Here is a 144,179-nt window from a genome sequence, read left to right on the forward strand (position 1 = left end):
TGTCATAAAGTAAAACAAAATAAACTATAAAATGCAAATGAGAGAAAAGGATCAGCCAAAATGATATGTAACATGCAATATACCTCCCACAAACATCTAGCAAGCTTTAACCACAGATTTATTAGAGGACCTCTTGTGGCAGAAGACTCAACTGCCCCCAATACTAGGTTGGGGGGGAGGGTGATGACCCCCAGATCTGAAAAAACTGGATCACCAAGGCTTCTCAGCCTACTCAGGAATTGTCAATTTGAAATATGTGAAATGATAAAACACTAAGAAACATTAAGACAGCAATTATGAACTTTTCTGTGAATAACGAAGTCTGCATGCTGTCTATCATATGCATTTTTACTTGGTAGTAAGCGACAATGAACATAAGGAGGTCGTTTCTAAATATATGTTGGGCTTGAAAGAGTCTTTATATTCAAAGGATGTTTGAATGATGGATGACAAAAGTCATTTGAACACTCCCTGCAAACAGGAAAAATTAATAGCAATCTGACTATAAATGTTGAACCTCCCTCAGACACAATTTTAGGATCACCAGAGAATGACAGTCATGAATACTAAAGCATCTGTCATGTTGGGAAGCCCTTGTAATATATCCATTAATAACAGCATGGTGGTAGTTTGCTTTGGAAAGAACGGGCATAAAAAGTCATAGATTAAGAAAATTTATTTTTATTAGATTTTTTTCCAAAAGTTATTACAAAACCCCCAAATATTGACAATTAAGTTATCCAGTGCAAAATGGGAGCACCCTCTAAGTTTCCTCCTAAATTTGCTAGATCTAACATAAGAAGCTGCAACTTTTCTTGGACCAAGGGAGTCACACCAACTTACATCAAGTTTGAATGCAGACAGCAGAACTGCAGAGAATCAGAAACAGGCCTTCCATACTACAAGGTGCAAAACTAGGAAAAGATACAAAATATATCTTTTTTTTTTTAAAAAAAATCAAAAATATATACATTAAATAGTTCCACAGAAGGTCTATAATTTTCATGTGGTAAGAGGAAAATGAATTCCTGATTTTCCATATTATCTACCATTTCATTAGTTATAAATATGAACCAAAACAAAAGAGTTTATGTCTCCATCTTTAAAACATTTACTCTGCAGTTATGTTTTTTGTTCTTTGCCTTTTGGAGAAAACATCACATTATATGGCTGCCTTCTTTTAGGACGGGGGCAAGGAGCAAGATCTTCTTTTATATAACCTTAAAAGAAAAAGAAAAACGGAGAATTAATAGCTTTATCAAACAATTTTTGTAAGAAAAAGTACTAATGGAAGATTTTTTTTTTCTCCTTCAAAGTATATTGGCCTTTATGTTTGGAGACTGTTATGTTGGGGGGGGGGGGGTACTTCTGCCTGAATTAATATCTTTCCAGATCATCTTAAATGGAAAAAATATATAATATTTTTTACAAAATATCAGCCTGATGAAGAAGCTAATGGAACTTGAAAAACTTGTATGATGTTTTTGTGCATTTCTGGTTGGTCCAAGAAAGGCATAGATATTTTGTACATTTTTAAATGTTGCTTTGTTGTTGTTGTTCATTCGTTCAGTCGTCTCCGACTCTTCGTGACCTCATGGACCAGCCCACGCCAGAGCTCCCTGTCAGCCGTTACCACCCCCAGCTCCCTCAAGGTCAGTCCAGTCACTTCAAGGATGCCATCCATCCATCTTGCCCTTGGTCGGCCCCTCTTCCTTTTGCCTTCCACTTTCCCCAGCATAATTGTCTTCTCTAGGCTTTCCTGTCTCCTCATGATGTGGCCAAAGTACTTCAACTTTGTCTCTAGTATCTTTCCCTCCAGTGAGCAGTCGGGCTTTATTTCCTGGAGGATGGACTGGTTGGATCTTCTCGCAGTCCAAGGCACTCTCAGCACTTTCCTCCAACACCACAGCTCAAAAGCATCGATCTTCCTTCGCTCAGCCTTCCCTAAGGTCCAGCTCTCACATCCGTAGGTGACTACAGGGAATACCATGGCTTTGACTAGGCGGATCTTTGTTGTCAGTCTGATGTCTCTACTCTTCACTATTTTATCGAGACTGGACATTGCTCTTCTCCCAAGAAGTAAGCGTCTTCTGATTTCCTGGCTACAGTCTGCATCTGCAGTAATCTTTGCCCCTAGAAATACAAAGTCTGTCACGGCCTCCACGGTTTCTCCCTCTATTTTCCAGTTGTCAATCATTCTTGTTGCCATAATCTTGGTTTTTTTGACGTTTAGCTGCAACCCGGCTTTTGCGCTTTCTTCTTTCACCTTGATTAGAAGGCTCCTCAGCTCCTCCTCGCTTTCGGCCATCAGGGTGGTGTCATCTGCATATCTGAGGTTGTTAATGTTTCTTCCAGCAATTTTCACCCCAGCCTTGCATTCATCAAGCCCCGCACATCGCATGATGTGTTCTGCATACAAGTTAAAAAGGTTGGGTGAGAGTATGCAGCCTTGCCGGACGCCTTTCCCAATCTTGAACCAGTCTGTTGTTCCGTGGTCAGTTCTGACTGTTGCTACTTGGTCCTTGTACAGATTCCTCAGGAGAGAGACAAGGTGGCTTGGGATGCCCATCCCACTAAGAACTTGCCACAATTTATTATGATCCACACAGTCAAAGGCTTTAGAATAGTCAATGAAGCAGAAGTAGATGTTTTTCTGAAACTCCCTGCCTTTCTCCATTATCCAGCGGATATTGGCAATCTGGTCTCTGGTTCCTCTGCCTTTTCTGAACCCAGCTTGAACATCTGGCAACTCTCGCTCCATGTATTGCTGGAGTCTTCCTTGCAGGATCTTGAGCATTACCTTACTGGCATGAGAAATAAGGGCCACTGTACGGAAGTTTGAGCAGTCTTTCGCATTTCCCTTTTTTGGTATGGGGATATAAGTTGATTTTTTCCAGTCTGATGGCCATTCTTGTGTTTTCCATATTTGCTGGCAAATGGCATGCATCACCTTGACAGCATCATCTTTTAAGATTTTAAACAGTTCAGCTGGGATCCCGTCGTCTCCTGCTGCCTTGTTGTTAGCAATGCTTCTTAAGGCCCATTCAACCTCACTCCTCAGGATGTCTGGTTCTAATTCATTCACCATACCGTCAAAACTATCCTCAATATTATTATCCTTCCTATACAGATCTTCTGTATAGTCTCGCCACCTTCTCTTGATCTCTTCAGCTTCTGTTAGGTCCCTGCCATCTTTGTTTCTTATCATACCAATTTTTGCCTGAAATTTACCTCCAATGTTTCTAATTTTCTGGAAGAGGTCTCTTGTCCTTCCTATTCTGTTGTCTTCTTCCACTTCCATGCATTGCTTATTTAAAAATAGTTCCTTATCTCTTCTGGCTAACCTCTGGAATTGCGCATTTAACTGGGCATATCTCCCCTTTTCACTGTTTCCTTTTGCTTTCCTCCTTTCTTGGGCTACTTCCAGTGTCTCAGCAGACAACCATTTTGCCTTCTTGGTTTTCTTTTTCTTTGGGACGTACTTTGTTGCCGCCTCCTGAACAATGTCGCGGACTTCTGTCCATAGTTCTTCTGGGACTCTGTTTACTAAATCTAGTCCTTCAAATCTGTTCTTCACTTCCACTGTATATTCGCTAGGAATGTTAGTGAGATCATATCTAACTGGTCTGTGTATTTTCCCTGATCTCTTTAGTTTTATTCTAAATTGAGCAATAAGAAGTTCGTGATCTGAGCTACAGTCAGATGTTGCTACATTCTGCTATATGGCCAACACAGCTACTCCTGAATATGTGTATGGTTAATACATTTAAAATACTTATTCACTCTAATGAGAAAACTAAAAATGCATTAACAGTGCACATTACTCAAATCAATGGTTGAACACCCATTAAATTTCATCCGCTCTGGCATGCAAACTACACAGTGAATGAAAATATAGTGTGGCTTTCAATAAATCAAACTATATGTATAAGCATGTATAACTCTTTAGTAAGAGTTTTCCAAATTGTGTAATGGTGAGTTCTAAAAAGGAATATATTTCACAATGATCCTGCTTGTACTGCCACAACTAATAAACCCTTAACACATATCCTTTTCAGTAACAGACTTGCTTCCTCCAGTGGTAAAACATGAGCTGACATAGCTAGGTCCTTCATCTGTGCTAAAAATGGGGAAGGGCCTGGATTTGGTTATCATGTAGCCTGATGGGATATGGCTGCAAACAAAATTAAGCCCAAAGTACAAATGTAGTAATTGTGTCTCAGCATCTCTTTCTCCAAATTGACACTAAAATCCCTCAATTCTTTCTGCATGCAATACAGGTGATGATCTGTGCTCCAGATAGACAAGAGTGGGAGGAACAAGTATTATTTATAAGGAACATTTATTTATAAGGTACATTCAAAAGAGAATAGAATAGAATCACCATGGATTTTGCATGTTATGGAGTAGAGATGGGGTCTGGGGGAAAAAAAGGAAAAATGTGGGGGAAAAACAGGGGATACCTGCCATAGATGCAGGCAAAACATCAGGAGAGAATGCTTCTTGAACATGACCATACAGCCCAGAAAAATCACAACAACCCAGTTTTTTTCCGTTTTCTTCCAAAGCCATTTTCCCCTGGAAAAACTGAAAAGTGTGTAGAATATATTATTTTGAATCATGTATCTACCATATGACATGACATTCCAACTACTGTATGTAACATGAAGACCTTGATGAAAGATTTTTTAGATTTTTTTTATTTCTATACACTTTCTATCCCCAATTTTTCCAGGAAAAATGGTTTTGGAAAAAAATGTGAGGAAAACGATTTTCTCCCCAATTTTTCTGGGTTTTTTCCAGGCCTTCCCATCTCTACTATGGAGTATTAAAGAAGTGCAGAGCTAATCTCCTATGGACTCTTATGTCTGGACTTCAAATAGACCACAGACTTTACCCATACATGTACTGTAGCCGGTAGTAAAAATCAAGCCTTTGAAACACATTTTCTCATCTTAGCTGTTCATGTGATACATTTATCTTCAAACTACCTCAACAGTTCCCTTTTCCCAAAATATAAGTCATTAATTCTATTCTCAGGTACATGGACAGCTAAGTAAAGGAAGCCTTTGTTAAGTATTTGAAACATAGGAAACAATTTCAACTGCTGTTACTTAAAAGTAGAATAACTTTTTTTTCCAGTAGTAGACTGTGAATTGGTACTTCAAATTCATTACTCATTACTCATGGATGGCCATCTTATTGATCTAAAATAAAATTAGCAGAGATAAATTTAACATAAAGGAGACAGAACTCTTTGATTCATATATCCATTATTTTATAAACCTACCTCTTTCAACACACATTTGGGTAGAAGGGAATCCAACCTCCCAGAAATTTTCAGGTGTGTCAGGAGGAATATAGCGAGATCGATGCCTTGAACAGGTTGCTATTTTCTTCTCCCTTTCTGCTTCAGGGTAATCTGCATAAAACTAAGAGACATTTCAGAATCTTGGTAAAAAGAAATAACAACATAAACAAAGAAGTAGTAACGACCCACTCCTGAGCATATGCCAATCTGCAACAAGTCACAAACTACATCTTGAGGTTTTTGAGTTCTTTAACCTATCCTGTCATCTACATCAGTTTGTCTTTATTTTTTCAGATGCAAAATGATGTCCATGCATTACTTCTGTTTCTGCAAACATGTTTTCTGCACAAGTAGTATAGACCACTGCTTCTTAAACTGTGGATCTTGGTCCCAATGGGGTCTGCTTAGCGCAATGTTGGGGTCACAAAAATTTGGCAACAGTAAAAGGTTTTTGAATACCACAATTTACACAAATTTATTAGCAACAGCGTTCAGTGTTTATTGGAATCTACAGAAAATTTTCAGCTGTACTCCACAAAAAAGGAAAATCAGCCTCTTTAGCAAGCCTTGCAATTGCTGATCAGTAAATGTTTGATTTTTATACCTATTTTATATTTATATCCCTGGGATCATGTAAAAAATATTGAGTAGAAAGAGGTTGTGAGTGAAAAAAGTTTTACAAGCCCTAATATGTCTGTCATCCATCTCTATGAACTGTACGGCCACTTCTAGAGTACTGAAATCTTATGTAGAAATACCTTTTACATGTGTACTTATATAGGGAGCCGTGGTGGCACAAAGAGTTAAATCCATGTGCCTTTTGAAGTGCTGACCTGAAGGTTGGCGGTTTGAATCCACGAGATGGGGTGAGCTCCCATCTGTCAGCTCCAGCTTCCCATGCGGGGACATGAGAGAAGCCTCCCACAAGATGATAACATATCCAGGTAGCCCCTGGGCAATATCCTTGCAGACGACCAATTCTCTTACACCAGAAGCTACTTGTTCTCAATTCGCTTCTGACACAATAAAAAATTATACTTATGTATAATTCTAAAAATTTTAATTAAAGCAACTGACCCCCTCTACTCTCTCCACCACTGTGCCACTTCTAGCTTTTTAAAATTTCTGGGTGGGAAAATGGCAGTGGTGGGCAGGCCAAATTGACCTCTTGAAGTAATGCTGGTGTTTTGCCCTCTCTGCACAATCCATGGGTGATATCAAAATCCATAGTTTTGAACTCCCAAACTGCCCTTGACTCATAGATGAGGTCGACTTATACATGAGTATATACAGTATGTTATCATGAGTACTTATTTTGTGCAATAACTTGTGACTGTACAATCTAATAATGTTGTTGTATTTTTCTCTTAATCATGGTTAGAATAAGAAAAATAAAGAAGCACATACGTAAATTCTCCCTCTCCTCATACATTTATTCCTGTGCCGTGCCTCAAGTATGATATAACTGGTGGTAATGCTAACTAAAGTTAATTATAACTGAGTGGCAAATCTACTTAGAACACTTTAACTTAACCATGCACAGGTCTAGTTCTCTGACTAAAAGAAACATGAATTCATATTCATGAAGACAGTGAGGCTGCATTTAACCTCCCAAACAGAGATGAAAGACTGTGAACATTATGCTCATACCACATCAGAGAAATGACTCTCTTATTTAATTTTTTGGTATTGTAGCTTTCTTCATGCAAACCCTTTAATTATTCAGGGTATTCAAGTATTAGGTAAGCAATTTATACAATATCCCAAGAGTCCTTCTCTCAGTTATTTCTCTTGGATGTGGCTGATTCATCTTCTCTGCTCAAGCAAAAAGTAACATTAATGGGAACATTCAGGTACTAAATGTCTGGGCTACTACACTTCATTATAGCTATAATGGAAAGCATTCCTGCAGTTGTTAGCAGTTATTATAGCAGTACATTATAGCAGTACTTTAATTAAAAAATACCCAAAGAGATGTGTATAAGAACATATGGATGAGAAAAAGTGTTTGCAAAATCATACATCAGGTAGGAACAAGATTTAAAATAAGAAAGGTTTCAGGTATGTTACCTGTTTAACCATATGCCGCTTCCCTCCCCAAAAAGTGAACTGAATCATAGAATCATAGAATTGGAAGAGACCTCATGGGCCATCCTGTCCAACCCCCTGCCAAGAAGCAGAAAAATCACATTCAAAGCACCCCTGACAGAAACCTTCTAAAATTCATTAAGACAAACATGAACTGATACTATGGTGTAACTTATCAGCTACCAGATATTATAAATGATCCACAAACTTGGAATTCCACTCCTCAATATGTTCATGATTAATCTGCAAGGGGGCACATATAAGGCCTCATTTCTTGCTAAAGTATTTCCTAACCGAAGACAAGGTGCTTAACAAAAAAGGGCAGAAAATTAATCAAAAAGAATCAGTGGGAAGAACATTTAAACATAAATGCGGTTCAGTGTAAAAACAGGTATAATCATGCACATCAGGGCAAAAAAAGTCCCAATGTCATATATTCACTCATAGGATCTGAACTGGCAGCGATTGGCCTGGAAAAGAATTTTGGGAATGTGGCAGATAGATGAGAAAATGTCTACCCGATGTGCAGCTCTTATGGAAAGAGGCTGATAATTCTTGGGGGAGGGGAGCTGAAAATGTTTCTCATAATTTGACACTGGGGACCATTAGGAAAGAAATAAAAAATTAAATTGCCAATTCAGAGCCAACAGGACTGAACCTTTACCTCTCTGCTTCTCTTTAACAGGTTCTATAATAATTAAAACATAAAAGAACATGACCCATCTAACTTAGGCATTTATCCATCACCTTCATCAGATTATTTCATGTTTTCCACAGCCTCTATTAAAGCATTATGCAGACATTTCATAAAGGATTTTATATTTCTACACCTACAGAATGTTTCCCTTGTATGATACTCATAACCATGTCTTATTTTAAGAATATACTTAGTTGAGGAACTATGCATCTCCGAAAAGGAATTCAACGATTAATCTCCTCAACAAGTTAAACAGCATCTGTTACATTAAAAACATAAAAGCAATAATAATGGGATATATATGTGCAGTTTGTTTCCAAAAGGTACTAAATCAACAAATAAAAAAGAAAAATGAGTTATAGGTGGCAGCACATTGTTGGCTAGGAGCAGAATATTATGTAGAGATCAAAACTACCAGAATGTATCAAATCACTTCAGTACAGCGCTTGGAAAATTGCATTTTATAGCTAAAGAATGCGTATCCTTAACACATTTTTTCAATTCTTATAAACTTTGTCCAGTTGGATTTGGTACCTTTTGGAAACAAACTCCATATATATCTTAGTATAGACTTACCAGTACCAGCCTATAGTGGCAGTTTATCAGCCTGTTTGTTTAACAGCAACAGAAGGGATGTCAGAGACAACAATTTTCTTCAGTAGCGACATGCTAAAAGTAGTCTGTTTTGTTTGTTTATTCCCTCTGCAGCTTTGCCCAGCTTATCAGCTATCCAACCAAAGCAAAGGTATTCACTGCATGCTCTTTACACCAATCAAAATCAATATCTTTAACTATGATTTCAACCCATGTACATTTTAGTCTTTTAGCTGCCTGCCATCTGAATTACATCACCCTAAGTACTGGCTAGGAGGGCTATTCAATCTACTTGACAACTGGTAAGGGTTATTATAGATCAGTTTTGCTCACATCTCACAGGGCAAAGCTAGAAACACTGGCATTCTCGCCTCTTATCTTGTTTATATTTGAGTAAGAATTTCCCTAGCCTTATGCTGAAGTCAGTTTTTTTGCTGATACATATACAGATTCTCACAGATCTCTTACAAATTCTCACAGACCTAGCTTCCTGTTTTGCCAGTATCTCTTTTACCATATATTTTCTATTCTATAGGATTTACTAAGTCACATCTTGCACTTTAAAAGTAAATTTCCAGATTACAATGCTGGCAACTGAATAATGTTGCCAGTAGTACTATATATTGGTATACTCGTGATGAACCCATACTTAGAATATTGTGTACAATTCTGGTCACTGGACCTGAAAAAAAAAGATGCTGTATAGTTGGAAAAGATACAGAGATGGGCAACCAAAGATTGGGAAAATTCTTCTGCAAAAAGAAAGTAATAACCATTATAACTTATTTGCTTAGGAGTTTATCAGAAGGGGCAAACAAATCACAATTACAGAAAGACAACAGCGACTTTGCCTTGGCGTTAGTTATTATTTAACACTTAAATTTATTTAGCATCTAGACATTTTCCAGCCATCTTTTCAATGTGTTTCAATGCAGTCTTTAGGACATTGTATCTAAATGTCCTTTAGGATTATTTTGTTTTGTTTGGCAGCTTGACAGTCCTAGGGTTCTGAAAATAACATGCAGTATCTCCTTACTGACCTAAAAAATAGCTAAAAACCCCACAAAGGCGCACACGCAAAGGCTCACTATAAGGCTTCCAAGTGCATTAAGCAAGGCAAGAATTTTAATCCCCACTGCTGATGTATGTAGGATATGTTGTCCTTCAAGCCACAGTCCTTGTCAAACTGTGCGATACAGACATTGCACAGTAACACTGTGTTTATTCATCGTGAAGTCTCTATCTCAATGTTCCAATTTAACTAGAAATTTGACAGCCTTGTAAATTGCAAACACATCCTGGATCAAAAAAGTGACGAAGAAACCCACCAAATGGTAATTATCAAGAAGGGAGGAAATTCTTCTTCCAGTAAGGAAAATGTATTAACATTATAATTCAAAATAATAGTTAAACAGAGTAAAAAATTTAAAGTCTTGTTTATGCACGTAAACCCTTCATTTGACAACTGCAGGATAAAAATGAACCACAAAACTAAAAACACGGCATAGAATATTTCTTACATTGCCCTCAAGACTATGTTTTCCAATAGAAGCAATTCACATATTCAGCTGAGTATTTTCTTCACAATTTTTGGTCTGTTTGGAACAGATCAGAGGGGGAAGAAAAGCCTAAGAAAACTTCCCAATATCTTGTCGAAGGCTTTCATGGCCGGAATCACTGGGTTGTTGTAGGTTTTTTCGGGCTATATGGCCATGGTCTAGAGGCATTCTCTGACGTTTCGCCTGCATCTATGGCAAGCATCCTCAGAGGTAGTGAGGTCTGTTGGAACAGTTCCAACAGACCTCACTACCTCTGAGGATGCTTGCCATAGATGCAGGTGAAACGTCAGGAGAGAATGCCTCTAGACCATGGCCATATAACCCGAAAAAACCTACAACAACCCACTTCCCAATATCCTTTTTCTACAGCAGAGGAAAGCAAAGTAAAATCTCTAAAACAAATGTACAAGAGTTCCGGAATTCAGAGCTATATGGAATTTTGCTAAATTACTTCCAGTCCAAAACACAGGGCCATGCACCGGCTTTTTCAATCTACAAAGATGCGATCAAGCTTGCAGAATGACAAATGCAAGCCCAAATTACCTGTCAGAACGCATCTCCCCCTATGAACCATCACTGAGATTACAATCCTCCGGGGAGGCCCTGCTTTCCGTCCTACCATTGTCACAGATACGATTGGCGGACGAATGACAGGGCCTTCTCGGAGAATGCTCCCCAGCTATGGAACTCCCTTTCTGGTGAGATCAGGTCAGCCCTCTCCCTCCTGTCCTTTAGAAGGATGGTAAAAAGTTGGCTGTGGGACCAAGCTTTCGGGACAGGGCAATAGGAAAGATGACCAGGCCAATTAGATTTGATACGGATGACTAGGACAGTTTTAAATGGTGTATTTTAATATTTTGATAAATTTTTTTTTAATGTTTATGTACTGTATGTGAATTTGTGTCCCGGCATTGAATGTTTGCTGTGTATATGCTGTGCTCCGCCCTGAGTCCCCTTCGGGGTGAGAAGGGCGGAATATAAATGTTTTAAATAAATAAATAATAAATAGTAGAGACAAACACATTGGTGCTACTCAGTGCAGCAAGTTTAGTAGCATCAAGTGAACAGCAGAGGTGTCTCTGGCTTTTTAAATGGTAGCATATTCCCTAGTAAGATCAAAGACTGATTCTTCCCACCAGGAAGTGATGCTAACCTGGATGCAGAAACTGGCCTATATATTCATAATAATAGGTGACACAGGTAATAAATCAGCTCATAATATGTGACACAGGTAATAAATCAGCTACAAGTTACAGAACACGAACTAAACATATGTGACTAGTCATCATGTCATAATAGGCATTACTAGAAAAGTGCCTGATAAAAATATAGTAGGAACCAAGAAAAAACACATGTTCACACAACCATTTAAAAACAAATGACCTAACAGATAGTTGGTTCAGGACAGAATAAAAGTAACCCTTCATAGCCTAAATGAAATTACTGTCACACAATAGAGCAAAGGAGTTTTTTTTTAAAAAAGGACATATTTATCAATGTTTGCTAATCTGTATAGTGAAATATAAGGCACCAATTCATTTCTCATACAATAGAAGAGCCATACCATCTTTCTACCTTTCTTGTGTATCTCCAAAGAAAACTGTCTGACTTCCTTCAAAAAAAAAAAAAAGAAAAAAAAAGAAAAAAAAAGAAAAAAAAGAGAGAGATACAGCCTAAATAAGAACCGTATTTATAAAAGTATAGTATAATATCAAATTCTGTGTACTCTTTGGACATTTCCTTATGCTGTCAAAAGGGCATTTGAAAATCACAGGTACTAACCTCAGTGCTCATACTGAAAGATATCTAAGTATAATGCTCTAGCTTTAGTCTGATTCATAGGCCTTCTGTCTCTCATTCCATCATTTTGGTTCTGTGATGCTGCTCACATTCCACAGGCTTTTATGAAAACATCCATCTTAGATTGTTTATACTAAAAGTTTCTTCCAATAAATGCCTAATAGTTCTGTCCCTAAATCTTACAGTTTCTTTACTATTCAAAAAGTTCTCCCAAGTGTTTCCAATCTTGAAGTTACTACCGTGAGTAACTTGCCAAAAGGTAAGAAGAACCAAATTCCTGGAGAGAAAAAGCCCAGCACTGTGCAGAGACAGGAAATTAAAATTGTTCACACAAAAATCTTGGCATAAGACATAGAGCTGCTTTCTGTCCTGTTTTTGTTTTGTTTTTTGTTCAAGTCTTCTAGATTTCACATATTTTGGGAAGAGAGAATTGGGTTTGACAGTGGGCTATAAATAAAGTTGTGGGTAATTTGGGAGACTAACAAAACTTTTATCAATCTTCTTGTTAAAAACAAGTTTCTGTTTGAAAAAAAATACAGATATCTCTTTTTAAACGTAACAAACTAGATATGAAAAATGTTTAATAATGAAAGCTAAAACTGTAATAATTGTATCTATCAGGAATTATATAAGATTGATTTATGCCCCCCCCCAAAATGATGTAGGCCAGGCATGAGCAAACTTCAGCCCTCCAGGTGTTTTGAACTTCAACTCCCACAGTTCATAACAGCTTGTTATGAACCTGGAGGGCTGAAGTTTGCCCTTGCCTGATGTAGACTAAACAGATGAATCGCGTTTGCTCTTGGATATCATTTGTATCAAGATGCTTTGTGAGATCCAGTAACTTCAAATGGAAAAGTATGTGCTTAAGTCTGAAAAACAGGTGGTAAAATTATTTGTATCTTACATTTGCATAATCATGTAATATAGTTGGCTCTTTGCATTTGATTGTTCACAATTTGATTGATTTGGTCTCTCTAGAAATCTCTCAGTCCTCCAGATGAATTCTATGATCAAGTTCCACTGCACATTTACCACAGAGTTGCAGCCATAAAGATTCCATAGAAAAGAACACCTCTCTAGGAATCTCTAGGTCAGTGGTTCTCAACCTGTGGGTCCCCAGGTGTTTTTGCTTCCAACTACCAGAAATCCTGGCCAGTTTTTTTTTCTGTATCAGGAGTGATTTTGAGAAATTGTAAGGCTTCTGGTGTGAGAGAATTGGCCATCTGCAAGGACATTGCCCAGGGGACACCCGGATGTTTTGATGTTTATCATCCTTGTGGGAGGCTTCTCTCATATCCCTGCATGGGGAGCTGGAGCTGACAGAGGGAGCTCAACTCACTCTTCCCAGATTCAAACCGCTGACCTGTCAGTCATTAGTCCTTCTGGCACAAGAGTTTAATCCATTGTGCCACCAGGGGCTCCAATTCCAAAAATCCTAACAGCTGGTAAACTATCCCAGCCAGTTTACCAGCTGTTAGGATTTCTGGGAGTTGAAGGCCAAAACATATGGGGACCCACAGGTTGAGAACCACTGCTCTAGGTACTCCGGAACAACGTTTAGTGAAAGCTGATCATAGACCTAGAGCTTCCTATAGAGCTGTTCTGTTAGTAAAAGAAAAACAATGTTTATTTATCTCTTTTTCACTTCTACGGGAATCTTGTGCCCCGAACCCTGAGGTGTATAATGTAGAAAAACAGCCACTGTCATTTGGATCAGGCAACTGTTACGTATTAAAGGATCACATTGGCCTCTCCAATGAAGGGCTGCATATTGCTGTCATGTGCCATTTTTATTTTTATTTTTTTGTCCCTGATGCTTCCCAGTCCTTCTAGGAGACAAAGAAGATGGCCAATTCTGTCATGTTTGGAACCTCTTTGGGCCATTTCAAGTTTCAAGCCTCTTCTGGTTGGAAAAAAGGCATCTCTTGGGTCTAAAATTGCCAAGGAAAGGACTAAAACATGCCTAAAAGTGAGTGGATTACAAAATATTTGGAGGTTTGTGTGTGTGTGCTGCCTCTCCACCCCAATCTAAATACAGCAAGAAAAAATATCCAGCAATATCAAAAACTACACAAGGGAATTCAGGGGCTTTCTTTCTAGTTTAGCCCCACACTATTCAAACAGCAACTCAGGGAATCTCATCCTCCCCATGAGCAGAACAGACACAAAGTGCAAATCAAAAGAGGAAGCTGTGTCCAGGAGAAATGCCTGGGAGAATTCACAAAAATCTGGCAGTATTTATATGATCTATCATTGTACAGGTCAAAACTCATGTGTGACTAAAGAAAGGCCAATGGATTGGATCAAGTAAGCTATTCCCTGCCTCTTCCTTCCTAAGGTACTCTGTCTTATCTAAATGTCTCTATGGGTCCGTGGGGTGTGATTTCGGCGGTAGTCCAGGGAAAAGATGGACTGCAGGGTGGAAGCATCCTCTGTTAGAGAGCTCCAACTTTCAAGGTTGATTGTAACTATAAAGTTTTATTTCCCATTCCAGTTCTCTACACCAGGGCTTCTTAAACATTTCCATCCCTTTTGGCCCAAGGAATGTTTATGTGTCCCTGGGTATGTAGGTATATATTAAAACAGGTATAAAACTAAAACATTTATAAATAACAAATCAGCAATTGCAGGGCTTGCTAAACACACAGATTTCCCTTTTTATAAAGAACAGCTGAAGCCTCTCCTACAGAGTCCAATGTAAACACTACATTTACCACAGACTTGTGATAATGTTTTAAACAGCCAGCAGATGATGTTCAGAAAACCTATAGTGTTGTCAAATTTTTTGAGACCTCAACCATGAGCAAAGGAGACCCACATTTAGGGTTGGGAACCATGTTTAAGAACAAGCCCTGTTCTACACTACACTTCAGGGCCCTCTAATCCACAAAGGAATCTTCTCCAAGTGGGACAGATGAGGATGCAAGTGGGGTTAGTATCCGCCATTTTTCTTGTGTCTGCAATCATCTGGATCAAATTCATAGAATTTCAGAGTCAGATGAGATCCGAGAGGTAATTTTATTGATCTACAGCAGGCATGGGGAAACTTTGGCCCTCCAGTTGTTTTGGATTTCAGCTCCCACAATTCCTAAGAGCCAGTAACACAAAAAGTGGCTCACAACACTGCAAGGCAGTTGGAACCAATACAGCTAAAATCCCTTTCCTTGTGATTCCCACACATTCATGCTGGTCAAGAGAGAACAGCCCTCTAATGGTTAAAAAGGCTACAATGACATCTCCCCCTCCTGAATAAGTGTATCCAGTTCTTTCATCCATCTACATATGGCTTTCTTTCAAGGCCATCCACCAACTTGATCACTTCATCCACTATATATGCTATTATTTCTACATGCTTCTTCAAAAAATATGTTACTCAGAACTGGAGATAGTGATGCAGAAGTGGTTTCATTATATACAAGCGATTGATCAGGTGGACTCATAGGTCTTAACGTATAATATGGTTATTGCACCATTTCCCAAGATCATATTATAGATCGGTTTCTTTACACTTGAAATTCAGAGAACAGGTACATTACAGGCCAAAAAACAAAACACAAGATTTATTGTATCACGGGAAATAGATTACTTACTATTTCACATTCTTTACAAGTATGACCAGCTAATTTTCTCCTTTCTTCTTTCTTCCGCACAACCTCAATGTGAGGGAAATCTAATACAGTATTCCTTCTGAAAAGACAAGCATTGCAAAGATCTAAGCCTTTGAAGACTGTATTTTGTATAAAGAAACTATTGATTTAACATTTCATCAAGTTACATAATTTTGCATATGGTTTGTGATTAGATATAACACATTCCTTTGCCTTTCATCTTCCTTATTCCATAAATATTGGAAACAGATTCTGTACATGTACAAGCACATTACAATTCAGTAAAAACAAGAGCAGAGAAATGCCATAATGCAAGCAATTTTTGATAAAAAGAATAAAAATAGCAGACAGCTAATATTGATTTATCTTAGCTGTCTACTAAAACTAAAATGACAAAGCTTATATTGCTATAAAGAAAATCACTTGAGAATATGGATTTACAGAGGAAAATAGGAAAGAACACATTGATTTTATCATACAAAATTGGCAAGTGCTCCATCCTTATACTTTGTGTTTTCCCACTCAATTTATATTCGTTAGAAAGCTTTATTAATTTTCATTTTTCTTTAAACAACATGCTTCCAATTTTGTCATCTTCACTTGCCCAGGTTTTTTCATACTGTAGAAACCTGATTGCACAAAAGATAAATGGTCGCAAATATTTTACACGTACCTTTCATCACTTTTAAAATATGGCTCCACAAAAGCCTTCTGTTTGATTTTATCTTGTTTGTCTTCTTTCCCTAAAATAGGTAAATAACATGCCATACATTTAAACACTGCTAAAAAGCCCAATGGTATAATAAACTGTAGAAATTGGCTGTCTAAAGATGCCTCCTTTCTTGAAAACAATAGTTTTTTCTCCCTTGAATATCAATTCCAGGTTGTTGAGGGAGGAGACAAAAACATAAAGTACTCCATGTTGTTGAAGGCTTTCATGGCCAGAATCACTGGGTTGCTGTGAGTTTTCCAGGCTGTAGAGCCATGTTCCAGAAGCATTCTCTCCTGATGTTTCACCCACATCTATGGCAGGCATCAACCTCACAACCTCCGAGGATGCCTGCCATAGATGTGGGCAAAACATCAGGAGAGAATGCTTCTGGAGCATGGTCATACAGCCCGGAAAACACACAACAACCCAGTGATTCCGACCAAGAAAACCTTTGACAATACAATAAAGTATTCCTCTCAAACAGGCATTCAAACTTGCCCTCAGCCCAAGTAGGTTACCAATAATATAAACAAAATAAAAGTTAACAAATACTCTGCAAATTTTTCTTGACTGATGGCATCTTCTTATTTTCTTCCTCTTCCTCCTCAAAAGACTCTTCATTGTTACATCCTGGAAGCTTGTCATCTTCTAAGTAGGACTTATATTCTTCATGTGTTGTCCGGTCAAATATTTCAGATAAGGTATCATTCTTTCTTTTCTCTCCTTCTACAAACATAAGTAGTAATGATGACTACAATCATCCTTGAAAATAGAAGCTATAAAAGATAACTATAAAAGATAAGTGACAGTGAACGCCCCGAACGCAGAACTGCCATCATTGCAAGGGAGCTGGGACGCTTCAACATCGACATAGCAGCCCTTCAGGAGACCCGGAGAGCAGGAGAGGGACAGCTGAAGGAAGAAAAAGGAGGCTACACCTTCTTCTGGAAGGGACTGCCCGAAAAAGACCAAAGAATGCACGGAGTTGGCTTTGCCATCAGGAATGATCTGGTGAAACATCTGTCCGAAGCACCCACTGGCATCAACGAACGACTCTCAACCCTCCGAATCGATCTTGCCAAAAACCAACGGGCAACCATCATAAGTGCCTATGCACCAACACTAGATGCTGACGAAGACATCAAGGAGAAATTCTACTGTCAGCTGGACACCGTCCTATCAGGGATACCTAAGGAGGACAAAATCATTCTCCTGGGGGACTTCAATGCAAGAGTCGGGCGAGACTTCGACCTGTGGCCAGGGACCATCGGAAAAGACGGGGTTGGAAACAGCAACTCGAATGGCATCCTGCTTCTCACCAAATGTGCGGAGCACAACCTTGTCATCACCAACACGCTCTTCCGCCAGAAAAACAAGTTCAAGACATCATGGAAGCACCCCCGGTCAAAGCACTGGCACCTCTTAGACTATGTAATCACACGTGCCAGAGACCGGCGTGACGTACTCCTCACAAGAGCCATGACAGGTGCTGACGACTGCTGGACCGACCACAGGCTAATCCGATCCACGATGGCTATCAAGATCGCCCCCAAGCGCAGACTCCAAGGAAGAAAGACAAGGCGCAAAATGAACACCCAAGCCCTTCAGGAGCCCTCCAGGCGAGCCCATCTCCAAACAGCACTCAAGGACCATCTACCCACAGTACCCCCCGAAAATGTTGAGGAACATTGGAACAAACTGAAGACCTCCATCATCCAAGCCTGCGAAGAATCTATTGGATACCAAGCCAAGAAACATCAAGACTGGTTTGACGAAAATGACATCGAGATCCAACAGCTAATCGACAAGAAAAGGAAAGCCTTCCAAACATGGCAGAGAGACATCAACTGTGCTGCTAAGAAAAAGATCTACGCCAGTGCAAAAGCTGAGGTCCAAAGAAGGACAAGAGAACTCAAGAACATCTGGTGGACAAAGAAGGCTGAAGAAATCCAACACCTGGCAGATACCCATAATGCTCAAGGATTTTTCAAAGCCACAAAGGTCATCTATGGGCCAAGAAACCATGGCATACAGCCTCTACGCTCATCAGACGGAACCAAACTCCTGAAGGACCAAAAGTCAATTGCACTACGTTGGAAAGAACACTACCAAAGCCTCCTAAACCGCAGCTCCAGTGTGGCCGAAGAGGTCCTCTCACAAATCCCGCAACAACAAACCAGGGATGAGCTTGCAGCACTGCCTAGTTTGGAAGAAGTCAGCAATGCCATCAGCCAACAAAAGAACAACAAAGCCAGCGGACCGGATGGGATCCCTGCTGAAATCTTTAAAGAGGGAGGACCTGCGCTGACACACCAACTCCACCAGCTCATAGAAAAAGTGTGGGTGACCGAGAAAATCCCAGCAGACTTCAAGGATGCCACCATCATCACCCTCTTCAAAAAAGGGGAAAGAACAGACTGCGGAAACTATCGAGGTATCTCCCTTCTAACCTCTGCTGGGAAAATCCTCGCAAGAATCCTTGCAAACCGCCTTCTGCCCCTCTCAGAAGACACCCTCCCAGAATCCCAGAACGGCTTCCGCCCCTCCAGAGGAACTGTGGACATGATCTTCACTGCACGACAGCTCCAAGAAAAATGCAGGGAACAAAACCAACCTCTGTACATGGCATTCATCGACCTTGCAAAGGCATTCGACACAGTGAATCGCAGCGCTCTCTGGACCATCCTCCAAAAAATCGGGTGCCCAAGCAAATTTGTGAACATCCTGCGGCTCCTCCATGATGACATGATGGCAACAGTCTTGGACAGCAATGGCTCCCAAAGTGACCCATTTAAGGTGGAATCGGGTGTCAAACAGGGATGTGTTATTGCCCCAACTTTATTCTCCATCTTCATCGCCATGATACTTCACCTTGTTGATGGGAAGCTTCCCACCGGAGTGGAAATCATCTATCGGACAGACGGCAAGCTATTTAACCTCAGCAGACTGAAAGCCAAAACCAAGGTCACAACAACATCTGTTATAGAACTCCAGTATGCTGATGACAATGTCGTCTGTGCGCATTCAGAAGAAGATCTACAAGCCACTCTCAACACCTTTGCAGAAGCATACACAAAGCTTGGCCTGTCACTGAACATCGAGAAAACCAAAGTGCTGTTCCAGCAGTCACCAGCCATCCCCTCTCCAATGCCAGAGATACAGCTTAATGGTGTAACATTAGAAAATGTCGACCATTTCCGCTACCTTGGCAGCCACCTCTCCACCAAAGTCAACATCGACGCCGAAATACAACACCGCCTGAGCTCTGCAAGTGCAGCATTTTCCCGAATGAAGCAGAGAGTGTTTGAGGACCGGGACATCCGTAGGGATACTAAGGTGCTTGTCTATAAAGCTATTGTCCTCCCAACCCTGCTATATGCCTGTGAGACATGGACTGTCTACAGACGTCACATGCAGCTCCTGGAACGATTCCATCAGCGCTGCCTCCGGAAAATCCTGCAAATCTCCTGGGAAGACAAGCGGACAAACGTCAGCGTGCTGGAGGAAGCAAAGACCACCAGCATTGAAGCGATGGTCCTCCAACATCAACTCCGCTGGACAGGCCACGTTGTCCGCATGCCTGACCACCGTCTCCCAAAGCAGTTGCTCTACTCCGAACTCAAGAACGGAAAACGGAATGTTGGTGGGCAGGAAAAGAGATTTAAAGATGGGCTCAAAGCCAACCTTAAAAACTCTGGCATAGACACTGAGAACTGGGAGGCCCTGGCCCTTGAGCGCTCCAGCTGGAGGTCAGCTGTGACCAGCAGTACTGCAGAATTCGAGGAGGCACGAGTGGAGGGTGAAAGAGAGAAACGTGCCAGGAGGAAGGCGCATCAAGCCAACCCCGACCGGGACCGCCTTCCACCTGGAAACCAATGCCCTCACTGCGGAAGAAGATGCAGAGCAAGAATAGGGCTCCACAGCCACATGCGGACCCACAAGGAAACCCATGATGGAAGACCATCTTACTCGTCCAACGAGGGATCGCCTAAGTAATGATGACTACAATCATCCTTGAAAATAGAAGCTATAAAAGATAACTATTTGTGTTTTTAGCTGAAAGTGAGAAAAATGGAAGTAGGTTCTGCTTCTAGCTTTGCTATCAACACCACTTTCACTTCCATAGCTCAATGCTATAGACTCCTGAGAGTTAAAAGAGATGGAAGAGTTACTTTATTGGACTATGGGTACATCAACACTGTAGAATGAATGCAGTTTGACACCACTTTAACTGCTATAGCTTCATGCTATGAAATCACAGGAGCCTTCTCTGCCAAAGAGTAATAGGGCCCTTCCAAACTACAAATGCTATGTGTCCAACTGCATTCATTCTACAGTGCTTGGATATGGTCTACGGTTGCAGATGCATCCACCTTTATGAATCTTTAGCCTCCCAGCACAATAATTATTACCTTGTTTTTATCAACGTCTAGCCCAGGGGTCCTCAAATTAAGGCCCAAGGGCCGGATACGGCCCTCCAAGGTCATTTACCCAGCCCTCGTTCAGGGTCAACCTAAGTCTGACATGACTTGAAAGCACACAACAGCAACAATCCTATCTCATCAGCCAAAAGCAGGCCCACACTTCCCATTGAAATACTAATAAGTTTATATTTGTTAAAATTGTTCTTCATTTTAATTATTGTATTGTTTTAAGTGTTTTTTAGATATGTGCAGTGTGCATAGGAATTCATTCATGTTTTTTTTCCAAATTATAATCCGTCCCACCAACAGTTGGACTGTGACCTGGCCCCCTATTTAAAAAGTTTCAGGACCCCCGATCTAGCCTTTTATTGTTCAAACAATCAGACAAAAATATCCTTACCTGGACAGTCTGCTTCTTTCTTGTCTCGATTTTTCATTCTTAATAGAATACTATCACTGACATATGTGTAGTCCATGTCCATGGTCTCTGCTCCATTTCTTGTTTGGATATCTTCCTGTTGGGAAACATAGTTACAAAATAATTATAATAAACATTATATACTACACAGCATAGTATAGTAACAAAGGTTTTTGGAAAGGAAATGTTATATTTCTGATTTACTTTGAGTCAACATTAACAGACAAAGCTATAATATAGTTTAGTTTGTTCTGTCAGATGAACAGGTCACATTTTAAAACAACTTACTTTTGTATCTATCAGCATGACATCCATTTTGTATTGGGAAAGGTCAGCTCCTGGGTCTACACTCCACTGCACACTTTCCAAGGTCGCTTTATCTTTAAGGAAAAAAGAATAAAACAAGTGTGCAAAACTCCAAGAATACAATGCATATGAGATTGGAGGGGGGAGATTACATGCGTACAGGATGAATGTGGCCCTCAAGGCTGTTTCTTACCCCTACAACTGCTGAATTAGAGCAAAATATAGAAATTCAAACTAAGAAAACACCCTTTGAATGATAGAATCATAGAATAAAAGAGCTGGAAGAGACCACATGGACCATCTAATCCAACCCCCTGCCATGCAGGAAAAGCACAATCAAAGTATCCCTGACAGATGGCCATCCAGCCTCTGTTTAAAAGTTTCCAAGGTAGGAGCTCCTACCATACTCCGAGGCAGAGAGTTCCACTATTGAACAGCTTGTAAGGCCAGGAAGTTCTTCCCTTAAAACAAGTACTTCCAGTCCCTTTTGAAGGTATATTTCTGCCACTGAATTGTAACACAGTAAACATAAGGATGTAGCTACTAGCTAGTCGAAAGTTCAAGCAGAGAAACTGACAGAAATGGCCACTCTATGATATACAGTATGGACAAAGAACAACACAAATCATATGCAATGGCCAGTACAAGCCTTGGTGCACTGAATATGGAAAGCTTTTTGAATGTATTTATTGCTTTACTTTATTTTTAGCCCTATAAAAGGACTCAAAGGGGGTAACAATATGACAATGCAAATTAAAATAATGAATACAAAAATGTAAGAAGTGAATGAAAATATGATTCCGAGAGAGAGAGAGATGATATAAAGTTACATCAATAAATAGCATCAATAAAGTTACATACACCCAATATTCTTATTCTTTTAGTAATGTATTAGTAAAAAAGATACCTTGCTCATTGTGGCACTGTGTAGTTTTTGTCAGTCTGCAAGGATTTGGTTGAAGGACAGAAGCTGGCTCGCCTATTCCAAGTCCTGGCCTTAGTCTCTTATTTTTCGGTTCACAGTCACCAGAAACCTGTCCATGCAATTAAAATGCCAACAATTTCAGCACTAATCTTCAAAGGTCTGAATTCTCTAATTTGTTCATAATGCCTGTTAGTTAATTGGTTTAATCTTCTGACTTCTACTCCAGATACACAAATAAGCCACATAAAAATCTTCCTGAAAATACAGTACTATGTGGTATTTCTTTAAGGAAAATTATTTTAGCATGGCAAAGAAAAAAGAGAAAATTCCTTCCCAGCAACTGCAGGTGATTATTTATTTTCAATAAAACTCTTGAGCACAAACTTACCTTATCTCCAGAGATGTCTGATGGTAAGTCATCAATTGGCAATGATGGTTTACGAAAGGCAATGGTTTCCTCCTTAACATGTACTTCATCCTCTCTCTCTGGGGATGCTTTTCTGAGAGATTTCAGGATTGCTTCCTGTATACAGGGATCCTCTTGTGAGTCTTCATTCATTAAGCAGTAACCATTGATTATTTTAGACGAAGAATCTTTTGCTTGTGGTTGGAAAACATCATGGAGCGTTGTCTGCTTCAGCTTGACTTTGGAGGTCTCAGCACTTATGTGGGTTTTTTCTTGACAGCGAAAACCAGAAAAGCGATTAGACAGATCTAACGGCTTATCGCTCGTATTATCTCTATTGACAGCAGGAGGGATGTCTGCATGGGAGGGGAAGGCATTCTCTTTTTCACAGCTAAACACATGCTTGCTTTTCTCACCACCTTTCTTTCTTTTAGGACACCGGCTTCCTAACAGTTTCTGTGATGCGGGAAGGTAGTCGCTCTTAGCTCTCTCATCTTTATCTAAAAGTGTGTTGGTCACACAAGTTATGGGCTCATCCGCATTCTGCTTCAGAACCACTTGCTGACTAGTTGGAGACTGGCTGATAATAACTGAAGCTGTTTCAGTCCCAGGGTTAAGTGGCGCAAGGAAAGCAACATCTTCAGATTTTGATCTCACTTTCTGAGGTCTAAAAAGGGAAGAATTGTTCACTGGGTTGACTTTCAGATTTGACTTACGTCCTGCTGCTAGCACAGAAGGGGAAAGACTTGTGTTCATGCCCAAGGTGTTCTTCACGCTGGCAGATGCTCCAAAAACAGGAGAAGCTGCCTTAGAATCCCAGTCTACAGATTGAGAGGCATCTTCCTGCAGATCTGAAAATCTGAGCACAAGTTACAAGTTTACAGTTTTCATTTTGCTTAACGGAGGAATGGACAAACTTGTCAGAATAGTTGTAGTTATTTCACATGTATGTTTTTCAATGTGTTTGTATTAACATTGCAATGTATTAGTATTGCTTCTCAAAGATGGATTCAGTCATGTTCATTTATTGTTCAGTTTAAATATGCAGTAGAATTGTTATTACAAAGTTACAGGCCAGAGAGTGAAACTGTGATAACACGAAATTCCTTTGCCCTGAGAAAACTAGGGAGTGTACCAGCCAAGAATATAGATAACACGGAAGGGCGGATCTTTCGTTTGCTGTATCTTCTTCTTGCTATGCTTTGTTCGTCGCCATCTTTAGTTCCATCAAGTAGTCCTTTGTGTATAGACGCTTTAAGTAAAAGCTATCTTGAAATTAGAATGCTGCCTGAGTTTGTTTATTTTGAAACCTCACGCTTGCTGTGCCGAGACTGGAGAGTCTAACTCTGACAAAATGGTTATGGGCCCTGAAATTACCAGAAGTTATCTGAATTATCTGAATTTATGGATTTATGGACATGCTGCTGGAGCCGTGAAGTTCAACCCAGTTGACATGAGAGGCTGACGGAGCATGGGAACTGGAACAGCCTGACCGGAGCAAAAGGAGAGTTTTGCTGTGGCTATCCAGTGTGAATTGACGAAAGGATTACAGCCCTGCGGTGAGTGACGCGGCTGAGATTTGAAGGAAGATACGCAGCGGGGCGCGCTGGGCCTATTAAGAAGTCGTTAAGAGGGTGATTGATGTTGGAATCTGCCAAGCCATAAAACTGCCAGAAGCTGTTTTCTTTCAGCTGGGCTTAAATTCGGTGTCCGAAGGTTGCTATGGCTACTTCAAAGTTCCAACCGGCTTGTGAGGATGACAGACAGAATGATGGATATAATGAATCGTCTGTGAGGTGTGCAGATCGTCATCGGTGTTATTTTTGCAACAGACGAGGACATTTTAAAAGAGATTGCAAAGAGAGAAAGTTTCAACTCAGAGGAACGGCCCATGGGAGATATGGAGCCGAGAAAAGTTATTGCAAAGATGAGCAGAGAAGCAGCGGCAGAAAGATAAATTCCTGTGTGGTGACAGCTGCAGCCAAAGAAGCGGAACCTTTTAAAAGATCTGCCAGAGTTGAGCGGAGGTGTTACAACTGCAATAAAATTGGACATTATGCCCGGAATTGTGTGGAGAGAAGATATCAGTCCAGAGGGGGCCGTGTCCTTGGAGTTAGAGTCAAGAAAAGCTACGGAGCCAGAGGGGGCTATTATGGGAGAAATAACTCAAGTCAAGCTGAAGACGCAAGGATCATGGTTGCTGCTGCAGGAGAACTGGATGGCATCAAAAGAGACAGATGGATTTTAGACTTGGGTGCTACACATCATATTACAAACAATTTGAGTCAAATGACCAACGTACAATACACCCAGGGCAACATGGTAACTATGGCTGATGGGTCTTATCTCATGTTTGAAAGATTTGGGACTTGTTATATCCCTTGTATTAATGTTTGTTGGGAGAAAGTTTTGTATGTACCAGAAATGAGAACTAATCTGTTGAGTGTAGCAACTTTGACTGATCATAATTACCAAGTAAAGTTCAAAGGAATTTATTGTTATGTTTTTGACCAACGGGGTGTTTTGATTGCGAAAGGTGTGAAGAAAGATAAAATGTACTTAATGTTTGAAAAATTGAACCAGACAGAGAGCAATGAGAATGTGCAAATACAATGTGTTAAAAATGAAATCCAACATGACAGGTGCATAGATTTACTTCATAGGATTATGGGACATGCTGACATGGAAGTCTTAAAGAAAACTTTAAATTTGTGTCCAGAACATGAGCTTGAAAGATGTTATTTTGATTTAAGATGTGCGATCTTTAGTGAGGTAAAAAGTCAATCGATTAAATGTTATAAGAAATCCAAGATTAGAGCTGAGAGACTTTTTCAAATAGGGCATATTAGTATTGCAGGACCTTACCAACAAAGTGGTGGAAAATCGATATTTACCATGTTAATAGTAGAAAGATTAAGTAAATTTGCTTTTGTTTATTTCCTGAAGGATTTGTCTGAGACAACTGAGAAGCTCAAAAGTTGGTTAAAAATGGTGTTACAATAACTCTATTACATACATGTGGTTTGCTTAATGGTAACTTCTTGACTCTTAATTCTCAACTTCAATATTCACTTATTCACTTATTCTTTTTCTTTAACTTCACTCTTCACTTTTAAATTGTAACACATTGAAAAAGAGGGGGAATTGTCAGAATAGTTGTAGTTATTTCACATGTATGTTTTTCAATGTGTTTGTATTAACATTGCAATGTATTAGTATTGCTTCTCAAAGATGGATTCAGTCATGTTCATTTATTGTTCAGTTTACATATGCAGTAGAATTGTTATTGTTACAAAGTTACAGGCCAGACAGTGAAACTGTGATAACACGAAATTCCTTTGCCCTGAGAAAACTAGGGAGTGTACCAGCCAAGAACATAAATAACACAGAAGGGCGGATCTTTCGTTTGCTGTGTCTTCTTTTTGCTATGCTTTGTTCGTCGCCATCTTTAGTTCCATCATGTAGTCCTTTGTGTATAGACGCTTTAAGTAAAAGCTATCTTGAAATTAGAATGCTGCCTGAGTTTGTTTATTTTGAAACCTCACGCTTGCTGTGCCGAGACTCTGACAAAACTTTGGCCCTCCAGGTGTTTGGGACTTCAACTTCCACAATTCCTAACAGCCGGCAAGCAATTCGGAATTGTGGGAATTGGAAGTCCAAAACTCCTGGAGGACCAAAGTTTGCTCCTGACTGATTTAAAGGAAAATATTACAAAAAAGTCAGTCTACTGAGAAAAAATAACACCCAGCATAAGGTAATGTTATTTAAATGTTGACACTTTTAGAAGTGTTGAACTTACCAATCAGAACTTGGTGTATACAACAGAGAATGGTAGTGGTTCTGATACTCATGAGTCCTGCAGAGACCTGGCACATCCTTTCCAATTATTATAACTTAATTAAAGTTAAAAAATAATTGAAATGCCCAATCAACAATGAAATAAAGCATGAAAACATTGAACTCAAACTATAACACAATAAGAATTGCAAACTGCTCACCAGCAGGTCTCTTTCAAAACATCATTAAAAGACAATTAAAGAAGTGATATAAACTGTGGAATCTTTTTTTTAAAAAAACAGTATTTGCCTTACTCAGAAAAAGACATCACTGTTGTGTCAAGCAGTCACCTCAGTGGAGGGCATTTTATAATCAGGATGATTTTGGCTGAGAAGGTCCTATCGCTAATTCTCAAATTGCATTCCATTTGGCAGGCAAACTTATGAAGGGGCTTTTCAATTTTTCAAACTTTAAAACTTACCCCAAGTTGTCAACATTACTTTTAGGACAGTTGTAAAGCACATTTTTTCTGGAATCTCCCTGTGGTTTCTTCTGATGCCTCTATGGAAAGCAACATAATTTTACAAAGAATTCAAACCTTTTAGGATTCCTCCTAAGCACATATTAAAAAGGCACAATCCATTCAGATCCAATATGTACATAACCCTTTTTTTATATTTCAAATCTCAGCAATCACACATTGGTGTCAGATCTGCATTTAAACACCACAAATGCTGATTGGAATATATAGACAATTTAGTTGTTTGTGTAATTTTACATCCATCTAATAATGTGACTGCAGATTTAAGTTTCTTTGAGCACAAAACCATCAACTCGTTGTATACAGTGTGAATATATGATCATTATTTCAATAGAAATAAGAAAGTAGAATTAGAAATTATTATGTTTTTGACCTATAACCAAAGAATCTAATTTGAATTTCATCAATACAATCTATAGGAAAATTATAGCTCATCCACAAAAAATGTATCATCAATATAAAAAAGCAAACAGACAAGCTGTAAATCTATTGTGGTTGTTTTATGTCAGATTTTATGTCAATATATAATTTCTATTTGGTTATGTTGTTTAAGTTACCGATGTTAGGTCTTAATATTGTTTGCGTATGCATTCGAGATTATTATGTCTGTATTTTTTGTTTTACTGAGGCACTGAATGTTTGCTTTTTTGTATGTTGGAATCCGCCTTGAGTCCCCTCGGGGATAGAGGGCAGAATATAAATAAAGTATGATGATGATGATGATGATTCTGCTTGAGTTCAGATGTCCACATGTTCATCCCTATTCTTAGAAATGTTGTACGTAAACCATGCCCATCCAAACCCTTACAGGCAGTCCCCAAGTTACGAGCAAAATCAATCATTAAGTTGAATTCGGATGGAAGTCGGAACAGGTACATTTCTTAAGTGTAACTCCAGCCATAAACATGTTTTAGCTTTGGATAGCATGGGAAATGTCTGTGCCCCTGTACAGAAGATTTCACCTCACTTTCTGTGATAACTGGAATTTGAAAAAATTGGCTTGTTGTGGAAACAAGTATTGGTGATGAATCTTCAGTGGAGACATCTTTTCCCCATGATAACTCTTCCAGGACTGAATTTCCCTTCTGAGAGGTAGATTTATCTCACTTCCTATTATCTCATTCCTGCTCTTAACTATGGGTCATTTGTAAGTCAAATGTTTGTAACTTGGGGCCTGCCTGTAATTCAATTTACTAAACCATATTACCAGGCAAATATGGCATAAACTTATTAACAAGGATTCAGACATGCTAGCAATTACACCTTGCATTACATATATAGATAGATAGATAGAGAGAGAGAGAGAGAGAGAGTTGATTTAATTGCTGCCAATAACTGTTGTATTTTTGCTGAGTCATTTGGTGAAATGAGCAGAATGAAGGACTCCTTCCCCACCGCTGGAGAATTAATCCATCAACTTGTGATGGATCATAAAAAATAATACTCACGATCTCATCAAGTCCAAGTGTTTCTGCAACAACTGTAGCCAAATTAAAAGGTGATGTTTTGTCAGAACAGTCTCCCTTCACTTCCTCATCTGCACCAATGAAAAAAAAGGAATAATCAAATCGCATCATGTGAGATAAAGTGCATTCCAGTCTTGCTACTGGACTTTACGTAAGTGGAGTTCATAAACCTGACAACCATAAAATCAGGGATAAATTATTTCCCATTTAAGAGTATTTTCGGGAGAGTATTTTTGAATTGTCGGTTACAGAAAAAAAAAAACTACTATAGGCTTACTCTTTCTATTCCCAAGCTCCTCTACAGAAAACATCTGAGTAAAAGGTGGCCTTCAACTTTATTCACAATAAAAACAATAAAGAAGTTCCATAAAAGATAAAACAAATTAAAAGGATTCAGAAAAAGATAATCTAGTGCCAAAATGATAGCAAGCAGGTAATAATAATAATAATAATTTTATTTCTTTCCCGCCTCTCCTTGTGACTTGAGGTGAGTTACAACACAATTAAAAAACATGAACAGGTACCAAGCATGCCTTGCTGGGGAAAACATCCTAGGGTCAGGGCAGCACCATTTCTGCTTCAATTGCCAGGTACACTGGGAAGAGGTCTCCAAAGATCTGGACAGTTACGTGTGGACAAAGAGAGTCCTTCAGATTTACTAATTCCCAAGCCATGAATGGCTTTAAAGAAAAAAACAGAACGAGATTTTGCAGTGCCATATGGTTCACTAAATGTACCTAATACATTAATGCATTTTTAGTTCAATATTGCTCTCATTTAAATCTATCTGAAATTAAACGCAGGAAGGAGCATCCTAAAACACATGGGGCAAGCCCTAACTTCACCTTCCACAATGCTACACTTGTCAGCAGTGCTTTCAAACTAAAGCATAATTGCCTGAGTTTGAAACGGATAGCTTGATTGCATGTGTAATTTCCCAAAATGGAGACACAGATCTTATTTGTTGGTGCGTAAACTATAATCAAGAATTAGAGCTAGCTCTACACATTTCTAGAGACCCATTCAGGTATTTGGAAGTGAATACCCAAAGAAGAGTAATGAATTGCTTGGCATCATCTGCTTGATTCTTATTATCTGATGATATATATTTCTGTAAAAATAAAAACTGAAAGGCTGTGCAGGAAAATAATATAATTTGCATATTACAAAGCAGTGACATTTCAGAAGAGTTCATTTTCAAATGGAAAACCTATATAAAAATTGTTGAGTGTAAAGGCTTCAGTTTCCTTCTGTCACCACAGAAGTAAGGAGTTATTGTTTTTCCAATGAATTCCTACAGGGAAAATCACTCCAAAGCAGTGGTTCTCAACCTGTGAGTCACCAGGTGTTTTGGCCTACAACTCCCAGAAATTCCAGCAAGTTTACCAGCCGTTAGGATTCCTGGGAGTTGAAAGCCAAAGCATCTGGGGACCCACAGGTTGAGAACTACTGCTCCAAAGAGAGGTACTTAAGCCAATTTACCGTAAATGCTATTATTAAATTGAAATACAGGATGCTGAAACATACTGTATTTACTTGAGACTGGGGACAACTGTGGATCACAAGTATCCGCCACCAGTATTTCTTCTCCAGGATGAGCATGTTTTTGAGTAGATGATAGTGGAATCTTTCCAAGCTCTAAAGAAAGAAAAAATAATGTTGAAAAAACAGATACAGCTCTGCCACATAATACTAATTAGATGTATATGATCTTTGATTTGCTGTTGTATGCCTTTAAGTCCTTCTTGAATGTTTTCCCTCAAAGTGACATTTCATACCTTAAAAATTTTAAGAAGCAGTAGCTATGTTGTTACTATACACAATAAAAGAATTACCTAAATATTTTAAAATATTAATTTATGTTGCTCTTTTAAAAATTCATTTAACTTGAAGCTATATGAATATGGCACAATTGTAGTGTTACTATTGTCCATCAGGTGGTGGTATAAGGATATCTACTCTACTAGAAGACAGAATTCTGGAGCATGCTTATGAAATAAGCAGAGTACAACTTCAGATCTGCTCAAAATAAAACTTGGCCATTGCTTTTCATTGGCACTTAACATGATCCATTTTCCAGCACTGCCATTATAGTTTTAACTTCTTTTTAAAATTCTCCCATTAATTTGCCTACTAGTTGATCTTTTTAAAAATCTATGACCAAACACAATAGAGTCTCGCTTATCCAACCTTCACTCATCCAACACTCTATTATCCAACGCAGTCTGCCTCCCGCCCAGATCCACAGCTGTTTCCATACATTGCAATGTTTTGGTGCTAAATTCGTAAATACAGTAATTACTACATAATGTTACCGTGTATTGAACTGCTTTTTCTGTCAATTTGTTGTTTTGGTGCTTAATTTGTAAAATCATAACATAATTTGATGTTTAATAGACTTTTCCTTAATCCCTCCTTATTATCCAACATTTTCGCTTATCCAGCGTTCTGCCAGCCCATTTATGTTGGATAAGCGAGACTCTACTGTACAGCAAAACCAAAAAATAAATCCAAGGAAATAAAAATCAAAAGAAAAGAAAAGAAAGCAATACAGTCTGCTAAAAATACCAACTTTAATTTTAAATTTGCTCTATCCAAAAACAAACATTTTGACTGACATCTTGTCATGTTGTTAAAGGAATACTCTTTACCATTCTTGACAAAATAATTCTGGCAATTTTAAGGGGGAAAGAAAGACTCTAAAAGATCCTACCATGACGTCTTCCAGTCTGTTCCAAGTCTGTACATTTTTGTTCTGAGTATCGGACGTGCCTATTTTCTCGTTTTCGGCGCATTCGGCTAACCATTGAAATTGAAAGGGATTGAACAGGAGAGCTTGGAATACAACCTTCCATATATTGCTCTTGTTCCCTAAGAAAAACAAAAAACAAAAACAAAAAAGAAATGTTAATTCTATTCCAATTTTCTACAATATGTTTTGACCTTTAAGTTCAAGGGAGGCCTAAGTACCCTAGAGTAGTGGTTCCCAACCTTTGGTCCTCCAGTTGTTTTGAACTTTAACTCCCAAGAAATCCCAGCCAGCTCACCAGCTGTTAGGAATCATTGGAACTGAAGTCCAAAACATTTGGAGGACCAAAGTTTGGGAATCATTGGTCTAGAAGCATGAGATCATGTCTAACCATGAGCTAAACGCAGGGTCAATCTTGGTTAGTATTTGGATAGGAGTCTGCCAAGGAATACCAGGGCATGTAGGTTAGAGGACAGAGGAAAGAACTAGCTAAACTGTTGGAGCATGCAAGGAATCAGTGAATGTGTGTGTCAACTGTAAAATAAGTTGCATGAAGCTGATTGGTTGGGCAATGTCTGGGAGCAGGCTGATCCTGGGACTTTTGGTTACTGTTATATTTTTGTTCAGGCTTGAGCTATGCACATGCTCAGAGAGAAGCAGAGAGAGACAGAGTTTGGAGTGTGCTCTTGCTTCATGAGCTGCCGAAGGAGTTGATCCACATGGACAAAGAAAGCCCATTTTAAATCTCTCATAAAAGGACATTATGTGAGGATTCTGAGAATTCCTTTCCTAAGACAACCATATGAAATTAATTATTAAAATCACTGTAAATCAACAGATGCCTTGACGTTAGATACACACTTACATTCAGGTAAAGAGTGTTATCAAAAACAGTAGTGGCCATTGCAAGAATAATGTTGCATATTTGTATATTTAATATTGTATGCTAATTCTTTTATGTTAAGCTGCTTTGACTCCCCTTTGGGAGAGATTAAAGAGATAAAGCAGGTATAAATAATAATACTAATACTAATACTAATAATAATAATAACAGCAACAACAATAACAACAATAAAAGTCTATAGCAGGCATTTGCAACCTTTGGCTCTCCAAGTGTTTTGGACTTCATCTTCCACAATTCCTGGCCTTAAGCGCTTGAGGGAGAAAAGGAAGGGACATGAGGCCAGGAATTGTGGGAGTTGAGTTCAAAACACCTGGAGGGCCAAAGCCTGCCCATGCCTGGTCTATAGACTTCCAAGCTTTTGTCTTTGGAGGTACAATGTTCCAGGAAGGCTAGTGTAATGAAATTTCTAAGACAACTTTATAAGAATGCCTGGCTCTCAGGACCCACCCAGAACTCAGGTACTGAAGAAATAGGCTCCTCTTTTATCAGCAAAAGCATCTTTGCCTGACTTCCTTCAAGGATTTCCCTCCCAACCATTGTTTGGTCCTCTAAAAGATGAAACTACTAGCATAGGTCGCATAATCTGCAGGGATTATAACTCCCAGCAGCACCAGTCTTACCAAGAGCCAAAATACCTGATTCTGGAGTATACTAGAATTCTGGGTAAAGATACTGACTTCTAACATAGATAGCAAAAAGGGGGGAAACCCCTATACTTACTCTAGTCTTTGCTGCATCTTCTGAAGCTGTTCAGAAATCTTTTTATTTTCATCTTGTAAGTTATTTCTTTCATTCACTGGATCATGTGACACACACACATACAAAACAACACCAGGTATTTTATTTCTTCAATCCTTTTAACATGCCCATCAGATAATAAGTATCACAAGCATGCATGAACTTGCACTCAATTCTGTTATGTTTTCGTTCTAAGCAAAGCAGTCTAGTCAGTCACTTATAGGGATACTTCATGAAGCAACCCGTAACTTAGTTGAACTGGTCATCCATAAATTCAGTAACAAATAAAACTAATTCATGTTTGCATCTCGTGACAGATGCAAAAATAACTCAGATGACCTCAAAATTTGTTGGTCGTACTGATTTTTCCATCTGCTCAGAACTAACTTTATAAGTTCATTCTGGTCTTCAGGGCACATGATGCCTCTTGAGGTGGAGCAATGGCTGTAATAATGCTTTCTCTGAATTCAGATATAATGACTGACAACCAATTGTCATTCGCAATAATCTCCAAATGATTGTTTGATACCTTGATTTGATAGATGGGTTTAGATGTTAAAATACGTTGCTGCATGGCTTTGCAAATCATAGTTTCCTACAATATATGAATATGGGACAAACATCACATTTCCATACATGCCAACACAGAAATAAAGCCCATTAAGTTGGGCAACATGTTATGGAGGCAGGTGGAGAATTGTAGCCTAATTTGTTTGCAGAATTAATGGTTCATCAGTAACTTCAAAGGGAGAATAACAACAAAACACAGCCAAAGAGATCATGTAATGTTATGAGCAAAAAAACTCACTCAGTTCAGTGATGAGCTTAAGGTTTTGTTGCCGGATATTTTCAAACTCCTGCTGTTTTTTCTTCATATGCTCTTCGGTTACTGCACAGCGATCACATAATCCTGCTCTTAACCTATGCAAATTAGAAATTGCATTTTCCATCTCTTGTTAGCATCGGGATAAACTTTAAAGATTCCAGCTAACTCAATAAATGGGCTTCTGACAAGCTTCACAGACTGAAATATGTAATAAAACTAAACAAACAGATAATAAAACTGTAAAATCCTAAACACACTTTAAGAAACTAAGTCTTGTGAGACTTATCTGTAAGCCATACATAGGATTGTTCTGTAAATGGTAATTATTATAGATATTAAAATATGATTCTGAGATTATAGCAATTTTTATTTCTAGGTGAGAAAACATGGAAGGGAAATATTCCTTCTCATGTATATTCTTATGCTAGGTATTCTTGTTTTATCCCCTGAAAAAGACATAGCATGGTATGATTTGAAAGAACATTTTTGTACACAGAATCATTTTCTTCTCTGCTGTGCATTTTTTGTTCTTGAGACTTGTATGGGAACTAATGTAAAACATCCACAAGCAGCACTGTTCCCTATACTTTATAATCTGACATGATGCAAGAATGTGAACGTATATTATTGTTGTTTTAACTGCTTATTTTATGATGATTTATATTTATTACCGATGTATATGGATTGTTGTTTACATGATTTTAATATGTTGTAGGTCCTGTGAGGGAGAAAAGCGGGAAGTAAATAAATAAATAAATAAATAATAATTGCAAAAATGCTATTTTACACATAAAGAAATTAGATGAGAGACATCTAATTTGTCTACTTTTCATTTAAGATTTTAATTTTTTTCCAAATCTTTTGTTGCTGTTGTGTGCTTTAAATAGTTTCCAACTTATGCCAACTGTTAGGCAAACATATTATGGGATTTACTTGGCAAAATCTTTACAGAGAGAGGTTGCTTTTTTCTTCCTTGGGCTGAGAATGAGACCTGACCAAGGCAATCCCAAGGTCGTAATCCAATGCACAAACCACTACAACATCCTGACTCCAAACCTTTATTAGATAAAAAGATCAGATACAGAGCTACTCTGGAAGGGCAAATGAGCTAGATTATAGTGCTTCACATGGAGCTGCTGGCAGTGTTTCAGAGGAAACACTGGCACATTTACAGTGATCACAACTCCAACATCCTGCTTGAGGCCAACTGTACTAGCAGTGAGACTTTATATCAGAACCTCCTTTTGTGCAAGCAGCAATTAAATCATAAGTTTAATTAACCACTGTTTCAAAGCATGATTTAATATCCTGGCTTGTGGCAGAACTGCTAATTCAAAGTTCTCATTTGCTTACACTACAAAGAAAAGAGCCAAGGAACAACATGTACAGGCAAAAATATCATTCATATTTCTGTTCGTTTGGCCAAGATAGGATAATCTGAAAATGGCCACTCTGTCAACTCAAAATGCAATGTGCTGTAGCCACCACAGACACATTGGCAACCTTATTTTCAATACAAAAAATGATGTACAAAAGCGCATTTATGAGTCAAATAAAACACAGACACATTAATTTTTCCAGGAAGCCAGTCTCATTATATCTTATGGTTTTTAAACATTACTTTGATGTACATAGATAATTTTAAAATGTTAGTAACAATATTTTTTCGTTACATAAATCGGAGCCACTGGTAGCACAATGGGTTAAAACCTTGTGCTGGCAGGACTGAAGATCGACAGGTCACAGATTTGAATCCAGGGAGAGTGCGGATGAGCTCTCTCTGTCAGCTACAGCTCCGCATGCAGGGGCATGAGAGAAGCCTCCCACAAGGATGGTAAAACATCAAAATATTTAGGTGTCTCCTGGGCAATGTCCTTGCAGACGGCCAATTCTCTCGCACCAGAAGCAACTTGCAGTTTCTCAAGTCACTCCTGACACACACACACACACAATTACATAGACCTCATTCAGTTTCATTATTATTATTATTATTTCATGTCAAAAGCATTGCATAAATGTTGTAAAGCAATGCTTTTGTGTTGAGAAGATTAGCCATTTACAAGAAACGTTACCCAGGGGACGCCTGAGTGTATTTACTCAGACTTCAAGGAGGCTCTCTCCATGTCCCCAATTATTAGTCCCTTCTAGAGTACAGCCACTGAATCAAAGGACCTCATTAGAGAGAGAGTGACTCAAGTATAGTCAAAATACAGGGTTCACTATTATCTGCAGTTTCAAGTATCCACTGGGAGGCGGGGGGGGGGGGGAGGAGGGGGGATAGAATGCATGTCCTGTGAATGTGAAGGTCAAATTGTACATGATGAGTTCTCTGGGAGATATATTTCATATAGATTTTATACACATACTGTAGCCTAAAAGTAATTTTATACATAATATGATGAATAATTTAGTGTGCAGAACAAAGTTTGTGCATAGTTGAACCATCAGAAAGCAAAGGTGTCACTATATCAGTCAGATATGTGGACAATTTTGGATTTTGGACTATTTTAGAATTCAGGATAATGCTCAACCTGACATAAACTTTAAATGCAAAAGCCACCAAGATCATATTCAATGCCATCAGAGGGAAAAGCTGTAGTGGAATAGTTAAATTAGGGTCTAGCTACAGGTATGGCACAAACAATGATAGCTATAGCAAAAATGAGACTTCTGTTTACATAGTGAAGTCCTAGAGAACCTAGATGTCAAGTTGCTTGTACTATACTCTGTTGTACGACTAGTTTAACACACTAGGATCCTGTCAATAGCATATAGTTTATGGCATCCACTGAAATATCATAGGTTGAGAACAAAGAAAAATGGTGGCTAAATACTGCAAAAAGAAAGGATAATTTCCACTTACCGATCTTCTAGAACTGTAATGGTGTCATGCAAGGTTTTTTGATGCTCTCTAAGCTGCTGGTTTTTGGTGTAATATTCATCAAGCCTCTCTGCATCCCTAAGTACAAGTAGAAGGTTGTTATTAAATAGTTTGACATATGACACATTTTTATTAACTAGAAACCATATTAGCTTAATATGAATAAATTGTACTGTGTTCTTATTTTGAATGCTATGTCAAACTACCATTTCCCTGGGAACAGATTACTACAGCTACTAATATATGGGATATGCCATCTCTAATACAATACATATTGGTTACATGTTCACCACTATCACTTTAAAGAACACAATTTCATAAATGGAAAAAATTCTTTATCAGGACAGGAAAAAAGTGAAATGGTAGCATAGAACACAAAAATACATATGTTCTGCGAAAGGAAGACTGCACTGAAAAGGTTTTGATGTGATTTAAATGTGCATAGTCTCTAATGCACTCCTATGTATGTTTACACAGAAGTGAGTTCCAGTGTGTTCAACCGGTAGTTGTGCTTGGCCTTTTGACTTAATAAAGCAGAACTGATGCTCCTCTGGAGAAGGTGGTGCTTCAGAGGAAGTAAGGAAAGCAAAGTAAGATGGGCATTACAGAGCAATCTGTTGAGTGTGCTTTGATTGTGTTTAGACTGAATGGCTCCTGAGGTCTTCCACTGAAATACTGTTAAGTTTATGTTGGTTAAAATTGGGTTGTTGTGAGCTTTCCGGGCTGTGTGGCCATGTTCCAGAAGCATTATCTCCTGATGTTTCGCCCACAATTATGGCAGGCATCCTCAGAGGTTGTGAGGTCAGTTGGAAACTAGGCAAGTGAGGTTTACATATCTGTGGAATGTCCAGGGTGGGAGAAAGAACTCTTGCCTGCTTGAGGCAAGAGTGAGTGTTGCAATTGACCACCTTGAATAGCATTTAATGGCCGTGTAGCTTCAAAGCCTTGATGGTTGCTGCTTGGGGAAATCCTTTGTTGGGAGGTGTTAGATGGCCCTGATTAATTGTCTGGAATTCTCCAATTTTTTGAGTTTTGCTCTTTATTTACTGTCCTGATTTTAGAAGTTTTTTAAAATATTGGTAGCCAGATTTTGTTCATTTTCACGGTTCTCTCCATTTCTGTGTTCTCAGATAATATGATGTGTCCTGGTTGGTTCATCAAATGCTATGTGCAGCAAAGGACAAGAGAGGTCCTCTCATCTCTGCAGGAGTCTACTTTATATCATACAGCTGTGGGCAAGTCTACACAGCGACCACCAAACGCAGCATTACCCAAACACGAAACAAGAAACATGAAAGGCACTGCGGACTACTTGTATGGCAGTGTGGACTCAGATAAAACAATTCAAAGCAGATATTCTGGTATTTTCTGCCTTGATATTCTGGGTTATATGGCTGAGTGGAAGGGTCTTTAGGCTTATTCACTGGGAAGTGCCTCTCAATGAAAATAAGAGGATTTATTACTGAAGAAACATGATTAGAATCAGTTAGTTAAAAGGACATTCACATGCAAAGAACAGCTAAAGAAAAGAAGAAAATAAATTACGAGGTCTTGATACTGCTTTACAAAACTGATTTGCTCTTTGGCTATGAAAACTGTCTTCTAATAAATGGTCTCTGACCCTGTGTTTACAGGACCATTACCTTCACTGCTGAATCAGAATGCAGCATAAGGGGCCCATTGTCTGGCTGGTTATCAGCTTTGAAATATTAAACCTCAGGTATTCAGGAAGAGTTGGGGGGAAACACAAACGCCTATAGAAGGCTATTGTGTCTTCCATGCCATGCCTCCAGGATGATTCCAGCAAATAATAATTAAACCTTTTAGCTTGGTATGTATTAACTCAGAAGAGAAAGTCATCAATAGCAGTACTTTCCCACAAACTCTATTCTAAGGATATACGCTTTTTAAATATGGACATAGTAAAAAAGCAAAACCATGTTGAAATGTTATCACAAAGATTGCCATAAATATTAAATTCTAAGTGGATATTACAGTAATAGATATACAGAAAGAAATGGAAACAACAGAGGTGACATTTTAAAGATACAGACTCAATTTATGGCTATGCAATACTTTCAACTGATACATGCATGCACACCAGGCCCGTAGCCAGGATTTCGTTTTTTGGGGGGGGGGGGCTACAAAAATTTCAGGGGGATTTCGGGGGGGGGGCGAGTTTCGGGGGGGGGCTGAGTCTGAGTGAAAGAGGGTCTAGCCTAGCAAACCTTTTGTATCATTACCCCAATACCCCCATGCATATGGGATATATTGAGTACGGTGATCAGATCATGATATGAATAAGCATAACAGTTTAAATAATGCACCACTAAGGCCTTTTCGCGAACCACCATGAGAATTTCGGGGGAGGGGCTGAAGCCCCTCAAGCCCCCCCCCCCGGCTACATGCCTGATGCACACACACACACACAAACAGAACACATAACATTACAGCTATAGTATGTGACTGCTGTATGCGACATAAACTATTGCCTGAGAATTCATTTTGAACAAACATTGCACTTTCAAAGAATGCTATAGATTTCTTAGGGTTTTTTTGGGGTGGGTGGATACTAGGGCTTGTCTGGAAAACTATACCCTCATCTTGAAGCCCTCGGTGGTGCAGTGGGTTAAGGCAGCAGGACTGAAGACTGACAGGTCGCAGGTTCGAATCTGAGGAGAGTGCGGATGAGCTCTCTCTATCAGCTCCAGTTCCCCATGCGAGGACATGAGAGAAGCCTCCCACAAGGATGTTAAAACATCAAAACATCCGGGCATCCCCTGGGCAACGTCCTTGCAGACGGCCAATTCTCTCACACCAGAAGCGACTTGCAGTTTCTCAAGTTGCTCCTGACACGACAAATAAATAAATCTTGAAGCCTTCATCCCATTATTTATTTATTTATTTTATTTACTTTGTTTAATATCCCGCCCTCTCTCCCTCATGGTAAAACATTATTAAAAACTAACGATAATTAAAATTCAAAATTCACTTCCATCTCATTGCCTTTTTTCACATCCACTGCACTTAATCTCATTAATCCATTTACCTTTCCTGCTTGCGAGAGCTCCTTGGAATTATACAATGATGAGGAAAACACATTCTGCTCAGTGGCACTAGCTTTAGGATATTTTGAAAGTTAAGCCTTGTAATTGAAAAATGATATTAGGACTGAGTCTGGGTAGGCTCTGATACAACCTAAACTATATCATAATATAGCTTTAGAATTCTGAAATGCAGCTGTCAATTGAGATTTATTTAGATTTTTAAGTGAAATATTCACCAGCCATTTAATAGTTGCTAATCTTTAGAAGTCAAATGGGCATGTATACAAAGCATATGCAAAGAAACAATCCTCCTATAAATTATGTTAGAATGAACATGATACAGGTCATGTTTCCCACCAGTGGCTGCTGGACTTCAATATTCTTCAATCCTGTTCAGTCTGGCCATTGCTACATGATTATGATAGTCATAGTTCACTGTTATATTACTAGTATGTTGTGTGAATGCATATATGTGTATACAAACATATACATGTGAATGTATGTATATACATCAATTTAAAATGTTTACATATTTTCAAATTAGCAATATTTTAGAAATTAGCAAATGTAATCATTTCCATCTAACCTATAGAACACACACCTGCACCTTTCAGTTTTAAGTTTGGAGATCTTCAACAGTAAACCTAAAAAGCAAAGACAAAAAAATAATTAAAAGTCTATTTAACCCATTTATGAACATTAAGAATTCATTTGTTGGCAGTCCTATAGAAATTAGGACTGCCAACAAATTCCATCCAAGCTTTTGTTACTGCAATGCATTTCTGAAAAGACAAAAATTAAAAGTATATACCATCAATTTGTACACATTTGCACTATTGTTTAACCTAGGCATCAAAACCATTTTGGAAAAATTCAAGGTTATGCTTCATGACCCATTATTTTAAAGCTGTTTTAACATCATTAATGTCAGACCACACAGAGAAGCCAGACAACCTACATGCTTTCAGATTCAATGACTTGAATGACATTAAAGGAAGAGATCTTCAACCCTCTCTGTCATGTATATTTTCTGATGGTCTTTGGTGACCCCTTTGAAGACCCCTTCGTGATCCCCCCAGGGGTCCGAACCCCCATGTTGAGAAATGCTGTTTTAAGCAAAGGAAGACTAGTTTTATCTTTATCGAGCTTCCCAGGGGGAAGTAAAAACTCTATTATTTTGTCTGACTTTTGCATTTTAAACTTGGGTTTCTATCTTGTCATTAAAAAAAAGATACGTATTTTATTGTACATCAGTTTGAAGATGGAGGTGGAAAGCAAGAGTTTAATAAATTCTTCTAATATACATATTTGTCTTTGGAAACATATACACAGAACCACAGGCCCATAGCCAGGATTTTGATTCCGGGGGGGGGGGGGGGGGCTGAGTCTGAGTGAAAGAGGGTCTACCCTAGCAAACTTTTTGTATTGTTACCCCAATACCCCCATGCGTATGGGATATATTGATCATGGTGATCAGATCATGATATGAATAAACGTAACAGTTTAAATAATGTACCAGTAAGGCCTTCTCACGGACCACACTGAGAATTTGGGGGGGGGGGGGGCTGAAGCCCCTCAAGCCCGCCCCCCCCCCCGGCTACATGTCTGCAGAACCTAGAAACATAGAGTTGGAAGAGGCCATGAGCGATCATCCAGTCCAACCACTTGCCATGTCAGCAAATGTATCAGGATTCAAACTACCTTTTGAAACCAACACTCATGTCAAAGATAGATGTCATGTATAAATCAGAAAAGGTATGAAAACTATTTAGAAATGGGGAAGAGAGAGGCACAAATACTTTTATCTCACAGGAACAAAAATACATTATGCTTGATCATGCTGATCAGTAGAGTTTTTTTCCTATAATGGGACTGCTATTCAACAAGACACATAGATATCTGGAAATAGGACACCCATGAAGTACTGCGATTTAATCCACAACCATCAGAAAAAAATGAAAATGAACAATAAGGCCCCTGTAAGAAAAAGCAATCTGTTTGGCACTGTATTTGGTATTGCAACACTATCACAAGGGGCTACTGTAGATGGAATGTTTAAAAATGCAACACTATAATTAAGTCTTGCTACTTTTTCCTCAATTCAGAAAGCATTAAATTTATCAGAATGTTTTTTAAAAACCTTCTGAAGAAATTCACAATTAGATAAGAAAATCAAAGAGACAATAATAAATTAGTCCTTCAGTAAAACTAGTCTTCACAGTAAAACCAGTCACACAGTAAAGATATCTGCCCTTGCGGTTTGCTACTCCGCTGCTGAATACACATGTCTAGTGTGGAAAACATCTTACCACGTTAAAACAGTGGGTGTGGCTCTTAATGAGACATGCCGCATTATCACAGGATGTCTATGGCCAACACCACTGAAGAAATTACACTGTTTAGCTGGTATCGCACCACGTGACATCTGTCTGGAAGTAGCAGCCAGTAATGAAAGGACATCTTCAGCTCATCCTCTGATCGGATATCAGCCAGCATGCCTACACCTTAAATCAAGAAACAGCTTCCTAAGATCTACAGAAGTTCTCGCAGGAACACCTCAGCAAGTGAGAATCCAAAAGTGGCAGGCTAAAACCTGGAACCTCAATGAGTGGCTGAGACCAGATGAGAAACTCCCCTCTGGGCACACAGAAGACTGGATAACTTGGAAGGCATTGAACAGACTGCGCTCTGGCACCACAAGATGCAGAGCTAACTTAAAAATGGGGCTACAAAGTGGAGTTCACGACATGTGAGTGAGTAGAACAGCAAACCACAGACCACCTACAACAGTGGTTCTCAACCGGTGGATCCCCAGATGTTTTGGCCTTCAATTCCCAGAAATCCTAACAACTGGTAAAATGGCTGGTCAAAGGACTTTTAGGGTTTTTTTTAACTTTGTGTTTTTAAATGAATTTTAACTGTACCCTCAACTTGCTTCTGACACGAAAAATAAAATAAATTGTAAAGTCAGTTGATTCACAACTAATTAAATCTGTGTTTTTGTGCTTAAATCAGATTTAAGTCCAGACTAAGATGAACTGAGATCTCACATAGGGCGTTTGCTGGTCAGAGGCAACATGAGAACCTTTGTTGAAGAAAAGGAAGTTTGAAAAGGAGGCCTTTCCAATTATTATAATTGATTCTACTTCTATCTTCTTTCTCAAGACTTTTTTTCTCATTCAGTTTGGTCTCAAATTGAGGTGGGGTACATTAAAAAAATAGGAACAAACCAGCCAAGTGGAGGAGTTAAAGAGGAAATATAATGTGAGGTTTCATCTCAAGCATAACTTTTCAGAATGGCTCCATAGTTGTTTCAATAGCTTGAACCCTGCTCCCCTATCAATGAGCTTATTTCATTCACACAGAGCAATGATTAAAAAAGAAAGAAAGAAAATGGCATATGTCTTCATGCACACATTTAAGCTTTTATTTTACAAGACAGCCAGAATCAAATATAGCATGCTAACTCTTTTCCTGAGCCATCGTCTATTAAAAATATTAAAACTTTGAAAGACCTAAGTTGACCCTTTTTCTGTACTGTAAAAGCAAAGGTTATAAAGAAAACACATGCCAAAATACACACCACAACACTTAGAGATAGGTTTTGGGCATTATGCTCCTGATTGTAGTCTCATACAAGATGTATTTTGCTGACATTTAGAATTAAAATTCATGAGTCAGTTTTAATTCATATTTATAGATTTCAAAATCAAGCAAAGTCCAGGCAAGTCTGTGTTTGATGTGTCTTAAAAATCACCATACCTGGTTCTACTGGAGATCCCCACCTTCTGCAGAAATTAACTATCCCTCAGGCATGTCTTTGATGTAATTACACAGGATCTAACTTCACCAAGTATTGTGTGGGACAGACAGTAGCAAAGGTTGAGGCATGAAAAAGTCTGCCTTATGGCAAGACTACATTGACACACCCACACCCAATCTTTACTAGGATTATTCAGAAGCAAGCCATTTATTTCAATGGGATTTATTTCCAAGTATCATATATTTAGACTTATCACTCTAATATATATTGAAAGAACACCTATAATGTTCAAAGTTCAGAATTTTGGGCATTACAAAGAAATCATCCGACACCTTATTATCTCAAAACTCAATTTGGCCACGTGACAAACAGTCATTTATTAAGTCTGCCAAATTCTGTGCAGACAATGTCTTGGCATGTGTCCTGATTGATGACAATCTAGCCACTGTAAAAATGAAATAAAAAATCACTGAGCCAAGAGGCATAACAGTTGTGTTCATTTCCTTTTAAACTACAATAATAAATTGGATAAATCTAACAAATGGAACAAAGTTAATTTATAGCCTATGGAAAGTAAAATATTTTCTGGGTATAAATCCTGATGCTGTTCTGAAGCAAACCAGAGTAAATACGCTTACTTTGTCCTTACCATCTTATACCAGGATTCCTTTTTAGTTTCTAGTGATGGGTCACACCTATTAAAAATGCCCACCCATGCTGTGTCGCAGCATATGTTAACCAGGGGGTGCTTTAATTATTGCTTGAGGTAGGATTACATGTTCCTGCACATAAATTTGCCTCCTATAACTAAACTTCAGCTGCTGTTTTATATTCCTACCAGATAGTGAGTGGAAGAAGCATTAATTTCACCAAATTTCTAATATTCAGCAGTTTGTTGTCGAAGGCTTTCACGGCTGGAATGACTGGGTTGCTGTGAGTTTTCCGGGCTGTATGGCCATGTTCTAGAACAGTGGTTCTCAACCATTCTAAAGCCGGGACCCCTAAATACAGTTCCTCATGTTGTAGTGGCCCCCAACCATAAAATTATTTTCATTGCTACTTTAGAACTGTAATTTTGCTACTGTTATGAATCATAATATAAATATCTGATATGCAGAATGTATTTTTATTGTTACAAATTGAACCTAATTAAAGCATAGTGATTAATCACAAAAATAATATGTTTGGGGAGTATGGATAACAGATGATGGAATTTGTAGTACCTTCAATCGAAAGGTGGAGGGAAAAGCACAACATGGGGCAGCAGCAGCATGGCTTGCCCTCCTTCTTCCTGCTTGGAGGCGTTGGTGGAAGAGACCGGTGAGGAGGAGGAAGAAGAGCACAGAGGAAAAGGACAAGGGCACGCCCTGTGCCCCTCTTGTCACTTTTTGAGGCTTTAGAGGCCTCAAAGAGCGGTAAGAAAAGCATGATGTGGGGCACAGCAGCGAGGTCTGCCCTCCTTCTTCTCCTCAAGGGTCTTCTTCCTCCTCCTCTCCATTCGGAGGTCCCCAAACAGAGAGGAGGAAGAAGAGCCCAGAGGAGAAGGGTGAAGGCAAGCCTCACTGCTGCCGCTGCCCCACACTCCTCTTACCTCTTTTCAAGGCTTCCACCTGCAGCAGAGGCCTCGAAGGGGGTGAGAAGAGGGTGGTACAGGGCGGCAGCAGCAGCGAGGCCTGCCCTCCTTCTCCTCCAGGGCTTGGGAGGTCCCCAAATAGTGAGGAGGAAGAAGAGCCCAGAGGAGAAGGGTGAAGGCAAGCCTCGCTGCCGCCGCTGCCCCACACTCCTCTCTCCTCTTTCCACCAGCGGCAGAGGCCTCGAAGGCGGCGAGAAGAGGGTGGCACAGGGCAGCAGCAGCAGGGTGAGTCCCGAGCAGGGGCATTTCTGGAGGCAGCAATGGCGGCAAAGAAAGACTCCCTGCCCAGTCCAAGCCCTCCTGCATTGCCCCTCAGGCCCGGCAGCTATTCCAGGTAGTCGGAGGGGGCGAGGCCAAAGGAGGCAACATCGTGACCCCTCTGAAATGGGCAGGTGACCCCTCTGGGGGTCGCGACCCCAGGTTGATAGCCGCATTTCTAGAAACATTCTCTTCTGATGTTTTGTCCACATCTATGGCAGGCATCTTCAGAGATTGAAGAGTTTGTAGGAAACTAGGCAAGTGGGGTTTATATATCTGTGGAATGTCCAGGGTGGGAGAAAGAACTGTTATCTGCTTGAGGCAGGTGTGAATGTTGCAGTTGGCTAACACCTCCCAACATAGGATTCCCTCAGGCAGCAACCACCAGGCTTTGAAGCTGCAAGGTATTAAATGCTAATCAAGGTGGCCAACTGCAACATTTACACTTGCACCAAGCAGACAAGAGTTCGTTCTTCCACCCTGAACAATCCACAGATATATAAACCCCACTTGCCTAGTTTCCAACAGACTCCTCAACCTCTGACGATGCCTGCCATAGATGTGGGTGAAACATCAGGTGAAAATGCTTCTGGAACATGGCCATACAACCCGGAAAACTCATAGCAACCCATTCAGCAGTCTGTTTTTTGTAATAAATTAGGACATCTATGTGTTGTAATTCCTGTCCACTGTATCACAATATTTCAGTTAGGATTATTATCATCTTTGAACATGCATAGGGTAATTCTCTTTGTACACAGAATGTATGGCAAAATCTGCTCCTGTTGTGTGCTAGTCATACAAATCCATTTCTAAGATGAACTTTTTAATATGAAGAAGTAACTAAATCAGTAATCTTTAACACGTTTACTAAAGAGCAAACTCAACTGAATACAATGGCATTTGTTTCTGAATTAAACTGCATAATTGTGTTCTGTGGGATTGGTTCCATTAGGATCTCCAGCACAGGTATCTTCTGCGACTCTGTTGCTGTCTTTACAATCCAAGTATTACTACCTACTGTAGAGTTTACGTAGGATCCATTTTTTAAGCCCCTTGTCTAAATTTGTTTCTATTTCATTTGTTATATTGTATTTTAATGGTTATGTGCTATGCAGAGACATACTACACAGTATCAGGTAATATCCTGATTGGAGACTAGGCTCTATTTACTCCTGTATGTTATCTATTTAACAGTTGTGGGTTCATGGACCATAATAAAGTTTGATTGATTGTATTTTAATGGTATCCTAATAAGCAAAATCCCTCCCTTCTGCCAAATTTTGTTGTTCTACCAGCAAGTATCTGGCAATGGAGTGCAGGGATGTTTTCAAACAATACTCATTTTTTGGTCTTTTTTCATTTATTACACATAATTGTCAATGCATTCAAGAGCTTGTGGTAAACAAGTCAGCGACACTGCCAGTTACTTAAATCAACGAGAAGAGAGCGCTTCTAACTGCAATAATGTTGAGTTCTCCAAAAGCTTTTAAAACTTTGATTTTGACTTATGTGACTAAGCTTTCAAAAAACATCAAAGCACGTTCATTTGGAATTACAAAATACAGCCAGGAACCACATGATGTCAACTTAAAATGTTTTCATCACATGTTTGTTGAATACACAATGGTCAAAAGTCAGCTGATGAGGAGCTAATATGCTGCATTTGTTTAATAAACACACAATATTAATACCTTCAGCCTCAGCTACATAAATACCTCAAGAATGTTAAAGACACATAAACAAATCAGTACAACTTCATCAGTAGCACTGTAGTACTCTATTTCTTTTTAAAATATATATATGTGCATCTCTCTAGGCAACTAATTCAGTAATAACTAAGCAATTACTATTATTAACTCTGTTTCATAATACATGGATCAATATTCAAAATGTTACCTGTTACTTCTTTATCATGACATTCTTTTAACTTGGACCACAATTCCTTGAAGCAGTCAGAAGTCGGTTCCGCTGAGTTAGGACTTTCACAGCTTCCTCCAGAAGCACTCATTTTGTCTGTTTCAAACTTTTCACTTGATTTTCTGTAGTTATGTTTGCCACACTTTTAGATTTACATTACAGTTGTGAATGTTTTTCTTCTAGACAACTGAATTCCTAGAAAGCAAATTGCAATATGACTTGAAATGGTGGATGAAACATCATAGGCCCTTTTTGGTTATTTTTTTTTGGTCAAGAAAAATGTCACAGCTCACTGTAACTACCTTCCTGAAAGATATGAAACCGTTTTAAACAATTACTACTACTACTACTACTACTACTATTATTATTAATATGCCGCTTATGAATTAGGAGTCCCCAGTGGCGCAATGGGTTAAACATTTGTGCCAGCAGGACTGAAGACTGACAGGTCAGAGGTTCGAATTTGGGGAGAGCACAGATGAGCTCCCTCTGTCAGCTCCAACTCCTCATGTGGGGACATGAGATAAGCCTCCACAAGGATCAGGCCTGTAGCCAGGTTTTTATTTGGGGCGGGTGAGTTTGATTCCGGGGGTGGGGTGAGAATCTACCCTAGCAAACCTTTTGTATCGTTATCCCAATACCCCCATGCATATGGGATATATTGGGCATGGTGATCAGATCATGATATGAATAAAAATAACAGTTTAAATAATGTACCAGTAAGGCCTTCTCGCGGACCACCCTGAGATTTTCGAGGGGGGGGCAGGCGGGGGGGGGCTGAAGCTCCTCAACACCCCCCCCTACATGCCTGACAAGGATGGTAAAATAGCAAAACATCTGGGCACCCCCTGGACAATGTCCTTGCAGACGGCTAATACTCTCACACCAGAAGCGACTTGCAGTTTCTCAAGTCGCTCCTGGCACACACCCACAGAAATCTTTATGAATTCATACTCAGCCTTTGTCCCAGCATTGGGATTCAAGGAGGCAGACAATCCATTAAAACCAAAATGAATTAAAGCTGTTAGTTATATATATGAGAGCTGACATGGTGTAGTGGTTTCAACATTGGATTATGACTCTGTTTGGACTTGGAAGCCCAGTGGGTGACCTTGGCTGAATAACCTTCTCTCAGGTACTAAGGAAGGCAAAAAACGGGTTCCCTCTGAACAAATCATGCCAAGAAAACCCTTTGCTTATAGCAGGGGTCCTCAAACTTTTTAAATGGGGGGCCGGATTACTGGCCCCCAGACCGTTGGAGGGCCGGACTATAGTTTTTTTTAAAAAAAATGATGACCAAATTCCTATGCACACTGCATATGTCCTATTTTGCTACTGTTATGAATTGTAATGTAAATATCTGATATGCATGATGTATTTTTTATGTTACAATCTGAACATAAAGCATGGTTTTAGCATTTCTGGAGATAAAATAGTTCCAATTAAAATGAGGAAAGCATTCTATTTTCTGTCTTTTTGAAAGTGGTTTTTGAAATATGTAAGCATGAGTCCCCTTTCAGGGGGAGAAGGGCAGGGTATAAATATAGGAAATAAATCTATATAAATAAAAATGTAATGTTCGTTTGTGGGATTAACAGAACTCAAAAACCACTGGATACCTAACAACCCAATGTATGTCCTCCACTCAAAAAAATTGATTTTGTCATTTGGGAGTTGTAGTTGCTGGGATTTATAGTTTACCTATAATCAAAGAACATTCTGAACCCCATCAACGATGGAATTGAATCAAACTTAGTACACAGTTCTCCCATGACCAACAGAAAATACTGGAAGGGTTTGGTGGGCAGTGTCCTTTGGTTTTAGAGTTGTAGTTCACCTACATCCAGAGATCACTGTGGACTCAAACAAGGATGGATCTGGACCAAACTTGGCACTGATACTCAATATGCCCAAATGTGAACACTGGTGGCATTTGGGGGTTGTATTTGCTGGGATTTATAGTTCACCTGCAATCAAAGAGCATTCTAAACTCCACCAATGATGGAATTGAACCAGTCTTGGTACACAGAACTCCCATGAACAACAGAAAATACTGGAAGGGTTTGGTGGGCATTGACCTTGAGTTTTGGAGTTGTAGTTCACCTGCCTCCATAAATCACTGTGGATTCAATGAAAGGTCTGGCCCAAACTTGGCACGAATATTCCATATGCCCAAATGTGGGCATGGTGGGCATGGCCAAGCGATGCTGGCTTCCCTGGCCCGGAAGCCTGGCCACGCCCACCCGGCGCCGCCTCCACCATTCGCGCCACCAGGGATTTTCTGTTACAGAGGAATGGCGCCCGCTCTGCTGCGTTTCTCCCTCCACAGGCTTCTCCATCCCGTGTGGAAGGAGAAGCCTGTGGAGGGAGAAGCGCAGCAGAGCGGACGCCATTGGCGGCGGCGGCGGCGAGGGGCTTTGGACAGGCCAGGATAGGCCGTGCGGGCCAGATAAAGGTCCTTGGCGGGCCGCATACGGCCCACGGGCCGTAGTTTGGGGACCCCTGGCTTATAGGGTTGCCTTATGGCTGCATTATGGTCATCATAGGTCAGAAATAATTTGAAGGCACACAACAACAAAAATAACAGATTTCTGTATCTATGCCGATTCAGCTATCCACCGTTTGAAAATACTTACAACATCCCCCAAGAGCAAACTTCAATTCTGGCATATTTACTTTACTAAGTCATTGTATTTAATGGGACTTGTATATGCACTTTACTAAGCCATTGGATTTAATGGGACTTGAGCAGCCAGTAATGATGGTATCTGGGGGGGGGGGGGGGAGTGCTGAATTAAACCCCAAAGGATATCAAGGATCTACAGTATTTGTATATGTGTGCATTGTTTTAGAAGACAAATAAACAATCTATAGAATTAAAATCAGTAAAAACAAAACACAACATTACAATCTCATTGTAGCTGGTGGCCAAAAGCCTGTTGGCATACTTTTCGCTAGGAATTAATAATAATAATAATAATAATAATAATAATAAACTTTATTTCTAGAATTAACTAAAGGTATGATATCACTACCATCACATAGAATTCTTGTGTCTTTAAGAAATTCCAGAGACTGCCAGCCTATAATGGTTACACTGACGCAAGTTCCACTGAATTTGATAGGGCTTTATTCTGTGTGTGTATGGTGCTACAACACTTATATTTGGTTTTGCATATTGATATCACTGCAACATAAAAAGTTTCAAGAAATGACCTTAAATGAACTCCTCCAGCCAAAGGAATTAATTCAAAATCACTATTGGTGAATGAGCAGCTCTCCAGATATTGACAACATCTCCCATTGTCCCATCACTGCCTTAGGGATGGTATTAGTTGTCATCCAATACATTCCTCGTGCCTTCTTAACTGTATGTTCCATCATACAGCTGTTTAAATCCCACTTTGTTAGAAAAAGCAGACTTAATTTCACAACTTTTTTTTGTTCTACATAAAATAAAACACCTGGAATTGGAAATATTTAGACAATTTTAATATTCACGCCTTGTTCCAAAAGATTTTGGACTTTGCAGTGTATTAAAAACCTTCTGTCATCATAAAGTATATCAAACAAGAAACCAGTGAGAAAAAAGTTGAAAATGGTTTTCAATTCATTGCCTATTTAAACTAGGACAGACTTTGGACAATCCCATTATATCACCAGAAATTTTGGGAAAGCTCACTGGCAATGTAAATTACACTAAACCTTATGGCAGAACCTTTAAAAACACCCCTGATCAGTCAGATTTTTGCAGACTCTTAAAAATATATTTATGAGTCAACCATTTCCTTGATATAACAAAAATTGTCATTTTTGTTGTTCTGCTTTAAGAAGTTTTCAATAAAAACAAAACAATTTCCAAAAAAAAAGAGAGAGAGAAGACTGAAAGCCTCAGTGTGACAGGAAGTTGTCATATCTTCAGACAACATAGAACCACCCTTCAGAGTAAACAAAGAGGGGAAAAGAGCGGCATGCGTTTTCAAAAGGCTGAGCGGCTGAGCGGCATTTTCAAAAGCCTGAAATGCCTTTGTTTGTTTTCCATGTGAGGGTGAAGGAGAGGGTTGTGCAGTAGGGATTTTTGCTAATACTTAGCTTGTGATTTTGTTCAGTAGCATTAACTGTTAGTAAAGTTTGTTTGGTTTGGTATTTGTATTCTAAGGAAGGAAGAGCGTCAGGTTCCTGCACAAAAGAGTGCTCTCTCTGCTCCTTGTCCTTATTTAGAATTGAGAGATTATGGGTCCAGTGACCAAAAAAGGGAAAAGCACCCCCCCCCCCCCCCAAATCGGACATGACTAGACTTAATGTCATGGGGAAACCTGTACCATTACTAGGAAGCTATATCTTTTTTGGAATGCATATGCTTTTAAGTTATCCCATATAGACAGAAGGTTGTAGGAAGAACACTGCTTTTTAGGTAGGGTATATTATACTATTATTATTATTATCACAGGCCCCTTCCACACAGCTGAATAAAATCCCAGATTTTATGCTTTGAACTGGGATATATGGCAGTGTGGGCTTAGGACCCTTCCAAACAGCCATATAACTTAGAATATCAAGGCAGACAATCCACAATATCTGCTTTGACCTGGGTTATCTGAGTCCACACTACCATATATTCCAGTTCAAAGCAGATAATGTGGGATGTTATTCAGTTGTGTGCAAGGGGCCCAAGGGCCCTTCTACAAAGCCATATAACCCAGAATATCAAGGCAGACAATCCACAATATTGGGTTATCTGTCCACAGTGCCATATAATCCAGTTCAAAGCAGATAATGTGGGATTTTATTCAGCTGTGTGCAAGGGACCTTCTACAAAGCCATATAACCCAGAATATCTAGGCAGACAATCCACAATATCTGCTTTGAACTGGATTATCCGAGTCCACACTGCCATATAATCCAGTTCAGTGTGGGATTTTATGCAGCTGTGTGGAAGGGGCCTTAGAAAAGCTTAGGCTCCTAACTTCTTCCCACTCAGGTCTCCAAACTCCCTTTGAATCCTGAGCAGAACTAGGATGTGTTTCTGTGGAAGCGCCTGAGGGGAAAAGCCCGCCAAAGAAAAGAAAAACAGAGGAAGAAAGCAAGGAAGAGGGAAGGCGCGTCATCATTACCTGAGTCATTTGGAGGAGCTTTTGTGCTGGCGTTGCCAAAAGAAAACAAAATGAAAGAGAAAGAGTGCATAGTAACATCTGCAGGGGAGAGGGAAGGACCTTTTCTCACCCTCTCGACCGAGAAACACAGAAGGTTCCCCTTCCCTCTCCCCTGCCGCCTCTCAAAGGAGACAGAGCAGCCTTTTTTGGCGGGAGGGATGCGAGGTGCCCCTTGTGGCCGGAGGCTTTATAGGCCATGACAGCCGGGAGTCCAGAAGGAGGCCTCCCTTCGCCTTCCTCGCTTCCTGCTTTAGGAAGTCAAAGTGACCGCCGCGCATGCGCAAAGTGCTGCCCCGCCCTCAACAACAGGCATGGACCAACCTGGGCCCTCCAGGTGTTTTGGACTTCAACTCCCACCATTCCTAACAGCCTCAGGCCCTTTCCTAAAGGGAAAGGGCCTGAGGCTGTTAGGAATGGTGGGAGTTGAAGTCCAAAACACCTGGAGGGCCCAATCTTGGGGCCTTTCCACACTGCCCTATATCCCAGAATATCAAAGCAGAAAATCCCACAATATCTGGGTTATTTATCTGAGTCCATTTATCTGAGTCATTTATTTATCTGAGTCCACACTCAGATATTGTGGGATTTCCTGCCTTGATCTTCTGGCTGTGTGGAAAAGCCCTTAGACACCTTGCATGCACATCAATGGCACTATCCAGCAGTTCCCCAAATACCATTTTCTTGATTTCAATTCACTCCCACTTTTCTCTGTATGAGGTGGAACACAAAGGCTTAACAACAATATGCAATTAAAAATAACACCTTAATGTAAAGGTTAATATACAATGAAGCTAAATTTAACTTAAAAACCCAAGTTAAAACAATCAGGGCCAGCTAACACCACCTAACAAAGAAATCCCCCAGGCAGGAAGCAGCCAGGCTTTAAAGCTACAAGGCTATTCAATGCTAATCATGCTAGCCCACTGCAACATTCACACTTGCCTCCAACAGACAAGAGTTCTTTCTTCCACCCTGAACATTCCACAGATACAGTATTCCCTCACTTATCGGGGATGTCACATTCCAGGACCACCTGCAAAAAGTGAAAATCCGCGAAGTAAGGATGCTATATATGTATATCGAGTTCCGAGGGTGAAGGCAGAAGTGAGGAGAGATTTAAAGGCACTGCACACCTTTTTTTTTTTTTGCTAGTTATCTCTGCTTTGCTTTGCAATCTCTCTTGATTGGCTGCCTCTCTCCTGACGGGGAAGGGTGAGACCCCCTTCCACACTCCATCGTTGCCAGGAGGTGGGATTAGAACACTGCTCTGGGCAACGGCAACCATTCATAAACTGGGAGACAAAAACCTGCAAAATTGCGAGTCCATGAAAAGCGAACCACAAAGTAGCGAGGGAACACTGTATATAAATCCCATTTGCCTAGATTTCAACAGACCTCTCAAGCTCTGAGGATGCCTGCCATAGATGTGGGTGAAACATCAGGAGAGAATGCTTCTGAACATAGCCATACAGCCTGGAAAGCTCACAGGAACCTAGCATTAAAAGATTTTAAAAATGTAATAAATTAAAAACACTGTACCTCCTCCCCATTAAAAAGTCTGCCGGCTGTCATCAAATGGCTCCTGAATTTTTTTAAAAAAATAGTAGCCTGCTTATGTGCTCACGCATATGCAAAAGGAGGGAAGAAAATAATAACAAGAAAGAAAGGAAGAATTTTTTTCGTGTCAGGAGTGACATGAGAAACTGCAAGTTGCTTCTGGTGTGAGAGAATTGGTTGTCTGCAAGGAGATTGCCCAGAGGATGCCCAAATGTTTTTGATGTTTTACCATCCTTGTGGGAGGTTTCTCTCATGTCCCCTCATGGGGAGCTGGAGCTGAAAGAGGGAGCTCATCCACACTCTCCCTGGATTTGAACCTGCGAACCTTCAGTCCTACCGGCACAAGGGTTTACTTTAACCCATTGTGCCACCGGGGGTTCCAGGAAGGAAGATAATGGTCCAAAATGGGCATAGAATGTATCTATTGGCTTAGTATTTTGCTTAGAGACCATATTTGTGTATGTTTAAGTGCCTCTGAAGAATTATAGTACAGGCAGTCTCCAACTTACAAATGATTCATAGTTAAGAACAGCAGTGAGACAACAGCAAGTGAGAGAAATCTACCCCTTGGAAGGGAAATTCATTCCTGGGAGAGTTGCCATGGGGTAAAAGGTGTCTCCACTCAAGCTTTATTACCAATCCTTGTTTCCACAACAAGCCATTTTTTCCCAAAATCTAATTAGCACAGTGAGACAAAGTGAGTTGAAATCTTCTGGACATAGTTACAAACAGCAAATCAAACACCACAGGGGTGTTAACCCTTCCCTATGCTATCCAAAGCCTATATATATCTGGAGTTAGACTGTAAAATGTACCTAAAACATACAAATTCAACTTAAGATCAAACCTACAGAACCTTGTTCGTGGCTAGGGGACTGCCTGTATTTCAAAACATTGAGCCAAGAAAGTCTTCATTTTTTTTTTGTTAATCTGACAGATTATATTTTTCTCAGACATATGAATATATTTTCTATGGCATAGTAATTCCAAAATAAGTATACCACTTAGAAAACATCCCAAGGCTTGTAATAAAACCAAATCCTCCTGACACTTTTGTCACATGTCTAAAAGGAATAAAGGTCCACACCTAGACCATAAAAGTGTGGGAAAAGGACTAGTGTCACACTTGAAACATGTCCATGATCTCATGTCCAAATTTTGATACCGCCCTTAAAATATTCTACTGATTGCAATACACCACCAAAACGATATCTTAGTTATCTATACTTCTATAAGTTTACATACCGGTTATAGTTCTCATCGTCATTGTTACTGTGAAGATAGATTTTAAAGTGACCTGCCCAAGACCCATTATATACAATGGCATGTAAAATGATATACTGTATATAAAATGGTTTGCTTTTAGGATTAAAAACAACAACATTGTTTCAATCCATGGATGATTCCGTGGATATAGAATATATGCCTGTGGGTATAGAGGGCTAATAATTGTATTTGCTAAGTGAGTTACCAAACTCTTGAAATGCAAGGATAATGAGTCTCAGGGCCCTTCCACACAGCTATATCAAAGCAGAAAATTCCACAATATCTGGTTTGAACTGGGTTACCTGAGTCCACACTGCAATATATTCCAGTTCAAAGCAGATAATCTGGGTTTTCGTTCAGCTATGTAGAAGGGGCCCCAGAAGCATGCTGCTGTATCTATAATTTGTTTTAGGGATTGAATAAACTTACTTATATTTTGGTGAAGAAAATCTGGTAAAATGTATTGGTAAGGCTCATATCTAGGTATCAGTTCTAACCAGAGTAGACTTGTTGATTCCAGTAAACACTTATGTAGGTTCAAGGGATTAAATGGATCTCTTGCGTCAGCCAGATTTGAATCCAGATCTATCATAAAATCCATTATAGACAGATCTGATGCATGCCATCTTAACTTGGAAAAAATTGGACATTTATAAAACAGGAACTATGATTATTGTATGTTTAGTATGACAATCAGATAATGGGAAAGACTTGGCTTCCTAGCAAGGGCTGAAATTGTGAATGATTAGTACAAATAGCTAATGCTTTCAGAACAGAGAGCTTTTCTCAGGAATGCACACATACATGCACAAATAATTTGTTGTGTGAATTGCATACAAACATATCTGTTACATGCACGAGACATTTCTTGTGCCACAATGTTTACATACATACAGTGTGTCCCCAAAATGTATGCCTCCTTAACACTTTATACCTGTGGTTCTCAACTTGTGGGTTCCCGGGTGTTTTAGCCTACAACTCCCAGAAATCCCAACCAGTTTACCAACTGTTAGGATTTCTGGGAGTTGAAGACCAAAACATCTAGGGACCCACAGGTTTAGAACCACTGCTTTATACTGTGATTCTGGATGTATTTTTTAAAAAATATATACATGCCTAACAGGATGAAGGATTAATTGCTCTTGGCCAGAGTGTATGTAATAATAGGTTTGGAAATACAGCTTCCATTTCTCAGTATTTGTCCTGTGTGTCATTGTTCAATTGTTCAGTGATGTGTCCTTTTTATGAATTATGTATCATTCTGAAATCTCTTGTCAATCTGTTTCCATGAAACATAAACCCTAAACATTTGTGTTAGAAGTCTTGGACTAAACCAGACAATCTTGTGGCCCTTTAGGTGTTCTTGGACTACAGCACCCAGCATTCCTCATCATTGGCTATGCTGACTGAAATTGATAGGAACCGCAATCCAGTAGTATCTGGAAGGATGCATAAACCTCACCCTCCAAATTCAGGCCCTGAAATTTCAAAGGATGGCCAAAAACATACCCTGCTATACAGAAATCAAAAGCATTTAATATTTCTAGCTCTGCACATAGGCTGCAGTTATACATTAAGGTTAAATCCCATTGAGAGATCAGTTCTATATGCAGGATTTGGGTATTAGACAGTGGTTAACACAAATCTGCTCCTGGAGTATAGTTAGGCAAACCCCTAGATCACGAGCTAAACAGGACTAATATCCCAGTCCCTGTAAGGCAGTGGTTCCCAATCTTTTTTGACCCCTTGACCAGGGACTACTCTCCAATATTAGTACCAAAATGGTTATGAATCAGTTTTTTGTCAACTTTAGATTTGGTTTGGTTATTTAGAGCACTGATTCAGAAAACTGCATTGGATAGACCACATCAGCTCTAGTTTCTGATATAGAACATATGCCATCCAGTAGTCACCATCTGCTCACCCACAGAAAACTATATTTAATAAGACTTGGCACTATAAGAGGGCTTTGTGAGACCAGTCACTTTAGTTGCAACGGTGAGGTCATGGACCATATTTTAATTCTTGCAGACCACTGGTGGTCCATGAACCACAGGTTAGGAACCACTGCTGTAAGGAGAAAATGGTAGTGCTGGAGAAAGAGTGACATAGTGACAGCCTGTCAGTCTTGGGAGGGTCAGGGACAAATGTGTGTGCTGCTGCTACTGTCTCAATTTCCTCCCACAGCAGAGGTGTGTGTGTATATGTCTATAGAATGGGTACTGCCACCAGAGACTTTAATATAATCTGCTTTTTAAAACAAAGTAGCATGACAGAGATGTTTCTATTTCTTATCCCTGGGCTGATGATCCCAAGCAATGAGCAAAAAATGCTCTTTGGAACTGCAACAAGAATTCTGCAATTGCACTTTAACTTGACTGTCTTCCAAATATTGTACTTCAGTTACCATCAGCCTTAGCTAGTGTTCCCTATGGTGAGGGATTATGGAAGTTGCAGTTCAAGGTCATCTGTCAGATATACATTTTCCAATACTGCCTCTAAGAGAATGAGTTTTTTTCTTTACTATTCTTGTTTGTATGCAACCTGAATAAAATTATACTTTTAAGCTCTAAATTTTGTAAAACAACATGTAATGGCACATACATATGATTGTTTTAAAAAGATAGCTGTAAAAGGTAATAAATTAGACAACTTATAATTTGCTGACTTTTAATAGCACTCAGAATTGGCTGCCTCGGGCCACCATTTCATTTTGCTTTATCAGGGAGTTGGTTTCACTGAATTAACATTCCCTTTGAATTAGCATTAAATTAGCTATATGCAAAGTGCAATTGCTTCATCAGTATTACAGGGACAGAGACTACAGAACAATTGACGATGCTCCCTGAGGGACTATAGCATCTGACATAAGTGCCACTCCTGTGGCACAGAAGGTTTGCCAGCTTTTTGACTCTTTTCTCTGAACCACAGCCCTTCAATCTGCTGAGCAAATGGATAGAAGAATGTGTTAGTAGCAAAGAAAAGCACTGAACCTTCAGAGAAGGCCATAAATCTACAGGAACCAAAGCTACAAACACATTCAGAAAATTAGTCAGTAATGAACAAATTATTTCCGAAGTTAGTTTAGTTAATTTCTTCCCATTGCAGTCAACTTGTGGAGGGCAAAAGAGGAAAACACCTCTTTCCTTTTTTTTTTTAAAATAATCTTTATTCACTTTTCCAAATACATATAGTAAAAGAGGGGCAATAGTTAAAAAAAAGAAGGGAAAAAAGGAAAGAGGCAGGGAAGAGGTAAAGAAAGAAAAGCACGGGTAGGTAGAGGGGGGGGGGGTAATTCCTGAATACATCATGCTTGCTGGGTTTTAAATGTGACAGATGCTCCACCATAGAATCTCCTCCTCCTCCTCTATAGGATCTCACTGCCTGGTTGGAATTCTATTCTAACTTACCTTAAAGTAAGCCATGGTTGAACACATTGGGCCTTACTCCTGAGTTGACATACATAGGTCATGCTGTGGACTCTAGATAATAGACTGCAGTATAATGAAAATTTAAAGCATGTCACCATAAAAAGTTAGTTGAACATGGCATATGACATACTTTCCATTGAAGTGGGCAAGTGTGCAAGCAGCCCCCACATTTTGTATTTGTGGGTCCTGGGTATAAAAAAAATTGACTTATCCCCCACCACTAAATTGCTCTTTAGGGGGATATAGAGGGTTTTTTTCACAAACCTTTGGAAATTTGTGGATCTCTCACAAATTTGCAAATAATTTCAATTTTTAAAAAATCTCAACATGACTAAAATGCTTTCTAGGGTTCGGAAAGACTCCAAAACATACCCCTGTGTCCTCTACAGGACTTTACAGGCAAAATTGGTGTTTCCATGAGATCAGGTATAACAGGGGCCTGTCTCTCCAAGGTCTCTTGGCGGGCTAATGTGGCCTCTATGACTTCAACAGTTGCCTACTCCTGCTTTACATATGAAATGATTTGCCAGCACTATGGAACAGTGCAAAAGCAGAATAATCTTGGCATAGGATTATTCCTTTTGTTTGTGAGCAGTCCTGTACTTGGGTTTTCATTCACCTTTTTCCCCAGCCAGAAATATAAGAAATACTTAAGTTCTAATGAACCATGTAAAGTAAAGGAAGAAGGGGGTGTCAAACTGATTAGAGTGTAGAGCCAGCCTAACCTTGTTGGCTAACTTTGTAGGTAGTCCAAACCTCCCCCTCTCTCTCTCTATATATATATCTAAATATAAAACAATATAATAAGCTATATAGTAGTTTTGATAAGAGATGCAGTACTGTTATAAATCTTTCCTCATAAGCAGGTACTGTACCACTAAATTCAATGTGTCTTACTTCCAACTAAGCATATCTAGATTAGGCATGGGCAAACGTTGGCTCTCCAGGTGTTTTGGATTTCAATTCCCACAATTCCTAACAATCAGTAGGCTGTTAGGAATTGTGGGAGTTGAAGCCCAAAACACATGGAGGGCCAAAGTTTGCCCATGCCTGATATAGATGCTATTTAGCTGAAGATGGCTATAAGATGTGATCTAATTTATCCTTAACTTGGAATCTTACTGCAATATTATTCATCTTTCTTGCAATATTATTCAGTTAAGATTCACAACAGCTCTGGTGAATATAGTAGGACTTCTATATCAACAGACATAGAAGAGCTGTTAAAATTTAAAATTAAGGAATACATTAACAACATCAGAAAATTTAGTTTTTGGAATGGTGAAGATATATTATCCCATTTATTAAAAAATATGTGGCTTTCCCTTGTACACTGCAATATGCTGCTTAGTGCTATATCAGATGACAGACATTTGCATCCTCCCAAGGAATAATAAAAACAACTCTTCATCAGCATGGATAGCCACATATCAAGCTGACATTTCCTCTCTGGGATTATCCTGAGGTCTAACAGGCTATTTAGATCTATTAAACAGCTTTGAACCATATATTATTAACAGCCAGTATTTTACTTACCTCATAATTTTTTTATTTATTTTGTTTGAAATCCACTAGTTTTCATGAGAAGAGACCACACAGTACAGGATTTATCCCCCTTTTCCTGCTTTAAAGAGGAGATAGGAAGAGTCACTTTTAGTTCAAACAAAAGTTATTTTGTACAAACAGGCATGACAAAACCTGTCTTCATTCCTTTCTGTTCAACTCAGCCCAGTATAATTCTTAGCTTCAGAGCACAATCCTATACATGTCTACTCAGAAGTAAATCCCAATGAGTTAAGTGGAACTTGCTCCCAGGAAACTGGTTAATCAGTTACCAGATTTTATAGACTTTGTTTTCAAAGTTGTCATAATTCTGATTTGAACTTGGAAAATCACAAATGCATAGACCTCAATTTTAACTCATTCTTCTGGGGCTACAGATGAGGAACCTATTTTATTTTGGATATGATAGCAGTATAATCTCTATATAATAAAGGGACTCGTTTTTCTCCATGCAACTTATAACATGTGCCAGGCATCAATGTGTGGCAGGATATGTGAATTGAATCCATTGTATTTGTTAATGTGTTATGAGTTCATCTTATAAGAAAAGCATCATTTTGACAATCATATATTAAGCATTTTTCTTTATTATGTTGCCATAGTGAAACCAATATATTTACCACACATTTCACATATAGAAGCTAATATTACTATCTTGTATTCATTTACCTTGGCATTAAGTAATTTGAACTTACATGTAGGGATTGCACTATATACCAAGGAAAATTAAAGGTCTTACCAAATGTTTAGGATAACATTCTGGCTACCTATCCTTGCATGTCTCATGACTTGCTTCATGCTTTGACCTGCATTCCCACTAACGTGATGAACAGCCCCATAAGAGAACCACTAAATGATATTAGCAGGAGTCATATACATGATACAACATAATATTAATACCCAACTAAAGCATGCAGCAGTATATCTAAAATTCTTGGCACAACGTCTGAAGTTAAGGTCTTAAAATTGACTATTCAGCATTAAGGGAGACGTTATATACTTACCTTTTTGTTTTGATTGTAAATGTTCAGTCTGACTCTGCTCTTGAGCAGCAGTGGTGGGTTATTTAATGTTTTCTTCCCCTGATCATACCAGCTGGGAAAGGTAAGGCTATAAAATCACCCGTGGACCACACTAGAGAATGCTGAGAGGAGTTTTGCTGCAGCTCGGATATACACAATGTGCAATGGATAACCTAATATGTCTTTCATTTAACTGGCTGGGCAGGTTTCTGAATTCTCTGGAACATGGAATCATACCAGAATTTGTTGGCATAACAGGCCCGTCAAACTGGTTCTTGGGTAGAGCAAGAACCCGTCCAACCAGTCTGCATCAAAGGGCAGCTCAACATGCTGCGGCTCAACTCAGCTCTGAAGCTTCATAAGTGGCGAATTATTCACGCCTCCACCAACTCCCAACAGAGAATGTTGTAGCCTCCAGCAAAACAATTTACCAAAGGGTTGGGGAGTGCTGTATCCCTAACCATATCAAACACAGCAACATCCTATTGTTGCAAAGCTTTTTTATTACATTTCTAGATGGAGCGGTTGATAGATAAGCATTGCATTGGTCATCCAAAGAAAAGAAACAAATGCAAAGAAACCAATAAGAAAAGGATACTTCAATTAAACAGCATTTCCATTTCTTACAAACAGTACTCAAACTGGGATCCAAGCCTGAAGTATTTTTAGATGTTGGTAGCAAAAGCTCCAGTAACCAATAGAAATAGAAATATTATGTTACACATACGATTAAAGTGCGGGCAACACAAAAACGTTGCTCTTTTTGGAGCAATGTTTGATAGTATTTAGTTTGCTATACAGAGTTAATGCAGGAGTGGCAGGTCAGAAGAGATGTGTGTTGATACATGTAAAACTAAGTTGCAAAACACGTTGAAGCATTGCAATGTGCTAACAGAAAGATAGCCCTAATTTCCAACAGACTGTATCCTATTAAGGTTTTACAAGCATCCATTGTTTGTAGCATTCCAGAAGGCCCTTGTAACTTTAATTTTAAGTAGAGATCCAATTCCTAATGAAATTCAGTTTTCTCATTTACCGTTAAGATCAGGATTTGGTTGCTGTGAGTTTTTCGGGCTGTAGGGCCATGTTCTAGAAGCATTCTTTCCTGGTGTTTTGCCCACATCTATGCCAGGCATCTTCAGAGGTGATGAGGTCTGAGGATGCCTTCCATACATATGGATGAAACGTCACGAAAAAATGCTTCTGGAACATGGCCATTGGCCATACAGTCCAGAAAACTCACAGCAACCCAGTGATTCTGGCCATGAAAGCCTTTGACAACACAAAGATCAGAATTGTTTGGTGGGGACACAATATCCAATGACCCCAGTGATTTTTACTTGTCTTTAACGGGATGATCAACTTGGTGGAAATGCTACTTTCAGTCATTGCCATTCAGAAAGCATCCCAAGCTCCGTCTTGAAAACATTTATTATACTGATCACAGCAATGAACAATAAGGAGCAAGAGTAGTACAGAGAAAACAGGGAAGAGAAGGGAAGTGAAGGAAAACTGAGATAGTGGAAGAGAAGGCAAAATGTACAGGGAAGGACAAAACAACAGGTGAGGGAAGGACAAGGATATAACCGTCTGCCCCAAACCAATTTCTCATAGGTTCTAAGGGCCCTTTCACACAGCCATATAACCCAGAATATCGAGGCAGAAAACCCCACAATATCTGCTTTGAATTGGATTATCCGAGTCTACACTGCCATATATTCCTTTAAAAGCAGATAACGCTGGATTTTATTCCACTGTGTGGAAGGCGCCTAACATTATTTAGCTGTATTGGAAAATGATCTCTTTCTTGTTATAAGATTTCAACAGAAGGGCATTCATATTTTCTTTTGAAGGGAAACAAAAAGCAGCAAGATTTTACCAATATTCCATCTTTGAATGATACTTTTAAAACATATTTTATTTTTCATATTCTATGAGAGATTACATGATCCTTATCTCCAGAATTGGATTTCTCCTGTGAGATGGAAGAACAAATTACCTACCATGCACAGTGCTTGCTGGATTATCATGTTAATTTCCCTTTGAAGCTTATATCACCAGATAAAAATGCCCATCAATGTAAAAGACCTGCCTGGACAGCTGCAGCTACATCTATACTATAGAATTAAGACAGCTTGACACCACTTTTACTGCCATGGCTCAATGCCATAAAATTGTGGGATTTATAGTTTGGTGAAGCACTGTTTGGCAAAGAAGACTACAACTCCTATGACTCCATAGCATTGAGCCATGGCAGTGAAAGTGGTGTCAGGCTACATTAATTTTACAGTGTAGATGCAGCTTCACAGTATTACAATAAAGATCTTCAAATGTACCAGATATCATGGACTGGTTTTTTTCATTCAGATACACTTGGGAAAAAAGTGACAAAAGGTATTGGCTCACATATCTAGCTCTAACATGAAAATTTTAATTATACTTTCCAAATGATTAGTTGTTGGAACATACTAAATTACCGGTTCAGCTAACTTTGGATCATGCTGTCATCATTTCATCAACCTTAGCAGAATTTTTTCCAGGTGTGGAAGGAAAAAAGTCTAATTAAATCATTTGTGTTGAAATGCAAATATTAACATAGCATACAGTCAAGGTTGTAGGTTGCAAATGATTTAGAGAATGGAAACAAACCCAAAAGAAGCTACAGAGAGTAGAACAGTTCTAATGGTACAACAGATGTGCAGCGTTTACATTACAGCCATACGACCTCAGGCTATTGTTTTCAGAATTGAGCTCGGTCAGTAGACCTGAACAGAAGAGTTTCAGTTATATGTGGTGTAGGAAATGGTTTTGATGATGTAGACAGGCTTACAATGAGTAGGATTAAAGTCATACTGCATATCATGAAGAAGAGTACTGATTGCTGGAGGTGTTCTTTATAATTAAATATAGTGTTCAAGGACCAGGCTATATATTAATAAGTTTGATTATCAAAAATAGTTTTGAAAGGGGGCAATTTAGAAAAAAAGTATATGCCAACGTTTCTCAAAGTGGGGACCCCGGGGGGGGGGTCATGAGGGGGTTTCCGGGGGGGGGGGTCACCAAAGACCATCAAAAAACACATATTTCTGATGGTCTTACGAACCCCTTTGACAAAGAAGGCTGAAGATCTCTCCACCTGTCCTTCTCTTCCTTTTTGGAAACAGATAGAAAATGCTCTCACCAAAAGCCCTCCTCCTCCTGTGATTGGCCGGACTCTCAGCTGGCCTCTCAGCCAAGGGAAGGTCTGTTTCTGAGACTCCAAGTGGGGAGAGGAGAGCAGGTATGCTCTCCCCTAAATCACTGTCAATTCCTCCCAAATCCCTCCAGTATTTTCTGGTCATGGGAGTTCTGTGTGCCAAGTTTGGTTCAATTTCATCATTGGTGGAGTTAAGAATGCTTTTTATTGTAGGTGAACTATAAATTCCAGCAACTACAACTCCCAAATGACAAAATCAATGCCCCTTAAACCTCACCAGTATTCAAATTTGGGTATATCGGGTATTTGTGCCAAATTTGGTCCAGTGAATGAAAATACATCCTACATATCAGATATTTACGTTACGATTCATAAGAGTAGCAAAATTACAGTCATGAAGTAGCAACGAAAATAATTTTATGGTTGGGGGTCACCTTAACATGAGGAATTGTATTAAGGGGTTATGGCATTAGGAAGGTTGAGAACCACTGGTATATACAGGACATGTTAAGGTGAAGTAGATGCATCATTAACCCTCTCCTTCTTATAATTTTGCTACTCAAACTTTCCTCTCTCCAAAGAAATTTTCTCCTGGATTCCAGATGTGTTTTCTAGCATAAATTTGTCTCTGGCAAAAGTTCACTCCGAAAGTTGCTGCTTGATTCTTTCATTCTCTCACTTTTTTCATTTTATGCTATAACAAAGTAACACGACTATTTTTTAAAGGAACTACTGGTAGGTGAAGAAAAATCAAAGTTCATATTGCTACCTTTTTAATGTAAATTTGCCCTTTCCCATACTGCTTTTCTGTTCACAACTACAATGGTGACCAGGGTTTTAGAACACGTTTGCATGCTCTTGACCTTTAAATAATGTATTTTTATTCCCAAAGAAAGGCAATGAAAATGAGTACAATATAGGTAGTGATAACCATCAAAAACAGGATTTTAAACACACATGCTTGCAAGCTCCTAACCCTTAAATAATGCCTTTCTTATGGAATAAAAAATACAGTGAAAATGATTGCAACATAGGTAGTGTTAATCATAAAAACATTTAGAGACAATTTACTCTGTCTTGCCTATTTCATTAACCTGTTTGTTAGTAAGATTTTGATGATATTGTGTTATGGTGTTACTCACTGGTTGATAGTGGAGAAGTTCTGATCAAACCATTTCCTATAATCCCTGTTGTTGACAGGTTTTCCTTAATTATTTCACTACACGCGAAATCCATGAATTCATTTTTGTGCTTAGCACGTTGTGCTTAGCGAGCACTTCATTTTATAGAGCAACACAGCAATGTGTCTTAAGGTGAAAGAGTTTGAATTTCACAATCTTTCTTAAAGAAGCAGCAGCTGACACAGGTGCTGACTTGCTCCTTTGGTAAATGTATGCACAAACATTCAAGGTTTTATTATAAAAATGCACAATACAATATTGAAATATGTCCAGAAGCTTTATGAACAAATCTGTGGAGTCTCAGGGTGGATCTAGACAGCTCTTTTACTGCGGGAGTTACCGCAATAAAAAAGGGGCTGTCCAGGTGACGTCCTGGACAAACTTGCATTAATCTCCCACAAACCAGGAAAACCCTGGTTTGTGGTAAATTGATTTGATAGTGGGTTTATTCCACACTTTCTTGGAAGACACAGGACAAACCCACTACTTCTGGTGTCTGGACAGCAGAATACTGTCCAGACAGTATTCCCACAGTTTTCCAGGCTAAATTAGCCTGGAAAATTGTGGGAATACCAACCCCTCCTCAAAAGCCCTCTAAAGAGAGAAAAGAACTCACCCAGCCTCCATGGGACAGCTGCTGGAATTCTACTGGTGTGTACAAATGACATGCCAGGAGAAAGGGGGGTGGAGGAGGAAAATCACTCCTGCCCCCCCTTCTCCTGGCATATCATTTGTACACATCAGAAAGTGCGTGTGGATGGGGTCCCTGTATGGAAAGGCCCTCAGGAGCAGGGATAAAATCCCTGAGAAGGTTAGCCAACACATATTTTCACAATACTCGCTAGTAGGACAAGGAACCCCAAAGCTGTCATTTGGACATAGACACTGATGAATTAAAGTTGCAACATTTTTATGTAGGAGGCAGTCTGGATTCGGAATTCTGGATTATGATATGTATCAATAGTATGTGTGATGTATTTTAAAACATATTTTATTAATAATATCATGGCAAAATACAAATAAAAGCAGGTTAAAAATAACAATATACTTGTAAAAATAAATAACCCTTGTTGATTGATAATTTCTTAGCCCAATTCATGCTTTTAAAAACATCTTTCAAATCCTACATGTGTTGGAATCTGCATTTGGTCTAAGTCAGGAGTGGGCAACTGCATATCCATCAAGGGCCAATTATTTTACCCCCCCCCCCCCCCAATGTCTGGGAGGGCACACCCCATCTCAGCCTTTCAATAGGAGTGATCCTAGATTAATCATTGAGCCTGGAACCTCAGGCTAGGGGAGCTTTTGCACAATTAAAACTTGCGTGCCAGTTGTGCCCGTACCTTGGGAAGTCAGACTTGGCCACAGTAGTCCATGCTCTTGTTATATCCCTAATAGACTACTGCAATGCACTCTACGTGGAGTTGCTTTTGAAGACTGCTCAGAAAGTTCAACCGTGATAAGATGACTAGTACTTCTAATTGCTATTTTGAGAACACATTGTGTGTGCATGTGTTTTGTTTTTTGGGTTTTTTTAATGGAGGACTCTGGTAGACTGGAGGAGGTTTCAGGAACTGAAAAGTGACATCTAAAAAAGTGCACGCTAAAACGCTCCAACAAAGAAATACGATTCTTTGGAAGATCCAAAAGCAGAAGATGAGAGAAGATGCAATGATAGAAAGAAGAGACTAGATTCACCAGCATTCTAGGGACCTCTTCACACTGGGTTTTTTGTGGCCCTATTTCCTTCTTCTGGATGGGGCCTGCCAAGTGCCATCAAATGACACTGGCTTGGTCCCACCCCTATTCCTCCTGAAGTGGAGGGGAAGCGTCACAAGATGCTTCCTCCTCCACAGACGGAGAGGAAAGTGTGTTTTGGGTAGCTCTGATGTGCTGCCTGATTTTTTTTTTGCCCTTTTACTCATTTGATGGGGAAAAGGGAAACGTGGCAACATGGGTTGCCACCCTTTCACCCATATGATAGGTCAAGGATATGCACCTTGTCCCATGCCCACCATATGATGGGGGAAGGAGGGAGAACATGTGGGGTACCATGTAGCACCCCACACATCTGCAGGTGAAATGGCATGGCCATTTTAGGACTTGAAAGAAAATAAATACTGCAGAAATGTCCTGTTTTAACTGAGCACAGCTGAAGATAAGTGCTGGTGCTATTGAAGTTATTTAAATGTTGCCATGTTCTTTGGGCATTCTGGGAGCGATATGTGTGTGTTCCCCAAGTTTTGATTTTTTGTTGTAGGAATGATAACTTCTATGTAGTCTTTGCTTTTGAATAATTGTGATGCTTTGCCTTGTTTGTGCTTTCTTTGCTGGCTTCTGATAGCTCTACACACTGTTTGAGAGAATCCAGCAAAGCTTTCTATGTTCCATGAAATAATGTAGGTCTAGGTACTTGCTTGAGTGATCACTTATTATTTTCCCCTCATAGCCAAGTTCACATACCAATTAACCACCTGCAGTGCTATCGAGTTGGAAAGCACAGCAATAAAGCTTCCTAGGAAATTAGATTTTCCTACCATCAGTGTAATTAAATCAACTAGAGAGAAAATGTGCATCTGGGTGTTTCTAATCTGTGCACAGGATGTGGAACACTGACTTTCATGAAAAGCCCAAGATTGACACTAAGTGTTGGATCAACAGTTTAGCTTTGTTAAATTTGAGTTCATGAACTTGCAAACCACCATCTGATATTTTTTTCCTCTGGAGTGACAGTGCTTGAATTACTGGGCAAACCACATTATTTTCAGGAGGAAAAAGAGGCTTGCTGGGGCAAAGCTGACCCATTCAATGTAAGTCTTACAGGAACATTGAGATCAAATGAATTCCCCCAGGGCTGGGAACTGAGCCACCGTGTCTCTCTCCGATTTTGTGAGTGCACACTCCATGCTGTAAAAGCAAAACTGCACCTGTTGATAAAGATACACGAGAAGACTAATAAATCCCCACTGTCTTTAAAGATGCATCCACTTTATCACATCCTGTGAAAAGAGTTGTGTATGTTCCTTTAGGTTGTCTGTTGATTTATCCCATACATTTTATTGAGTTTTCTTAAGTAAGGAATATTCAGAGGTAGTTTGGCATTGCCTTCCTGTGAAATAGCCTGCAGTAACTGTTAATCCTTGACGGTCTCCTATTCCATGTACTAACCAGACCTGACCCTGCTTACATCGAAAGATCACAAAGGAATTAGTGCTTTTTGGATCTTTAGACCCGTGAAAACAGACTATATGTTTTCATTAAAAAAAGAAAGAAGATCAGAAACCAGTTATGACTTTATGGGATGAAGAGAACCCAGGGAAGGAATCCACAGGCACTGTGATCCAGCAGATGATCTGGAAAGATATTCATCGCCTCTCCATCCCCTCCAGTATTGTCCTGAAGATCACAATGCTCTTGTGTCCCTTTCCTGGTTTCTACCCTTCTGTGCCAAGTACACATTATTGGAAATTCCATAACTTTTTGGAAGTAAATGCACCACAACCTTATTGAAAAGGTAAAAATGAAGTTACATCCGTTTGGCAAATGTGAATCTTCATGGACATATGGAGACCACCTTTTGAAAACCACTAAACAAGAAAAGCATGGCCTTGTTAGAAGTCTACCCTTTGAACAAATTATATTCACAAGTGTTCATGTAATGGCACACTGGTAACTCAGCTGTTAAACTGAAGAACCATGTCTTTAAACTGCCAAAGATAAAGACATGCACTACCAAAATATATTTGGTTAGCAGATGAGGATTGTTTCTTTGATTTGAAATTGCAGTTGTAATTGCCCAAAAAATACACCCCCTTGAAATCTCTTAGTTAAAGGTTTCAGAGATAAGAAAAAGTCTTCTTTGAAAAATAACATATCTTGTTTATTCATAAACAACTTGCATTAATTCACCATACAGGCACATTTCTTAATAGAGTTCAGTTTAAGAAAGATGTAGTTTCTTCTCTGTGTTGAGTACACAGGGTATTATCATCATTTGTCCATGGTCTTTAAGTATATCTGCACTCACTGAAGTCCATAAGTCATACTTCTCTACTAAAGTCCAAACAGCAATATGCATCCACCTCCACTGAGGTATGATGCAAACCGAACCCAAAATGAAGTCCTGTGTCTGAAGCCCCTCCTACACCAAAGAGGTACAGTCAAATTGGCAAACCAAAATGTACATACAATATAGGTTAACAATTATGTTGTTGTTCATTCGTTCAGTCATCTCCGACTCTTCGTGACCTCATGGACCAGTCCACGCCAGAGCTCCCTGTCGGCTGTCACCACCCCCAGCTCCTTCAAGGTCAGTCCAGTCATAACAATTATACACATTTACAAACAGTTAGTGGAGGCTTGGAAGGTTGCTATTTCCAAAACACATTGAGCTCAATTGAAGAGCTGACTGTTGGCTTTGGAGTGCTTGGTGGACCAAATGGTGGTTTGGCTTCTGGGTGGGTTGAGATGACACTTTGGAGCTAAAGGCGTGGCCTTGGGACTGTGTGTATGTGTTGGTAAACAGGAGGAGTAGGCAAGGTGGTTCTGGGAAACTTCAATTGTTCAACTGTTTCCAGTTGTTCCATATATCTTTGAGTTTCTATTCTTCTGCAGTGGAGGAGATCCTCTCAGAGTCATGGTCAGGCTGGATCATGAGAGCCTGAGAGTGGTTATGAAACACTTTCTCTGTGGATGCTGTCCTGAAAATATTGCTTGAAACCTGAATGATAACTCTGTTATTACAACAGAGGACAACTTAAATTAAAACCTATTATCTCCAGAACTGCACAGCTAGGGCTGTGTGCTCAAAAACTCCTCATGCAATTGTGGCAAACAGGTCTAAAACAGGGAAAGAAGCCAAAGTAGTTTGAAATACTGTTATAAAGATACAAGAAATACACCCATATTTCACTGGTTACATACAAGCCCTTGTTCATGCTTTCACAGCACTTTGGATTCTGATGTAATTTTCTGTAATTACATAATTTTTATGTAAATTCATATTTTCAACCTGGCCCTTATCAGATATGTGAAATCTCAAGTATAGCTTGTGGGCAAACATTCAAGCATTTAAACTGGCTCAAATAGTGTTTTTAGAGATGTGTGATATAATTATCATAAATCAAGATGCCTTACATCACTACAGGCATGTTTCTCTTGTTACATTAAAACTTTATGTATGATTTCATTATAAGATGTGTGTTCCAAGAGTTTGGGGTGTTTTGAAGGATAATACTTAAGGCACAATCCTGCACTCAAGATCTATCAGTATTTGGGAACAGGGTTCAGCAGAAACCTTAATATGTTTGCTGGGGACAGAGATATACTGCTACCCTTCCAACATGACATCTCAGCAACATGTCAGCAGAATATGCTGTTGGCAAAACTGTGGCAGTGAAGACACAGCAGTTTAAAATCTGAAATTCTATGGATTTATCGACAAGAGTAACCTCTCATTCCTGTCCACAGTGGGAGAGATAGCTTCAACAGTCAATCTTCTGTTTTTCAGCAAAGGCAGGATGTTTAGCTATCAAGTATGCTGTAGCCATCTCAAGGACTCAGGTTCCCTGCACTGGAATAATGACAACAACAATTTATTACCCATCTCTCCTTATGGCTCAAGGCAGGGTAAAAAGGTAAAGGTTTCCCCTTGAAATTAAGTCTAGTTGCGTCAGACTCTGTAGGGTGGTGCTCATCTCCATTTCTAAGCCAAAGACCCGACGTTGTCCGTAGATGTCTCCAAAGTCATGTGGCCGGCATGACTGCATGGAGTGCCGTTATCGTCCCATGGGAACGATAGGCAGGGTACAACATGGATAAAACAGATAAATAAAATAGGGAGATAAAATACAACATTGTTAGAATACATATAACAAGATATACACAAAACCAACAGTGATAAAACGCAGGTTAGAATTCACAAGTTAAAATTGACTGGTTGAGCCTGCTGGAAGAGATAGGCCTTCAGTTGTGTTTTTCGGCAGGTCATACCAAGTCTTGGGGCGGCCGAAGAAAAGATCTTCTGCATGACAGTTGCCATTTGGGTTCTGGCTGGCTGGAGTATCTGCCTCCCAGAGGACCTAAGTATGTGGAGCAGATTGTATTGGAGAAGGCAATCTTGTAGGTAACCTAGACCCAAACCATGTAGGGCTTTAAAGGTCAAAACCTACAGCTTGTACTTTGCCTGGAAACAAATTGGCAACCAGTGGAGTGACTTCAGTATAGATGTAATATGCTCATTCCTAGATGTTCCTGAAACTAGTCTACCTGCCATGTTTTGAACTTATTGGAGTTTCCAAACTTGTTATAGAGGTAGCTTGGACAAGTCACTCTCTCTCAGACTCAAGCATAAGCAAATCTCATTTGAACAAACCTTGCCAAGAAAAACCTACAATAGATGAAAGCACACAACAACAATCTTTAATTAATTCATTAATTTACTTAAGTATTTAGTACTATGTTTGGGGGGGGGGGAGTAGTGGTGGATTGAAATAAAAAATGAAAAAAAGGAACTGACCAATGCATTATTAAAAGGTGGACCCCTTCAGTAGTTACAAAAGTCCCATTGTTCCTGCATGTCCAGCCATAATTGCCTACCCCTACAGTAGAGACTAACATTGAAGAAATTGTTTAACTATATGCTTTACAGCAAGGGTGGTATGTGTCTGTGGCCTTCCAGTTGTTGCTGACTGAAACTTCCATTAGCCCTATCCAACATAGTAAGTGATAATGATGTTTCTCAACTTAAGGGTTGAGACCCCTGAGGGGATCACAAGGGGGTGTCAGAGGGGTCACCAAAGATAATCAGAAAACACAGTATTTTCTGTTGGTCACGGGGGTTCAGCATGCTCTTTGATTGTAGGTGAACTATAAATCCTAGCAATTACACTTCCCAAATGTCAAGTTTATTTTCCCCAAACTCCGCCAGTGTTCACATTTGGGCATATTGAGTATTTGTGCCAAATTTGGTCCAGATCTGTCATTGCTTTTTGGTGGTAGGTGAACTACAACTCCAAAACTCAAGGTCAATGTCCACCAAACCCTTCCAGTATTTTCTGTTGGTCATGGAAGTTCTCTGTGCCAGGTTTGGTTCAATTCCATCATTGGTGGAGTTCGGAATGCTCTTTGATTGTAGGTGAACTATAAATCCCAGCAACTACAACTTCTAAATGACAAAATCAATGCACCTCAAACTCCACCAGTATTCAAATTTGGGTGTATTGTTTATTTGTGCCAAATTTGGTCCAGTGAATGAAAATACATCCTGCATAGCAGATATTTACGTACATTACGATTCATAACAGTAGCAAAATAACAGTTATGAAGTGGTGATGAAAACAATTTTATGGTTGAGGGCAGGCCCATAGCCAGGATTTTGTTTTGGGGGGGGGGGGGTGAGTCTGAGTGAAAGAGGGTCTACCCTAGCAAACCTTTTGTATCGTTATCCCAATACCCCCATGCATATGGGATATATTGAGCATGGTGATCAGATCATGATATGAATAAACATAACAGTTTAAATAATGTACCAGTAAGGCCTTCTCACGGACCACCATGAGAATTTGGGGGGGGGGGGGCTGAAGCCCTCCAAGTCCCTTCCCCGGCTACATGCCTGGTTGAGGGTCATCACAATATGAGGAACAGTATTAAGGGGTTGCGGCAGTAAGAAGGCTGAGAAACACTGGATAATGGAATCGCAACAGTCATAATCACAACAATCACAACAATAACTGTAAGATCTCCTGAACTGGTAGTGTATAGGATTTTGACTATTGTTATGTTAGGGTAAGCAGATTGCCAACAAGAGGAACTTGTGGGATTGTCCTGTCATGGAAATCATATATGCCCTTCTGTGCAGAAAGAAAAATGTGTTCTTAAGCATACACTTCCATTTAGAGCATTTGTTTAAAACCAAATCATAGATTGCTTTAATGCACAATACAGACCACCCAACAGAGTTAAACAATTATGTTTGCTTTTCAAAGAAAGAATGGTTACCCTTAGGCAAAACTAATTTGATAACAATCACTCTTCGTTCCTGACATAAAAAAAGAAACCTCAATTTTCAAAACTGAGTTGATTTATACAGAAGAAGGGTTAGATTGCATAATGTTTCTGCAGAATGGTCTGTAACAGTTTAAAACATGCCAGTTTTGCATGTCTTGGAGTTTAAAACCCATACCATTCTCTATGTAATGTTAGCAGATACAGATGACAAAAAACATATACTCTTCTCTCTCTATCTCTCTCTCTCTCCTTCCTCGGCAGACAAAGCATGGCAAGAAAATAAAATGGGCCCAAAGATGGGCTTTCTGCCTTATGAAAATAAAATAAATAAAGGGGGAATGGTTCCTGCTTGACTAGATAAGTTATGTAATCCTGTGTGTGCCAGTCCCATCTATTCTGAGTGCATGTGCTCCTTTCTTTAATTTTACCCTCATGATATAACCCATCGAAATGTGGAGATGACTAATTTGACATACTGTCAATTATTTTGGGTGGAAAAGAAAATATCCTAGGACTACTTTGGGAAGAAAACATTGTGTCCCATGTAGGAAGAGTACTGCAGATTATGGTGACTGTGCATAATTCCAGGTGAAGTTGTTATCATCTCATCACCTTGCCTTCGTCACTGAATTTCACAGGTCTTCAGGCAATGTTGTTCTCCACTCCTAACCCTCTTTTATTTTTCCTCTGCTACTTCCATTTCCCTCCTAAAAATCAGTTTAGGAGAAAAAGACATAACAGTTGCTCAGTTGCTCAGTACTTTCTAATTATTAATGGGATGGACCTTGAATCTGGACACACTCTGTGATACATGGTAATTGAGCAAAGAAGTACTGGAGCAGACTATAGAATTGAGAACATTGTAAGGATCCTGGCTCAAAGTTTGAGAAAAACTCTGAAGGTGCAGCACTTCCCTGCCCCCCTTTTTATGTCATTGTGTACTTCTCAAGGAAAAGAAATTGTCCAGAATGTTACTTTATAAGGGGCAGGCGGCTGTGAACCTCTTTGGTCATCTGCAGTCCAAATCTTTGAGTCAGTAATTCAAATCTAGACATTCTACTTAATTTAAAATTGGCTCAGCCTACAGAGATCACCATGTAACTTATTAATTAAGCCTGCAGAGAAACCTCCTTACAGTTAGCTTCCAAAAATACCGGTGATGAAATTACTGAGAAAAGAAAGTCTATCTTTTAATCTTTTGGTTGGATAAGTCATCAAATGCTTAATCAAGACCTGAAGGGCAAGAGAGGAAGTTAGCACACATCCCAGTAATAATTCCAATCTGTCATGCCATTGTAAGATATTTTCCCCACCCAGAATAATTTGCTGTTCTGCAAAAAGAAATATAGCAACCCGTGGACAGATGAGATAAAGTGGATATTTGGATTTAAGCAGTGTGTTATAAAGGACTTCACAACTGACTCAATTAAAGTGCTATCTGATTAGCATGTTATGGATTTATGTCTTTAGTAATCATAAACAAAAAACAGACATGCATAGGATTATGATTTTTGTATTATATTGCTATTGCTATATCTGAGAGAAGGTTTCATGACACATCATTAGATATATACTAAGGAGTAATTCCAAGGATATCAAACAACACAATAGTCATTTGGAACAAGAGGTTAGCACACACAAAAAAACTATATCAAGGACTGAGAGCCATTTCTAAACTTTGTGAAACAAAGGAAAGAGGGATTTTTTTATTTAAAAAAATAAGGCTTCATAATTTAACTTCTTAGAATCTGTGTAAAGAATGTATAAATAATAACTATCAGGCTTCTAATCAAGGTGAGAGAAGAAAGCGCAAAAGCCTGGTTGCAGCTAAACATAAAAAAAAACCAAGATTATGGCAACAAGAATGGTTGACAACTGGAAAATAGAGGGAGAAAATGTGGAGGCCGTGACAGACTTTTAATTTCTAGGGGCAAAGATTACTGCAGATGCAGACTGTGGCCAGGAAATCAGAAGACGCTTACTTCTTGGGAGGAGAGCAATGTCCAATCTCAATAAAATAGTAAAGAGCAGAGACATCACACTGGCAACAAAGATCCGCCTAGTCAAAGCCATGGTATTCCCTGTAGTAACCTACGGATGTGAGAGCTGGACCTTAGGGAAGGCTGAGCGAAGGAAGATCGATGCTTTTGAACTGTGGTGTTGGAGGAAAGTTCTGAGAGTGCCTTGGATTGCGAGAAGATCTAACCAGTCCATCCTCCAGGAAATAAAGCCCAACTGCTCATTGGAGGGAAGGATACTAGAGACAAAGTTGAAGTACTTTGGCCACATCATGAGGAGACAGCAAAGCCTCGAGAAGACAATTATGCTGGGGAATGTGGAGGGCAAAAGGAAGAGGGGCCGACCAAGGGCAAGATGGATGGATGGCATCCTTGAAGTGACTGGACTGACCTTGAAGGAGCTGGGGGTGGTGACGGCCGACAGGGAGCTCTGGCGTGGGCTGGTCCATGAGGTCACGAAGAGTCGGAGACGACTGAACGAATGAACAACAACATCAGGCCAGAAGGAAGAATAGAAAAACAATGTAATAGGAAGGAAGAATGGAATTATATATGAATGTCTCCAAACCAAGTGACAGGAAATCACCAAAATGGGAGGGGTGGGAGGAGGGGAGGTTACAACCAGAAACTAATATTGTATAGATGTTAGTTAGTATTGTATTGGTTCATGTATATATACATGTATATATATTTGTTTCATTGCTCTTTATGAATATGTAAAATGAAAATAAAAAACATTTAAAAGATGGAAAAAGAGTTGTCATGAAATAGGCATTTTCCAGTGCCATATTTGAGAAACCTATTAAACTATGTTGGCGATGACTTGTAAGAAATGTGAAAGTTTTTTAAAAAAAGAAATGTGAAAGTTTATGTATTATATTAGTTGTATGGAGAAGGAGTCATTTAAAAGCTATTTTTCAGGGTTTGAGGATTGTTAAAGATGGTGTATTCTGAATGCTCAGCAGGATTTACTTATAGTTATTGCAAATTAAGCCCATGTTTACCTTCTGATGAACAATGACAAAACAAAGTATGCTGGAATGCAAGGTATGGGGAAGGGAAGTTCATGCTAGGACAAAAAGATCTCTCTTAAGGGAGCACTGCTTTTAAATACACGCTAAGCCTTAAAGGCACCAGATCACATCTGTTCTTGGAAGTTCAGTGGGGTCTACCATGGTTAGTATTGGCCCGCACTTTGATTGTTATGACAGTCAGCTGGCAGGTTCCACTGTGTTTCAGAAATGTTATAATTTTCAAATTTCTATAATTTTATTAATGAGATTTTAATGCACTGTTGGTTATACTTATGTCATTGTATTTATACTTATGTATTGTTGTCTGCATGTGACACTTGAAGTGCTACAGCACCAGGTGCTGTAGGTCACATTTTAGAGGAAGCTACAGGCAAAACAATCTCTGAGTATTCCCTGCCTAACAAAACCCTATGAAATTCATGGGATCATTATAAGTCAAGTGGCAATTTGAAGACATAAGTATGTCATGTAGAATGACCTTCACTGGATTAATAATGGGAACAAGGTCTGAAGACTTTAGAACAGACAGGCAGAGTTAAACTAGGCTCCAGTGAAGAAGAGGCAGATATAAATCATAATAAAATAGTAGTTTGTGTTTATTTGTATAAAAATACACCATTATACTGACATTGTTTACTTTTAGTGTGGTCACTAAAAGTAAACAATGTTCCAGATCCAAGAGGAAAAGCAATCCTAAAAGGAGTGAGTGTGGAGAATGAGGAAGGTTTGTTGACAATTAGAAGACAGGAAAGCTTGGAGAAAATAATGATGCTGGGGAAAATAGAAGGAAAAAGGAAGAGGGGCCGACCAAGGGCAAGATGTTGTTGTTGTTCATTCGTTCAGTCGTCTCCGACTCTTCGTGACCTCATGGACCAGCCCACGCCAGAGCTCCCTGTCGGCCGTTACCACCCCCAGCTCCCTCAAGGTCAGTCCAGTCACTTCAAGGATGCCATCCATCCATCTTGCCCTTGGTCGGCCCCTCTTCCTTTTGCCTTCCACTTTCCCCAGCATAATTGTCTTCTCTAGGCTTTCCTGTCTCCTCATGATGTGGCCAAAGTACTTCAACTTTGTCTCTAGTATCTTTCCCTCCAGTGAGCAGTCGGGCTTTATTTCCTGGAGGATGGACTGGTTGGATCTTCTCGCAGTCCAAGGCACTCTCAGCACTTTCCTCCAACACCACAGCTCAAAAGCATCGATCTTCCTTCGCTCAGCCTTCCCTAAGGTCCAGCTCTCACATCCGTATGTTACTACAGGGAATACCATGGCTTTGACTAGGCGGATCTTTGTTGCCAGTCTGATGTCTCTACTCTTCACTATTTTATCGAGACTGGACATTGCTCTCCTCCCAAGAAGTAAGCGTCTTCTGATTTCCTGGCTACAGTCTGCATCTGCAGTGATCTTTGCCCCTAGAAATACAAAGTCTGTCACGGCCTCCACGGTTTCTCCTTCTATTTTCCAGTTGTCAATCATTCTTGTTGCCATAATCTTGGTTTTTTTGACGTTTAGCTGCAACCCGGCTTTTGCGCTTTCTTCTTTCACCTTGATTAGAAGGCTCCTCAGCTCCTCCTCGCTTTCGGCCATCAGGGTGGTGTCATCTGCATATCTGAGGTTGTTAATGTTTCTTCCAGCAATTTTCACTCCAGCCTTGCATTCATCAAGCCCCGCACATCGCATGATGTGTTCTGCATACAAGTTAAAAAGGTTGGGTGAGAGGATGCAGCCTTGCCGGACGCCTTTCCCAATCTTGAACCAGTCTGTTGTTCCGTGGTCAGTTCTGACTGTTGCTACTTGGTCCTTGTACAGATTCCTCAGGAGAGAGACAAGGTGGCTTGGGATGCCCATCCCACCAAGAACTTGCCACAATTTATTATGATCCACACAGTCAAAGGCTTTAGAATAGTCAATGAAGCAGAAGTAGATGTTTTTCTGAAACTCCCTGCCTTTCTCCATTATCCAGCGGATATTGGCAATCTGGTCTCTTGTTCCTCTACCTTTTCTAAACCCAGCTTGAACATCTGGCAACTCTCGCTCCATGTATTGCTGGACTCTTCCTTGCAGGATCTTGAGCATTACCTTACTGGCATGAGAAATAAGGGCCACTGTACGGAAGTTTGAGCAGTCTTTCGCATTTCCCTTTTTTGGTATGGGGATATAAGTTGATTTTTTCCAGTCTGATGGCCATTCTTGTGTTTTCCATATTTGCTGGCATATGGCATGCATCACCTTGACAGCATCATCTTTTAAGATTTTAAACAGTTCAGCTGGGATCCCGTCGTCTCCTGCTGCCTTGTTGTTAGCAATGCTTCTTAAGGCCCATTCAACCTCACTCCTCAGGATGTCTGGTTCTAATTCATTCACCACACCGTCAAAACTATCCTCAATATTATCATCCTTCCTATACAGATCTTCTGTATAGTCTCGCCACCTTCTCTTGAGCTCTTCAGCTTCTGTTAGGTCCCTGCCATCTTTGTTTCTTATCATACCAATTTTTGCCTGAAATTTACCTCCAATGTTTCTAATTTTCTGGAAGAGGTCTCTTGTCCTTCCTATTCTGTTGTCTTCTTCCACTTCCATGCATTGCTTATTTAAAAATAGTTCCTTATCTCTTCTGGCTAACCTCTGGAATTGCGCATTTAACTGGGCATATCTCCCCTTATCCCTGTTTCCTTTTGCTTTCCTCCTTTCTTGGGCTACTTCCAGTGTCTCAGCAGACAACCATTTTGCCTTCTTGGTTTTCTTTTTCTTTGGGACGTGCTTTGTTGCCGCCTCCTGAACAATGTCGCGGACTTCTGTCCATAGTTCTTCTGGGACTCTGTTTACTAAATCTAGTCCCTCAAATCTGTTCTTCACTTCCACTGTATATTCGCTAGGAATGTTAGTGAGATCATATCTAACTGGTCTGTGTATTTTCCCTGATTTCTTTAGTTTTATTCTAAATTGAGCAATAAGAAGTTCGTGATCTGAGCTACAGTCAGCCCCAGGTCTTGTTTTCACCGACTGGATGGATGTCCGCCACCTTTGGCTGCAAAGGATGTAGTCAATCTGATTTCGGTGTTGACCATCTGGTGAGGTCCATGTGTAAAGCCGTCTTTTAGGTTGTTGGAAGAGAGTATTCGTTATACACAGCGAGTTTTCCTGGCAAAATTCTATCAGCCTGCGTCCCGCTTCATTTTGTTCTCCCAGACCATGCTTGCCTGTGATCCCTGTTGTCATTTGACTTCCCACCTTGGCATTCCAGTCTCCTGTAATGAAAATAATGTCTCTTTTTGGTGTATTATCCAGTAGGTCCTGCAGATCCTCATAGAACTGATCTACTTCTGCTTCTTCAGCAGCTGTGGTTGGGGCGTATATTTGGATCACTGTAATGTTGAAAGGCTTTCCTTGCACTCGAATTGAGATCATTCTGTCATTTTTTGGGTTGTATCCAAGCACCGCTTTAGCGAATTTCTTATTAATTATGAAGGCTACTCCATTTCTTCGATGTTCCTCTTGTCCGCAGTAATAGATCTGGTGGTCATCTGATGTGAAGTGGCCCATTCCAGTCCATTTCAGTTCGCTGACCCCCAGAATGTCTATCTTTAGTCTTGACATCTCACCAATAACAACATCCAATTTGCCCTGGCTCATAGATCTTACATTCCAGGTTCCTATGGTGTGTTGATCTTTAGAGCATCGGATTCGTCGTTCACCTCCAGTACCATCGGCCGCTAGCCTTCCTTTCGGCTTTGAGCTAGCTGCGTCATCACATCTGGGGCTAGTTGAACTTATCCTCTGCTCCTCCCCAGTAGCATTTTGGCCATCTTCCGACCTGGGAGTCCCATCTTCCAATGGCATACCGACATATCTCTGGTTGTACTGGTCCATTTAGTTTTCTTGGCAAGGATACTGGGGTGGTTTGCCGTTGCCTTCCCCAGGGATCACGCTTGGTCTGACCTCTCTGCCACGACCGTCCCGTCTTGGGTGGCCCTTCACGGTTTCGCTCATGACATCATTGAGGTGCTCAAGCTCCAGCGCCCCGACAAGGCGGTGATCCTTTGCTGGAGATGGAGGGATGGAGGGATGTTATCCTTGAAGTGATTGAAGTGAAGGGCAAGATGGAGGGATGTTATCCTTGAAGTGATTGGTTTGACCATGAAGAAGCTGGAGGTGGTGGTGGGGGACAGGGAGCTCTGGCCCGGGCTGGTCCATGAGATCACGAAGAGTCGGAAGTGACTGAACTAATAAACAACAAACATTGACAGCAATGGGAAACTACACCTTTTCCAGTTTCAGAGACTCATTTGGAATCTAGTAGCTCCAAAACTGAATCAGTACCACAGAGCATTCTTCCATAACTTTCTTCTTAGAAATTAAGATTGTACCCACAGACCTTGAGTGGTGCTATAAATGTATTTATGCTATTTTAGTGTTTTATCTCTTATTTTAATGATGTTGTGTCCCACCTCAAGCTGCAGGGATAGGTGGGCAATAAAGTTGTTGCTGTTGCTGCTGCTGCTGTTGTGGTAGTTGCGGAACTACAACCATGATCTTATAACATTGGTTATTTTGATTAGGCTGGGAGTGGGAGATCAACAAAATCTGGAGGAGTAAAGGTCCCTAACCCCATTTAATTGACTTGATATTTTATTTTCTATTCTTATGAACATCTATTGTACTTTATATCTTGTATTGTGAGCCACTTTTCAATGGTTTTCTGAAAGGATTAAACATTCTTAAACAAATGCAAATATAGTTTCTACTTTTCTAATTTTGTTTTACAACAACTTAAATATAAAGTTGCCTTTTTCTTATTTGTCTCTTACTGCCATCCTGAAATGATAACCTGATAGTAGTTTTTTCTTTCTTTTAAAGCCATGTAATTCTACCTTTGAAGGAAATGGCCTTATTGAGAAGGATGGGGCACAGTGTAGCCCATTGTTTGTACCCAGGCCACTGTACTTTCGTTTTGGCAATCCAAACAACACATTCTGTGTTCTTATTTGTTCTGCCTCACTTCCTAATATCAACCACAGTTTTTCATGCTGCAATAAACCTGGCAAATTAAAATGAAAGAGGTTGATGAAATGCTTCTCCGACCACAAAGTACTGCTTTCAATTAATGGCAATGAGGCTGTTGGGTGTTTTCTGTGGTAATGTGACAGTGGGGATCTCTTGTCTTCACTTCCCTACTGCCACATTCAGCTTTCTGTATCCATGACCTAAATCCTTAACACACATAAAACAGGTGATAATTGATTATTGTTTGTTTATTTGCAAATATTTAGATAAAAATGTGTAAAAAAGCAGCGTACATCAATAAAATATACTCCAAGAACAAACATACTCAATATGTCACATGAATTATTTTGAAGCCAGGAAATAAGTGCTTAGTTGGACTGAAGAGGGAAGGCTTGCTCAAATAAAAAGATTTTTAACATGTGTTGAAAACCAAGAACCGTTGGACTATGTCAAAGTTCTGATGGAAGATGGGTGTTGTTATTGACACTACATTAAATGCCTTTCTTGAACAATTGCTGAGGAGACATAACATAGATGTGGCACCTCCAGGGGCCCTCTTTCACACTACACAATAATAGCACTGTGACTCCACTCTTCCTGTCACTGTTCCATCCAATGGTACCTTTGGATTTGGAGACTATTTAGAATTTTCAGACAACTTTAATTTATCTTAAATTGTATATCCCAGCATTCAACAGGATGTCCCTATGGTAGTTGGAGTGGAATCATAAAACAATAGTGGTGTAGTGTGAAAGGGCCCCAGGTGACCAATTCCACAATGGGGATGCAATGGAAAACATAAACCAGTGTAAACCAGTGTCTGAAGCCAAGGGGCAGCTGGGCTTTCCACAGAAGCTGAGGAAGCAGGAATCCATTTTGTTTCCTTCTGCTTCAGGATAAGCTTTGTTTAAATTTAACTGCTTTCAGTCCTGCTTTTTTTTGAGAGGCGGGGCTTCCTGAGTTTAAAAATTAACTGCTTTTTTGAGAGGCGGGGCTTCCTGAGTTTAAAAATTAACTGCTTTTTTTGAGAGGCGGGGCTTCCTGGTTATCCTATATAAACCAGTGTCTGAAGCCAAGGGGCAGCTGGGCTTTCCACAGAAGCTGAGGAAGCAGGAATCCATTTTGTTTCCTTCTGCTTCAGGATAAGCTTTGTTTAAATTTAACTGCTTTCAGTCCTGCTTTTTTTGAGAGGCGGGGCTTCCTGAGTTTAAAAATTAACTGCTTTTTTGAGAGGCGGGGCTTCCTGAGTTTAAAAATTAACTGCTTTTTTTGAGAGGCGGGGCTTCCTGATTATCCTATATAAACCAGTGTCTGAAGCCAAGGGGCAGCTGGGCTTTCCACAGAAGCTGAGGAAGCAGGAATCCATTTTGTTTCCTTCTGCTTCAGGATAAGCTTTGTTTAAACTTAACTGCTTTCAGTCCTGCTTTTTTTGAGAGGCGGGGCTTCCTGAGTTTAAAAATTAACTGCTTTTTTTGAGAGGCGGGGCTTCCTGAGTTTAAAAATTAACTGCTTTTTTTGAGAGGCGGGGCTTCCTGGTTATCCTATATAAACCACTTGTACACTCAGTAACCTATACTTCCACCCCTGCATACAGACAACAACATTAAACACACACCAAGAGGAGGTCATTAGCAACCTCCAGATGGAACAAACACGAAAACTTCCCGTCTCATGCACAAGCTGTGGCATGTTCAGCTTTTTCACACTACAATTACTCAATTACATCTGCCCCAAGTGTCAACAGATCACTCGCATGGAACACAGGATCCGACAACTCGAGGACCGTATTAAGACCCTTAAGGACATTCAGGAACTTGAGCTGTTCATAGACACTACACACCACACTGGCCTAGACACGCAGCCCATATCACACCAACATTACGGGGAGGCTCAAGAGAACAGCACCTCAGATGTGGACAACCCTCAGGCTTGGAGAAATGTCACCCTTAGAAGGACACATAGGATCCGGAAGCCTCCTCAGAATACTTCCGCTCAGCTGCAGTTACACAATAGATTCCAAATTCTCACACAACTATCACCTGACCAAGAAACACAACATATTGGGGAAGACCAGAATGGCTTAGATACTGATCAGTGGCTCATCCTTGATCAGTGTGCAGGGGATAGCCCTGACTGGGACAACACTTCACAACATTCACACTTGCACAATCCTGCAGGTGTACCATCCCCCAACCATAGACCAGGTGCAACAGGAACACATACAGGAGAACCATAGGCTCTTGGACGAATCTCAATGGATTGTCCTTGACGAATGCACCGGGGATGTTGAGGAGGAGGACAACACTTTTCACCTACACAATTCACACCAACACGATCACTTTTCTGGAGACCTACACACTACATTGCACAAAAGGGGCCCTGTCATTCCCGAAAATAAACAGGTCTTGGTAGTTGGCGACTCCCTCCTTAGAGGAACGGAAGCTGTCATTTCCAGACCGGATGGGATGGCTCGAGAAATATGCTGCCTACCGGGGGCAAAAATACACCATATCACTCAGAGGCTCACCAGGCTCCTCAAGCCCTATCACCGTCCTCCCCTCATGTTGATTCATGTAGGAACCAATGATACTGCAAGACATACGTTTCAAAAGATCACAAATGATTTTCGAGCTCTAGGAGCAAAGCTAAAAGAATGTAATGTACAGGTGGTCTTTTCATCCCTCCTCCCTGTTGTAAGACACGGACCCACAAGAGCCAGAAAAATAGTACAGGTCAATGACTGGCTTAGAAAATGGTGTCAGGAGGAATGCTTTGGCTTCCTCGACCATGGCCTGCTTTTCCAGGAGGATGGCCTACTGGCAAGGGATGGGGTGCATCTCACACAAGTAGGAAAACACCTTTTTGCTCACAGACTCGCAAACCTCATTAGACGCACTTTAAACTAGGTCCACCGGGGGAGGGGGACAACAGCCTTGCGAACACTACTTTACCCATAATGTCTGGGAATCGCCAGAAGGCTAAACGGAGGGCTGCACAAACACAACAAGGACCAAGTACCAAAAGCACAATAATCCCAATTAAACAGCTCAAGGGAAGATCTCAGGGGCTCACATGTCTTTACACTAACGCACAGAGCATGGGAAATAAACAAGACGAACTCCAACTTTTAGCACAACACCACAAATATGATATCATAGGGATCACTGAAACCTGGTGGGATGACTCCTATCGCTGGAATGTAAATATCGAGGGGTATAACCTCTTTCACAGAAACCGAACAAAGGGGAGAGGAGGTGGAGTAGCCTTATATGTCAAAAACTCTTATGCTACAGAAGAGATTCAAGACAGCAATCTGGGAAACCAGCTTGAAATCATCTGGATAAGAATCAAGGGAACTGGGACTCAAAAAGATGTCGTTGTAGGCGTCTACTACAGACCCCCAAGTCAGGAGGAAGAACTTGATGAAGTCTTCTGCCAACAGTTGACCAAACAGGCACAGAGAAGAGATGTAGTAGTCATGGGCGATTTTAACTATCCCGATATTTGCTGGAAAACAAACTCGGCCAAGAGTACAAGGTCCAACAAATTCCTCGCTTGCCTTGCAGACAATTTCATGGTCCAGAAGGTAGAAGAGGCAACAAGGGGATTGGCTACTCTTGATCTCATCCTAACAAATGCGGAGGACCTGATTGATGCGGTCGAAGTGGTAGGATCCTTAGGGGCAAGTGACCATGTGCTCCTGCAATTTGAGGTACAAAGGAAGGCCGAAACTAAGACAAGTCAAACCCGCATTTTGGACTTTAGGAGAGCTGATTTCCAAAAAATGAAGGAAACGCTGAGCAGCATTCCGTGGACACAGATACTAAAAGACAAGGGAGTTACGGATGGATGGGAATTTCTCAAGAGTGAAATACTCAAGGCGCAATTGCAAACCGTGCCAACAAAGACAAAAAATAGGACAAGTGCAAAGAAGCCAGAATGGATGTCCAAAGAACTTCTAACTGTGCTAAGACACAAAAGAGACATGCACAAGAAGTGGAAAAAGGGAGAAATCACCAAAGAAGAATTCAAACAAATAGCCAACACCTGTAGGGAAAAGGTCCGCAAGGCTAAAGCAAAAAACGAGCTCAGACTTGCCAGGGACATTAAAAACAATAAAAAGGGCTTCTATTCTTATGTCAATAGAAAAAGGAAAAACAAGGAGGCGATAGGACCTCTTCGAGGAGAAGATGGGGCAATGCTGACAGGGGATAGGGAAAAGGCAGAACTACTTAATGCCTTCTTTGCCTCGGTCTTCTCACAAAAAGAGAGTCTTCAACCTCAGCAAGATGGAGTGGATGAGGGATTGGAGGACATCCAACCCCAAATTGGGAAAGAAGCCGTCCAGGAATACCTGGCCGCTCTTAACGAGTTCAAGTCCCCAGGGCCAGATCAACTACACCCCAGAGTATTGAAGGAACTAGCGGAAGTCATTTCGGAACCATTGGCAACCATCTTTGAGAGTTCTTGGAGAACGGGAGAAGTTCCAGCAGATTGGAGGAGGGCCAATGTGGTCCCAATCTTCAAGAAGGGAAAAAAGGACGACCCAAACAACTACCGTCCGGTCAGCCTCACGTCGATACCGGGCAAGATTCTGGAAAAGATTGTTAAGGAAGCGGTCTGCAAACACTTAGAAACAAATGCAGTCATCGCTAATAGTCAACATGGATTTATCAAAAACAAGTCATGCCAGACTAATCTGATCTCTTTCTTCGATAGAGCTACAAGCTGGGTAGATGCGGGGAATGCCGTGGATGTAGCGTACCTGGATTTCAGTAAGGCCTTCGACAAGGTCCCCCATGACCTTCTGGCAAGGAAACTAGTCCAATGTGGGCTAGGCAAAACTACGGTGAGGTGGATCTGTAATTGGTTAAGTGGACGAACACAGAGAGTGCTCACTAATGCTTCCTCTTCATCTTGGAAAGAAGTGACAAGTGGAGTGCCGCAGGGTTCCGTCCTGGGCCCGGTCCTGTTCAACATCCTTATTCATGACTTAGATGAAGGGCTAGAAGGCATGATCATCAAGTTTGCAGACGACACCAAATTGGGAGGGATAGCCAATAGTCCAGAGGACAGGAGCAGAATTCAAAACGATCTTGACAGGTTAGAGAGATGGGCCAAAACTAACAAAATGAAGTTCAACAGTGACAAATGTAAGATACTCCACTTTGGCAGAAAAAATGAAATGCAAAGATACAGAATGGGTGACGCCTGGCTCGAGAGCAGTACGTGTGAAAAAGATCTTGGAGTCCTCGTGGACAACAAGTTAAACATGAGCCAACAATGTGATGTGGCGGCAAAAAAAGCCAATGGGATTTTGGCCTGCATCAATAGGAGCATAGTGTCTAGATCTAAGGAAGTAATGCTACCCCTCTATTCTGCTTTGGTTAGACCACATCTGGAATATTGTGTCCAATTCTGGGCACCACAATTCAAGAGAGATATTGACAAGCTGGAATGTGTCCAGAGGAGGGCGACTAAAATGATCAAGGGTCTGGAGAACAAGCCCTATGAGGAGCGGCTTAGGGAACTGGGCATGTTTAGCCTGAAGAAGAGAAGGCTGAGAGGAGATATGATAGCCAGCCATGTATAAATATGTGAGAGGAAGCCACAGGGAGGAGGGAGCAAGCTTGTTTTCTGCTTCCTTGGAGACTAGGACGCAGAACAATGGCTTCAAACTACAAGAGAGGAGATTCCATCTGAACATGAGGAAGAACTTCCTGACTGTGAGAGCCGTTCAGCAGTGGAACTCTCTGCCCCGGAGTGTGGTGGAGGCTCCTTCTTTGGAAGCTTTTAAGCAGAGGCTGGATGGCCATCTGTCAGGGGAGATTTGAATGCAATATTCCTGCTTCTTGGCAGGGGGTTGGACTGGATGGCCCATGAGGTCTCTTCCAACTCTTTGATTCTATGATTCTATGATTCTATAAGAACCAGATTTTCTGAACCAGTTCTACCAGCAATAGTTGTACACCCCTAAATTGTGAATGAGGTGTCGAGGAAGGATCTTGTGGTAACACGGAAATGCAAAACAGCACTACAAGTATCTCAAAATATGGAAGTGACGGATAAAAAGTCAATGCCACATATTTTTCCTCCATGTGCACTCAAAACCCCTCACCAGTCCATCAAAGTGTTTTGATCAGGTGACTAGGTGCATTTTGGACCTATACCTTGTCAACCAAATGAAACAGTAGAAGTGAAGTGATGACTATAGTAATATACTTTCTACATCACAGTGCATGAGCATATTTACTTTCCAAGCTTGGCAGATCATCAATAGAGGGACCTCATCTTCTTTCAATTGGATTGCAATGCAATGGATAAGGAAGCTTTTGTCCTCATGATAAATTGTGGGAAACATAACAATCAACACCTTCATTTAATTTCCCTCCAAATCAATTCATTTAACTTATTATATTAGTAAATGGAATTGTCTACTGAGTTCTAACCATTGTGTTCTCTCTTTCTTTTTATTTTTTTTACACATCCAGGGAGTCTTGGATACATGATACTGTTCATAATCACTGCCTAGCAAATCGTGTACTCTTTATGAGATTAATGAATTTGATAGACAGCCAATTAGCCAAACTGAAACACATTCAGCAGTTCAGGTGGTCCATTGTCTGCAGAAGAGAAAAGGGCTTGCTGTGGCATCAGCGCTGGAAAGAAGGAAGTGTGTGGGCAGATGTCAGGAAGGCTTGATTTGGACAAGTGAATAGTTCGTACTATTTGTCAGTCCTTCTGGCATGCAACCTGAAAGGGTTTGGCACAGTCTTTTGCTTTTTTCTCCTGGCTCTTTGTTCATTGTTTTACAACTGTGACTAGGGTTTTGAAATCTTCAAATTGTTCTGATGTTTTATCAGAGAAGAGACAAACATCATGTAAGGATTACCTAATCCGCTAAGCATGCCATGGGTGCTATAAATTGCAATACAATTTTATGACACTTTGCCTTTCTCTGCCATCCAGTCGGGACCTAGAAAACTTACTTTTCTGGAATAAATATTATTGCTAGTTCCAACTAGAGCAGAACCATTGACTGAATGGGATTTGCATGTATATTGATTGTTAATTTTATAAATTTATAAATTATAAATTATATTGATTGTTGACATTTATTCAATGGATGTGAAATAAGCAGGACTAGCAATTGGCTTTAAGTATTGGGTTACATATTCCAGAAGCAGATGTTAGTGTTTTTAGTTGAAATAAGTAACTTTTATGTACTTTACGATATGGCATAATTCAGAATATAATGACATGAAAAAGAACAGTGATTACCACACTCTCGATTGTGAGGATTTTGGAGAACTGGATATTTTGTGCAGGAAGATAAGAACAATGTTTTTCTGATAGTGGCACATTTCAGGTGAGAGATTACCAGAGGCAAGAAAGGGATTCCTGTTGAGAGTTTTTACATACTTGACTTGGTTCATTGCTACTGGCAACGCACGCAGTAGAGAGCTTGTGACAGTTTTCCTCAATTGCTGTCCCCATAGGAAAGTGTCTCTCAACCTTCCTAATGCTGTGACCCCTTAATACAGTTCCTCATGTTGAAGTGACCCCCAACCATAAAATTGTTTTCATTGCTACTTAATAACTGTGGTTTTGCTACTGTTATGAATCATAATGTAAATATCTGATATGCAGGATGTATCTTCATTCACTGGATCAAATTTGGCACAAATACCTGATACACCCAAATTTGAATACTGGTGGGGTTGAGGGGGTTGATTTTGTCATTTGGCAGTTGTAGTTGCTGGGATTTGTAGTTAACCTACAATCAAATTGCATTCTGAACCCCACCAATTATAGAATTGAGCCAAATTTTCCACACAGAACCCCCATGACTAACAGGAAGTACTGTGTGTTCAATGGTCTTTGGCAACCCCTCTAACAGCCCCTCATGACCCCCCCCCCCAGGTGTCCTGATCCCCAGGTTGAGAAACACTGCCATTGGATCTGCATTATAAACTATTATGTTTTCTAAATTGGCCATGTTGGTTGAGGCCAGAGGGAGTTACAATCCAAAACATCTATGGAGAATCAATACAATTTGTGTTACACAGTTTAAAACTGTTGTCCTTGAAATTATCTACACTAGCAAAAAAAAATTCTGTTTGACATCATATTTTCCTAATCTGCATTGATTCTGCAGTCATAACAAAACACACATCATAGTAAGATCGCCATAGTAGACTAGACATTTCCCCTGCTGAACTCACCTCGCCGTTAGAGGGCAGTCTATATTTCTAAGCCTTTTCATTATTTTTAGCAACAAAGCTGTGGCTTTGCTTTCTTCCATCATGCATGGAAATATATGCATTTCTGTTAAGCAGGGGAGTGTGAATACTGATATCCTGATATGCGTGTATTTGCACACACCTTCTTGGAAAATTAGAATTCAATCAGGGGAAAAAACTTTCTAGTGGAAATTATCACCTCCCACCAAATAGTTCTGCCCACCACTAATTCCAACATCAACTCCATAGCAATGTGATGTTATCTGGATTACTGTCTATATCCCAAATAATCTATAAACTCTGGGCTAAAAGGCAAGGTTATTTGAACCAGATTAAAGTTCAAAGAACAGCATTGCAAACCAATAATCAAGAACATTGTGTGACGGACAACAGCACCTACGGGTTAAGTGTGATTTTTTTGGTTCAAGTAGACAAGATCCTCATCCTAGGTCCTATCTACACTGCAATATATATATATATATATATATATATATATATATATATATATGAATGAAAACCCAGTTAAATAGATCACAAACTCTTTTAACAATAACCTTATGTGCCAAAAGCCCAGAATAAAAGTTTTCCTCAGCAGAAGTATGTAGTACAAAAGCCAGAAAAGCAGCAAAGCTTGCTGCGCATTATTTAGGTGCAAATCTCAGCTGATGTCTATCAGTGAATTCCAAGTGCAGAGCTACACATTATAAACAAAAGAAGTATGCATTCCATTGTTTTGCAACATTTTGAAGAAAGATTCTCATTTTCAGGATCAGTACAAGACAGGAATAACTAGAGCTCAAGGTAAATTTTCTATTGCTAATAGAACTGGAATTTTATTACTGTCTTTTATCTCCTTTGTCCCTAGTCTTCACATGACCAAGAAGTGGAATAGCCTCTGTTTGCATTAAAGCCCTTCAATACAATCTTAATTGAAAACAAAGGAATATTTCAGACAGAATGTAAGCCATTAACTTTAATATTGTTACATTTTTCTTCTCTTTATTATCTTTGCCTGATGAAGCTAGTGAAATCCAAGACAGCTGCTCTGTAATGGTATACAGTAAAGCTTCAAAAGTTTGCATAATGTATTGTTTGTTTTGAAGTTGGCCCAATAAATGTATTACTTTGTGGATTTTGGATTTCATTGTATCAGTAGGTAAAGGTTTTCCCCTGACATTAAGTCCAGTTGTGTCTGACTCTGGGTTGTGGTGCTCATCTCCATTTCTAAGCCGAAGAGCCGGCATTGTCAGTAAATACCTCCAAGTTCATGTGGCCGGCATGACTGCATGGAGTGCCGTTACCTTCCTGCTGGAGCGGTACCTATTGATCTATTTACATTTGCATGTTTTCGAACTGCTAGGTTGGCATAAGCTGGGGCTGACAGCAGAAGCTTACGCTGCTCCCTGGAATCGAACCTGCAACCTTTCGGTGAACAAGCTCAGCACTTTAACACACTGCACCACCGGGGACTCAGTATCAGTATTTCTATGCAATTTATGGGGTCACCAATGTCAACAGGCATCTTGAAGACACACATACACAGCCTGTTTTACACAAGCATTATAATCCAACTTTTATCTGATGACTTTGACCTTCATTACAAAGTTATGGAGAGACTTATTTTGCATAGAATTATGGAAAAAATAGACCCACACTGTCATATAATCCAGTTCAAAGCAGATAATCTGGATTTTATATGGGAGTGTAGAAGGGGTCTCATAATCCATTTCAAAGCAGATAATATGGATTATATTTTTGATAATATGGATTATATGGCAATGTAGAAGGGGCCTTTGTTAATTGTCACAGCTCATAAGAAAACTGTGCACAAGTCTCCTTTCTACATTAAAAAAAACCCTTCATGGCTTGTAAAGGCAGACCTTACAAAAAAATTAGGGCTCTTTTCATCAACCCTGTAGAGAACTTTTAAACACTCTTGGCAAAATTACACAGGCACACGCCGCGCAGTTTAATCCCAAAGTCATAAATATGAACTACTTCTCCTTTAGCTTTGTGATCAGCCCAACCACAACTGTTACCACTCATTAAATGCTCTACAAGGGAAAAAGCATTTTAGAAGCTAGCATTTATATCAAATGCACAATTGCTATGAAGTTTTAACAATTAAGATATTCTGTCAAAAGAGCAAGGCAAAATCAATATTTTTAAACATAAAATTAAGATCTTTCATGTATCACTGTTTGGATGGGAAACTAACATGTATACCCAAAGTTATATGTGTCATACATGGAGGTTATTTATTTATCGTATCAGAAGCAAACCAAGGGACAAATATAAGATACTGCACTTAGGCAGAAAAAATGCAATGCAAAAATACAGAATGGGTGACACCTAGCTTGACAACAGTCCATGTGAGAAAGATATTGGAGTCTTCATGGACAACAAGTTGAACATGTGCCAACAGTGTGAAGCAGCAATTTAAAAAGCCAATGGGATTTTGGGCTGCACCAGAAGGAGTATACGGTCTACTCTAGATCGAGGGAAGTCATGGTGCTTCTTTATTCTGTTTTGGTTAGACCTCACCTAGAATACTGAGTCAAATTCTGGGCACCACAGTTTAAAAGAGATATCGACAAGCTGGAAGGTGTCAAGAGGAGGGCAACTAAAATGATAAAATGTCTGAAGACCATGGCCTATGAGGAGCATCTTAAAGAACTGGGTATGTTTAGCCTGAAGAAGAGAAGGCTGATAGGAGACATGATAGCCATGTAGAAATAAGTGAAAGGATGTCATAAGGAAGAGGGAGAAGACTTGTTTTTTGTTGACCTGGAAACTAGGACTCGGAGTAATAAGTTAAAATTACAGAGGAGATGCCACCTGGACATTAGGAAGAACTTCCTGACTATAAGAGCTGTTTAGCAGTGGAACTCTCTGCCTCGGAGTGTGGTGGAAGCTCTTTAGAGGCTTTTAAACAGAGGTTGAATGGCCATCTGTACTTTGATTGTGCTTTTCCTGCATGGCAGGGGGTTGGACTAGATAGCCCATGTGGTCTCTTCCAACTCCATTATTCTGTGATCCTACCAATTTGACAACAAGGGTTCATTTACACATTGCTGGGATTTATAGTTTGAGGTGGTATATGAACTATATGTAATAAGTAATATTTTACAACACCTTTCTAGCAGACAGTTCCATATATTAAGTATCTTATAAAGCTATAAATTACAAATGACAAACCGCAAGATTCTGTTTGATGGAACTATAAAAATAAAAGTGTCATCAAACTGTATAGTGGAAATCTATATTTGATCTGATACTCTTCTCAGTGAAGTGTCTGCAATGCAACTACCATATTTTCTAATGTATAAGACGACTGGGTGTATAAGACAACCCCCAACTTTTCCAGTTAAAATATAGAGTTTGGGATATACTCGTCATATAAGACTACCCCTCTTCCACTGCACACTAAATAAAAATTTAAAAAACATCAGATTTGATATCAATATGGTAATTTTCCTGTTACCGTACCTCTTTCTTTTCTCTGCCTCTTAGATCTCACACCTGTGCACCTGCACCGCTTCACTGCACCGCTTCACTGCAGTCCTCAGGAGCGAGATCTGAGAGGCAGAGAAGGAAGAAAGGTAATAGGATACAAGAGCGGGCCAGATGGGTGAAAGAGGTGTGTTTTTCTGGGCACAGAACCGTTCTATCACATTTTTTCCATACCTTGGGCATCCCGGATGCCTGCAGCTTGCTACGCCCTTCACTTACACCTTCCCAGTGAGATGCGCCCTCACCTCATCACTGGGACCGCATTAAGTCATTTCTTTCCATGAATCCTGGTGAGTGGATCTTCTTCTACCGTACTTGTACAGTGCTGCCCTTGGTGCTTTCATATGGTCAGTGCATATGGCAGGGATGCGCCATGGCCATTTTTTAGCTCCCCCCATTTGCGGTGATCGCAGATTCTCCATCTCAGAAGTTTCAGCACCCACCCTATAAGACGACACCTGGCATATAAGACAACCACAAACTTTTGAGAATATTTTCCTGGGTTAAAAAGTAGTCTTATATGCCAGAAAATACAGTGCATCGTTTTGGGCATCTGTTTAAGTTTCTCTGCAAAGCTCAGTTCCTCCTAGGACCGTTTATACATTTAACTAAGCAATTGCAAGGAAGAGAGTGGGCTGACCCCAGTCTTTCTGTTGTGGCTTTGTATGGGTGAAAAGGAATGTGTCAGTCGAAGCACAGAGCTTTTGGGATGGGTGGAGCTTCTCCACACAGGCCAGAACAAAATCATGATTTAAAAATGTGTGGAGAAGCCATAATGAATATAGAATGTCTTGTACTTCAGAGTGGTCACTTGTTTTTCAGGTGAGCAAAGCCATGAGGGTGGGTCCAGTCTGCTACTCCCCTTGTATGTCCTCTTAATCTTCATATCAAATTCCAGAATAGGGCTACTGATAATGATCTTCCTCCTCAAAGGCTATGTCATGGTAAGCTCCTTTGGCCAACTCTAGGAATTCCCCTTATCTGGTAGTATAGCCTACCAGGAGTAGGAATCATGAGGCTTCCACATGTTGTTTGGCTGCAAATCCCAGCAGCTGTAGCCAGCATCACCAATGGAGGGTAACCCTGAGCATTACATCTGAAAACACTTGGAAAGCTCCATGATATTTAGGGCCCCTTCCACACAGTTGAATAAAATCTCACATGATCTGCTTTGAACTGGAATATATGGCAGTGTGGACTCAGATAACCCAGTTCAAAGCAGATATTGTGAGATTTTCTGCCTCGATATTCTGGGTTATATGGCTGTGTGTGGAAAGCCTCTTAAAACTGATCTCTCTTGAGATATCACTAGCATTTCATCAGGTGGTTACACATTCTTCTTTCAGAATATTGTGTTTGGTGGTATTTTTCCTCCCTACAAAGCCTACACAAGATAAAAGTCAGCCATGTGTCTATCTTTTGTGTAATACTCACACAGTTTTTCTCTTCTTGTGGGCATTGTGGGTTTAATCCAGAGGGGTTTTCTCTGATGGATCAGTTTTCTCTGAAGGTGAAATCACTCTTGGATCCAAAACTGTGTTTGAAGCCAAAAACAATGTCAAGATCTAAAATGCAATCACTGATTGCCTTCCTCTTATGGATCGTTGTGGTATGATTTACACATTCCCATTTCCTCCATTTTTATAATCATAGGCAGCAACATTATAATATTAAGAGAGTTGGATAGTTTGTAAAAAGTACAGTAAATATTTTTATGAAAGTATACAGTATACTATATCAAGGCCATTGCATGGTCTTGGCACAAGCAAGGTGGAAGATGTTCTATGTATGCTTACCATAATATATAAAACAAAATTTAACAACAGGAGACAAGAACACATTATTGTCTGAGGTTGGCGGATCCCGCAAAGCCTCCTCCCAATTTAACAAGCGCTAAGCTTCAATGAGATGTGAGATACTTTGGAGGAAAAAGATATAGCCACAAGGCTAATGATGACAACAGCTGCCAGCAAACTTTCCACTGTGAGCATGTAAAGACTTGAAATGAATTTTAGCTCCCTTTTGTTGTTTTAGCAGCATCAGTGACAAGTCTGTGCTGGCAGATCTCACAGTGCATTCTTTAACATTAGGACTAAAGGCCTGTCTTTTAAAATGATTACATTAATTTGCATCTGTGTGGTATTACCAGGAATATGGAGTTTATTTTTATGTATGTAAACTGCCCCCAATTCCCACTATCAAAAGAGGCCCGTAGCCAGGATTTCGTTTCGGGGGGGGGGGGGCTGAATTTTTTTTCAGGGGGGGTTTTGGGGGGGGGCTGAGTTTCGGGGGGGGGCTGAGTCTGAGTGAAAGAGCAAACCTTTTGTATCATTACCCCAATACCCCCATACATATGGGATATATTGAGTATGGTGATCAGATCATGATATGAATAAACATAACAGTTTAAATAATGCACCAATAAGGCCTTTTCGCGAACCACCATGAAAATTTCGGGGGGGGGGGGGGGCTGAAGCCCCCCGAGCCCCCCCCCCGGCTACATGCCTGGTCTGAAAACATGAGAAGTGGTGAGTTTGGAACATTTACAACCAGAATGACCTTTTTTCTTAACTTATGGTACAAAAGAGAGCCAGTGTGCTTTCTTTTGAACTTTGGACAGATTTGAGCATTGGACTATGACTGGAGACTAGGGTTTGCTTCTTTGCTTGCCATGGAAAACTACTGGATGACCTTGGTCACATACTCTCAGCTAGAAAATGGCCAGGGATAATGGATCTTGTAGTCCAAAATATTCACTAAACAGCAGACTATTGTGAAGGCATATTATTCAGCCGTGTGTGAATCAGACTGCTATTGTCTTCCAAACCAATTGCTCATGCCAGGTGAATGGCAGAAGGCTATGATGGCATATCAAGAAGAAAGGAATTTTTTTAACTAGGCATGCCTCATGCTTGTTTTTGCAAGCTTATTTCCTCTTGCAAAGCTTTTCACAACCCAGAGCACTGTTCCACAAACCAAACAGCAACTTGAAAATACTATAAGTCAGCATTTATTGTGCTTAAACATTACCACTCTTTTCAGATTCTTCACCGTAGGATAGGTGAAAATAATGTAATCCCAGCAGCCTTTGCCAACTAGAATGTTAGGAATTTCAAATCCAGCAGCATTTGTCTGGAAATCAGTGATATCTATCACTATAGGATAATAAGCCACATGTCCTGTTATGCTCAATGGGATACCATTCAAGCAGTTTAAAGTCATGGCTTCCACAAAGTAAAGAGTTTCCTTATACCCTCTGTAAAAAAAAAAACCTTTAAAATTAAAATACCTAATTTCAATGCCCTTCCCTTTAAAACCCAATGAAATTCAGGTCACGTTCAGCTTCTAGAGGCGCATAAACCAGATGAATGCTTCTAGCACCCTCTAGTGGCATTATGTTAGTTTTTACCTCTCCAAGAAGTATGGTAACAATTCGTGAGGCCGATGTCTCATTCTCAGGAGATTATTAGAATGCTTAAATGTTCTCTATTGCAATTGTGACTTTTAACCTAGTCAAACCAAGAAAAAAGATTTATTGAGGACTATAAACCAGGAGATTCTTGTGGCGGAATGAAAATCACGCGTAGTTCATGTCTTTACCAATCCATACACTGTCTTGCTAGACAAAAGATATGCCACGCAGGTGATCAGTAAAGAATAAACTGTTTACTTTTTGTTATACAGAGCAACATATATACAGTCATGTGGACAGTTGCACTGACTCACACAATGTCCTTTGATAGAAATTCAAATGACCCTTGGGTGTCCATATAAAAGATCTTCTTCCATCAACTCAGAAGCAGAAAATTATATTAACTTGTCTTAGCAAGCTCCTGCACAGAAAACCTAAACATGTAACTGTTGCCAAAACTCCTAGGCTCAGCTAGCATTCCGGGCGTAGCCCAACGAATCAGCTTCATGCTTTGCATTTTTCAGTTAACACACTCACCAACTGATTTTTCATGCTCCAACAATTCTGGGTGCTGTACTACCCCAAAATAATTTTTCTAAATTCTGGGCCTAAAAGTTTAGGCTCCTTCTACACTGCCCCATATCCCAAGATCTTATCCTAGATTATCTGTTTATCCCAGATTATATAGTAGTAGAGATGCATATAATCAAGGTCAAAGCAGATAATCTGGGATTTGTTCTTGAGACATAGGGCAGTGTAGATCAAGCCTTAGTTTGTTTGTTTTTTTTAGATTTAAGGTGAACTAAGGTCAAGCAGAGAATCCACCAGTTCTAACAGTATAATATTGAGGACAGTTTAAAAATGGAAGAAGGAATAGGGAATAGAATTGATGAGCCATGCAGAAGAATTAATTAATTTTACATTTGAATAAGTACAGACTGGGAATGTTTTTTAAACAAACCTTTAAAGCTAGCCAGCAGATCTGAATGAACACTTTGGAACAAACTTTCTCTTTATGGAAAATTTGGACTGAGATATAAGCGATTAGAATAAAGCCTGCCAGGTATTTTATTTAAAAAATTGCAATATTGCTAGCAGAGCTGGTCTTCTCGGCTTCCAAGATCAGATGGACTCTGATGCCTTTAGGGCACATGTGTCAAATTCAAGGCCCGCTTACTGAATTCAGCCTACCATGTAATTTTATGTGACTCTCCAGATGCTGGAATACAACTCCAGCATCTGGAGATATCTAGTCATAATATCATTACATAACATGACTAGAGTTGATGGAAGCTGTGGTACAGTAATATCTGGAAGACTGCAGTTTTTTCTGTTTAATCAGAAAAAGTTTGAATTTGGATGCAAGGCTTCTGGATGTGATGTCTGATTTTAATATGTTCTTTAAACTTTCCCCAACCTCAGCGCCTCAAGTGCTGTTGGGTTGCAATCCCCAGTCTGTATGGCTTATAATCAAAAGTGATGGGAGTTGTCATTCAATAACTTCTGGGGACCCAAACTGGGTAAAACTAAAGAGCAACGACTAGGCAACTACTATGCAAAAAAATATAGTTGGTCCTTTGTATCCGTGGATTCTTTGGCCCTTTGAAGGCAACCTTAAAGTTGATGTGTGATAAAAATGAGTTTGACACCCCTGCTTTTGGGTATTTAGGTCTTACTGCCTATCAGAGAGTAAATCCTGTCAAACTCAGCAGAGATTACTTCTGAGAAAAGATACATAAAATTGTGCAGTACTCCATACTGTACTTGAATTTGTGACCCATACAGAATATACACCATAATCAGATCATTGTAATTCTACACTTTTCTTTCATTTCTTAATTTTTCTTACTATAGGAAGCACACTTGCTCCATCTAGTGTACTAGTGCAGAAAGATCTCTTTTCTAATGCAGGAAGTCTGTGGAAAGAAAGCTCCTTTTAATTTGGGATTACTTTTATTTTTGTATGCAGTTATAGTTTTTGTGAATTATAGATACATACGTTTCGTTCACAAAAATGTCAGAGCCTTAGCTTCTGTAAACAAAACATTTTGTATTGTATGTTTTGCAAAGAACTAAATTGTTAGGACAGATAATTGTAACAAATGTTTAATGAATAGATTACAGATGGATAAATTAAAGTCCCACAACTACAGTAGATTCAATCTGCACACACACACACACACCCCACCTAAATATTAGGGAACATTTCCTGAGATAGTGGCAGACTCTCCTCTAGAAGTCTTTTCAATAGAAATTAGGTAGCTATTTTTCAGGAGTGAATTAGTTGTATATTTCTGCATAGCAGGGGATTGGACTAGATCAGGGCTTCTTAATTTCCCCCCACTCATAACTCCTTTTTGCCTGAATCATGTTTATGTGACCCTGGATGTATCGGTATATAAAATAGAAGACAGAGGAAAGAATTGGGCTGCAGGTTGAGGAAAGCAAAAAGGGATGCCTTTGGGATAGGAAGAGGAGGAATTGGGTTGCAGGATACTCTTACAAATGCACCTCGTTTTGCTTTCTTCAACCTCCAGCCCTATCCCTCCTCTGTCTTTGCCCACCTATCCAGAAGACAGATGGCTATGGGGTGTGGATGGGTGGGTCAGTCAGCTGCTGTGATTCCTTCAATCTTGTGGCCAAATTTTTCACGACCCCAACCATTCCCTTCGCAACCCTATTTGAGATTGCAACCCCAACTTTAAGAAGTTTTGGACTATGTGACCTTTGCAGGTCCTTCCATAAAATGGTTCTACGATTTTATAATTGGTAAAAGTATATGTTACTAATTAAATCATTGCTCTCAAGTGTAATAAAATGGTGTCCCTTATATAAAATAGCAAAATTAAAGTTTGCTTTTTGGAATGTGTGTGTGTGTGTGTAATATTTTTAAACTCTGGATGGCTGAATCTATGGGTGTAGAATCCATGGATGTGGAGGGCTGACTATATATAGTTAAGTTAAATGTTTACTAAAATAATGATGAGCTTGTCCACAGCAAATAAATCATCTATATAAATAAAAATGTAATGTTCGTTTGTGGGATTGACATAACTCAAAAGCCACTTGACAAATTGACATAAAATTTGGACACAATACACCTATCAGGCCAACGAGAGACTATCACCCATAAAAAACATTGAAAACCACAGCAGAAAAGACTTAAAAAGCAAAAAAAAAAAAAAAAAAAAAGGAAAAAAAAACCCAAAACATTACAATGCATGCGCAAAACCACACACTTGTTGTTGTTGTTCATTTATTCAGTCATTTCTGACTCTTCGTGACCTCATGGACCAGCCTGCGCCAGAACTCCCTGTCGGCCGTCACCACCCCCAGCTCCTTCAAGGTCAATTCAGTCACTTCAAGGATGCCATCCATCCATCTTGCCCTTGGTCGGCCCCTCTTCCTTTTTCCTTCCATTTCCCCCAGCATCTTTGTCTTCTCTTACCTTTCCTTTCTTCTCATGATGAGGCCAAAGTACTTCATCTTTGCCTCTAATATCCTTCCCTCCAATGAGCAGTCGGGCTGTATTTCCTGAAGTAAGGACTGGTTGGATCTTCTGGCAGTCCAAGGCACTCTCAGAAACCACACACACATGCATACACAAATATATACACACATGTATACACATATGTGCACACACAAAACACATACACACAGACTGGGCCACAGCAACACGTGGCAGGGGATAGATAGTAATTAATATATAGCATGACTCCTGTGTTCTCAGGGAATATGTTCCAAGACCTGTTTTGGATACCTGAAACTGTGGATAATAGTGAACACTTGCCCAGATGAATACTATAGAATCACACTGGAGTTTCTAGAAAAGTACACAAACACTTTGGGGAGGAATATTTTTGGAGTGCAGGTGACAATAGTCTTGTATTCTAAGAGAATGATGCTTAACTCTGCAATAAGGAATATTGACCATCAAATCTCAAAAAACACTTGTGTTTTGGGTTGATGTGGGCTTTCATTGGAGTTAATGTCTTGTAATTTATATGCCCGCTATTAATTCATTAATTTATATAATTCCCATTGAGGTCCCCTTCCAGGCTAGCCAAAGCTTCCACAGAAAGCTTTTCCATAGCATGTCTCTCCCCTCTGCCACAATGAGGGGGCAGGCAGAAGCCAGGAATGCTCCCACCAGTTCGGACATGGGAACTTAGAACATAGTTGGGGTCCAGATTGTCACTACCCTCCAAAATATCAGCATTTAAGTGCGTCTTGTGCTGATCTGAAGGCTTGAAGCTGCCATGTCAGTCCTCAATAATGGGATTGAATAGTTCCTTAAATACATCATAAGACTCCTCATCACCAGCTATGCATCTGACTGTCATAATGTAGGGGTGACCCGGATTATCAACCCCAGTCTGAATTATATTATCCAAGCAGAAACCACTTCATTCTACTTTGTCACTCAGTATAATTCCAGGATTAGGACTTTATCCGTGTGGTTGTTGTGGGTGCTCAGGTCTGGATATTCCTCATCCGGAGGTAATTTCTGGTTATTAAAGAGGGGCATTTTTCTCTCGCAAGAGTTTCAGAACAAAACAAAATTGGTGCATTTTTGCCTGAAGTGGAATGAATCTTGCTGCTCTTCCAGACAGACCTGCCTCAAATGGACAATTTATATTATTTATATCTTGCCTTTTCCTTATAAAACAGTTAAAATACAAATGTGCTTTAATATTACAACACCATTAATTGTAAAAAGTATGAAATCATTTTTAAACATTACAATGGAGATAAAATACAGCAGCATTCATACTCTTTTGCATGACTATCTGCCTGTATTGGGTTATAGCTCCTCATGCTGGACTCCTTGAGAACAAGTCTCCAGTCCAGTCGACTATAAAACGGGCATAACCTTGTTCAACATATCAGTAAATCTGATTGATTAGTTAATATCATCCAAGTTCAAAGCATCATGTCCTGCCAAGACAAGGCCTATTTTCTTTAGTAATTTACCACTTCCTTTCCCCCCAAAGCCAGCAGACAAAATAACAATAGAGCGGGAGAAAGAGGTCAGATTGCTTCAGTCCTTTTAAGAAACAAGAATGTTTGGGCCTAAAGTAAGTTGAACCTGTGACTATAAACATCAGCTGCCCCATCATGGTCTAAGCCCCACCTCATGCAGTGAAATATGGGCATAGTTCAGGCATACAAATTAAACCGCAGGCAGCAACAATAAAGAGTAAGAACCCAAAGTCTTTTCCCAGGTTTTATCTAAAGCAGGCATCGATGCGGAGAGTGTAACAATTCGGCTACTAATTTCTTCTGTGAAAGAACTGTGTTTCCTCTGTTTGTATAGAACTTCCTTCAGTGTTAACAAGTGAACCAGGGCAGTTTATTCAAATACAATGGTCTCAGCTACTATTGTTGTCACCTGTGTTTTTTCATCCCATGTTGTAGACAAGTCATGCCAACACTGGAAAGGAAAAAAACAAAACCCTGTGATGCTATTTGACTGTGCAAACCCTACTATGATTACCAAGTAAAATGAATGGCATGGCTCTTTTTCCTTTGTGGGTTAGTAGAAGAGGGAATTTCTTGTCACAGAAGCTGCCATTAAAAGGATGGCACTCTGTTCCTTATTTCACCCAGTAATCCTAAAATTGTATACATGCTTACTCATAGGAGGAAACATTGTATTAAATTATGCTTTTTCTCAGCTAAGTAGGTATAATGTATTGTCGAAGGCTTTCATGGCTGGAATCACTGGGTTGTTGTTGGTTTTTCAGGCTGTATGGCCATGTTCTAGAAGCATTCCTCTTGACGTTTCACCTGCATCTGTGGCAGGCATCCTCGGAGGTTGTGAGGTCTGTTGGAAACTAGAAAAATTGGGTTTATATATCTGTGGAAGGTCCAGGGTGGGACAAAGAACGTCTGTTGGAGCTAGGTTTAATTGTGTCAATTGGCCACATTGATTAGCATTTGAAGCCTTACAGTTTTTAGATGCGGTTTGTTACTGCATGGGAAAATCCTTTTTTGAGAGGTGCTTAAGTGTTCCTAATTGTTTCTTGTCTGGAGTTCCCCTGTGTTTGAATCTTGTTCTTTATTTACTGTTATAATTATAGAGTTTTTTAAAATACTGGTAGCCAGATTTTGCTCATTTTCATGATTTCTTCTTTTCTGTTGAAATTGTCCACATGCTTGTGGATTTCAATGGCTTCTCTGTGTAGCCTGACATGGTAGTTGTTATAGTGGTAGAGTTTTTCAGTGTTGTTGAAGACTTTCATGACCAGAATCACTGGATTGCTGTGAGTTTTCCGGGCTGCATGGCATGTTCCAGAAGCATCCTCTCCTGACATTTCGCCCACATCTATGGCAGACATCCTCAGAGGTTGTGAAGTCTGTTGGAAACTAGGTAAGTGGGGTTTATATACCTGTGGAATGTCCAGGATGGGAGAAAGAACTCCTGTCCGTTTGAGGCAAATGTGAATGTTGCAATTGGTCACCTTGGTTTGCATTGAATGGCTTTGCAGCTTCACAGCCTGGTCCCAAGATTGCATTATAGATGGATAGACTCAATCAATGAAGACATGGCCCTGTAAGACCTGAGCACAGTGGTTAATAATAAGGTGACTTGGAGGACTCTCATTTGGTTAGCACAGCAGGTTAAACTGCCAACTACAGAAAATCTTGCTGACTGGAAAGTTGGCGGTTCAAGCCGCGGGTCAGGTTGAGCTCCCACCGTCAGCCCTAGTTTCTGCATACCTAGCAATTTGAAAACAGTTTGATTAGCATTGAACGCCTTTGCAAAAAACAGGGGAATTCCTGACATGAAACAATCAGGGTCAGCTAAGACCTCCCAACAAAGGATTCCTCAAGGCAGGAAGCAGCCAGCCTTTGAAGCTGCAGGGCCATTCAATGCTAATCAAGGTGGCCAATTGCAACATTCACACCTGCCTCAAGTAGACAAGAGTTCTTTCTCCCAACCTGGACATTCCACAAATATATAAATCTCACTTGCCTAGTTTCTAACAGACCTCACAACCTCTGAGGACGCCTGCCGTATATGTGGGCAAAACATCAGGAGAGAATGCTTCTGGAACATGGCCACATATCCCAGGTATGTCCATCAGCCAAAGTTAATAATGGGGGAAGCAAACCAGCAAACAAGTGTTATTCAGGCAAATTGCAACTGGCAAAGAGAAACTACAGCGAAAACCTAATTGGGTCGCATATTTTATCTATAGGAAATGGTTAAGTGAGATCCTGAGGCTTGGCTGGTGGGCACTAAGCCTCTATTTCCAGCCCAAAGAGACCTGCAGGGAGATGAACCATAGCAGAAAAAACAGATCCTTTCTAACAGCAGAAACATTTAAGCCAGGCGACATTCCTTGAAAGCTATAGAAGTTTGCTATGTTCTTTTGGGCATTTGTTTTGCATTTTGCCAGTTGCTCACAAACAGGAGAATCTGTGTTTAGCCTTCCTTGGTACAGCCAAATGAATGGGTCAGATGAGTCATAATCTGCCAATGCAATAGATGTGAAAAACAAATCATAATGTGTATATTATGAGCTGTCTGTTTTAACGGACCTGAAAGTTCATGGTCTTCAGCAATTATGCAAAGTGCCATTGGATTTATAGGAATAGCCTTATAGTGTTAGAATTATCTCCCCCGCCCCCCACTGTTGATAATATACAATGTTATAGCTTCTCTCAAAGGTCTCTTGGTCAGACAATAAAACCCTTCAGAGAGCCATATCTTTGTAGAATTTTTAAACCCAAGACCTAACTTAATGGATTATATCCCTCACAAATGGAGGAGCTAGGATGCTTTGTAGGGAGACAGCCTAGATTCTCTGGTGCCAGAGGGCTTAGCGCAGAATTGTGGAGGCTATGCGTAATAAATCCACTTCGGTGTTCAGCATGAATGGAGGCAAAATTAGGGAATACGTTTCCAAAATGTAGTCTTGGTTCAGATTCACGCAAAGGCGTAGCAGTCAGTTGCCTTCCATGAAAACCAAAATCTCGCAAGACTCGGTGTTGTTTTTAATATATTCCATGCTAGAAACAATCAGACAGCTGATGTCTAGCTAAAGTGAATGACTCTTTTTTCAGATCTGACCAAAAGGTCAGTATTTCGGCAACTTACTTGCCTTCACTGAAAATTATACAAACTCATTCTTTCAGTACCCTGGTACCAAATTGTTTTCAAATCATAGCCAAATACTATTAGTTACTGTTGTTGAAGGCTTTCATGGCTGGAATCACTGGGTTGCTGTGAGTTTTCTCTGTGAGTTTACACAGAAAAGACATTGAAATCCACAAGCATGTAGACAACTTTAACAGAAAGGAGGAAACCGTGAAAATGAAAAAAAATCTGGCTACCAATATTTTTAAAAATGCCAAAATCAGGACAGTATTAAAGAACAAGACTAAAAAAAGGGGGAACTCCAGACAATAAATAATCATGGCCAGCTAACACTTCCCAACAGGAAACAGCCAGGCTTTGAAGCTGCAAGGTTATGCAATGTTAATCAAGGTGGCCAATTGCAACATTCACACTTGCCTCAAGCAGATAAGAGTTCTTTCTTCCACCCTGGACATTCCACAGATATATAAATCTCACTTGCCTAGTTTCCAACAGACCTCACAACCTCTGAGGATGCTTGTCATAGATGTGGGCAAAACGTCAGGAGAGAATGCTTCTGAAACATGGTCATGCAGTCTGGAAAACTCACAGCAACCCAGCTATTAGTTAGGCTTGTTTGCTGAGAAGTAAATTCCACTGTCTAGTAGAACTTACTTGCTAGTAAGATGTTTAGATCCCACAGAATTAGTTAGTGAGTCTGTATCCTGGAGGATGGTCCAAAGCAAATGATATATAATCCCTCAAACAATTTCCTCTTGAAGAAATAGGCTCTGATTCATGGGCATATAGTTTCAAAATAGCAGCTTCTATTTTAGTTCAGATGTGCATTTGTTTGTTTTAAATGTAGAAGCTTTTCTAATTAAATCAGAACAGCATCAAACTGATTTTTTTCAAAGAGGGTGTATCTGTTTACAAGCCCCTGCATTAAAAAAAATGCAGAACCCACAAAAAAGATAAGTTAGAATAGTATGTGGAGAAAAAAACATTACAGATTTGGCAAGGAGATAGATCTGCCAGATTTCAGGGGCTGGATCTTCTTTGCTAGTCCTTAAGGTGGAAGGAGGAATCTTGTGACAAGAATGCTGCCTTAAAAGGGGCATGTGCGTATTTCATCATTTGTTAGCCTGTTCGCTATTTCAATGGTATACTCTGCACAACTGTGGTTGATGCTTGTTTAATGATATCCTAAACTCTTAACACAGCATATCAAATATGATATTGTAGGCATCATCGAAGCTTGGTGGGATGAGTATTGTAATTAGAATGTAGTAATAGTGGGATATTACATAGTACAGACAAAAATATCTAACAGGAAAGGAAGAAGAATAGCACGATATGTCAAGAATGCTTACATCTGTGAAGGGACCCATGACTGAAATCATGGATGCCACGTTGATATCATTTGGGTAAAAAATAAGTGGAAGAGAAACATCTGGGTGCCATTCTGGGAGTCTACTACAGATCCCCAAACCAGACTGAGGTCTTGGATGATGTCTTCCTGGAACAGATAGCATCAAAGTGGAAACTGAAAAAGAGTAGTATTTTAAAGAGATGGGAAGACATTCATTTGTGCAAATGGTGTGTTCCCACCCTTGTGCTTTGCTACTCTGCTGCTGAATATGCATGCCCAGTGTGGAACACATCTCACCACGTTAAAACAGTGGATGTGGCTCTTAATTAGACATGCCGCATTATCACAGGATATCTACGCCCTACACTACTGGAGAAATCATACTGTTTAGCTGGCATTGCACCACCTGGCATCCATCGGGAAGCAGCAGCCAATAATGAAAGGACCAAGGCAGTGACATTTCTGGCCTATCCTCTATTTGGATATTAGCCAGCATGCCAATACCTTAAATCAAGAAAAAGCTTTCTAAGAACTACAGAGATATTCGCAGGAACACCTCAGCAAGCGAGAGTCCAAAAGTGGCAGGCTAAAACCCAGAACCTCAAGCCATGGCTGATACTGGGTGAGAGACTCCTTCACTGGATGCACAGAAAACTTGCTGACTTGGAAAGTGCTGAACAAACTGCACTCTGGCACCATGAGGCGCAGAACCAATATCCAGATATCCAGAAATGGAGCTGCAAAGTGGAGTCCACAAGTGTGGAGAAGAGCAAACCACAGACCATTTAGTACAATGTAACCTGAGCTCTGCCACATGCGCAACAGAAGAACTTCATACAGTGACACCAGAGGCACTCCAAGTGACCAGCTTCTGGTCAAAGGACATGTAATATAAGTATTGAAAGAAGAAATATCTAGAAAGTGAATGAAGAAGAGGGGAAGTCGATTTTAGACATGGGGATAGGGGTGGGAGATTTATGGGGGGTGGCGGTGGGCTACGGGGTCACTGTTTGTCTGGTTTGTATGTACCAATGTCTACATTTTGTCTGTCCGATGTTATTTACAGATTCGTTTTGATATATGTTCAATGTTAAATGTCTATTTTATAATGCAGTCTCTTCACCAGCAGTCCATCATGTGCTCTACCCTCTTTCTGGATGTAAGAAAATATCTAAAACTGATGTGGCCAGCTTGTGGTCCTAGGAATGCATGTGGCCCTTGGCTTGATCTCATGAGGCTCCTATATAAATTTCAAAAGCCCTCTATATTTGTGGGATTTTGCAAGAGGAATCTCTCCCTGCTCCATGTGTTTTGTGCGCGGGGAGGAAGAAAGAGAGGGATATGCTTTCTTTTGGATCTGGCTTCATCTTGCCTTCAGCATTGCCTGCCACCAGCTTGCACCCCAAAGAGGTCATTCCAGCAGGAATGTAGCTCTTGGCAGGGAAAAAAAAACTTTCCTCCTCTTGGTTTGACATGATATTAATGTTCCTCACTTTGGTGATTCCAGTGTTGGTTGAGTTAAATGCTGTGAAATAGAATGGCCCCACCTATGTATGTCTAGTTCCAGCTGACTATAAACTTTATAGTATGTGGGACGTTCCTGAAGGAGAGAAGGCCAGTAGCCTCCCAAAGGGAGTAAGCAGACTCCGTTGGCGTTACTCACAGATTCAGTGTGTCAGTGTTTGATAGGAGTAGCTTAGGGTGCCTGGCACCAGCCGGAGCAGGGAGGCTGGCCAGCAACAATACCCAGCAATCAAATGTCATGACAGCTTTAAGCAGCAGACTGTAAATAATAAAAGACTCTTCCCCCATCTTTTCCCTTGGGCAGGGAATGGCATGCGTGAGAGTAAACAGCAAGAATTGCAACAGTCCCTGTTTTGCAAATAGACAGAGGGTACATCTTCAGATTTGTTTGCACATTGTGTCCTTGTTCCACATATAATAATTCATGGCAAGCAAGTTAGCGGTGTTGTTGGGAGGGTAAGGAATCTTTTATTTAATGCTTTATCATCTTATGTTCTTTGCTCAACTAGCACACACATACACAGAGCTTGTACATTAATTTCTTGACAAGCCAGAGGCATAGTGAAATAATTTGATCACAGCACATGCTTTCTTGTTATACAAATTAAACAAGAATGCTCTATTTGCAGTGTAGACTCAGATAATCCAGTTGTGGATGATCTGCTTTGATATATTGGATTATATGGCACCTACAGGTGGACTGATTCAGTCAATGAAGATATGGCTTTAAATTTGCAATTTTAGAGGCTTCCCTATATCCGTGAATCTTATCCCAGATTATCTGGCAGTGTAGACGTAGGCTGGATCTACGCTTCCCCATATTCCAAGATCTGATCCCAGATTATCTGCTTTGAATTGGACTGTATGAGTCTACACTGCCAGATAATCTGGGATAAGAAGATAATCTGTTACCAGATCCTCGGATTTAGGGTAGTGTAGATCCAGCCCCCTGGTGGCGCAGTGGGTTAAATCACTGAGCTGCTGAACTTTCTGACCAAAGGTTGGCAGTTCAGATCCAGGGAGCAGATCAATAGGTACAGCTTCTGTGAGAAGGTAATGACGTTTCATGCCGTCATGCTGGCCAGATGACCTTGGAGGTGTCCATGGACAGCGGACAACGCTGGCTCTTTGGCTTCGAAATGGAGATGAGCACCACCTCCCATGGCAGGGGAAACCTTTACCTTTATCTTTTTAGATGCAGCCAAAATGACATATATAGCAACAAAGAAGGAACAGAAGATATAGAGCTATTGGCTCACCAACTTTAAAAAGTAGAGTAGGTCCACCTGCTATTGGTCTGTTCATAATAATACTAAGCATCCATACAATGTTTTCAAAAAACACTCTAATAGGTAGGTCCTTATTAACTTGTACGTACAGTGATTAATGCTGAGAGAGAGTGAGACGTACATAAAACAAAGTGCCAAATTCACAGCTGTGAAAAAAGTCAAACTGAGCTCATTCTCTTATCTTATGGGCAACACCTATTTTTGGCATGTTTCTTGTTTTCTCTAGAAGAACTCTTTGAAAAATTATCAGAAGGCTGAGCTCAGGCAATGCTAGCAAGAGTTGGGACAGCATGTTGATTGTCAGCTTCCATGTTTTACTAAATACCCTCCATCGTTTTCTCCCTTTGAAATTAACATTGATCTGACCAGAGGTCACAAATGGTTTCTTTTGAACTAAAATTCACACTAGCCTTGGTAACTCTGTGAATATGGCAGTTATAGCCCCCCTCCCCGCACTTTCCCGGTATCTTTCTAAGGTCTGATCCTGACATGCAATGCTGGGCAGGTTAGGCAGAGGATAAGAGCCACAATGTGGGCTAGCTTTTATTTTTAGAAGTATGATCTGGCCATGCAGTTCCAAAGATACCAAGGGTAGAGCACTTAAAGTGATTGAGAAGCTATGTGTTATATATCCATAGAGACCGTTTGGTGTTAAAAATTATTTGGAGGGTAACAGGCACAACACTTGGCTACATACGGAACGCAAAAGCTGGCAAGGCTGAGCATCCATCAGTCATTCCTTGTGACATTTTAAAGTGGCCAAGAATCAAGGGAGTCTCAAAGTGGGCACAGGAGGCCATTATACCCCAAGTTAGCCTTAGAGATTTAAGACTCAGCAGCTGGATGGGAGATGAGGCGACAGAGGAGGGTGGGTGATATTTTGGAAAGAAAAAACAGGAGCAGCTGGGAATGAAACACAAGAATTTTAAAGTCACCTCCCCCCACCGCCCCAAATGTACAGGAAAATTCAGATAATTAGACTTTTGAAAGAAAGGTGAGAGTCCAACTGCAATGCTTGGTTTGCCCGCTTAGTGCAATAAAGTCCATAAGTTTGGATTTATGGTTGCATATGTGATAGCAGGATAGCCTGCAGAAGAGAAGGCTGAGAAGAGACATGATGAGGGCCATGTATAAATAGGTTTTTTGTTGTGTCAGGAGAGACTTCAGGAACTGCAAGTCACCTCTGGTGTGAGAGAATTGGCCGTCTGCAAGAACGTTGCCATAAATATATGAGGGGAAGTCATAGGGAGGAGGGAGCAAGCTTGTTTTCTGCTGCCCTGGAGACTAGGATGCGGAACAATGGCTTCAAACTACAGGAAAGGAGATTCCACCTGAACATAAGGAAGAACTTCCTGGTTGTGAGAGCTGTTCAGCAATGGAACTCTCTGCTTCTGAGTATGGTGGAGGCTCCTTCTTTCGAGGCTTTGAAACAAAAGCTGGATGGCCATCTGTTGGGGGTGCTTTGAATGCGATTTTTCTGCTTCTTGGAAGGGGGTTGGACTAGATGGCACATAAGGTCTCTTCCAACTCTATAATTCTAAGAATAACAACAAATATGTTGTTTTTAAAAAGAGTTGTGTGAATGTTTTGTTTAACGTATTGCCGAAGGTTTTCATGACTGGAATCACTGGGTTGTTGCAGGTTTTTCGGACTATATGGCCATATTCTAGAAGCAATCTCTCCTGATGTTTTGCCTGCATCTATGGCAAGCATCCTCAGAGGTTGTTTTGTTTGTTTGTTTTACAAACAACATCCCTGCTCTGGCTTTCAACCTAAGTTGCTGTAATATCTATGGAAGAAGACATCTTGTCTAAATGCCTATCTAGAACTATCACTTGTAAATGGCATGAAAAATAGCTTCCAGAGACATTAATACCTGTCAGAAATGACTTTCCAAAGACAGCCTGCTGTTGTTTCCTTGTTAATTCAGCTTTAATATGCTTCCTGGATGATTTGCTCCTTTGAATAATAGCTGTGAGGTACATCTGTCTTCTGGACTCATCTTATCAACATTTTACAACATATCAACTATCTCATAGATTTCTATAGAAAACCAAGTTTCTTCTCAGCAATCCCATTGAAGTCTATGATCCCAGACAAACAGTTTGTGGACAATAGCCCAAAGAAAACCTAATACATCATGTTTCAGTAATGCCATTTGTGGGGAGTGGGTGGACTTTGAATCTCTCCTTCCTATCGTAGGCAGAAACAATTTGGTCTGGCTTACATCACCTGTCAAAACTGCTTGTCCACTACAAATACTTATTGTTGCATTAAATATTGTGTTAGATATTGAAATACTGGATCTGTACTGTATCACAGGGGCTAAGAGCTTTGATATTCATGGAAACATCTCCCAAAGAGGAAAACAAAAACATCTCCCTTCCAGTTATATGGCTTTTATGATTGAAACTATGAAATCAGATTTGTTCGTTATTTTTATCAGTTTTTAATGAGAAATGCATTCGGTCACCTTGGTCCATCATTCTTGGAGCCAAATCTACTTCACAGGACTTATGCAATGAGAAATTGGTTGGAAGGACAGCCATATATGCTGTTTTGAGGAAAAGCAATAGTACAGTAAAAGGTAAAAGGGTAAAGGTTTCCCCTGACAATCTAGCCGTGTCTGACTCTGGAGAGTGATACTCATCTCCATTTCTAAGCTGAAGAGCTGGCGTTGTCCGTAAACACCTTCAAGGTCATGTATGTGGCCAGCATGACTGCATGGAGTACCATTAACTTTCTGCAGAAGTGGTACCTGTTGATCTATTCACATTTGCATATTTTCAAACGGCTAGGTTGGCAGAAGCTGGAACTAACAGCGGGAGTTCACCCCACTCCCCGGATTTGAACCATCAACCTTTCGATCAGCAAGTTCAGTAGCTCAGCGGTTTAACCCGCTGCACCACCAGGGGTCCGTAATAGTACAGTATGATTTCTATACCCTTAGGACCAATATCTACTCCAGAAAAATATGTCTTCTCTAGGAATTTTTTAATTGTTCCAAGGCGAATTTCAGTGGAAATAATTTCAGTGGGGTTTGTTATCCACACTTCCTGGATATGGAACTTTTATTGCATAAAAATAGAAAAGAAATGAATATGCACAATATTAAAGAGCCTCAATCCGAAGATAACAATTTGGAACTCTTTTGCAAAGCAGATACTAAAGGAAAAATCAGAGAAAAAGTGTTATAGAGCATAGTACAAAAAGTAACAGTAGAATGGGAAGGGCTGGAGGTTTAGCACAGCTGGTAAATCATCAGCAACTATAAGATCTATCAACCGAAAGGTTGCAAGTTCAAAGCCCGGGGTTGAAGTGAGTGGCTGACCGTCAGCCCTGCTCACTGTTTACCCCCGGTGGCGCAGTGGGTTAAAGCCCTATGCTGGCAGGACTGAAGACCGACAGGTCGCAGGTTCAAATCCGGGGAGAGGTGGATGAGCTCCCTCTATCAGCTCCAGCTCTTCATACGGGAACATGAGAGAAGCCTCCCACAAGGATGATAAAAACATCAAATCATCCAGGCGTCCCCTGGGCAACGTCCTTGCAAATGGCCAATTCTCTCACACCAGGAGTCACTCCTGACATGACAAAAAAAAACTGTTTACCTAAGCAGTTTGAAAACAGCTTTAGCTGTAATTAGAGAAATTAGTTACCACTAAAAGCGGGGGAGGTGTTTTACAATGCCAGAAAGAAAAAGAAGATCAGAAAATGCTGGAATGAAGAAGTCCCGACGACTCTTCATCATAAAGGATGGAGCGACAGCACCCCCTGTGGACTCGAGCCCAATCATCCATGGCATTGAAACACCTCCTTCAGTGCTGTCTGTCTGTGTACTGTCTATACAAACGGCATTGCATGTTCCATGTATGTATACTTGTGATCTGCCCTGAGTCCCTTTTGGGATGAGAAGGGCGGAATATAAATAAACTGTTAAAAAAGTGCAAAATGAAATGACATCTGGCTTCTAGTCGTACTCTTTGGTGTTAGCCTACATTTGTTTTGGACTGCTTTTTGCACTCTTGGGTCAGCTTCACTCATTATAAAATGTGTGAACTTCAAAGAAAATAATAAAATAATAATATGGCCCTGGTGACGGAGAGACAGTGGAATAGAGAAAGCAGCACTATCTTTCCCAAACTTTATTTTGAAAACTATATATTCAATTCACCCATTTTAAGTACCAAATTAGAGCCCTCGGTGGCGCAATGGGTTAAACCCTTGTTCTGGCAGAACTGCTGACTGAAAAGTTGGCAGTTCAAATCCGGGAAGCGGGGTGAGCTCCCATCTGTCAACTCCAGCTTCCCATGCAGTTACATGAGAGAAGCCTCACACAGGATGGTAAAACATCCTGTGTGGCCAATTCTCTCACACAAGAAGCGATTTGCAATTTCTCACATAAAAAGTACCAAATCTTTAAGGATTTTTTTAAGGGAGGGAGAGAGAGAAACATAGCAAGTTGCTTCACTTTATTTTCACTCATCTCTAAGATGTGCAGCGAGAAAGAGATAAGCTCATAACAATGTACTGGGCATCTCAGTACGTGGTAGAGTGCCTGTGCCAGCTTTTGTGAGGCACAAGTTTCAGAGAGACCTATAACCTTTGAGCTTCAATTGTAATGAATGTTACTGAGGGCTGTATGACAAATGACTTTGGGGATTAGCTGCAGGCTGTGGGAGAATAACCCCATGACATATTTTGTTTTCAGTTCAGTGTTTTCTTTTTCTTTTCTGGTCTCTGAATTAGTTTCAATAAAAGATTGTAAGGATACAAGGAGGACTTGTAGAGCTCTTCAATAAAAAAGTCACTTTTATGTTAGATGATAACACTGAACAGACTCCAGACACTCTGTTCCCTTATCTTAAATATACAGTGGAGCATAACTGGGGCAAAGGAGAGAAGGGAAGGCATCCGTAACGTGAGGTAGCAGTAGCAACAGTAGCCTGTTAGTGGAGCAATCACTCTTGCCTGTAGTAGTGGAATATATCCGAAGATGTCTTTTATTGAATTCAGTTTATTTAACGGAGTTACACTCCGGAGATATGACTCTCATTTACAAGATGGAGCTGGCAAGGAGGCAGATTATTACAAGACTAGGAAGAAGATAAGGATGAAATCAAAAGTGAAAGATCCACTTATATTTCACCCATTGCACAAAGAAATGTCCACACGCTAACATATGAGTGGGGAACCTTTGGACCTCTAGATGTGTTATACTACAAGTCCCATCTCATTATCACTGAGCGGGGATTACAGCTGTTGAAAGTCCAAAAGTCAGGAGAGCAAAATATTTCTCTTCCTGAATACGAAAATATGAAGCTACAAGTTAAGCATCCTGTAGCTGGAATGTCAAATTCTCCAAAACTTAAAATTGACCAAAAGGGGTGGCTGATGTATGGATAGCTTTGCTCACTGGAAGTTCAATGTAGACTAAACAGAGAAGCCATTGAAATCCACAAGCATGTGGACAATTTCAACAGAAAGTAGGAAAGCATAAAAATGAATAAAATCTGGCTACCAGTATTAAAAAAAAACCTCTAAAATTATAACAGTAAATAAAGAACAACACTCAAAAACAAGGGAATTCCAGAAAAGAAACAATTGGGGTCAGCTAATCACCTCCCAACAAAGGATTCCCCCAGGCAGTAAGAAGCCAGACCTTGAAACTGCTAGGCCATTAAATGCTAATTAAGGTGGCCAATTGTAACATTCACACCTACCTCCAACAGACAAGTGTTCTTTCTCCCACCCTGGACATTTCACAGATATATAAACCCAATTTTCTTAGTTTCCAACAGACCTCACAACCTCTGAGGATGCCTGCCATAGATGCAGGCTAAACGTCAGGAGAGAATGCTTCTGGAACACTGCCATACAGCCTGGAAAATTCACAACAACCCAATTATTAGAAATAATTATAAAATTAACTTTAGAAATATAAATAACTAAGAAATATAAATAAATTTAACTAAGAAATATAAATAAATTTCATGTTAAGATTTGGGACTGTCTCCAAGTTAATCTCATTATACACATATATGATAATGTAGTTATTCCAAAAGTTGAAAAAAATCCAAATTCAAAAACACTTCTGATCCCAAGCATTTCAAATTTTTACAAAACAAAAAGTTTTAAAACCCTGGGGTTTTTTTGGTAGTGTTGAACATTGTTGCCTTTTTACTTCTTTAATGAGGTGTTTCTGATAACAAGCAGGAAGAACCCTTCCTCTTGCCAGTATTTCAGTGTAAACAAACTCTGTAACCGTATGTGATATGACAATTGGACATAAATATTTTGGTTTGGGTGCAGATTTAACTATGTACAACTGGGAAGAAGTGAATTTGTCTCCCCCCCCCCTGCCCTTCCCACACACAGCAATCCCTACAGCTAGGGTTGTCAGATCTTAGAGCCTTGCCCCTGTCCTGATTTTTCATGGCTCACCTCTCAGTGAGAGTCTGGGGTTCAAATTCTGCAGGTTTATTAGGCCAGTTCTGGGTGAGAGCTAAGATTGCATACAAGCCTCCAGTTGGACAGGGAGCCTTCTCCACCTTGCTTTTTTATTGTGTCGTACGCAAATTGAGAATGTACTGCAAGGTACTCCTGGTGTGAGAAACTGACTGTGCATTTTGTTGCATAGGGAAAGCGGGATAGGATGAAGATAGCTATTATGAACGAAGCAATCGATTAACACTTGAGATGACAAGATGAAGTATAGGCAACATTACTAACATTTTGGTGAACATCAATATGGGATATTATGAGTGTCTTCCCTAAACTAGATTCCAGCAGAAGCTTTCTCTTTGCTAAATCTAATCCCAATGAGATTTTAAAAATATCACATGGCATAAAAACTTGGAAAAGTTCATTTTGTGGGTGGAGCCCCCGGTGGCACAGTGGGTTAAAGCCATGTGCCGACAGGACTGAAGACCGACAGGTCGCTGATTCGAATCCAGGGAGAGGCGGATGAGCTCCCTCTATCAGCTCCAGCTCCTCATGCGGGGACATGAGAGAAGCCTCCCACAAGGATGAGAAAACATCAAAACATCTGGGCGTCCCCTGGGCAACGTCCTTGCAGACGGCCAATTCTCTCACAACAGGAGCGGTCGCTCCTGACACGACAAAAAAAATAAATAAAATAAAATTGTGGATTGTTGCTCCATTTGAGGATTGTTGTGGATCCCCCACCCTAGATGCAGGATGTAGCTTGGGGGTCCTCCTAGACTCAGCGCTAACGCTTGATGCTCAGGTATCGGCAGTGGCTGGGAGGGCTTCACACAATTAAAGCTCGTGCACCAGCTGTGACCGTACCTCATGAAATTTGACTTGGCCACGCTGGTCCATGCCCTTGTTACTTCTAGATTGGACTATTGCAATGCACTCTACGTTGGGATGCCCTTTAAGATGGCCCAGAAACTTCCATTCGTCCAACGATCGGCAGCCTAATTCGCACCAGTTAGTAATTCGCACTAGCTGGTGCGAATTACAAGGAGTGGTCTACCCCCCCCCCCCCCGGTTTAAGGAGCTCCATTGGCTGCCGTTTATCTTCCGGTCCCAATTCAAGGTGCAGGTTCTTACCTACAAAGCCCTGAACAGTTTGGGACCTGCCTACCTTTGTGACTGCATTTCCTTCTACAAACCTACACAAAGCCTTCAATCTTCCAGAGATTGCAAGCGCAACTTGTGGGGATGAGGGAGAGGGTCTTCTCTGTGGTGGCCCCTCAGCTCTGGAACTCGCTCCCTGGAGAAATGAGACAAGTGTCCACCCTGGCAGTCTTCAGGAAGAGCCTAAAAACTTGGCTGTTCCAGTGTGCCTTCAATGAGTGAAGACCAATTCCCTGACCTTGACCAAACCCTGAATAAAACGCCCTCGGATGCACTTTATTTTATCCTCTAGTGCAATTAAACTCCATCTGATCCTCCATCTGATCCTCCTCCCATATCCACTACATTGCTCATCTCACCCAGTGTTTTTAAACATTTTAATATTTGCAACTGGCCCTGCCCACTGTGTTTAATTATTGTGATTTTATATTGCACTGTGTTTACTTTGTATTGTTTTATGTTTTTATTTTTATTATATTTTATTGCTGTATTTTTATGTTGTATATTTGCATTGTTGTAATTGCTGGGCTTAGCCTCATGTAAGCTGCCCCGAGTCACCATGGGGAGATGGTGGCGGGGTAAAAATAAAATATTATTATTATTATTATATGTATTGAGATGCCCTGCTTGAAAAATCCAGGACTGTATATACTTGAGTATAAGCCTAGTTTTTCAGCCCTGAAAAAGTCCCCCTCAGCTTATATTCAAGTCAAGGTTATTTATTATTTTTCTCTGTTGTTCTTATTGTTGTTGTTGTTATTATTATTATTATTATTACATTTATTATTTTACTTTGTTATTGTTATTACATTTATTAGTTTACTCTATTATTACTGTTATTATTACATTTCCATTATTTTACTCTATTATTATTATGATTGTTGTTGTTGTTGTTGTTGTTATTACATTTATTAGTTTGCTCACTTTATGATTATTGGAAGGATACATAAGCACATTGGTATTGAAATAGGTTAGAATAATGGTTTAACCAGAGTTGGACAGTCTTATCTTGAATTACAGTTTTATGTAAATATTTAAAAACATTTAGCCTACTGATGTCTCAATTAATGTAATTGAATTGGTATCTACATTTATTTTGAAATTTATTAGCAGTTGCTGCATTTCCCATCCTTGGCTTATACTCGGGTCGGCTTACCCTTGAGTATATATGGTATATTTCAGAGGGTGATGCAGGGAGTAAAGTGAAAGTGTGAAGTAGCTTCTATTGTTTTCAAAACCACAGGGCACTACAGAATCTTCTAAGTACTCAGAAAAAAAAATGAAAGCAGTTTGAAGCTGCTAGGCTATTAAATGCTAAACAAGGTGGCCCATTGCAACATTCACACTTGCCTCCAACAGACAAGAGTTCTTTCTCCCACTCTGGACATTCCACAGATATATAAACCTCACTTGCCTACTTTCCAACAGACCTCTCAATCTCTGAGGATGCCTGCCATAGATGTGGGCAAAACGTCAGGAGAGAATGCTTCTGAAACATGGTTTATGGAAAAACTCACAGCAACCCAGGTTTTTTTTTCCATGTCAGGAGTGACTTGAGAAACTGCAAGTCATTTCTGGTGAACCCATTGAAAGCAATTTGTTAATATGGATCCACATGGTAGCCTTTTATAAGTCTTTAATCACCAGTAGGCATAACTTATTATGTGAACAGAAAATAAACATTGTCATTTGAAAGTGCAATGCTGATAAATAATTACGAAACTCATGAAAAGAGTCAAATAATCTTTGCAGTACATATTATCTTAGTACAATAACTATACTATTATCCATCACTAGGCTAAAGCCATGTTGGTATAGTTGTAAATGTACACTTTCAGCAGTCATATGCCACTCTGTCCAGAATATGCGCTGAGGAAGGACTTAGGTGAAAATCATAATGTGAGTGCAGATGTATGTCAGATGTTTCTTTCTATCTGCATTTGTTCACTTTGTCAATATGCTTGTATACATTCTGTCAAGATACTATTCTTGATGGTCAGTTATCACGCTTTCTCTTAATTGGGCACTTCTGTAGTCTCTTTTTCCCTGGAAACAATTCAAAACAATTGATGCATGGGAGATGCCTGAATTTTAAATTATTCTGTGTATTTTAACACGTGTATTTTCCATAAATATATTTTGATATATCCATTTTACAGAATGTTTTCTTGATGATGTGTTATTGTTATTATTAGGTGATGCAAAAACTAGAATGACACAAGAAAATGGAATGACCTGTAAGAAGCCTTAGTCGAGCACCATCCTAATTTATATCTTGAATCATGAGGTACATGCTGGGAGAAAGATGGGATATAAATAAGTAAACTAAACTATTCAGCCAAACGAAACTGGTGACTTCCTCAGATTAAATCCAAGGCTAATGCTTACTTTTCCAGTAGAGGGTGCTACAAACTTCATCAAAACTTCCAGGTGCATTCCCATCTCTCTCTCTCTCTCTCTCTCTCTCTCTCTCTCTCTCTCACACACACACACACACACACACACACACACACGAGTACTATCATCTGCCATTATGGCACACACCTCCTATTCTATTATTTCTGTGATAGGAAATAATCCAACATTCTTCTGAGACCCCATAATGGGGAAATAAAAACAGTTTGTTAAAATTGGCGCCCTTTGCCTTACAGTTTGCCTTTCTTCTGGAAACGGAAAAAACAAAAAGAAAACATACACCGAGAGAACAATTCTAATTGTTGAGATTCTCCATGAGTCAGAACCAATGAAATTACCCTACTGCGTTGTAGCTGCTAGGAGCCTGAGTTAAAAAATGAGGGCATTGTCCCTCCAAAAAGGAATTCTGTTTCTCAAATGAATTTTTTGTTCAATCCCCACATTTCTAGCACTCCAGAAAAGGGTTACTGGAATATCATTCAGACTCAGGAGGAGACTGATCAAGGAGACTATCAGATTGTAAGCGTACTGTATCACACGATCTACAAGCACCAACTGAGTACTTATCAAGAGAGAGGAGAAAACTGGAAAATGATGTTTATTGATGTGCTTGTTTGCTTATTCAATCATTTAGTTATTTACCAGATGATACAAAACTGTATCTTTTTTTTTTACAAATTAAATCTCAATGAAAATAGAAACAATAATTACAAGGCAGTCGAGGACAACTATGTAAACAAAATGATGGCTTTAAAAGAGAATCATAGAGTTGGAAGAGACCTCGTGGGCCATCCAATCCAACCTCCTGCCAAGAAGCATTCAAAGCACCCCCGACAGATGGCCATCCAGCCTCTGTTTCAAAGCCTCAGAGGAAGGAGCCTCCACCACACTCCAGGGCAGAGAGTTCCACTGTTGAACAGTTCTCACAATCAGGAAGTTCTTCCTAATGTTTGGATGGAATCTCCTTTCTTATAGTTTGAAGCCATTGCTCTGAGTCCTAGTCTCCAGAGCAGCAGAAGACAAGCTTGCTCCCTCCTCCCTATGACTTCCTCTCACATTTGTATACATGGCTATCATATCTCCTTTCACCCTTCTTCAGGTTAGACATGCCCAGCTCTTTAAGCTCCTCCTTTAAGCTCCTCCTCATAGGGCTTGTTCTCCAAACCCTTGATCATTTTAGTCTCCTTCCTCTGGACACATTCCAGCTTGTCAACTGGTGCCCAGAATTGGATACAGTATTCCAGGTGTGGTCTAACCAAGGCAGAATAGAGGGGTAGCATGACTTCCCTGGATCCAGACACTATATTCCCATTGATGCAGGCCAAAATCCCATTGGCTTTTTTTTTGCCACCGCATCACATTGTTGGCACATGTTTAAGAGAGACCAAGAGAGAAGTACAATTTAGTAATAATAAATTGAAATAAAGAATCCAAAGGATAAACATTTCACAGAGCTGGGCTACTGTTCTAATGCAGAAATTCTCACAAGCACTGAAAAGATATCAAACTAGATGCCACATGAGCATCTTTGGAGACGGCATTTCACACCATAGGAGCCACAATGGGCAAAATGTAGCTACTCATTATATTTGTTGGCAGTGCCCTTCAGAGATCCTGAGTTAATGATCTCAGGAAATGTGGATCTGTCTGGCCAGTTATAGCCAACCAGACCTCATCTTGTTCCTAAATTATTTTCTATAAGTCATTATAGAAAATAATTTAGGAAGAAGAGTCAAACCAAGGAAAGGTAGAAATTCCAGTAGGAATTGTGTCCTTAAAGTAGGTGTGGGCAAACTTTGGCCCTCCAGGTGTTTTGGACTTCAACTCCCACAATTCCTAACAGCCTACCGGCTGTTAGGAATTGTGGGAGTTGAAGTCCAAAACACCTGGAGGGCCAAAGTTTGCCCATACCTGCGTTAAAGACATACGAGTTGTCTCAAGGTAGCAGATCATACGCCAAAGTCTGAGTGAAGGAGCAGCTTGATTCGGACCCCTTACTCCACCAGATTTGCTCCCCTTGGCAGGTCTGTTCTTAGTCAGATTTTATACAGTCTCTCTGTGCTATAGGCAGTTCTGAGATAACTCTTGTTTGTATGGTTGACTTTCAAAAGATATGGCAAGCTTTGAATTGCAAGCAGTGAGTGGTCATGTGAGAATGGAGAATTGGGGCGGGCAGTGGGCATTCTGCCCAAGATGTACAAAATGGCAAGTTATAATGCTGCTATTTCACATTTTCATCTGTTCAGTGTCTTCCTCGCAGACACAGATTTGGACGGTCTGTTAAAGCATGACTAGTGTAAACTGATTTCCCTATGTGTTCTTACGAACTATCTGTGAAGGATATTTGCTTTTTTATGTGTTTGCTTTATTTTCGGTGTTGGAGCAATGCTCTTTGCTGTCACTGATTGTTGTTTTTTTTAATGTTAGGAAAATGTTTGGATGCTCACTGCGGATGTCAGCTGTAGGCCAGACTTCATATTCCATTGCGTACGTAAGTGCATAGCTTGGGACTGCTTCCTGCCTCCCTCTTTCAGGGGAGTTCCAAAGGACTGCTTAGTGTGTGATGTATGTGTCCAACGGGCCCAGTGGAAGTTCCAGCAATTTTTAGAAACAACTTGCTAATTTGCAAACATGGCAAAAGGGCCTCTTGGATCTTTGCAGTAGTTTTAGTAGTTCATTTGTTTCTGGCTTTTGCTAAACTTCCCTGCTAGACTTGGAGGCAAATCAAAAAAGCAAGGAAAAAATGCTATCTGGAATGTAATCCTGATTACAAAACATCAGTCAGTTCTCCCAGTGCTCTTTGAAATCTTGATCAATTTCTATGATCCACTTGATCTGTTCTGGATACTTTTCCGGCCCCTCCTGGCTGTGGTTAGACATTCATTTTCGTGACAGGCAGGAGATATATCTAGGCAAGCGTTTCAGCATTTATAGACAGATTATCTTCCAACACACCTCAAGCAAACTGCATGGCATACAACTGTCTCCTTCTGCACTTTGTTGCTGATCCCTGTATCTGCTGCCTGAGATGACTACCTCTATCTTCCTAAAATAGAGATGACTGTGCCATAATTTACTGATTCCCCAAATATTCAACAAACCACAACAATATCAGAATCAGCTTCTCTTCTCACATCTCTGTTCACAGGCAAAGCTTACTTACTTACTTAGGTGATATCTTGTAGCTCAAGAATGATTGTTTTCCAAATGTAGTGTCTTTGCGGTAGGTCCGTAGGTGGCTGTGGAGCCCTATTCTTTATCCGCATCTTCTTCCGCAGTGAGGACATCGGTTTCAAGGTGGAAGGCGGTCCAGGTTAGGGTTGGTTTAACGCACCTTCCTCTTGAAACATTTTTCTCTTTCATTCTCCGTTGATGCCTCTTCAAATTCTGCAGCACTGCTGGCCACAGCTGACCTCCAGTTAGAGCGCTCAAGGGCCAGGGCTTCCCAGTTCTCGGTGTCAATGCTAGAGTTTTTAAGTTTGGCTTTAAGCCTATCTTTAAATCTCTTTTCCTGTCCACCAACATTCTGTTTCCTATTCTTGAGTTCAGAGTAGAATAGCTGCTTTGCGAGATGGTGATCAGGCATTCGGATAATGTGGCCAATCCAGCGAAGTTGATGGTGGAGGAGCATCGCTTCAATGCTGGTGGTCTTCGCTTCTGACATTTGTCTACCAGGCAAAGCAAGCATTAATGAAAGAATGCACTCAGAAATCAACTTTCAGGCTGTGGGTGACGGATTTACACCAAGCCTGCACAACTTTGGAGTAGTACTGGGCTGAAATCAGATAGGCTAAGTCTCTTGGGCTGCAAATAGATTTTTAGTACATCACTTCTCAGGTAAGGTCTAATTATGTATTTATTACGATTGTTGCTGTGTGCCTTCAAGTGGTTTCAGGCGATCCTTAGGGTGACCATAAGGTGACCTTATCACAGAGTTTTCTTTTTTTAATGCTTTAATAAACTTTATTAAACCCTCAAATGACAATCTATTTTTTGGAAGAAAAAAACCACTTTTATCTTTGCCAACAAAACATTAACATTTACACACTCTGGGGAAAGAAATGAAAAACATTACTTCTTTCGGTTATCTATCTTCTGCACCATTGTTGCTGGCAGGAATGAGAGAGAGGGCCTTCTTGACGGTGGCTCCTTGGCTCTGCAACTCCCTCTTGAAGGATATCAGAATGGCTCCCTTGCTGCTGTCCTTCAGAAAGCAAATAAACAATAGCCTGCTACCCATCTAGTTTTTAATTATTATTCTATTACAATTTTCTATCAATTTCTGTAATCAGAAATTGGTAAGTCGCACCAATGGCTTGTGTTGTTGTATAGCAACCTTTCCCAACTTGGACCTCTCCACCCCACATGTGGAACTACAATAATTCCTAAGCAGTTGACTAAGGGTGATGGAAGTCGTGGTCCCACATATTGGGAGTAAGCTGCAAGTTGGAAAAGGCTTTGTATATAGCCATGATTATGCTCTCAAACAGAGCATGGGAAATATACCTTTTTAAAACTCCTCCTCCCGGAATCCTCAGCTAGCACAGATTCTGGGATCTGCAATCCCCCAAAGTGGGGATTTGTTCAAACTCTCCTCTAAACTGTAGTAAATTAATCATGGCATCTTCCTTCCTTCTATTCCAGATGAACTGTGAACTTCAATGGTACACATTAAAAGAAAGCAGCCCTGGGGTGGGTGGTGGGTGGGAGGAGAAGTTTGCGGCTCCAAAATATTGGCCAAGTTCAACAAATTAGGAAGCCAGAGACTGTAAGCAGATATTTAATCCTTCAGTCATGTAAATGAGATTTTCTGTGTATTATGGCCACAAGCCAGATTTACTGACATGAAGAAAGACTTCATTTGTAATGCCTTTGAACTTGGGTTGCCAGTGCAAAAGGACATTTTCTCACCTAGGGTGCCTTCAGAGGTTGTCTTTCAGTTATCCGTTGCTCTGCATAGGCTTGAATTATAAGTCTCCACTGAAATAGTAAAAGAGCAGCTTTCGGCCCATTTACATCAGAGGAATATTTGTTCTTGAACAATTATGGGAGGATGCTGGTAAAAACAGAGGTCTTATATGGGTAACGGGTAATGGCAGAAGGGAATTGATGAATTATCTATTTACTTAAAACTGTAATATTCTGATCTTCTCACTCCGAAGGGGTCTCAGGCGGAGCACAACATATATACGGCAAACATTCAATGCCGGAACATAAATAAACTATAAACAAATGTAAACACTAAAATCAATTATCCCAAATTAAAATCAACTGTTAAAATCATCTCAAGTCATCCATATTGAAGCCAGTCAGCAGGGTAAAGCTTCCTATTGTTGCCTTATTGTACTGCCCCAAAGGCTTGGTCCCACAGCCAAGCATCTTTCTGAAGGACAGGAGGGAGGGGGCTGGAGCTAATCTTGCCAGGAAGGGAGTTCCATAGCCGAGGGACAATCACTGAGAGGCCCTCTTGTCCTTGCTAAACGCCCCTGTGACGGTGGTGGGACTGAGAGTAAGGCCTCCCTGCAGGCCCATAGCCAGGATTTCGATTCGGGGGGGGGGGGGGCTGAGACTAAGTGAAAGAGGGTCTACCCTAGCAAACCTTTTGTATCATTACCCCAATACCCCCATGCATATGGGATATATTGAGTATGGTGATCAGATCATGATATGAATAAACATAACAGTTTACATAATGCACCAGTAAGGCCTTTTCGTGAACCACCATGAGAATTTGGGGGGGGGGCTGAAGCCCCTAAAGTCCCGTTCCCCCCCCCCCCCCCCGGCTACATGCCTGCCTCCCTGGAAGATCTTAATCTCTGTGGAGGTTCATAGAGGGACATGCATTTGGACAGGTAGATTGGGCCGGGGCCATATAGGGCTTGATAGGCCAAAGCCAGCACTTTGAATTGTGCTCGGTAGCAAACTAGCAACCAGTGGAGCTGATGCAATATGGGAGTTACGTGCTCCCTGTATGCCACCCCGGTTATTAACTTGGCTGTCTCATTGGACTATTTGAAGCTTCCTAACAGTCTTCAAAGGTAACTCCATGTAGAGCGCATTGTAGTAATCTATCCTAGAAGTAACAAGAATGTGGACCATCGTGGTCAAGTCTGACTTCTCAAGGTACGGCCACAACTGGCACACAAGTTTTAATTGTGCAAAAGCCCCCCTAGGCACCGCCAAAACCTGGGGTTCCAGGCTCAGCGATGAGTCCAGGAGGACTCCCAAGCTGTGAACCTGTGCCTTCCAGGGGAGTGTAACCTCATCCAGTACAGGCTGCAACCCTATACCCTGTTCGGCCTTGAGACTGACCAGGAAGACTTCTGTCTTGTCTGGATTCAACTTCAATTTGCTCGCCCTCATCCAGACCGTCACAGCAGCCAGGGATGGGCCTTGAAGAGTTGTACCATCATGCTCCCTATGCCCTCCCCTGAATAAAAACCTTTACCTTTAAAACAAATGGCAAAAATGCCTTCATTGACCACTGGGGGTAGGGTGAAGGCAAATCCATATTTTGAGGAGGAGTCCAGGAGAAACAGAAGCTAATGGGCCCTTCCTGCACTAAAATAATGATAAAAATACACCCCAAGCATTTTACCATTTTTAAACAAATTACTAGTATTATTGGAAGTAGTGATCCTCAAATGAGGTCTTAAAAGTCACATCCAACTTGTGGGTTGCACTTTCTCAGTCTTAGGTAGTCCCACTGATGGGAAATGTGTTCTCAGTTTCCTGTGCTAAAAGCATATGCCATCAACTAGCATTTGCAATGAGAATGGAATTAGCCGTATGCAAAAATATATATCTAGTGTCTGCCATCTGACAAATATTGGTGGCAAAAATTGTGGAATTGTAAGTAAGAGCAAAGGAGAAAAGGGATAACTTCCTAACAAATGGATTTGTTTGATTTCCCCCCTTGAGACAAGAGACAGATGTCACATTCAGGTCTGATTTGTTTTGTAGCCAGAATGATACAAACCAGTACCGGACTTGTTTTGCAGCTAGGTTGATTAGTCCAGATCACCGCAGCTTGTATTTGTGTGTGTTGACTGAGCGCCAGTGCATATGTCATGTAGGGGAATCTATCATACATCTTGCAAGGTTTCCCCACAATAGAAATAGAGTTGGGCGGAGGGCAACAAATTAGTTTGAAGCAGCAGCAGGATGTGTGCATTTAACCCTTCTTTATGCTTTGTAAAGCAAACTTCCCCTGTTTGCTGTATTAGAGAAAATTACAGATTGTGTATTTTTCTTCTGGGGTACAAAGTACCCATGCTACCTGTGGGTTTCTGGGAGGTTTAATCCAAAAATTGGGTTAAACCCTTGTGCCAGCAGGACTGAAGACTGACAGGTCGGCGGTTCGAATCCAGGGAGAGCGCGGTTGAGCTCCCTCTGTCTGCTCCGGCTCCCCACATGGTGACATAAGAAAGCTTCCCACAAGGATGGTAAAACATCAAAACATCTGGGCATCCCCTGGACAACATCCTTGCAGACAGCCAATTCTCTCACACCAGAAGTGACTTGCAGTTTCTCAAGTCACTCCTGACAAGAAAAAAAGTCAAAAATGTATCGTTTCCCAATTGGGAATATTTATGGGAAAAAGGATTTAAATTCTCAATAGCAGAATCTATTAGAGAGGACATGTATAAAATGCTTTATAGAAGCTAAGGAGATTCCATCTGAACATGAGGAAGAACTTCCTGACTGTGAGAGCCGTTCAGCAGTGGAACTCTCTGCCCCGGAGTGTGGTGGAGGCTCCTTCTTTGGAGGTTTTTAAACAGAGGCTAGATGGCCATCTGTCAGGGTTTCTTTGAATGCAGTATTCCTGCTTCTTGGCAGGGGGTTGGACTGGATGGCCCATGACATCTCTTCCAATTTATTTATTTGTTTACCCTATTTATATCCCACCTTTGTCACCCCAGAGGAGACTCAAAGTGGCCATACAACAGGCAACAATTCACAACAATTTGATGCCATACACAACAGGCAACAATTCGATGCCATACACAAGTATCAAATAAACAATCACAATTAAAACTAACAATTAAAATATGAATTATTAAATCATCAATTAAAATCATGCCATCCAAAACATAGTCCAGGGCCAGGCATGTAGCCGGCGGGGGGGGGGGGGGGGGGCTTGAGGGGCTTCTGCCCCCCCCTCAAAATTCTCATGGTGGTTCGCGAAAAGGCCTTACTGGTGCATTATTTAAACTGTTATGTTTATTCATATCATGATCTGATCACCATACTCAATATATCCCATATGCGTGGGGGTATTGGGGTACTGATACAGAAGGTTTGCTAGGCTAGACCCTCTTTCACTCAGACTCAGCCCCCCAAAACTCAGCCCACCTCAAAACCCCCCTGAAAAAAATTCAGCCCCCCCCCCCCCCCCGAAACGAAATCCTGGCTACGGGCCTGTCCAGGGCTGTTCCTTTTGTCAATCACATTGATTCTTGCTCATTTATTACAGTGCTCCAATTACTTGTCAAAAGCTTGGTCCCAAAAGGAGCTGATCTGATTTCATTGGGGAGGGATCACCACTGAGAAAGCCCTGTCTCTCACCCCCATCAGTCGCACCTCCAAAGGAGCCCCTGGACCGAGAACAGGGCTTGGCCCCACAGCCAAGTTTTTACCATCTTTCTAAAGGACAGGATGGAGGGGGCTGATATAATCTTGGCAGGGATGGAGTTCCATAGACAAGGGGCCACCACTGAGAAGGCCCTCTCTCTTATCCCCATCAATCATGCCTGTGACGGTGGCGTCATTGAGAGCAGGGCTCCCCAGAAGATCTTAATCTTTGTGGTGGTTCATAGAGAGAGATGCATTCAAACTTTATAGGGTAAAGCCAGAAAAGAAGAACAAAATAGATTTCAAAATAGTCACAAGGGGAATTTATTAATGTAGGATAAGGGTAGGGTTTTTTTTTCTGAGGGTGGTGCCAGAAGTCGGGGGTGATGGTTCACAGGTGGGGGGTTCAGTGATATGGCATACTTGTTTTATGTGTAATTTATTGTTTGTAATTGTTTCTCTTTCTTATAGTCTGTATGCCATTAATTCACTTAATACAAACTTATTATTAAAATTTTATCACCGGAGCAGTGTACAGGGAGCACACAACCCCACAATTGTGTCATCTCCACTGGCTGCCAGTCTGCTACCGAGCACAATTCAAAGTGCTGGCTTTGGCTTACTTCAGGTATAAACAATTACAGCCCAACTTACCTGTCTGAACGTATCTCCCTCTGTGAACCATCATAGAGGTTAAGATCTGGGGAGGCCCTGCTCTTGGTTCCACCTCCTTCGCATGTGTGGTTGGTTGGGACAAGAGACAGGGCCTCCTCAGTGGTGACTCCTTGGCTCTGGAATTCTCTCCCCATTGATATTAGAGCAACACCCTCCCTCTTTGCCTTTAGAAAGAAAACAAAGACATGGTTGTAGGACCAAGTCTTTGGCCAGTAAAGCAATGTAATGTAAGAATAATGAGGGAATATGTATAATTGACAATTTGGAATGGCTACAGTTTACGATTTTGGATCATGTAATTACCAAAGTGTCTTAATGCTATGTTTGAATGTTTAAATATTGCTTGTTTCTTATGTTTAATGGTCTTAATTGATTTTAACTCATAGTTATATGTTACTGTTTAGATATTATGAATTTTTACATGTATGTCTGGCATTGAATTTTGTCATTAGTATGTTGTAAACCACTTTGAGTCTCTCCAGGGGTGAGAAAAGCAGAATATAAATACAGTAAGTAAATAAATAAATAGTACTAACTGCTTAGCTTCCCATATTAGACAGAATTTGGTAACTTTAGAGTATTTAGGCATATGATCTTGTAACACCTGTTTTAGTATCTTAGAGGTTCTTTGAAACCATCTATTCCAATCCAGAGAAAGACATCACAAATGGAGCAGTCTCAGTTTGAAAAACTATAGCTAGGAAAGCTCACCACACTTCTCTTTGTTCCTTAATGAGCTGATAAGCACACAGCTTGAGTAGTGACTCTGACAGCAGCAAGTTAGAAAATCAGTAAATTGTGGCTAGTTTTTCCATTGATGCCAAGTCTGACACTGGTGGGATAGAAAAGGCCCCCTTTCGAGAGTGAATCTATTTCACAGGGAAGCTCAGAAACTGTAACTTTTCAAAAGTTTCATAATGAAAAATGTTGGGATAGCTCCCAAGACAGGAAATATCTCCCACATACATTCCTGTTCTGAACTTCATAACCAAATTCTTTCTGGAACTGAAACTTCAGGTATATATTTTTTAATAAAGGAAGAAGGAAAAAGAAAGAAAAGAAAGAAAAAACAAAACCAGATTTCTCAGCATAAATTTCTATGCAGAGTTAAACATTTTTAGCTATTGATCTTAATTGAAAATATCTTGCATAGCAAGTCTTTGAGTCCCAGAAAATTAATTTTGGCTTTGCTTGATGAAGTGCAGAAAAGATATCAATTTAATTAACATAAAAGCATAACTGGAAGAAAAAATATGGCACATCTCATTTACCTATCTATTTCTAGCCCCACTGGATGGCACCTTCCTTTGATGAGGATTTCAGCGGGCAGCTTTTCTAATGTATCTCTATTGGCTAAAGAGGTTAATTGGATCTTGGCCACTGTTTTTCAAGGAATGTTTGTGTAATGGAAAATAAAGTTGAACTATTGCAGCTTGAAATTAGTGCTACATATTTCAAGAATGCCTAGAGACTTGAGCCATCAAGTTTCTAGCTCTCCTTTTCCTGTTTTGTCTGTAAATTGTTCTAACAAACTTGGGAATTTGGGCGTTTCTGAATGCAACACAAACACATATTTTCTTCTTTATTTGGTCTCATATTTAGAAGACCTGTTTCATGAAAAGTATTAATTCTATAATTTTGGGAATTTGATTCTTAATTCTCTTTCTTTACACTGTTAAAGCCAACTGTTCATAGTCATTTCAACTGAATTTCAATGGCTGCAGCTCACATGCATAGTTTATTATTATTAATGTCATACTAAACAGCTCCCCATGCTGGGACATGAGAAAAGCCTCCCACAAGGATGATAAAACATCAAAAAATCCGGGCGTCCCCTGGGCAGCATCCTTGCAGACGGCCAATTCTCTTACAACAGAAGTGACTTGCAGTTTCTCAAGTCGCTCCTGATACGGAAAAAAAAATATCATAATAGTCCTATATACATTCAGTCCTTCATGTTAAAAACTTTGATAGTGAAACAACAGGAATTATGAAGAACAGTTAAATCCTAACACATCTCTTGATTGCAAAGGATAACCCAAGAATGCTTGGAGAACTATCACTGGCTCTTATTATTTATCATTATCAAAACTGGCTGGAGGTTTTTATATCACTAGTATGGTAAATCAATGCATTATGTCAGGCTTTAAAAGAACTGTCCAAGGTGCTGAACCTGTTTTGCAGATAGTGATTAGGACAGTGGACAGCTCCTTTAAAGTCTGGAACAAAATCCAGAGTTGATTCATGTTATTGTGACATGGAATTTTCAAATCACCCCTTTTTATGATTGTTAGGGAAACTACCCTAAAATATAGCAGAGCATCCAAAAACAAACAGGATACTTAAAGTTGAACAACATCTCATTAATGAGCAGAGCGAAAAAGTGCTGTGTGATGTGGCTGTAAAGAATGTAGAGATTAGCAGGCAAAGATGCAGAGTTCAATCTTTAAAAAGTCACAAAAGGTTTATTTACAATAATAAGAACTAACTAAATTTCTTCTGAGTAAAGAACTGGGTCTGAGCTACTCTAACACCCATCTCTTCTAAGGTTCAAAAGAGAGGGCAAAACACTAATCACTACATCTCTCCTAACACACAAGCAGAGAGAGATCTCAAAGCACACAGCACATACTCTCCATACTAAAGTGTAAGAAGTCAGATTCAAAAACCTTTTAGTAGAAAAGTATACATTTTAAACAACCAATCAGAATGAGAGCAGATAGAGGAAAGAGAGATGAAAAAGGTACATTCCCGACTGTCATTTAGGAGGCATGGAAAAAAGGAAACCCTTGTTCTGTTTCTCATTGAGAACTTGAGACTTGGGCAGTGTGGGGTTGAATTCCAACAATGATCATTGCCATCTGGAGATTTGATATTTCATGCTCCTGGAGGATTATTGCTCTACCTTATGGCAGTTTTTATAGGGATTCCACAGATTTGTATTTTATCTTTGTTTAACATACTAATAGTCTGACAAAATGTGCCATGCAAGTGGCCAAGAAGCAGGAATATTGCATTCAAATCACCCCTGACAGATGGCCATCCAGCCTCTGTTTAAAAGCTTCCAAAGAAGGAGCCTCCACCACACTCCGGGGCAGAGAGTTCCACTGCTGAATGGCTCTCACAGTCAGGAAGTTCTTCCTCATGTTCAGATGGAATCTTCTCTCTTGTAGTTTGAAGCCATTGTTCCGCGTCCTAGTCTCCAGGGAAGCAGAAAACAATCTTGCTCCCTCCTCCCTGTGGCTTCCTCTCACATATTTATACATGGCTATCATATCCCCTCTCAGCCTTCTCTTCTTCAGGCTAAACATGCCCAGCTCCAAAGCCGCTCCTCATAGAGCTTGTTCTCCAGACCTTTTATCATTTTAGTCGCTCTCCTCTGGACACATTCCAGCTTGTCAATATCTCTCTTGAATTGTGGTGCCCAGAATTGGACACAATATTCCAGGTGTGGTCTAACCAAAGCAGAATAGAGGAGTAGCATTACTTCCCTAGATCTAGACACTATGCTCCTATTGATGCAGGCCAAAATCCCATTGGCTTTTTTTGCCGCCACATCACATTGTTGGCTCATGTTTAACTTGTTGTCCACGAGGACTCCAAGATCTTTTTCACACGTACTGCTCTCGAGCCAGGCATCCCCCATTCTGTATCTTTGCATTTCGTTTTTCCTGCCAAAGTGGAGTATCTTGCATTTGTCACTGTTGAACTTCATTTTGTTAATTTTGGCCCATCTCTCTAATCTGTCAAGATCGTTTTGAATCCTGCTCCTGTCCTCTGGAGTATTGGCTATCCCTCCCAATTTGGTGTTGTCTGCAAACTTGATGATCCTGCCTTCTAACCCTTCATCTAAGTCATTAATAAAGATGTTGAACAGGACCGGGCCCAGGACAGAACCCTGCGGCACTCCGCTCGTCACTTCTTTCCAGGATGAAGAGGAAGCATTGGTGAGCACCCTCTGGGTTCGTCCACTTAACCAATTACAGATCCACCTCACCGTAGTTTTGCCTAGCCCACATTGGACTAGTTTCCTTGCTAGTTTCCTTGCCAGTCAATAACTGTGGCTATGATGTCCTTCTATATCCGTGATTCCCAGACTTTGGTTCTCTATTTGTATTGGACTTCAACTCAGAGAAGCCCCAGGAATTCTGGGAGCTGAAGTCCCAAACATCTAGGAGACCATCGTTTGGGAAACACATTTCTAGAGCAGAATGTAAATTGTTACAATGGGAAGTTCAGGAGCTGCTGCAGGAGGAGTATTGCTCTATTTTATAGCAGTTTTGATAGGGGTTCCACAGGTTTGTATTTTATCTCTGTTTAATATCTGCAGGAAACCAAAAAGACTATCTGGAGATGTGATAAATACCCAGTGCCTAGATGGATGATGTATTGGATGGTGGTCGAAAAATTTAGATTCATTGGAGGAACTAAACAGTTCCAGCCCAGATTACCTGTCCAAACGTATCTCTCCTTATGAACGATCTAAGACTCTAAGATCACGTGGAGAGGCCCTGCTCTCGGTTCCACCTCTTTGGCAGGTTCGGTTGGCGGGAACGAGAGACAGAGCCTTCTCATTGGTGGCCCCTCAGTTGTGGAATGCCCATCCTAAGGATATCAGATCGGCCCCCTCCCTCCTAACATTTTGCAAAAAAGTTAAAACCTGGCTTTTCGAGCAAGCGTTCACAAATGCAGTATAACAGACAAATCTAGATCTATGGAATGACCGGTTAATGTGACTGGATAATGATTCACTAATGAGATGCTGAGGATTTATGTTTTTATTGGTTTTATTGGTTTTGTATGGTTTTATATTTATGCTGAATGTTTTAATTGTATTCTGTGCTATTGGGGGCATCAAATAGTGCCGACTGTAAACTGCTTTGAGTTGCCTTCGGGCTGAGAAGGGCGGTATATCAATACGGTAAATAAATAAATAAATAAATAAATAAATAAATAAATAAACTGTTAGAGGGTAGTTTGCTCAGTCATGTGGCTCATCTTCTCAAGCAATGATTCAGGTTCCATTAAGTATACTTATCTAAGCTTCACTATTCATATTTTTTCAATAAATATAAGGACTCCAACATTCTGTATTTATTAGCATCCCATTACATATGTAAAAATGCCCATCTCAGTGCTCAGTATTTTATAAAACATACTTGCATGATAGAATTATCTTCCATCAGATAGACTGCCAAGAATCAGATAGAGACTGGGTAGATACTCACTTGTATCTCCTTTATTCCAATGCTTTATTCCCATTTCACTTTATAACTTTTCCAAATGCTTTAGTCTAACAGGTATAATCATAAGTATGTCCCCTGAGCCATAGCATTTCTGCAGAAGCCCTACTTCTGTTTTGGATACTGGTATTGCTACCTTCCAGCTCAGAAAACAATAAGAATATGTTAATAAATCTATAGAGGAATTTGAAAGTTATCAAGTTTTTAAAAATCGTGCCAGAAGCGTCTTGAGAACATATTGCAAGTCGCTTCCGGTGTAAGAGTATTGGCTGTCTATAGAGACTTTGCCCAGGGGATGCCCAGATATGTTGCTGGAAGGCTTCTCTCATGTCCCCGCAAGCTACAGCTGACAGACAGGAGCTCACTCCATCTAACGGGTTCGTACCGGCAACCCTTCAGGTCGGCAACCCAACCTTCAGGTCAGCAGCTCAGCTGGCACAAGGGATTAACCCATTGCGCCACTGTGGCTCTAAGTTATCAAGTACCTTCCTTTCTTTGCAGCTATTATTTGATCATTACTGGACCGGTAATGAATCATTCATAGTCATCAACTTTAAAAGGTCAGAGACAAACACACCTGCTAATTTTCTGTAAGAGCCTAAAATGTGAGGACTGCCATCCATTTGAAGAATCCTTGGCGTGTATTTCATTGGATTAATAGTATATAGTATCAAATCTGTCTGGAAAGATTGTCTCTGCAGAGCTCCATGCATCTGTCACTTATATCTAAAGAGTTCCTAAAATAAATATCCAGAAGTAAACATAAGCTTGGCAATGGGAGAATCCTATGTTTTTTCTTATACAATAATAATCTTTTGACTACATTCTGCTTCTTATATTAGTTTGGAAAGATATGAGTCTGTATATATTCTGGAGTCAGTGGACTCCAGAACTGTTTGGGTTGAATGCATGACTGTACATTGTGCTTTACATATAGTTTAGGTAGTCGAGAATATGCCTTCTTCTTCCTAATGCAAAAAGAGAAATATAGGATAAATATTGTGTGAGCATGGTGTGTTGGCGGTATACTTGGAGTTGTAGAAATAATACATTCAGAAACTGAAGACTAGGTCTCCTTGAAAAAAAGAAATTCTTAAGCATTGCGATGTCTATTGGACATCAACTTGCAGACTCATTCCCCCTCTCACAACTTCTCCTTTTGTCCCTCAACCCACTCTTCCCATTTTACTTTTTGCCAATTCCCATTTGGGGAAAAAGTGGGCTAGTTATTTACTTGATAATTAAAATGGAAGACACACCAAATTGAACGAGGATCACTGGTTCCTGCAAATTAAACATATATTCGCCCTATTTTCTTTGTAGACCACACAACTTGAGAGGGAGGCAATAAATAAATAAATAAAATCCAGTGATTAAATCGTGGGGAAAAAAATCTGCATACGCTCAGAGGAGTGATAAAGTGAAAATAAGAGCTTGCAAGATGAGATTCCAGGTTTGGAACAGCATTTCCCAACTCGACAATTCCCAAACATGATGGATTTCCACCATTCCAAGACAACAATCCTGTTATGGGCTTTGTGGTTCATATGGGGGATGCTATTTAAAAGGACCTCACAACCTCTGAGGATGCCTGCCATAGATGCAGGGAAAACGTCAGGAGAGAATGCTTTTAAAACATGGCCATATAGCCTGAAAAACCTACAACAGCACAACAAAACAACACTTTTTGATGGGGTCAGTAACAAAATGTGTTACCCTAAGATCAAGAGTAACAAGCTCCATGCTATTCTCTGAAAAATCCCACAAATGTTTCAAACAATGTCTTAATTAACAGTATGTAAAAGATGAAAGAATTTCACTTATCAGTGTTTATGCAAGCAATTATTTTTTAAATTTCTAATATTTAACATGATTTAATTAATTTTCAAACCAAGCTACTAACCTAACTGTAAGCTCTTTGTTTTTTAGATGATACTGTCCTGCTGCATTGAAGAAAAATCTAGTTGTTTTCCCATTTGCTTCCACTTCGGAAGTATAGTATGTCAGCTGTAGATGTGGAAGTGAGATATGTGGTTTCACTTACCCATGTTTGGCTTTTTAAAAAAGCATTTCTAAGTCCTCCATTATGATCCTATGGTGTGCCTGGATCTGAAGCCCTCCGTTTCAATAGGGTTCACTATTTTCCATAGTTGAAAGTATCTAAAGATTCTGACATATTACCCGTGGCGCAAAATGTCTTGGTCAAGCCTGGCTGAACACATTGGGATTAATCAAGCATAAGATTCTATGTGGGAGTAGTTATCTATATATAGTAGAAGACTTCTTGGTGTTTTAAAGGATTTTCTTGCTGTAAAATTAGGCCAAAGAGCAATGATATGATACTTCTCCTGGAAAGTCTACGCAAACTTTGGATTTCCAGGTGTTTTGGACTTCAACTCCCACAATTCCTGAAGTCCAAAACACCTGGAGTGCCGAAGCTTGCTCATGCCTCGTCTAGACAGTAGATTCATGCCTGGGAATAATTAAGGGTATTTATTTAAGGTTTGCTTATTACATTTTGCAACTGCTCAACACTTCCATTAAGTATGCAGGACTATCTTAAGACTCCCTTAAGAACTTGGAATAATAATGCTATTTCCAAACTATGAATGAATCATAGAATCCTAGAGTTGGAAGAGACCTTGTAGGCCATCCTGTCCAACCCCCTGCCAAGAAGCAGGAAAATCACATTCAAAGCTCCCCTGACAGATGGCCATCCAGCCTCTGTTTAAAAGCCTCCAAAGAAGGAGTATCCACTACACTCCAGGGCAGAGAGTTCCACTACTGAACAACTCTCACAGTGAGGAAGTTCTTCCTAATGTTCAGATGGAATCTCCTTTCTTGTAGTTTGAAGCCATTGTTCCGCGTCCTAGTCTCCAGGGCAGCAGAAAACAAGCTTGCTCCCTCCTCCATATGACTTCCTCTCACATATTTATACATGGCTATCATGTCTCCTCTCAGCCTTCGCTTCTTCAGGCTAAACATCCCCAGCTCTTTAAGCTGCTCCTCAAAGGGCTTGTTTTCCAGACCTATGATTATTTTAGTTGCCCTCCTCTGGACACTTTCCGGCTTGTTAACATCTCCCTTCAATTGTGGTGCCCAGAATTGGACACATTATTCCAGGTGTGGTCTCACCAAGGCAGAATAGAGGGGTAGCACGACTTCCCTGGATCTAGACACTTTACTCCTATTTATGCAGGCCAAAATCCTGTTGTTTTTTTGCCACCACATCACATGAGTTCAAACTAAGATCAAACTAATTTCAAACAAAAATCAAATGTTCCCTTTTCTCTTTGTTTCATGGTGCTACCTTTATTTCTTGAAGCTGAAACAAGTATCAGAGGGAGCTTAAAACAGCAAAATAATTTTAGACCAAAAACGGCCAACAACGACCACATTGTCTGTTGCTTTACACAATTCTTCCTCTCTCTGTGCATGAGGCAGAGCATTGTGAGCAAGCATACAGATGTGGAGTTGTTTGTCCTGCTCCACAGTAACACAAGGTGGAGGACTCGTCTAGGTAGTGCCATTTTACCAGGTTGTCTTTTGATCTCCAACTCCGCTTCTGAATCTGTGCAGGGACTTCCAAGTTGCCCATTCTTGGTTGGCTATGGCTGTCAAGTAGATAATCAGTTCTGCTATAGCTTTTCTATGCATGTTAGCTCACAGGGTACTGTTTTTTGACCCAAACTTCTGGAATCATGATGAAATATGATTCTGGGAACCCCAAGCTTTTTTTTTTTTAATGATCCCATCAAGAACTATGAAGACAAATCAGTGAAACTGAACTAATAGTTAAAACCACCAGAGGCCCTATTGCAGATTTCTGGACAAGACCAAACTAGAAGGAGCCCACGTTATTCTACATAAATACAATCCTGCTTGCCTCATTGTGCATCATTAATATATAATGCTAATTAGACTGCTTAATCAGAGAAGGACAAATGTGCAGGGCCACAAATGAATGCCTGTCACCGCAATAACCACAGAATAAAAATGAGGCATGGAGTTTGGGTTCTGTATCTCATTACCAGGGCTGCCTCCCCCCATTCCCTTTTCGCCATCCCTCAGGGAGGGACGTGCAGCAAGACCAGGCAAAATGCCGCAAGCTCGCAGCCACGTCTGCTGTGGCTCAGAATAAGGCCGCTCGGCTCCTTGGCGGTGTTTGTTGTTGTTCGGATGGTGCAGGAACTTGGCAGGAGCAGAGGCAGCTCCGTTTCCCACTTCGAGTCCCACAGTCAGGAAAGTCTCACAGCCTGCAGAGGAGACAGGCTGACTGAAAGAGCCAGCCAGCTCCACTGCAGATAAGTTAATGTACACAGAGTGGACGTAAATTACCACGACCCTCAGCAGCAGGACACTGGCCAGGGCCTGTCAGGGAGAGGACAAGCGTCGGCAAGCTGTGCGCCTCCCTGACATTTACCTCCAGATAGAGCAGCCCGTTGCCCTACAAGGAAGGACCTCTTGGAGCCAGAGTTTCCTTGAAAACAGCTGCGTGTCCCTGACACCTACAAGCTAATGCAGTTTTAATCAGGGGAATTAGCCCAGGGCGGCTGACTGTTTTCCCAAGCTATTTGCATGGGGGCCTCATCTGTGTTTCCCCTACTTTGGGACTTTATTGACAATTCCATTATGTTACTTTATCTGTATGACTTTTCCTCGCTTCTCCTCTTCCTCTTCCCTAGAGAGCCACATTTCTTTTCATCTCCACCCACAATCCTTATTCCCTGCTTTGTGTTTATACAGTGACATCAGAGATGAAGGCCCATTTGGACCTTGAGATTAATGAAAAAATAAAATCAGGGAAGGGCCTCTGCTTTTACCCAGTCTGGGACTTCTTGTGAGTTCTCCTTCTGGGTTATGAGCCATACAGAAAAACACACCATACTGTTTGTGTTTGATTCAACATTGCTGGGCTTACTTGTTGTCATGTCAGTCTTGCACCTTGAATTAGGACTTTCTCATAACTAGCATGGTCTGAGTTTGAGGGCATTTAAAAATAAAACACAGTGTCCAGACACAAATCAAGGAGCATGAAAGGCACTGCAGACTAATTCAACTGGAGAAGTCAGCCATAGCAGAGCATCTGATGAGCCAACCTGGATGCAGCATATTATTTGAGAACACAGAAAACTGAACCACTGTAACAACCACCATGTCAGACAGGCCCGTAGCCAGGATTTTGATTCGGGGGGAGGGGAGGCTGAGTTTGATTCGGGTGCGGGGGGGCTGAGTCTGAGCGAAAGAGGGTCTATCCTAGCAAACCTTTTGTATTGTTACCCAAATACCCCCATGCATATGAGATATATTGAGCATGGTGATCAGATCATGATATGAACAAACACAACAGTTTAAATAATGTACCAGTAAGGCCTTTTCGCAAGCCCCCCCCCCCCCCAGCTACATGCCTGATGTCAGACTATAAAGAGAAGCAATTGAAATCCACAGGCATGTGGAGAATTTCAACAGGATGGAGCAAACCATGAAAATGAACAAATGGCTACCAGTATTAAAAAAACCCTCTAAAATCAGGACAGTAAATAAAGAGCAACACTTAAAAACAGGGAAATTCCAGACAGGAATAAATCAGGGCCAGCTAATGCCTCCCAACAAAGGATTCCCCAGGCAGGAAGCAGCCAGGCTTTGAAGCTGCAAGGCCATTCAATGCTAATCAAGGTGGCCAATTGCAACATTCACATTTCCTCAAGCAGATAAAAATTCTTTCTCCCACCCTGGACATCCCACAGATATATAAATTTATTTATTTATTTATTTGGTACACTTGTATACCGCTAATATCTCAGCCTAAAACGGCGACTCATTGCGGTTTACAACATTTAAAAACAACAATAATTCCGATTAAAAGATAAAAACACATACATGTACAGTACACAGTATTGGGCCACCAATACAGACCAATGCATCTCTTAGTTAAAAACATAATCCAATTTCGTTATTTGTGATTGCCAGTCCGTGATCCAAAAACTTCATCGCATCGGATTAGCCGAATGCTTGCTCAAACATCCATGTTTTCAGTTTTTTCCGAAATGCCATCAGCGAAGTGGCTGATCTTATCTCTATAGGGAGGGCATTCCAAAGCCGCGGGGCCACCACAGAAAAGGCCCTATCTCTCGTTCCCGCGAGCCGCACCTGTGAAGCAGGCGGGATAGAGAGAAGGGCCTCTTCCGAAGATCTTAGGGTCCTGGTGGGCTGATAGGCCGAGATACGTTCGGATAGATATGCAGGGCCAGAACCGTTTAGGGCTTTAAAGGCCAAAGCCAGCACTTTGAATTGGGCCCGGTGGCTAATCGGTAGCCAGTGGAGCTGGTACAGCAGAGGAGTTGTATGCTCCCTGCGCCCTGCTCCTGTTAATACCATGGCTGCCGCCCGTTGGACTAGTTGGAGCTTCCGGGCTGTCTTCAGAGGCAACCCCACGTAGAGAGCGTTGCAGTAGTCAAGGCGGGATGTAACCAGAGCATGGACTACCGTGGCCAAGTCAGACTTCCCAAGGTACGGTCGCAGTTGGCGCACGAGTCTTAACTGTGCGAATGCTCCCCTGGTCACCGCCGAAACCTGGGGATCCAGGCTCAGCGATGAATCCAGGATCACACCCAAACTGCGAACCTGTGTCTTCAGGGGGAGTGCGACCCCGTCTAACACAGGCTGTAACCCTATACCCTGTTCGGCCCTGCGACTGACCAGGAATACCTCTGTCTTGTCTGGATTCAATTTCAATTTGTTCGCCCCCATCCAGACCGTCACAGCGGCCAAGTACCGGTTCAGGACCTCGACAGCCTCCTTAGTAGCAGGTGGGAAGGAGTGACAGAGTTGGACATCATCTGCGTACAGATGACACCGCACCCCGAAACTCCGGATGATCTCACCCAGCGGCTTCATGTAGATGTTAAACAACATGGGGGACAGTATTGAACCCTGAGGAACCCCACAAAACAAAGGTTGTGGGGTAGAACAGGAGTCCCCCAGTAACACCTTCTGAGACCGACCCTCGAGGAATGACCGGAGCCACTGCAGAACAGTACCTCCGAGACCCATTCCCGCGAGGCGTCCCAGAAGGATACCGTGGTCGACGGTATCGAAGGCCGCTGAGAGGTCGAGTAGCACCAACAGGGACACACTCCCCCTGTCGAGCTCCCGACGGAGATCATCCACTAAGGCGACCAAGGCTGTCTCGGTACCATGCCCCGGCCTAAAGCCAGGCTGTGCCGGATCCAGATAATCCGTGTCTACCAAGAATGCCTGGAGTTGTGAGGCCACCACACGTTCCATGACTTTGCCCAAAAAGGGGAGATTGGAAACAGGCCGATAGTTAACCAATTGAGTGGGGTCCAGTGATGGTTTCTTCAACAGCGGTTTTATCACAGCTTGCTTTAAGCTGGCTGGAAATATGCCTTCCCGGAGGGAGGCATTAACCACCACCTTAACCCACTCGGCCAATCCCCCTCTGGCCTCCTTTAGAAGCCAGGATGGGCAGGGGTCTAGGATGCATGTGGTAGCTCTCATTCCTCCAAGCACCTTGTCCACATCCTCGGTTTGAACCAATTGAAATGAATCCATCAAAATTGGACAAGCAGATGCTCGTGTTACATCCTCAGAGACTGCCGTTAATATGGTGTCCAGTCCAGAGCGGATCAAAGCGACTTTGTCTGCAAAGAACTGAGCAAAGGCTTCACAGCGAGCTGCCGAGTCATCAGGGCACCCATCCTGGGTGGTGGGTTTTAACAGGCCTCTGACAACTCGGAACAGTTCAGCCGGACGGTTCTTTGCAGACGCAATAGTGGCCGCAAAGAAAGTTTTCTTTGCGGCTCTTATTGCTGCGGCGTATGACCTTAAAAAGGACACAAACCGTGTTCGATTTGGCTCGCTCGGATCCGAACGCCACACGCCCTCTAGTTCCCTCTTCTTTCACTTCAACGCCGCCAGCTCCTCAGTAAACCAAGGGGCTGGTTTAGTTCGGCTACTTGAGAGGGGACGTTCTGGAGCGATCGTGTCTATTGCCCTAGTCATCTCCCCATTCCAGAGAGCGACCAGGGCATCAACAGGATCACCAACCGAGGTGGCGGGAAATTCCCCAAGAGCCATCAGGAATCCCTCCGGATCCATAAGCCTCCTGGGGCGGACCAGTTTAATAGGTCCTCCACCTCTGCGGAGGTTAGGGGGTGCAGTAAGTCTAAAGCTGACCAGGTGGTGGTTGGTCCATGGCAACGGAGAGATAAACCTTACTTGCCTAGTTTCCAATAGACCTCACAACCTCTGAAGATGCCTGCCATAGATGTGGGTGAAACGTTAGGAGAGAATGCTTCTGTAACATGGCCATACAGACTGGAAAACTCACAGCAACCCAGTTATTCCAGCCATGAAAGCCTTCAACAATATATTTAAAAATAATTTGTTCCTTAACCTATCTCTACAACAAAAAAAACTATGGCACTTTCATAAGTCTCTATTGTATGAATTCATAATCTGGTGAGGCACTAGCTCTCTTTGGCAGAGAATTCTAAATATCTCATTTAATGACAAATCTCAGTGTTCCTTAGGAGGCAGCCATGGTCGTTAAAGTGCTATCAAAATATCATAATTCTGCAGTGTGGATAGAATCTTGGTATATGTTCTTCCACTGAAAACTGGCTGTTTTCCTATTAAGACTATGGCATCAAGACTGTGTCAAAAGTGATTTTTTTTAAAAGAAGGAGTTAATACAGAGCTGAAAATACATTTTCACACAGCAGTAACCCTTGTCGTTTTTATTATCCTACTAGAAAATACCTGAATTAAAGAGAAAAATCCACAGAACTCCTATCAAAACATAGAGGAATTGCTTAAAAATGTAATAGATTAGGCACTGAATATGTGTGGATTTTAATTGTAAGAGGGTTTTTGAAAGAAGGAAAAAGAAAAGGGGAAGACTATTGGTCTGGTATTTTTCAGATTTTTTACAAAGCTGAATTCCTTCAGTTGGTACTGAGAGCTACAATGTTTATTACTGTAGTTTTGGGGATTTTAAAAAATTAAACAATCTAAACATTTATTTGTTTGTGAGTTATTTTCTGACGATTCTTATCACCAGCTGTAACATTTTATTGTTTATTGCATTATGACAGTGTTTACTGCATACACACTGCTGCAATGCAACACTGAAAGTTTTTCTCCATTCCTTCTTCACCATCATTCCAGTTATAATATTGATAAGAAAACTTCCAGAAGTCAAGCAAAGGAGGGAGGTTGGGCTGGACTTTGTAAAAGGAGCTTCTTTGTTGGAAGCATAGTTAATATAGGTCTGTGTATTAAAAGCTCAATTAAAATTAGATGAAAAACAAATTTTTAGAGCCAATTTTAAGATCAAAGGGCTAGATAGGGTATATCATCCCTATTGGGAGAAAGTCAAAATATAAATAAAACAAAAACAAAATAATAAGCAAGAATGAATAATGTATGTATTGTATCAGGGGCGAACCAAGGGTACAGTTGTAATGTATTTAAGAAAACACAAAGTTTAGAAACTTGGCATTATATTAAATGTCTTTTGATCAGTAGCTTGTCACTTGGAGTGCCTCTGGCGTTGCTCTAAGAAAGTCCTCCATTGTGCATGTGGCAGGACTTAGACTGCACTGTAGGTGGTCTGTGGTTTGCTCTTCTCCACACTTGCATGTCGCAGACTCCACTTTGTGGCCCCATTTCTTGGCTCTGCATCTCATGGTACCGTTCAGTGCCTTCCAAGTCGCCCAGTCTTCTGTGTGCCTAGGAGGGAGTCTCTCATTTGGTATCAGCCATGGCTCGAGATTCCGGATTTTAGCCTGACACTTTTGAACTCTTGCTTGCTGAGTGTTGCTGCGAGTATCTCTGTCACTGCTTGGTCCTTTCATTATTGGTTGCTACTTCCCAGCAGATGTCAGGTGGTATGATACTGGCTAAACAGTGTAATTTCTCCAGTGGTGTAGGGCGCAGACATACTGTGATAATGTGGCATGTCTCATTAATAGCCATATCCACTTCGACATACGACAGCAGCTATGTAAATCGGAAGCCCTTCCACCCAGGCTTTATGGACTCCCCAAAATCCATAAGGACTCCACCCCACTCAGACCAATTGTGAGTGCCATTGGGTCCCCCACATATGACTTAGCCAAATTTCTTGCTGCACAGTTACAAAGCCACATTGGGCTCACAACACACTACATGAAGGACTCAGCCCACTTCATTGAAAAAATCAGCAATCTCAAGCTAAATACAAACGACAAACTGATCAGCTTCGATGTGGTGTCTCTATTTACCATGGTCCCAGTTGCAGACACCATGGCACTCATCAACCAGAGGTTCCCAGAAGACATCACGGCACTGTTTCACCATTGCCTCACCACCAGCTATTTTCAGTGGGACAATGAATTCTACGAACAGAAAGATGGAGTAGCTATGGGGAGCCCTCTCAGCCCGGT

The 144,179-nt window shown here is 40.5% G+C and overlaps 1 protein-coding gene across 6 annotated transcripts; it reads right to left on the reverse strand.

The window, feature by feature from the left end:
* Positions 1-665: 665 nt before the first annotated feature.
* RBBP8 (RB binding protein 8, endonuclease) lies at positions 666-61,661 on the reverse strand. 6 transcript variants are annotated; one of them, XM_067467449.1, is made up of 20 exons: positions 61,329-61,661; positions 60,298-60,385; positions 47,334-47,549; positions 40,382-40,424; positions 36,716-36,811; positions 33,835-33,947; positions 33,009-33,084; positions 31,349-31,506; positions 30,163-30,273; positions 28,618-28,706; positions 27,110-27,189; positions 22,834-23,710; positions 22,428-22,554; positions 21,503-21,594; positions 21,197-21,311; positions 16,925-17,098; positions 16,334-16,403; positions 15,643-15,739; positions 5,291-5,432; positions 666-1,220 (listed from the first exon to the last, which is right to left on the reverse strand). In XM_067467449.1, the coding sequence occupies exons 3-20, from the start codon at positions 47,443-47,445 to the stop codon at positions 1,123-1,125; spliced, it is 2,670 nt and encodes an 889-aa protein (XP_067323550.1). In that variant the 5' UTR covers positions 47,446-47,549; positions 60,298-60,385; positions 61,329-61,661; the 3' UTR covers positions 666-1,122. The 6 variants fall into 6 exon arrangements, 5 of the variants coding, with proteins under 5 accessions (XP_067323550.1, XP_067323553.1, XP_067323551.1 ...); XM_067467452.1 differs by lacking the exons at positions 60,298-60,385; positions 61,329-61,661 and adding an exon at positions 52,469-52,747 and having other exon boundaries at positions 22,834-23,123; positions 23,568-23,710; XM_067467450.1 differs by lacking the exons at positions 60,298-60,385; positions 61,329-61,661 and adding an exon at positions 52,469-52,747 and having other exon boundaries at positions 30,172-30,273.
* Between the last annotated feature and the right edge of the window lie 82,518 nt (positions 61,662-144,179).

The sequence above is a fragment of the Anolis sagrei genome, chromosome 4 (assembly GCF_037176765.1).
Source record: "Anolis sagrei isolate rAnoSag1 chromosome 4, rAnoSag1.mat, whole genome shotgun sequence".
Classification (NCBI taxonomy): domain Eukaryota; kingdom Metazoa; phylum Chordata; class Lepidosauria; order Squamata; family Dactyloidae; genus Anolis; species Anolis sagrei.

Excerpts from the sequence above, each read along its gene's own strand:
- RBBP8 (XM_067467449.1), bottom strand. The coding sequence starts at position 47,445 with ATGAGTGCTTCTGGAGGAAGCTGTGAAAGTCCTAACTCAGCGGAACCG. Across the intron at positions 36,812-40,381 it reads CTTAAAACTGAAAGGTGCAG|GGATGCAGAGAGGCTTGATG; the intron begins GTGTGTGTTCTA and ends ACTTGTACTTAG. Across the intron at positions 1,221-5,290 it reads CCAAATGTGTGTTGAAAGAG|GTTATATAAAAGAAGATCTT; the intron begins GTAGGTTTATAA and ends TTTTCTTTTAAG.